The sequence below is a fragment of the Schistocerca piceifrons genome, chromosome 11, assembly GCF_021461385.2.
Source record: "Schistocerca piceifrons isolate TAMUIC-IGC-003096 chromosome 11, iqSchPice1.1, whole genome shotgun sequence".
Taxonomy (NCBI): domain Eukaryota; kingdom Metazoa; phylum Arthropoda; class Insecta; order Orthoptera; family Acrididae; genus Schistocerca; species Schistocerca piceifrons.
Window position 1 is genome coordinate 96,876,393 of NC_060148.1, and position 144,179 is coordinate 97,020,571.

The window sequence follows — 144,179 nt, forward strand, 5'->3', positions numbered from 1 at the left end:
CTCACAAAAATCTTCCCTGCTCAAGCTACTACAATACAGCGAGCACCACTACTGCCAGCTAAATAAAAGATTCAAACTATGGAAGGCACTAACTACTGATAGGGATAGTTAGCAAATGAAAGATATTAATAGAGAACAAACAATGTATTTACCTTGATATCATCATATATAAATATAGCAGTTCATGACAAATTACAAAACTCCGCCATCTCTCTCCCCACATCCACCACTGCTGGCGGCTCACCTCCAACTGCGCAACGCTACGCGCTGTTCACATCCAGCTGTCGCTGCCCAACACTACAATGGCAGACAACAATGCAAACTAGCCACAGACTGCACACAGCACAGCCAGTGATTTTCATATTGAGCGCTACGTAACGTTGCCAATAAGAAAACATAAACAGCCTACTTACATAGAGAAAACATAAACAGCCTACTTACACTGTGTCGTGTGCGTTCCCTATGTGGCTATGCTATTAGCGCCAGTTTTGTGTAGTGCCACGTTGTGTGGCACCACATTCTGCAATTATTCTTAATTTATGAGCATCACTGTATATTTCAAGTCAGATGGTTTTGCTCCTCCTCTGTCCCTGAAAACGACCACAACGAAATTAAGTATAGGAATCCTACAAAACCCTTGAGTTCTTCATACTGCGGTGCTGTACTGATGAAAAATTGGTTTTTCACAGTTATCAGATGACAGACGGAGTTCGTCAGATACCACTAATTATAATTAGTCATAATTAGTCATAATTATGACTCCATTATTAATTGTTGGTTCACAGGCGCTTTTCTGCCGCTTATTGTAACCATTTTTTTAAATTTTAGAGCTGGATCAATAGAAACATCAGATTTTCACCATATGGAATATTCGAATTCACCTTTAAGTCTTCACGTTTCGAGCAACGGCAGAATATCCGTCAGAAAAGCTGACAATAAGAAGCCAAGTAATGCCTGTCTTCTGGCGCGTGTGCCAACGACAGTGATCTCAATAATAATTTTGTATAGCAAACATACGTTGCCAACTCAACCACTCGAGAAGCTCCAAAATTATGAATCGCGTCTGGTGAATACGCTTTCAAGGTTTCGGTCCGATTACGACAGTGAAACACAAATACCTGTCGCAGTTATTAATTTGTGACGTTTCGTTTGCACTCAGTGCATCGTTGTATTACAAGTAATTCCGCTCTAGCCCCTAAACCTAGTTACAGAAATGCGAATAAGACTCATTGACATACTAGGTGCGACAATAAAGTAATAAGACTGAAGTGAAAAAAAATGTTGCTTACCGTTTTAGTCAAGTTTAGTGTTGTCTCCTTCAAAGTAGTTCCCTTCTGATTGCACACACTTTTTCCAGCGCTTCTGCCATTGATGGTAACTCTTTGTCCAGGAGGCACCCACTCTTTATGAACAAGCATGCATTTCACTTTTGACTTTGACATGAGAGCTTCTTTTGGTCTGCGTGATCCCTTTGAGCACCATTGCGGACTTCGGCGTTTTGTCTCTGGATCGTACTGAAAAAACCAACTTTCATCACCAGTGATAGCACGGTTCAACAATTCTGGATTGATTTCCGTTTGCTCTAAAAGATTGGCTGCCACATTTTCCCGTGTTTGTCGCTGTTGTAGTGTGAGATTTTTGGGGACCATTTTTGCACAAATCTTTCACATACCAAGATCTTCAGTTATTATTGGACGAACCGTTTCTCGATTGATGTTCAGGTCTTCTGCAATCATTTTCACGGATAATCTTCGATCAGATCGTACGAGTTCACACACCCTGGTCAATTTGACACCTGTCTGTGAGGCTGATGGTTGTCCACTGCAGTCTTCAACATTCGTTCTGCCTTCACTAAACATTTTATGCCAACGAAAAACTTGAGATCTTGACATAATCTCCTCTCCAAAAGCCTTCTGAAGCTTACCATAAGTTGTTGTGGCGTTTTCACCCAATTTAACGCAAAAAGAAATGGCATACCGTTGCGCAATATTATGCAGTTCCATTTCCATGACGAGAGACACAAACACGTGTTAACTCATTACAGCACAACTCACGACTGACTAAAGTGCGCGTCATTTATGTTGGCGGCCGAGTTTAGGTTCGTTCTGCGCATCTGACGTCACAAAACACAGTCAGCCAATGAACAGAGAACGACGTTGCCAGAGCTCGACTGCACTGCACAGCACGGACGAGTGTCTTCAGTTTTAGAAAAGTTCAGTCATAAATAAAGTAATAGAACAAAAGCAAAGTCTTGATAGCAGAATTTCTTTGATAGAAAGTTTGGAAAAAGCATTCTTTATACCAATCGCTTCATATTCTATTAATTAATTAAACCAAACAAACAATAAGACTCCTAATTCAGGCGATAGCAAGGAAAGGTGTTTGTGTCATTCTCACAAACCGCTTTGTCGCAAAAAGAATTGCGGTAATTGTTTATTTCCTATTTTACTCCGATGAAGCGTGAGTAATTCATAGTCACATCAACAGTGTTTGTCAGTATTTTGCGTGACGTGTTATAGTCCTCATGACGTTATGTAGTCAGAAATTTTATATGAAATTTAGGTATCTTGTCCACATTTCATTCTCAACATTGTGGCAACTAAAATCAACCATACGGAAAGTATACTCTATGGACTTTTACCTCTGCAAACTCTTCAAAATTTCGTGCAATGGTTTACTATATTTAATGCTGCATAATAACTGCGTTGAACATCGAAACAAAATTAAGTCATTTATGGGGGGAAGGTATCAGTCAAGAAGATGTGTAAAAATATAATTTTTGGGCCGAATAGTTTTTGTGGAATCGATTGATAAGTGTGTCAAAGCAGTCGGAACACCATGTGTCTGCACAGGCGAGCAGTGCAGTGACAAAATCGCGCACAGCGCGGAATGCAGGGAGCAAGTCTCTGTAGCAGCGAAAGGGTTAATGCGGCCGTGGTGACTTTACTTCATGAACTGCGCGCTCCCCCCTACACGTAAGCTTGTGACTATGCTATACTATGGCGCTGCTTCTATTGGCGCGTGCGTCGTGTGCAACTGGCAACGCAGCAATCTCCCGCGTCTGGGCGGGTATGCACGAGCCGCCAAGATAAAAGAATTGAACTATAGTTGCATCGATGTGCCACTTGGACTAGAAGCAGCTTATAAAAATGGTTCAATTGGCTCTGAGCACTATGGGACTCAACTGCTGTGGTCATAAGTCCCCTAGAACTTAGAACTACTTAAACCTAACTAACCTAAGGACATCACACACATCCATGCCCGAGGCAGGATTCGAACCTGCGACCGTAGCTGTTGTACGGTTCCAGACTGTAGCGCCTTTAACCGCTCGACCACTCCGGCCGGCAAGCAGCTTATAAACCAAGGTCAAAGATATTGTCTCTAGACAAGCCTGCAGGGTTGACACATCTTGCAAAGAAAATCAGTCTCATTACTTTATTGTCGTACCTCTTATAATGAGGATTTCCAGCCCTTCCCATCCATAGCTTTAAGACGAAATATAGTCACTTCCAAGGTCACTCCTTCCTGGTAGTATAACTGAAACTTGGCAACAATGCAGAATATGTTTGGCAACCCTGTGATCGACGAGTTACTTCCTTGATGGCACAGAACTGTCCTGCTAAATTCACTTGATACTACCGTGTCATTTGAGTTGAATAACGTGAGGGATTTTCTCTTGAGGTGTGACATCATGATATCAGTTAATGCCTTTGAATCCATGAAAATCGTTCCACACGGGAAATACAGCTACCCTCGTTTCTTATGTTGCGATTTATCTGTCGTAGCGGCTACTAGGGCAGTAAGTAAGACAACTATGCCGCACCTCTTCGCTAGCTCTGAGATGCCGGCACACTAGCTCAGCGTGTTCGGTCAGAGCTGCTCGCCCTCTGTAATAAAAAAACTGACAAGGGGAGGCCGCCAATTGTGAAATTCAGATTCGATTCATACTGCGCATAATAAAAGCTCATGGACAGAGGTGTAATGTGGCAAAGCACCAAGATGCACTTCTCAGCCGTTGTCAAGAAAATCGACACTTAAAAGAAACCGTTGCGGTGAAATACTCTCTACGATTAATTGTTTTCTACAGCGTCGTGGCGCAGCGGTAAGCGCTCGTGTTTGTCATCCGAAGGTCGCCGGATCGAATCTCGCGCCATGCAACTTTTTTTTTTTTTAGTATTTGTTTTTTGTAATTCAAATGTCATATATATATATATATATATATATATATATATATATATATATATATATATATATATAATTCCCGGCAATCAGTTGCAACAATTATGCATATAATAAGTTGTTGAAAGTCGTTTGTCGTGGAAAAACTGGCGACTTCGAACATCATTATGTTTTCCACAAATAAAGTTGTATTTCACAAATGTTATTAATTGTCTTCATAATGTTAACCACGTATAGTTAACGGAAGACGTAGAAACGATATTCCGAAACGAATACGTATAGCGTAAGTAAAACGTTCGAATTAGAATTGAGACCCCAGGAACACAAATTCGCTGCGGCAGGTATGAAATATAAACTCCGTTACTCGCTCGTTACACTTGAAGGACAGATGTTCAATAGGCCGAAACGAGCCACCGCATAACAGCGTAGTTGCCTGCTAACTTCGAAAGAAGGTAGATGCGGTCCCTAGCGCAACTTATAACATCGTCGAAAATCAGTGCGGACGGGAGAGTTTTGGTACACCTTGTTAAACAAACGGAAAAATGGAGGCGGTACAATTGGAGAGCGATCCGCCTTCTCCAACATGCATAAGCAATTCCTCAATAGTATATATATATATATATATATATATATATATATATATATTTGAATTACAAAAAACTAATAATGAAAAAAAGTTGCATGGTGCGGGATTCGATCCGGCGACCCTCGGGTTACGAATCCAAGCGCTTACCTCTGCGGTACGCCGCTGTAGGAAATAACTAATCGTAGAGAGTATTTCACCGCAACGGTTTCTTTTAACTGTCGATTTTCTCGACAATGGCTGAGAAGTGCATCTTGGTGCTCTGCCACATTACACCTCTGGCCATGAGCTTTTATTATGCGCAGTATGAATCGAATCTGAATTTCACAATTGGCGGCCTCCCCTTGTGAGTAAAGGGATCAACGACCAACTTGAACGGTTGTCTTGTGACGTCCGCCCAGACCAAACGCAACGAACAATTAAAGAAAAGAGGAAACCTGCTTGCCCACAAGGTACAAGTTGCTTGTGTTCACCTTCCGAGACTCTCTGTAAGCCGTATTTTCAATTATTTTGTAGCAAAGATACAAGCAGGCAGACAGAAACTCAATAAGGGAATCGTAAGACAACACTCGGGCAAAATTCGTCTTGTTACTTCCTGTACCCCTTAGTGCAGGAGCGAAAACCCTTTAGTACTGCAAAATTCATAATGCCACTTTTGTTTTCTGCCGACATATTTTTTGTTGTTGTGAATACATAATTTTATCTGTAAACTGCCACATTTTCACAATACTTGAGTTTGATACAGAACAAGAAGTAAATACAGACCTTTTCGAAGTCAAAAGTCGGTAATATCCTATTAATTCGTGTTATGACAGTCACAGTCGTCTTACAGACTCTTAACTGTTTATAAGACAGACTGCCGTCGTGATGTTTCTGTAGCAAGTTGAATTTAATTTGTATTAGTACAGTGGATATTTCAATCGCACTTTCAATTAGTTGATTGAACACAATAGTAATCATCAAAGAGAAATTAATCAGCAACAGTATATTCTTTGACAATATCTAAAAATATCCGACAATGCTAAAGTAGTTTATAAATTCTACAACTGTAGAAACCGACTGCTTCTAACGATGTCGTTAAACCAGTGTAGTTTGAAGAGCATTTTCGTTAGAAATGAATTGCCTTGACAGTTGATCGATCAAGAGAGGGAAAGGTAAATGTTTAAGAGTATACGATCAGAGAATAACGCTGGGTTCGGTGCGGGGCGGCGGTGGGGTGGGTGGACTGCTGTAGCCCGTTGTGGGGTTGTGAACCACTGAGGGCTACGGCAGGGCGAAGCCTCTCCGTCGTTTCCAGGTCCCCGGTTCAATACACACACACAGTACACACACTATGATCAGAGGAACAAGAGCCTGAGAGATGACTTCCCTAAATAGGAGGAACAAAGTTAGAACAGGTGGACGGTTTCAAGTACTTAGGATGCATATTCTCACAGGATGGCAACATGGTGAAAGAACTGGAAGCGAGGTGTAGCAAGGCTAATGCAATTAGCGCTCAGCTACGATCTACTCTCTTCTGCAAGAAGGAAGTCAGTACCGAGACTAAGTTATCTGTGCGCCGTTCAATCTTTCGACCAACTTTGTTGTATGGGAGCGAAAGCTGGGTGGATTCAGGTTACCTTATCAATAAGGTTGAGGTTACGGATATGAAAGTAGCTAGGATGATTGCAGGTACTAGTAGATGGGAACAATAGCAGGAGGGTGTCCACAATGAGGAAATCAAAGGAAAACTGGGAATGAACTCTATAGATGTAGCAGTCAGGGCGAACAGGCTTAGATGGTGGGGTCATGTTACACGCATGGGAGAAGCAAGGTTACCCAAGAGACTCATGGGTTCAGCAGTAGAGGGTAGGAGGAGTCGGGGCACACCAAGGAGAAGGTTCCTGGATTCGGTTAAGAATGATTTTGAAGTAATAGGTTTAACATCAGAAGAGGCACCAATGTTAGCACTGAATAGGGGATCATGGAGGAATTTTATAAGGGGGGGCTATGCTCCAGACTGAACGCTGAAAGGCATAATCAGTCTTAAATGATGATGATGATGATCAATACGAGTGCCTGAGAGATGACTTCCCTATCAATCTACTGGATAGTTTTGTTTCTCAAATCAACAGGGAGCGTTATCATGCAGTAGCATTCGTGATGGGGTATTCAAGTATCTCCGCAGTGCCGTATGACTGTTAGCCGCGGTCGGCCGGAGTGACCGAGCGGTTCTAGGCGCTAAAGTCTGGAACCGCGCGACCGCTACGGTAGCAGGTTCGAATCCTGCCTCGGACATGGCTGTGTGTGATGTCCTTAGGTTATTTAGTTTTAAGTAGTTCTAACTTCTAGGGGACTGATGACCTCAGAATTTAAGTCCCACAGTGCTCAGAGCCATTTGTTAGCCGTGTGTGCTGAATTCAATTCTGTATTCAACAACAGGGGGGACACTTTCAACAATTAATGGGAAGATTTGTAATAAAAATGAATATTCAATAAATTAATAACTTGTATTTCACATTCGTTTCGGTACATTCACTGCGGCATACGGCACGCACGGCTAACACTCATACGGTACTGCGGAGAGACTTTTTGAACACCCGTTAGTTTTGTCGGTCGATTTTCTTGCACTGCGACCTTAAAGTGTCTCAGTTGTTGGCAACAAGTTCCAGCTGTGATTGGACACGCCCATGGGGAAGAATTCGTAGTGCAAAACACACTTTTAGAGCTATCAGATGGAAAGTATTATGTTCACACTACTCTGCTCGAGTTTACGTCTTTTGGTAGGGCTCAGCCTTTCATTTCTTCTTAGCAAGTTAACGATAAAGCCCTCATCACTTGTCACCAGTAACAGTACTGCATATGAACGCTCAATGAGCGACCTGATGACGTTCAAGCAAAACTGCAATAATAGTCACTCCGTTGATTTTTGTTGTTTCGAATTAGAGCATGCAGTACTCCTACATCAGAGTTCTGAACTTTGCCTCTTGAATGCAAATGTCGCATGATGGTTAAATGGTAATCCATCACATATATCAGAAGTCGAGACTTCCCCAGTGTGGAAAATCATTCCTGCCATTACGACCTTTGTTGAAACAAGAATATCTTTTTCTGGCGTATTTTTCCCAAAAGCACTCGCTCTGCACATAGTTAAAATCTTTCGAGCTGCCTGTTCAGCATTCACGCCTCTATCATACCAAAAGTAAGTATTGTGTTGCCGATGCTGTTGTTGTTGTGGTCTTCAGTCCTGAGACTGGTTTGATGCAGCTGTCCATGCTACTCTATCCTGTGCAAGCTTCTTCATCTCCCAGTACCTACTGCAGCCTACATCCTTCTGAATCTGCTTAGTGTATTCATCTCTTGGTCTCCCTCTACGATTTTTACCCTCCACGCTGCCCTCCAATACTGAATTGGTGATCCCTTGATGCCTCAGAACATGTCCTACCAACCGATCCCTTCTTCTGGTCAGGTTGTGCCACAAACTTCTCTTCTCCCCAATCCTATTCAATACTTCCTCATTAATTATGTGATCTACCCATCTAATCTTCAGCATTCTTCTGTAGCACCACATTTCGAAAGCTTCTATTCTCTTCTTGTCCAAACTATTTATTGTCCATGTTTCACTTCCATACATGGCTACACTCCATACGAATACTTTCAGAAATGACTTCCTGACACTTAAATCAATATTCGATGTTAACAAATTTCTCTTCTTCAGAAACACTTTCCTTGCCATCGCCAGTCTATAATTTATATCCTCTCTACTTCGACCATCATCAGTTATTTTGCTCCCCAAATAGCAAAACTCCTTTACTACTTTAAGAGTCTCATTTTCTAATCTAATTCCCTCAGCATCACCCGATTTAATTCGACTACATTCCATTATCCTCATTTTGCTTTTGTTGATGTTCATGTTATATCCACCTTTCAAGACACAGTCCATTCCGTTCAACTGCTCTTCCAAGTCCCTTGCTGTCTCTGACAGAATTACAATGTCATCGGCGAACCTCAAAGTTTTTATTTCTTCTCCATGGATTTGAATACCTACTCCGAACTTTTCTTTTGTTTCCTTTACTGCTTGCTCAATACACAGATTGAATAACACTGGGGAGAGGCTACAACCCTGTCTCCCTTCCCAACCACTGCTTCCTCGACTCTTACAACTGCCATCTGGTTTCTGTACAAATTGTAAATAGCCTTTCGCTCCCTGTATTTTACCCCTGCCACCTTTAGAATTTGAAAGAGAGTATTCCAGTCAACATTGTCAAAAGCTTTCCCTAAGTCTACAAATGCTAGAGACGTAGGTTTGCCTTTCCTTAATCTTTCTTCTAAAACAAGTCGTAGGGTCAGTATTGCCTCACGTGTTCCAACATTTCTACGGAATCCAAACTGATCTTCCCCGAGGTCCGCTTCTACTAGTTTTTCCATTCGTCTGTAAAGAATTCGCGTTAGTATTTTGCAGCTGTGACTTATTAAATTGATAACTCGGTAATTTTCACTTCTGTCAACACTGCTTTCTTTGGGATTGGAATTACTATATTCTTCTTGAAGTCTGAGGGAATTTCGCCTGTCTCATACATCTTGCTGACCAGATGGTAGAGTTTTGTTAGGTCTGGCTCTCCCAAGGCTGTCAGTAGTTCTAATGGAACGTTGTCTATTCCTGGGGCCTTGTTTCGAGTTAGGTCCTTCAGTGCCCTGTCAAACTCTTCACGCAGTATCGTATCTCCCATTTCATCTTCATCTACATCCTCTTCCATTTCCATAATATTGTCCTCAAGAACATCGCCCTTGTATAGACCCTCGATATACTCCTTCCACCTTTCTGCTTGCCCTTCTTTGCTTAGAACTGGGTTTCCAACTGAGCTCTTGATATTAATGCAAGTGGTTCTCCTTTCTCCAAAGGTCTCTTTAATTTTCCTGTAGGCAGTATCTGTCTTACCCCTAGTGAGATAAGCCTCTACATCCTTACATTTGTCCGCTAGCCATCCCTGCTTAGCCATTTTGCACTCCCTGTCAATCTAATTTTTGAGACGTTTGTATTCCTTTTTGCCTGCTTCGTTTACTGCATTTTTGTATTTTCTCCTTTCATCAATTAAATTCAGTATCTCTTCTGTTACCCAAGGATTTCTACTAGCCGTCGTCTTTTTGCCTACTTGATCCTCTGCTGCCTTCACTATTTCATTCCTCAAAGCTACCCATTCTTCTTCTACTGTATTTCTTTCCTCCATTCCTGTCGATGCTACACCTTCAAATTCGAACATGACATTTGATACATACACTGACAGCGTCGCGCCGCGTTCACCTGGGCGGCGACGGATCTCATGCGGTGGGTGGGGTCTGTCATGTGGTGGTGAAAAGTGTTTAAAGTACCGTCGACAAGTAGGTCATTAGGGACGGAGCACAAGCTCGGATTAGGGAAGCATGGCGAAGGAAATCGGCCGTGTCGTTTCAAAGGAACCGACCATTCCGGCATTTGCCTGAACCGATTTAGGGAAATTGCGGAAAACTTAAATCAGGATGGCCGGAGCCGGGTTTGAACCGTCGTCCTCTTGAATGCGAGTCTAGTGTGCTGACCACTCCGTCGCCTCACTCGGTAGCCGCTGCAGGGCGAGGAAACGCTCGAGCATAAGCTGTTCTGATCGCGACGCAGCCACGAGCTCTCCTGCGGAATGTTTCTGGAAGTATTTGTTATTGTATTGTATTGTATGTCAACCGGGGGCCTAGAAACGACGGAGAGGCTCCGTCCCCGCGGCAGCCGCAGTGGTCCAGAACCCCACGACGACTACCCCAGTCCACTTCACCCCTCCGCCGCCCCACACCGAACCCAGGGTTACTGTGCGGTTCGGCCCCCAGTGGACCCCCAGGGAACGTCTCACACCAGACGAGTGTAACCCCTATGTTTGCATGGTAGAGTAATGGTAGTGTACGCGTACGTGGAGAACTTGCTTGTGCAGCAATCGCCGACATAGGCGGAATAAGGGGTGCCAGCGCGCATTCACCGAGGCAGATGGAAAACCGCCTAAAAACCATTCACAGAGTGGCCGGCTCACCGGACCTCGACACAAGTCCGCCGGGTAGATTCGTACCGGGGACCAGGCGCTCCTTCCCGCCTGGAAACCCGTGCGTTAGACCGCACGGCCAACCGGGCGGGCCAGTATTTGTTATTACTGGTGGGTAGAAGGTGAAGCTAATTATCTCTGATCTTCAAACAGAGTCATAACTTTAGACGAGGGCCGAAATACGGCAAAAAAAAAGTACAGTTGGACGCGAACGAGCGAGTATACGGTTAGAAGGCACGGCGTTTACCACTAGAACACGGGCTCACACAACACAACATCTCGGAAGTGGACAACAGTTCCTCCAGACACTTCCGCGTCTTACAGTGTTGCCAGATTGCGCAGATGGCCGGACTTGGCGTTGTCAGGGGCGCTCGGTTTTATTGGCCACCTTCAGTGAACGACTCGTACTTAGTCTCTGTGGCCGCCGGCCGGCGGTCAGTTTTTATGTCTAAGACTGTACCTAAGACTCTTGTCTGATTACTTGCATCCATTGTCCGCCTCCAGTAGCTGAGCGGTCAGCAGAACACAATGTCAATGCTAAGGGTCCAGGTTCGATTCCCGGCTGGGTCGGAGATTTTCTCCACTTAGGCACTGGGTGTTGTGCTGTCCTAATCATCATAATTTCATCCCCATCGACAAGCAAGTCGCCTAAGTGGCGTCAAATCGAAAGACTTGCACCCGGCGAATGGTGTACACGATGGGATTCCCTAGTCACATGACTGTTTCATTATTACTTGCATCCTCTCATGTGTGCATTCCGACGGACTTGGACAATTCCAGCAGGACAATGCGACTCCCGACACGTCCAGAATTGCTACACTCTTCTGAGTTTAAACACGTCCACTGGCCACCAAACTCCCCAGACATGTTCATGTCTGGGGAGCATTTCTGGGATGCCTTGCAATGTGCTGTTCAGAAGGAATGCCCACTCCCTCGTACTGTTACGAATTTATGGACAGCCCTGCAGGATTCATGGGGTAAATTCCCTCCAAAGCTACTTCAGAAGTTGGTAGAGTCCACGCCACGTCTTGTTGCGGCAGTTCTGCATACTCGCTGGGTGCTACACGACATTAGGCGTGTGCATCAGTTTCTTTGGCACTTCAGTGTAAAAATACAGGGCGAGTCAAAAGTTCTGGGACACCTTCATAAGTTGGAAGATTAAAGGGAAAATTGGAATATGATGATGGTAACATAGATTTGATGTAGGGCCGCAACTTTAGGAGTGAATGTCATTTATGGCCGCCATCTTGAAATCCGCCATTTTAGATTCAAGTCATTTTTTTTTAATGGGGAAGGGGGTGTATGACATCACATAACACTCGCTTGACCTCTGGAAATCACTGGTGTAATTTGTTTTTGTCTATCTTGTACAGTTTAGAAGTTATTAATGTTCAAAATTACCTTGATACTGACTCATGTCTCTCTTTGTTCTAAGTGGTGATCATTAATAAGGTGAACATTAATAACCTCTAAACTGTACAAGATAGAAAAAAACAAATTACACCACTAAATTCCAGAGCTCAAGCGAGTGCTATTTGATGTGCCATACAACCCCCCCCCCCTTTCCCATATAAAAAAAAGTGATTTGAATCAAAAATGGCGGATTTCAAGATGGCAGCCATGAATGACATTCATTCCAAAAGTTGCGGCCCCACGTCAAACCTTTGTTGCCATCATGACATTTCAATTTTCCCTTAAATCTTCCAACTTACGAAGGTGTCCAAGGACTTTTGACACGCCCTGTATTGTACACTCGGGTGCTATACGAAAATTAAGCAAATCGCTTCGTGATCAGCATGCGTTTCGAAAAAGAGGATCGTGTGAAACCCAGCTCGCGCTATTTGTCCACGAGACTCAGAGGGCAATAGACACGGGTTCCCAGGTAGATGCCGTGTTTCTTGACTTCCGAAAGGCGTTCGATACAGTTCCCCACAGTCGTTTAATGAACAAAGTAAGAGCATATGGACTCTCAGACCAATTGTGTGATTGGATTGAAGAGTTCCTAGATAACAGAACGCAGCATGTGATTCTCAATGGAGAGAAGTCTTCCGAAGTAAGAGTGATTTCAGGTGTGCCGCAGGGGAGTGTCGTAGGACCGATGCTATTCACAATATACATAAATGACCTTGTGGATGACATCGGAAGTTCACTGAGGCTTTTTGCGGATGATGCTGTGGTGTATCGAGAGGTTGTAACAATGGAAAATTGTACTGAAATGCAGGAGAATCTGCAGCGAATTGACGCATGGTGCAGGGAATGGCAATTGAATCTCAATGTAGACAAGTGTAATGTGCTGCGAATACACAGAAAGAGAGATCCCTTATGATTTAGCTACAATATAGCAGGTGAGCAACTGGAAGGAGTTAATTCCATAAATTATCTGGGAGTAGGCATTAGGAGTGATTTAAAATGGAATGATCATATAAAGTTGATCGTCGGTAAAGCAGATGCCAGACTGAGATTCATTGGAAGAATCCTAAGGAAACGCAGTCCGAAAACAAAGGAAGTAGGTTACAGTACACTTCTTCGCCCAACTGCTCGAATACTGCTCACCGGTGTGGGATCCGTACCAGATAGGGTTGACAGAAGAGATAGAGAAGATGCAACGGAGAGCAGCGCGCTTCGTTACAGGATCATTTAGTAATCGCGAAAGCGTTACGGAGATGATAGATAAACTCCAGTGGAAGACTCTGCAGGAGAGACGCTCAGTAGCTCGGTACGGGCTTTTGTTGAAGTGTTGAGAACATACCTTCACCGAGGAGTCGAGCAGTAGATTGCTCCCTCCTACATATATATCGCGAAGAGACCGTGAGGATAAAATCAGAGAGATTAGAGCACACACAGAGGCATAGCGACAATCTTTCTTTCCACGAACAATACGAGACTGGAATAGAAGGGAGAACCGATAGAGGTACTCGAGGTACCCTCCGCCACACACCGTCAGGTGGCTTGCGGAGTACGGATGTAGATGTAGATGTACATACTGCAACCTTTCCGGTGACAGATATTATTCGGAGGGCGTCGCCCTGGAGTCCTGGAAGAGCAGCCGCCACTGACGTGCTGGCAGCGGCTGTGGCTGCTGTTTGCGTTGCGCAACAGCGGCAGGCAGGCAGCTATCTGCCGAGTGCAGGGTCAGGCGGCAGCCGCTGAACCGGTTTCCACCGGCTCGGCGCGTAGCCGGGCCTGTCACGTGCGCACCCACGTGCAACTCCCCACTGCTCGCTTGGCGACTAGCTTCCGCTCTGCACCTGTCCACAGCGGCAGCCGAACTGCCCGAGCCAGACCGTTGTGCCGTTCCCTGCGGCAAATGTGTCGTAAAGACATTCGCGACGAAATAAATGTAAACGAAGCTTATGTGTGTCACCGACCGCATAGACGGCGTAAGAGTTTCCTGTTTTGTAGCAAATATTAAATTTAATGTTAGTATCACAGAGTAAACTCCTGTATGTAACAACTTCTACGCAATTAATAAGCAATGACTTAGCGATTCTGGCAGGAAGTTTGGAAGAAGCAGTCAAACAGATCAATATTCTGAATGAAACAGCAGAAAAAGCAGGACTGAAAATCTCCTTTGAAAAGACAGAGTACCTAACCAATGTAAAAGAGGCACCGAACAATATGATTACAAAGTATGGCCAGATAAAGAAGGTTTCGAATTTCAAATATTTAGGGGAAATCATCCAGCCCAATGCTTCAGATAAAGAAGGAAATAAAACAAGAACAAGAAAAATGGAAATGGCATTCCAGCTAACAAAGAATGTGTACAACAAGAAGTCAGTATCAATTAACGCAAAAATAAGGCACTACAACACTGTGATTAAGCCAGAGTGTCTGTATGCATCTGAATGTTTAGCAATGAACACTAACAAGGAAATGGAAGCTATAGCAAAAAAGGAGCGAAAAATCATTAGAAGTACTGGGGCCGAGGTTTGAGAATGGGACTTGGAAGCTTAGAAGTAATAGAGAAGTGTATGACAAAATTGAGAAAGTGGGAGATACTATGAGGAAGAGAAGAGTAAGCTTTTACGCCCATTTGAAAAGAATGAATGATGAAAGACTGACAAAGAAAATATTCGTGTTTTTTGACAAGAACCCCAGAACCCAAATTACCTGGTTCAAAGAAGTCAAAGCAGACTTAGAGGAGATGGGTATAGGAGAAGATGATATAACCAACAGAGACTTAATGAGAGGGAAAATTCAACATTTTGAACGATTTGAAGTGAAGAAGAGAAGAACTGGAGGAACAGTGTGGACAGAAGACCGAAGGGAGCAATACAGAGAGAGGATGAAGACATATTGGCAGAAGAGAAAAGAGGAGCGCAATAGGAGAAATGTACATTGAAAAATAGTTGTTTAACGCGGTCCCTAGACGGCAAAAATCGGAATAAAAAAAAAAGCAAGAAGAACGGTCCCGGATTGTCCTTCCCCTCCTCCCCCCCCCCCCCCCACTTCGTTTGCTTCTAGTAATAGGAAGCAGACATATTGTACCACGGAATAATGAAAGCATTTGTACCGTTAACTTTCTCTGGCACAATGGCCTCATCCGAAAACTCACGGACGCTGGGTTCCCCGGCGGACTGGTATGTCTCGCACACTCATACCTCACCAACAGAAGTTTCAGCACTGACATTCAGGGTAAACATATTATCCAAGCAGGGGTACCCCAAGGTAGCGCCCCCCTTGTTTAATCTCTACATTAATGATATTCCAACGACACAAAACACGACGGTTGCCATGACACCGCCATCCTTGCGCGAGAGTGGAAACCGTCAAACATTAATAACAGACTACAGACAGCACTCAGAACTGTCGAGCCTCGGCTGGAGAAGTGGCGTATTAAACGTCGACAAGTGCGAGGCACTTCTGTTCACTGCGCAAACACCAAAACTGCAGACCAATAACACTACATGCAAGTCCAATACGCTTCGCTGCGAAAGTCAGATACCGCGGTGTTCGGCTGGACGGGAAGCTTACATGGGGGGACCACATAGAATACATGACCAACAGGGCAAACGCGAGGCTCAAACAACTCTATGCTACGCTCAACACGAACAGTACACTGAATAGGAGGGTGTCTAGGACATTATACATGACACTGATTAGACCGCTGATGACATACGCAGCTCCTGTCTGGGGATACGCAGCGTCCACACACTTGGACCGCCTCCAGAAAACACAGAACAAGGTATTACGTATCATAAGCAATGCTCTCCGATACACACGGACATCGGACCTTCGCCGAGAATACCGACTGGAGACTCTCCAGGACAGGCCGTTCCAGCTCGTGGGCTCCGCTGTGAGCCGCGGAGCGCTCCCTGCTCCAGGGAGCCGCGTCGCTCGCTGCGACCAGTCAAGTGGGCCGGCCCGTGGCATGGCTGGCTGAGGCAGGCGGCAAGGCAAGCGTTCTGATGTGCCAGCTGCGTCTTACAAGGTCGAAAACCTCACACTCTTAGCTGCTAAGACGTGGTGACGTGCTACACCAGGAAATACGATCTTCAGGAAATAAATAAGAAACAAATGTTTTACAAGAAATTGCATACTAAATTTATTGGGCCTCTGTAGCTTCACATTTTCTTTTCATTGCAAGATCGGAAATATCAGGCGTCAAAGCGCTCGCAGCGTTAATGCGGAGGATGTCCTTCATTGTTGCATCCTGAAGAAGCGATCGTTCCTTACTTTATAACTGTTTTCATTGCTCAGAAAAGCTGCTCACATCAAAACGTAAATCCAAACATGCACATGATCTGAGCGATATTGTTGTGAAGTTTGGGAAATGTTTTTTCTGTAATGAATACTACCATCGTGACAAATACAACGTGATGTAGTACCTCTCTTTCAACAAAGTTGAATTTTGCAAATCAATAATCTCCAATTGAAGCGACGATGACAAGTCATCGGTGGAAAATGAAAAAGGAGTGCTGAACACCTTAAGTTCCATTTCCAAACTAGTGAGGTCTCGGAATCGTGTTTCAAACGACGTGATGAGCTGCTTTAAGTTTGCTTGGTAATCGCCGAAAGTAGTACCATCAGGTTGTTTTAAAGAAGCAAGATGGTTGAAGAACGTTAGATGTCCATTACTCATCTGTCTCTCAAATAAACGTAACTTTTCCATGAACACTTTGATCTGGTCGTGCATGTCAACGATTAGCTGCCCTTTGCCCTGCAATGACAGATTTAAATTATTCAGATGCATAGTTATGTCAGCTAGGAACGCCAGGTCTGATATCCATTTTATATCTTTCAGACAACGCATTTCTTCCCCTTTCATTTCGAGAAAATGGGTATTTCCTCACTAATGGCAAAGAAAACATCAAGAACTTTTCCCCGACTCAGCCAACGAACTGTACTGTGGTAAGATATATCCCCGTACTCCGCTTCCACATCTTTCAGGAATCCTTTGACGACGCACAGTTCACGACATCTTTCATTACGCCACCTAGCTCTACTGTTTCAGCACACAGTGCCTCTTGGTGCATTACAGAACACGAACTATGTTGCATGTTTTGATACCCTCCGTATTACGAATCCGTTTTTAAACATACGTCTACTGGTATGTCGTTCTTAAGCCTGGCTATGGTCTTCTCTGCGCGCAACGCCTTCTACCTGACTGTGTTTAATTCTGTATATTGTACCTCTTCGCAGAATTAAATACTTTATGACATACAAAACACTGCGGTCGACCATCCCTCTCAATGAATAGAAAGGTATCCTCCAATAGAGGTACAGAGCTCACGCGGCTAGTCATAGCTGTCACTGAGCACGGATTATTACGGCTGCATGCGGCCAGGGGGCAGTGAGTTCGCTTTCCCCCTCCACACGGGCTCCCAGCTGCCGCAGTGAGCGCTCCGGAGCGCTCCGGCTCCATGGAGCTCGGTTGGAACAGCCTGCTCCAGGAGGTATTCAAAAAACTCGCCACACGACTGTGCAAGCAATCAAGTCACTCGAACAATCCTCATATCCTGGGCAACTACCATCACAACCATAGATGGAAACACATGCGCCCAAAGACACTCCTTAGGGACTAGCCATCTAACTACGCAAACGATACAATGAGGCGAGCCCCCTGCACTTCAGCCACTGAATAGCTTGCTAGCTGACGAGGGGAGGCCGCTAATTGTGAAATTCAGATTCGATTCATACTGCGCATAATGAAAGCTCATGGCCAGAGGTGTAATGTGGCAAAGCACCAAGATGCACTTCTCAGCCGTTATCGAGAAAATCGAGTTACAAGAAACCGTTGCGATGAAATACTCTCTACGATTAATAATTTTCTACAGCGCCGTGGCTCAGCGGATGCCGGCACGGTAGCTCAGCGTGTTCGGTCAGAGGGTTAGCTGCCCTCTGTAATAAAAAAAAACTGAATTAATCGATCAACAACGAACTGAAACGGGTGTCTTTCGATGTCCGCGCCGAGCAGATACAACGAACTAAAATGAACAAAATTAGATTAAAAAAAAAGTGATCAAAAAAAAAGCGGTAAGCGCTCGGGTTCGTAATCCGAAGGTCGCCGGATCGAATCTCGCGCCATGCAATTTTTTTTATTAGTTTTTTGTAACATAAACTATTAATGAATTGCTTATGCATGTTGGTGAAGGCGGATCGCTCTCCAATTGTACCGCCTCCATTTTTCCGTTTTTTTAACAGGGTGTACCAAAGTTCTCCCGTCCGCACTGATTTTCGACGATATGCGCTAGGGACCGCATCTACCTTCTTTCGAAGTTAGCAGGCAACTACGCTGTTATGCGGCGGCTCGTTTCGGCCCATTCAACATCTGTCCTTCAAGTGTAACGAGCGAGTAACGGAGTTTATATTTCATAGCTGCCACAGCAAATTTGTGTTCGTGGGGTCTCTGTTCTAATTCGAACGTTTGACTTACGCTGCACGCATTCGTTTCGGAATCTCGTTTCTACGTCTTCGGTTAACTATACGTGGTTAACATTATGAAGACTTTGTTTGCGGAAAACATAATGATGTTCGAAGTTGCCAGTTTTTCCACGAGAAACGACTTTCAACAACTGACTATATGCATAATTGTTGCAACTGATTGCCGGGAATTGTTGTGTGTATATACACATTCCCCCCATGAACCATGGACCTTGCCATTGGTGGGGAGGCTTGCGTGCCTCAGCGATACAGATGGCCGTACCGTAGGTGCAACCACAACGGAGGGGTATCTGTTGAGAGGCCAGACAAACGTGTGGTTCCTGAAGAGGGGCAGCAGCCTCTTCAGTAGTTGCAGGGGCAACAGTCTGGATGATTGACTGATCTGGCCTTGTAACATTAACCAAAACGGCCTTGCTGTGCTGGTACTGCGAACGGCTGAAAGCAAGGGGAAACTACAGTCGTAATTTCTCCCGAGGACATGCAGCTTTACTGTATGATTAAATGATGATGGTGTCCTCTTGGGTAAAATATTCCGGAGGTAAAATAGTCCCCCATTCGGATCTCCGGGCGGGGACTACTCAAGAGGACGTCGTTATCAGGAGAAAGAAAACTGGCATTCTACGGATCGGAGCGTGGAATGTCAGATCCCTTAATCGGGCAGGTAGGTTAGAAAATTTAAAAAGGGAAATGGATAGGTTAATGTTAGATATAGTGGCAATTAGTGAAGTTCGGTGGCAGGAGGAGCAAAACTTTTGGTGAGGTGATTACAGGGTTATAAATACAAAATCAAATAGGGGTAATGCAGGAGTAGGTTTAATAATGAATAAAAAAATAGGAGTGCGGGTTAGCTACTACAAACAGCATAGTGAACGCATTATTGTGGCCAAGATAGACACAAAGCCCATGCCTACTACAGTAGTACAAGTTTATATGACAACTAGCTCTGCAGATGATGAAGAAATTGATGACATGTATGACGAGATAAAAGAAATTATTCAGGTAGTGAAGGGAGACGAAAATTTAATAGCCATGGGTGACTGGAATTCGTCAGTAGGAAAAGGGAGAGAAGGAAACATAGTAGGTGAACATGGATTGGGGGGAAGAAATGAAAGAGGAAGCCGCCTTGTAGAATTTTGCACAGAGCATAACTTAATCATAGCTAACACTTGGTTCAAGAATCATGAAAGAAGGTTGTATACCTGGAAGAATCCTGGAGATACTAAAAGGTATCAGATAGATTGCATAATGGTAAGACAGAGATTTAGGAACCAGGTTTTAAATTGTAAGACATTTCCAGGGGCAGATGTGGATTCTGACCACAATATATTGGTTATGAGTTGCAGATTGAAACTGAAGAAACTGCAAAAAGGCGGGAATTTAAGGAGATGGGACCTGGATAAACTAAAAGAACCAGAGGTTGTACAGAGTTTCAGGGAGAGCATAAGGGAACAATTGACAGGAATGGGGGAAAGAAATACAGTAGAAGAAGAATGGCTAGCTCTGAGGGATGAAGTAGTGAAGGCAGCAGAGGATCAAGTAGGTAAAAAGACGAGGGCTAATAGAAATCCTTGGGTAACAGAAGAAATATTGAATTTAATTGATGAAAGAAGAAAATATAAAAATGCAGTAAATGAAGCAGGCAAAAAGGAATACAAACGTCTCAAAAATGAGATCGACAGGAAGTGCAAAATGGCTAAGCAGGCATGGCTAGAGGACAAATGTAAGGATGTAGAGGCTTGTCTCACTAGGGGTAAGATAGATACTGCCTACAGGAGAATTAAAGAGACCTTTGGAGAGAAGAGAACCACTTGTATGAATATCAAGAGCTCAGATGGCAACCCAGTTCTAAGCAAAGAAGGGAAGGCAGAAAGGTGGAAGGAGTATGTAGAGGGTTTATACAAGGGCGATGTACTTGAGGACAATACTATGGAAATGGAAGAGGATGTAGATGAAGATGAAATGGGAGATACGATACTGCGTGAAGAGTTTGACAGAGCACTGAAAGACCTGAGTCGAAACAAGGCCCCGGGAGTAGACAACATTCCATTAGAGCTACTGATGGCCTTGGGAGAGCCAGTCATGACAAAACTCTACCATCTGGTGAGCAAGATGTATGAGACATGCGAAATACCCACAGACTTCAAGAAGAATATAATAATTCCAATCCCAAAGAAAGCAGGTGTTGACAGATGTGAAAATTACCGAACTATCAGTTTAATAAGTCACAGCTGCAAAATACTAACGCGAATTCTTTACAGACGAATGGAAAAACTGGTAGAAGCGGACCTCGGGGAAGATCAGTTTGGATTCCGTAGAAATGTTGGAACACGTGAGGCAATACTAACCTTACGACTTATCTTAGAAGAAAGATTAAGAAAAGGCAAACCTACGTTTCTAGCATTTGTAGACTTAGAGAAAGCTTTTGACAACGTTAACTGGAATACTCTCTTTCAAATTCTGAAGGTCTCAGGGGTAAAATACAGGGAGCGAAAGGCTATTTACAATTTGTACAGAAACCAGATGGCAGTTATAAGAGTCGAGGGGCATGAAAGGAAAGCAGTGGTTGGGAAAGGAGTGAGACAGGGTTGTAGCCTCTCCCCGATGTTATTCAATCTGTATATTGAGCAAGCAGTAAAGGAAACAAAAGAGAAATTTGGAGTAGGTATTAAATTCCAAGGAAAAGGAATAAAAACTTTGAGGTTCGCCGATGACATTGTAATTCTGTCAGAGACAGCAAAGGACTTAGAAGAGCAGTTGAACGGAATGAACAGTGTCTTGAAAGGAGGATATAAGATGAACATCAACAAATGCAAAACGAGGATAATGGAATGTAGTCAAATTAAATCGGGTGATGCTGAGGGAATTAGATTAGGAAATGAGACACTTAAGGTAGTAAAGGAGTTTTGCTATTTAGGGAGTAAAATAACTGATGATGGTCGAAGTAGAGAGGAAATAAAACGTAGACTGGAAATGGCAAGGAAATCGTTTCTGAAGAAGAGAAATGTGTTAACATCGAGTATAGATTTAAGTGTCAGGAAGTCGTTTCTGAAAGTATTTGTATGGAGTGTAGCCATGTATGGAAGTAAAAAATGAAATGTCGTGTGACGAGGGCCTCCCGTCGGGTAGACCGTTCGCCTGGTGTACGTCTTTCGATTTGACGCCACTTCGGCGACTTGCGCGTCGATGGGGATGAAATGATGATGATGATTAGGACAACACAACACTTAGTCCCCGAGCGGAGAAAATCTCCGACCCAGCCGGGAATCGAACCCGGGCCCTTTGGATTGACAGTTTGTCGCGCTGACCACTCAGCTACCGGGGGCGGACATGTATGGAAGTGAAACGTGGACGATAACTAGTTTGGACAAGAAAAGAATAGAAGCTTTCGAAATGTAGTGCTAGAGAAGAATGCTGAAGATAAGGTGGGTAGATCACGTAACTAATGAGGAGGTATTGAATAGGATTGGGGAGAAGAGAAGTTTGTGGCACAACTTGACTAGAAGAAGGGATCGGTTGGTTGGACATGTTTTGAGGCATCAAGGGATGACAAATTTAGCATTGGAGGGCAGCGTGGGGGTAAAAATCGTAGAGGGAGACCAAGAGATGAATACACTAAGCAGATACAGAAGGATGTAGGTTGCAGTAGGTACTGGGAGATGAAGAAGCTTGCACAGGATAGAGTAGCATGGAGAGCTGCATCAAACCAGTCTCAGGACTGAAGACCACAACAACAACAACAACAATTTCGTCAGAGACAGAGATTTACACATTTTTGTTGCCATAATGCTAGTAATTTATGTTAATAAAACGAACAGAAGTGTGAAAGTTTTGCATCTCGCGATAAGGAGTACCGTGTAACACTGTTATGCGACACTGAGTTATACCCCAGCCAGCGGACTCGCAGCTGCTGGCGAGATGCGCTAGCTGGGTTGTCGGGACGGCCAGTTTTTGCCCCCGTTACGCGTCGACTCAGTCGCAAATATAGCCGCTCACTATCATCGGGAAGCACAGGCCGTGCGCTAAATATTGGTCAACCGGACAGTTGCAGCACTGATACGACTCGGGCGCTCACATTTCGTCCAGGCGTGGCCGTGGCTGCGGTGTATGCCTAACGGACTCGCGTATCACCACAACATAGCCCACTGTATTTTCTCGCCTTAAGCTCGGAACTGAGTATGGACATACTGTCTTGTTGATAAATTAAGGGGCCGGCCGCTGTGGCCGAGCGGTTCTAGGTACTTCAGTCCGGAACCGTGCTGCTGCTACGATCGCAGGTTCGAATCCTGCCTCGGGCATGGACGTGCGTGATATCCTTAGGTTAGTTAGGTTTAAGTAGTTCTGTACAGAAAGCAGATGGTAGTTATTAGAGTCGAGAGGAATGAAAGGGAAGCAGTGGTTGTGAAGGGAGTAAGACAGGGTTGTAGCCTATCCCCGATGTTATTCAATCTGTATATTGAGCAAGCAGTAAAGGAAGCAAAAGAAAAGTTCGGAGTAGGTATTAAAATCGATGGAGAAGAAATAAAAACTTTGAGGTTCGCCGATGACATTGTAATTCTGCTAGAGACAGCAGAGGACTTGGAAGAGCAGTTGAACGGAATGGGCAGTGTCTTGAAAAGAGGATATAAGATGAACATCAACAAAAGCAAAACAAGAATAATGGAATGTAGTCGAATTAAATCGACTGATGCTGAGGGAATTAGATTAGGAAATGAGACGCTTAAGGTATTAAAGGAGTATTGCTATTTGGGGAGCAAAATAACTGATGATGGTCGAAGTAGAGAGCATATGTAGACTGGCAATGGCAAGGAAAGCGTTTCTGAAGAAGAAAAATTTGTTAACATCGAGTATTGATTTTAGTGTCAGGAAGTTGTTTCTGAAAGTATTTGTATGGAGTGTAGCCATGTATGGAAGTGAAACGTGGACGATAAATAGTTTAGACAAGAAGTGAAGCTTTTGAGATATGGTGCTACAGAAGAATGCTGAATGTTAGATGGGTAGATCACATAACTAATGAGGAGTTATTGAATAGAATTGGGCAGAAGAGGAGTTTGTGGCACAACTTGACTAGAAGAAGGGATCGGTTGGTAGGACATGTTCTGAGACATCGAGGGATCACCAATTTAGTATTGGAGGGCAGCGTGGAGGGTAAAAATCGTAGAGGGAGACCAAGAGATGAATACACTAAGCAAATTCAGAAGGATGTAGGCTGCAGTAGGTACTGGGAGATGAAGAAGCTTGCACAGGATAGAGTAGCATGGAGAGCTGCATCAAACCAGTCTCAGGACTGAAGACCACCATAACAACAACAACAACAACAACAACAACAAGTCTAGGGGACTGATGACCTTAAATGTTAAGTCGCATAGTGCTCAGAGCTATTTGAACCATTTGATAAATGAAGTCGTAAATTATACGACGGTCAGTCAAATAAAAACCGAACGCCAGCCCACAACGGAAACATGGTATGTTTCTGTTTGAAAGTAGTCCCTAAACGCGTTAAGATATCTCAGACGTAGGTGAGGCCAATAATTCCTGTTTCGTAGAATGCGATCGGTCACTGACGAATACACGGCCGCACCCACTCTTGCAGCTCCTCGTTGGACCTCGTTCCACCAGTGATGTGGAAATCATTTCACGGAGGACGTTGCACTGTTTCCCATCCAAATTAATGAAGTCCTATTGACAGTGTGGGGGCGGTCGTCATCTTGCAAAAAGATGATCCATTCCGACAGCGATCCTGTGGCGTTTTCAATAGGTCTGTTGCTATTATAAAAAGAAATCTGGAATCAGAGATCGGCATTTAAGAAAGTATCATTGACGACGTCGATATATCGAAACAGCAATCGATGTACCGAAGAAAGAAATATCGACGTACTTGTCTATAAAAAATAACTGCTGCACATTGTAAATACGGTGTAACGCTGGTTTCAGAGCTGTGTATTAAAGTATTCATTTACTATCAGATACTCCGCGCATCAGCAAGCTAGCAGCCTGAAAGGAAAACGATGCCCGTTCACGTTTCGCGATAACCACGTTGTAATGTTACTTATAATCCGTCTTGATTGCAAAATTTTTCATTCATATGACCGGTTTCGGTTCATTCAGAACCATCTTCAGATCTGATATTTCAATTACAGGAGTAACCCGTCCAAATCCAGCAAGTTTCATATGCTGCGTCACAGTTGATCGGATTTGGACGGGTTACTCCTGTAACTGAAATATCAGATCTGAAGATGGTTCTGAATGAACCGAAACCGGTCATATGAATAAAAAATTTTGCAATCAAGACGGATTATAAGTATCACTATACAATCACTGATTGCTGCTATCCCATCAGACATTATGTGTGTTTTTGCAAAGAGAACCATGTTGCTAGCAACGGTAACTGCACGTCAGTGGCACAATAAAAGGTGTCCATCGGTCGGTTTCGTCACATACCGGATTTATCCGGAAAACTTCGTGTCGACTTCCCTGTTTTTCCCATTTCCGCCGATGCCAACGGCCTAGCAGTTGTGGTGCCAAAATTGCCTGGTCAAGTTAAACGTTGCCGTTTCTGCTCGCAGCGCCGAGCGCCGATTACGTCAGCATATCCTCTCATACGTCGCCACCCATCACAAAGAACAACCTTGTCATTTAGATTTTTGTAACCAATTTTCAGCAACTTTTTTTGAAAAATGCCGATGTGTAGAAATAGAACACTAGTTGCATTAAAAATTGTTTTTAACTGAAATGGTATGCTAGTTCTTCACATCGGGGATCTTATCATTCCGTTCATCCCCCCCCCCTCCCCCTGGGTCCGTCGTTGTGCCACCTACACTTGCTTCACAGTCAAATAAAAAGACAGGACGTGATGAGAGCTCAAAAAGTCATAAGAGTCATCCACACAGTGTAAGCAAAATTATCTTCTACTAAAACTTCAAAAGAACGGTTTCAGATATTTACCGAAAATTGGGGAAAAAAATAATTTAATATAAAAATATCGGCACTCGATATTGCCCTTCCTGTATAGATATATCGTGGAAAAAATATCACAGACATACGTCGATACTTTTTAGAAAATACATTGATACACTATGTGATCAAAAGCACCCGGACGCCTGGCAGAAAATAACTTAAAAGCTTGTGGCGTCCTCAACAGGTAATTCTGGAATTCAGTATGGTATTGGCCCACTCTTAGCCTTGATGACAGCTTCCACTCTTTCCGGCATACGTTCAGTCAAGTGCTAGAAGGTTTCTTGGAGAATGGCAGCTCAATCTTCACCAATTGCTGCACTGGGGAGAGGTATCGATGTCGGTCGGTGAGGCCTGCCACGAAGTTGGCGTTCCAAAACATCTCAAAGCTGTTCTGTAGGATTCAGGTCAGGACTCTGTGCAGGCCAGTCCATTACAGGGATGTTATTGTCGTGTAACCACTCCGCCACAGGCCGCGCATTATGAACAGGTGCTCGATCGTGTTGAAAGATGCAATCGCCACCCCTGAATTGGTCTTCAACAGTGGGAAGCAAGAAGGTGCTTAAAACATCAATGTAGGCCTGTACTGTGATAGTGCCACGCAAAACAAGGGGTGCAAGCCCCCTCCATGAAAAACACGACCACACCATAACACCGCCGCCTCCGAATTTTAATGTTGGCACTACACGTGCTAACAGATGACGTCCACCGGGCATTCGCCATACCCACATCCTGCCACTGGATCGCCACATTGTGTACCGTGATTCGTCACACAACGTTTTTACCTGCGCGTTTACCTGCGTGATGTGTGGCTTATGAGCAGCCGCTCGACCGTGAAATCAAAGTTTTCTCACCTCACGCCTAACTGTCATAGTACTTGCAGTGGACCTTGATGCAATTTGGAATTCGTGTGCGATGGTCTGGGTAGACGGTTCGAATGGCTCTAAGCATTATGGGACTTAATATCAGAGGTCATCAGTCCCCTAGACTTAGAACCTAACTAACCTAAGGATATGACACACATCCAGGCAGGATTCGAAACTGCAACCGTAGCAGCAGCGCGGTTCCGAACTGAAGCGCCGAGAACCGTTCGGCCACAGCGGCCGGCCGTCTGGATAGATGTCTGCCTATTATACATTGCGATCAACTGTCGGCGGTGTCTGTCAGTCAACGGACGAGGTCGGCCTGTACGCTTTTGTGCTGTACGTGTCCCTTCACGTTTCCACTTCACCATCACATCGGGAACACTGGACCCAGGGATGTTTAGGAGCGAGGAAATCTCGCGTACAGACGTATGATACGAGTGACACCCAATCACCTGACCACATTCGAAGTCCGTGAGTTCCGCGGAGCGCCCCATTCTGCTCCCTCACGATGTCTAATGACTACTGAGGTCTCTGATATGGAGTACCTGGCAGTAGGTGGCAGCACAATGCACCTAATATGAAAAAACGGATGTTTTTGTGGGTGTCCGGATATTTTTGATAACGTAGTGTATATTGATATTTTACCAACAGCCATCTTATTCTCAGGAGTACAAAAACGGAATAGCAGCCTCCACACAGTTCGACTTTATGGTGCGTCACCGTTTCTACCAAGTGGTTTCAAAGCGCTGCGCGTTCGTTGTGGCTCCACACCCGAGGAACTCGATGAACGGAGGTGCCCTGCAGTGGAAGGAAGTCACCATGACATTACGTGGAGCCGCCATTTCAATTAAGAGTGCAAATAGTAAGGCCAACAGTGAAAACAACTCACATTTCCTCCGCCAAAAAAATCCAAAGCTGTTCCCACAAGTTCCAAAACATGCACGATAGCGCCTGTCCCACACTGCCAATCGGACGAGGCCTATGCTGCAGCGATTTCGGTTGCGATTTCCACCAGTTTTCGTCCAGGGGTTTTGAGAGTGGTATAGAACCGCTTTTGGACGTGGATGGATATTTGAGTTTCGATCTTCACGGGCCACAAGTACAAAAAAAATTAGGAAAATCCGATTGCCGAGTACGGCAAATTATGTGAATGATAATGAAAAGAGGTACAGTGTTACTTTACACCCATTTAGCGGACAAATGATTTTTTGATGAACAGTTGAGAATAGTATGAAGTAGGAGCTTACAACTATGCAGTTTCGTTTGCGTAATTTTGTGCCGTAATGTTTCTAGACGTTCTAGGACAGTGGTTGCCAACTTGGAGGTAATTACCCGCTGCGGAGTAAAATGAAATTTTCAGAGGAGTAAAAACAAAACGATTCGATTCTCTTTAAATGACGAAACTAATTTCTTTTTTTCAAAATATCATTATTATTATCACAATTATGTAAGACTGTAATACTGACAGTCTAAGTTATGAATAATTACTTTGAAATGTCCCCTTGGAAAAAATTAAAAATGACAGTTCTGGAAAAACTCTTACGTTATTTGAAACAGAAACAGCTGAGTAAAACTCAGCGTACTCAAACAGTTTTCTCTTTACTTATTCTGATCATCACTAAACTGACACACAATATTTTTAGCGCAACGCAATCTCACTTTCAATGATCCCTACAAAAGAATGGAGCTGAATAACAATAACCTATACCCTTCATGAATCACTTACCTCACAAAAATCTTCGTTACTCGAACTACTGCAATACAGCGAACGCCAATACTGCCAGCTAAATAGAAGATTCTAACTGCTAAAGTCACTGATTGGCATAGTTAGCAAATGAAAGATTTTAATAGAGAACAAACAATGTATTTACCTTAATATATATAAAACCCCATGTCATTCCAAGCATGTGTGACATATCCGTAGCAAATGCTGAATATCTCAAGAAAATGTCCTCTCCAAGTTGTAGATAGTACCTTTAGTAGTCCAGAAAATGCTTCATTGCCCATTTCAAAACAGCAGGACTACATAAGTTCTAGTATAGTGCTGTACACAGTATTATTACTATTTTTATTACTATTACTATTAGTGGCTATGGTCAGACGCAGCCTGAACTCTTCAAATTTCTTCCAGTTCGGAAGTAAGGAGAGCAGCAATCAAGTGATTTACGAACAGTCAGTATAATGCACACATTTGATCTTGGTTGATTTTAAATGGGGTTGCAATATGCAGGTCAAGCAAGTGCCAGAAATGGAGAGGAGTAATGCAGTGGAGGCGTGTTTTGTAACAAGTGTGTACCCTCACACTGGAGAGTTAGCTTTCTTATCTGAGATGGAGCTGTGGGTGGCAAGTACGATGCTCCACGAATTCCTTCGTCATTCATTCTAGCACTCTCATACACACAAACTGAATACTGAATATCTTCAGGAGTTCTGGGAACTGGGGTGGTGCAAAACTTTTTTTGATGTGTGTATTACATGCATAAATACACTACTGGCCATTTAAATTGCTACACCAAGAAGAAATGCAGATGATAAATGGGTATTCACTGGACAAATATATTATACTAGAACTGATATTTAATTACATTTTCACGCAATTTGGGTGCATAGATTCTGAGAAATCAGTACCCAGAACAACCACCTTTGGCCGTGATACGCCTGGCCATTGAATCAAACAGAGCTTGGATAGTGTGTACAGGTACAGCTGCCCATGAACCTTCAACACGATACCACAGTTCACCGAGAGTAGTGACTGGCGTATTATGACGTGCCAGTTGCTCGGCCACCATTGGCCAGACGTTTTCAATTGGTCACAGATCTGGAGAATGTGCTGGCCAGGGCAGCAGTCGAACATTTTCTGTATCCAGAAAGGCCCGTACAGGACGTGCAACATGCGGTCGAGCATTATCCTGCTGAAATGTAGGGTTTCGCAGGGATCAAATGAAGGGGTAGAGCCACGGGTCGTAACACATCTGAAATACAACTTCCACTGTTCAAAGCGCCGTCAATGCGAACAAGAGGTGACCGAGACGTGTAACCAATGGCACCCCATACCATCACGCCTCGTGATACGCCAGTATGGCGATGACGAATACACGCTTCCAATGTGCGTTCACCGCGATGTCGACAAACACGGATGCGACCATCATGATGCAGTGAACAGAACCTGGATTCATTTTAAAAAAAAGAGGTTTTGCCATTCGTGCACCCAGGTTCGTCGTCGAGTATACCATCGCAGGCGCTCCTGTCTGTGATGCAGCGTCAAGGGTAACCGCAGCCACGGTCTCCGAGCTGATTGTGCTGCTGCAAACGTCGTCGAACTGTTCGTGCAGATGGTAGTTGTCTTGCAAACGTCCCCATCTGTCGACTCAGGGATCGAGACGTAGCTGCTCGATCCGCTACGGCCATGCGGATAAGATCTCGACTGCTAATGATATGAGGCCGTTGGGATCCAGCACGGCGTTCCGTATTACCCTCCTGAACCCACCGATTCCATATTCTGCTAAAATTGGATCTCGACCAACGCGAGCAGCAATGTCGCGATACGATAAGCCGCAATCGCGATAGGCTACAATCCGACCTTTATCGAAGTCGGAAACGCGATGGTACGCATTTCTCCTCCTTACACGAGGCATCACAAGAACGTTTCACCGGACAACGCCGGTCAACTGCTGTTTGTGTATGAGAAATCGGTTGGAAACTTTCCTCGTGTCAGCACGTTGTAGGTGTCGCTACCGGCGCCAACCTTGAGTGAATGCTCTGAAAAGCTAATAATTTGCATATGACAGCATCTTCTTCCTGTCGGTTATATTTCGCGTCTGTAGCACGTCATCTTCGTGCTGTAGCAATTTTAATGGCCAGTAGTGTATGAGTGTACGGATTTTGGCGTTACGAGTGCAGTGAAAATGACGAAAAAGCTAAAAAGAAGGTTGTGTGTACTGGAAGATGCTAGATGTTTATCTGTTCTCACAGTCTTGCGTGCTTTCGCAAGGAATAAGGCGCCATGTGAACATAGATCTGTGCCCTGGTATCGACAATTTGACGACACTGGCAGTGCCAGATGCTAGTGTGGAAAGAGTTCGTAGAGGGTACAAAAAAAAAAAAAAAAAAAAAAAAAAAAAAAAAAAAAAAAAAAAAAAAGAGAATGTCTACGCAGTGCGTGAACCTGGAATACCGCAGAGTGGGAGATTTTGTGACGACTGTTATATTTCTGATTGTACCGGCAGGCAGCTCGTGCAACAAATGTAACCGGAAGGTATGGCCGGCGTCTTCAATTTTTGCACCAGGAAGCACTTGTGGAACGAACACTTCGCCTCCAATCTTCAGCGACAGAGTAACCTTCATCCAATCTACATCTACATCTACATCGATGCTCTGCAAATCACATTTAAGTGTCTGGCAGAGGGTTCATCGAACCACATTCACAATTCTCTGTTATTCCAATGTCGTATAGCGCGCGGAAAGAATGAACACCTATATCTTTCCGTACGAGCTCTGATTTCCCTTATTTTATCGTGGTGATCGTTCCTCCCTATCTAGGTCGGTATCAACAAAATATTTTCGCATTCGGAGGAGAAAGTTGGTGACAGCAAATTCGTGAGAAGATTCCGTCGCAACGAAAAACGCCTTTTTTTATGATTTCCGGCCCAAATACTGTATCATTTTTGTGACACTCTCTCCCATATTTCGCGATAATACAAAACTTGCTGCCTTTCTTCGAACTTTTTCGATGTACTCCGTCAGTCCTATCTTGCAAGGATCCCACACCGCGCAGCAGTATTCTAAAAGAGGACGGACAAGCGTAGTGTAGGCAGTCTACATTTTCTAAGTGTCCTGCCAATAAAACGCAGTCTTTGGTCAGCCTTCCCCACAACGTTTTCTATGTGTTCCTTCCAATTTAAATTGTTCGTAACTGCAATACCTAGGTATTTAGTTGAATTTACGGCTTTCAGAGTGGACTGATTTATCGCGTAACCGATGTTTAACGAGTTCCTTTTACCACTCTTGTGGATGACCTGACACTTTTCGTTATTTAGGGTCAACTGCCACTTTTCGCACCATTCAGATATTTTTATTAATCGTTTTGCAGTTTGTTTTGATCTTCTGATGACTTTATTAGTAGATAAACAGCGTCATCTGCAACCAACCGAAACAGCTGCTCTGATTGTCTACCAAATCGTTTATATAGATAAGGAACAGCAAAGGGCCTATAACACTACCTTGGGGAACGCCTGAAATCACTTCTGTTTTACTTGATGACTTTCCGTCCATTACTACGAACAGTGACGTCTCTGGCAGGAAATCACAAAACCAGTCACATAACTGAGACGATATTCCGTAAGCAAGCAATTTCACAACGAGCCGCTTGTGAGGTACAGTGTTAAAAGCCTTCCTTTCATATAGAAAGGTTAATCGTCACAACTTGAGAGAGTGGCGCACTGAAAATCTTCATGAAACAGTGGCGCATGGACGAGATTCACCTAAGGTTAATGTTTTCTATGCAGTGTCTTCTGTGAAAAGACTGTGAGGGTCCCTCTTACTTTGATATCTTGTAAATGTGGCTGTTTCGTGTTCATTCCGAGAATTTCGTCTTCCAATAAGGTGGAAACCCCCTTTTTGGGGCATCTTTGACACGACCATCGACCTGGTATAACAAGAAACATCATTCATCCGACCAGGCGTCATCCAATAAGGTGGAAACCCCCTCACTGGAGTACCGATGTTCGTCGACCATTGACCTGGCATAACAAGAAACATCATTCAGCTGACCAGGCATCTTCCAAAAAGGTGGAAACCCCGTCATTGGAGCACCGATGTTCGTCGACACGACCATCGACCTGGTATAACAAGAAACATCATTCATCTGACTAGGCATCTTCCAATAAGGTGGAAACACCCTCACTGGAGTACCGATGTTTGTCGACACGGTGGTATAACAAGAAACATCATTCATCCGACCAGGCATCTTCCAATAAGGTCGAAACCCCCTCATTGGAACACCGAAACGACCATTGACCTGGTATAACATGAAACATCATTCATCCAGCCAGGCATCTTCCAATAAGGTCGAAACCCCCTCATTGGAACACCGAAACGACCATTGACCTGGTATAACATGAAACATCATTCACCCAGCCAGGCATCTTCCAATTAGGTGGAAACCCCCTCATTGGAGCACCGAAACGACCATCGACCTGGTATATGGTGAAATATCATTCATCCAGCTAGGCATCTTCCAATAAGGTGGAAACCCCCCTCATTGGAGCACCGATGCTCGTTGACACAACCATCAACCTGGTATAACAAGAAACATTATTCATCTTCCAAAAAGGTTGTAAACCCCTCATTGGAGCACCGATGTTTGTTGACACGACCATCGACCTGGTATAACGTGAATAATCATTCATCCAGCTAGGCATCTTCCAATAAGGTGGAAACCCCCTCATTGGAGCACCGATGCTCGTCGACACAACCATCAACCTGGTATAACAAGAAACATCATTCATCCGACCAGGCATCTTCCAATAAGGTCGAAACCCCCTCATTGGAGCACCGAAACAACCATTGACCTGGTATAACATGAAACATCATTCATCCAGCCAGGCATCTTCCAATAAGGTGGAAACCCCCTCATTGGAGCACCGAAACGACCATCGACCTGGTATAACGTGAAATATCATTCATCCAGCTAGGCATCTTCCAATAAGGTGGAAACCCCCCTCATTGGAGCACCGATGCTGGTCGACACAACCATCAACCTGGTATAACAAGAAACATCATTCATCCGACCAGGCATCTTCCAATAATGTCGAAACCCCTTCATTGGAGCACCGAAACGACCATTGACCTGGTATAACATGAAACATCACTCATCCAGCCAGGCATCTTCCAATAAGGTGGAAACCCCCTCATTGGAGCACCGAAACGACCACTGACCTGGTATAACATGAAACATCATTCATCCAGCCAGGCATCTTCCAATAAGGTGGAAACCCCCTCATTGGAGCACCGAAACGACCATCGACCTGGTATAACGTGAAATATCATTCATCCAGCTAGGCATCTTCCAATAAGGTCGAAACCCCCTCATTGGAGCACCGAAACGACCATTGACCTGGTATAACATGAAACATCATTCATCCAGCCAGGCATCTTCCAATAAGGTCGAAACCCCCTCATTGGAGCACGGAAACGACCATTGACCTGGTATAACATGATACATCATTCATCCAGCCAGGCATCTTCCAATAAGGTGGAAACCCCCTCATTGGAGCACCGAAACGACCATCGACCTGGTATAACGTGAAATATCATTCATCCAGCTAGGTATCTTCCAATAAGGGCGAAACCCCCTCATTGGAGCACCGAAACGACCATTGACCTGGTATAACATGAAACATCATTCATCCAGCCAGGCATCTTCCAATAAGGTGGAAACCCCCTCATTGGAGCACCGAAACGACCATCGACCTGGTATAACGTGAAATATCATTCATCCAGATAGGCATCTTCCAATAAGGTGGAAACCCCCCTCATTGGAGCACTGATGCTGGTCGACACAACCATCAACCTGGTATAACAAGAAACATCATTCATCCGACCAGGCATCTTCCAATAATGTCGAAACCCCTTCATTGGAGCACCGAAACGACCATTGACCTGGTATAACATGAAACATCACTCATCCAGCCAGGCATCTTCCAATAAGGTGGAAACCCCCTCATTGGAGCACCGAAACGACCATTGACCTGGTATAACATGAAACATCATTCATCCAGCCAGGCATCTTCCAATAAGGTGGAAACCCCCTCATTGGAGCACCGAAACGACCATCGACCTGGTATAACGTGAAATATCATTCATCCAGCTAGGCATCTTCCAATAAGGTCGAAACCCCCTCATTGGAGCACCGAAACGACCATTGACCTGGTATAACATGAAACATCATTCATCCAGCCAGGCATCTTCCAATAAGGTCGAAACCCCCTCATTGGAGCACGGAAACGACCATTGACCTGGTATAACATGATACATCATTCATCCAGCCAGGCATCTTCCAATAAGGTGGAAACCCCCTCATTGGAGCACCGAAACGACCATCGACCTGGTATAACGTGAAATATCATTCATCCAGCTAGGCATCTTCCAATAAGGTCGAAACCCCCTCATTGGAGCACCGAAACGACCATTGACCTGGTATAACATGAAACATCATTCATCCAGCCAGGCATCTTCCAATAATGTCGAAACCCCCTCATTGGAGCACGGAAACGACCATTGACCTGGTATAACATGAAACATCATTCATCCAGCCAGGCATCTTCCAATAAGGTGGAAACCCCCTCATTGGAGCACCGAAACGACCATCGACCTGGTATAACGTGAAACATCATTCATCCAGCTAGGCATCTTCCAATAAGGTGGAAACCCCCTCATTGGAGCACCGATGCTCGTCGACACAACCATCAACCTGGTATAACAAGAAACATCATTCATCCGACCAGGCATCTTCCAATAATGTCGAAACCCCCTCATTGGAGCACCGAAACGACCATTGACCTGGTATAACATGATACATCATTCATCCAGCCAGGCATCTTCCAATAAGGTGGAAACCCCCTCATTGGAGCACCGAAACGACCATCGACCTGGTATAACGTGAAATATCATTCATCCAGCTAGGCATCTTCCAATAAGGTGGAAACCCCCTCATTGGAGCACCGAAACGACCATCGACCTGGTATAACATGAAACATCATTCATCCAGCCAGGCATCTTCCAATAAGGTGGAAACCCCCTCATTGGAGCACCGAAACGACCATCGACCTGGTATAACGTGAAATATCATTCATCCAGCTAGGCATCTTCCAATAAGGTCGAAACCCCCTCATTGGAGCACCGAAACGACCATTGACCTGGTATAACATGAAACATCATTCATCCAGCCAGGCATCTTCCAATAAGGTGGAAACCCCCTCATTGGAGCACCGAAACGACCATCGACCTGGTATAACGTCAAATATCATTCATCCAGCTAGGCATCTTCCAATAAGGTGGAAACCCCCCTCATTGGAGCACCGATGCTCGTCGACACAACCATCAACCTGGTATAACAAGAAACATCATTCATCCGACCAGGCATCTTCCAATAATGTCGAAACCCCCTCATTGGAGCAACGAAACGACCATTGACCTGGTATAACATGAAACATCATTCATCCAGCCAGGCATCTTCCAATAAGGTCGAAACCCCCTCATTGGAGCACCGAAACGACCATTGACCTGGTATAACATGATACATCATTCATCCAGCCAGGCATCTTCCAATAAGGTGGAAACCCCCTCATTGGAGCACCGAAACGACCATCGACCTGGTATAACGTGAAATATCATTCATCCAGCTAGGCATCTTCCAATAAGGTGGAAACCCCCTCACTGGAGCACCGAAACGACCATCGACCTGGTATAACATGAAACATCATTGATCCGACCAGGCATCTTCCAATAAGGTGGAAACCCCCTCATTGTGGCACCGAAACGACCATTGACCTGGTATAACATGAAACATCATTCATCCAGCCAGGCATCTTCCAATAATGTCGAAACCCCCTCATTGGAGCACCGAAACGACCATTGACCTGGTATAACATGAAACATCATTCATCCAGCCAGGCATCTTCCAATAAAGTGGAAACCCCCTCATTGGAGCACCGAAACGACCATTGACCTGGTATAACATGAAACATCATTCATCCAGCCAGGCATCTTCCAATAAGGTGGAAACCACCTCATTGGAGCACCGAAACGACCATCGACCTGGTATAACGTGAAATATCATTCATCCAGCTAGGCATCTTCCAATAAGGTGGAAACCCCCTCATTGGAGCACCGAAACGACCATCGACCTGGTATAACATGAAACATCATTCATCCAGCCAGGCATCTTCCAATAAGGTCGAAACCCCCTCATTGGAGCACCGAAACGACCATCGACCTGGTATAACATGAAATATCATTCATCCAGCTAGGCATCTTCCAATAAGGTGGAAACCCCCTCATTGGAGCACCGATGCTCATCGACACAACCATCAACCTGGTATAACAAGAAACATCATTCATCCGAACAGGCATCTTCCAGTAAGGTGGAAACCCCGTCATTGGATCACCGATGTTTGTCGACACGCCCATCGACCTGGTATAACAAGAAACATCATTCATCTTCCAAAAAGGTTGTAAACCCCTCATTGGAGCACCGATGTTTGTTGACACGACCATCAACCTGGCATAACAAGAAACATCATTCATCCAGCCAGGCATCTTCCAAAAAGGTGGAAACCTCCTCATTGGAGCAGTGTTGTTCGTCAACACGACCATCGACCTGGTATAACAAGAAATATCATTCATTTGATCAGGTGTCTTTCATTAGGGTGGAAACCCCCTTATTGGAGCACTGATGTTCGTCGACTCAACTATTGACCTGGTATGACAAGAAACGTCATTCATCTGACCAGGCAGCAAATCAGATTTCTATTGGTACAGCATATGATGTCAATTATGCTGTGCTCAATACACTGGTAACAGACGATGCATGGAAACACTGGTCGTCTGCTTTGGACCCCCAGGTCAATAATGTGCGGTAAACGGCGTGGTCCGAAACATTTGTGCCTGCACGAGGACGGTATTCTCTCGTCCGACCTGCCACGGAGCACCACCTGTCCTGCATCACAGATCAGACAAGTCTCGGACCCGCATCCAGCACCTTGTTCCCTACCTGTGGTTTCAGCGTCCTTCAACCACTTTCCATACATGCTCGGACGAATGAAGTTTCTTCTTATACCAGGTCGATGGTTGTGTTCAAACGCGCCACCATCCAGGGGAATGGCTGCTCAAAAGATGCTCTGCGCAACAGGAGCTGGCCACACGGGCAGTGCTCCACTATGGGAGACTTCCACATGGACTTATATGGGACCTGTGGTAGTTAGAGAAAGCACCGCAAAAGCTGTGGATTTCGTGAACATTGTTGGGGACCACATGCATGCCTTCATACTTGATATCTTCAACAGACAACAATGGAATCTTTCAGCAAGTTAACTGTCTGTATCACAAGACAGAATGGTGGTACAGTCGTTTGAAGAGCATGATGGTTGGCGTCTTGGTCACCCATGTTTTCGTACCTCAGTCCGATGGAACATGTCTGAGTCGCCGTTGGGCGCCAGCTCCATGCCCAAAGGTACCAGCCAGAAATTTGCGAGAATTCCCTGACCTGCGCATAGACGTCTGCCGCGCGGTATAGCCGCACGGTCTCAGGCGCCTTGCCACGGTTCGCGCGGCTGCCCCAGTCTGAGGTTCGAGTCCTCCTTCGGGCATGGGTGTGTGTGTTGTCCTTAGCGCCAGTTAGTTTAAGTTAGATTAAGTAGTGTGTAAGCCTAGGGACAGATGATCTCACCAGTTTGGTCCCATGGGATCTTGCGACAAATTAAAAAAAAAAAAAAAATTCCTAGAGGTCTGCTGCCACATCTACATCCACACTACTGGCCACTAAAATTGCTACACCACGAAGATGACGAGCTACAGACGCGAAATTTAACCGACAGGAAGAAGATGCTGTGATATGCAAATGATTAGCTTTTCAGAGCATTCACACAAGGTTGGCGCCGGTGGCGACACCTACAACGTGCTGACATGAGGAAAGTTTACAGCCGATTTCTCATACACAAAGAGCAGTTGACTGCGTTGCCTGGTGAAACGTTGTTTCGATGCCTCGTGTAAGGAGGAGAAATGCGTACCATCACGTTTCCGACTTTGATAAAGGTCGGATTGTAGCCTATCGCGATTGCAGTTGATCGTATCGCGACATTGCTGCTCGCGTTGGTCGAGATCCAATGACCGTTAGCAGAATATCTAATCGGTGGTTTCAGGAGGGTAATACGGAACGCCGTGCTGGATCCCAACGGCCTCGTATCACTAGTAGTCGAGATGAAAGGCATCTCATCCGCACGGCTGTAACGTCTCGATCCCCGAGTCAACAGATGGGGACGTTTGCAAGACAACAACCATCTGCACGAACAATTCGACGACGTTTGCAGCAGCACGGACTATCAGCTCGGAGACTGTGACTGCGGTTACCCTTGACGCTGCATCACAGACAGCAGCGCCTGCGATGATGTACTCCGAACCTGGGTGCACGAATGGCAAAATGTCATTTTTTCGGATGAATCCAGCTTCTGTTTACAGCATCACGAAGGTCGCATCCGTGTTTGGCGTCATCGCGGTGAACGCATATTGGATGTGTGGATTCGTCATCGCCATACTGGCGTATCACCCGATGTGACGGTGTGGGATGCTATCGGTTACACGTCTCGGTCACCTCTTGTTCGCGTTGACGGCACTTTGAACAGTGGACGTTGCAACTGAGAGGTGTTACGACCCGTGGCTCTACCCTTCATTCGATCCCTGCGAAACCCTACATTTCAGCAGGATAATGCACGACCGCATGTTGCATGTCCTGTACGGGGCTTTCTGGATACAGAAAATGTTCGACTGGTGCCCTGGCCAGCACATATTCCAGATCTCTCACCAATTGAAAACGTCTGGTCAATGGTGGCCGAGCAACTGGCTCGTCACAATACGCCAGTCACTACTCTTGATGAACTGTGGTATCGTGTTGAAGCTGCAGGGGCAGCTGTACCTGTACACACCATCCGAGCTGTGTTTGACTCAATGCGCAGGTGTTTCAAGGCCGTTATCACGGCCAGAGGTGGTTGTTCTGGGTACTGATTTCTCAGGATCTATGCACCCAAATTGCGAGAAAATGTAGTCAGATGTCAGTTCTAGTATATATTTGTCCAATGAATCTGTATTTCTTCTTGGTGTAGCAATTTTAATGTCCAGCAGTGTACCTTGATACTCCGCAAGCCACCGTGGAGTGCGTGGCGGTGGGTACCTTATACCACTACTTGTCATTTTCTTTCCTGTTCTACTCGCGAAAAGAGCGAGGGAAAAGTGACTGTCTCTATGCCTCCGTGTGATCCTTGATTTCTCGTACCTTACCTTCCTGGTCCTCCCACGCAATGCTCGATGGCGGTAGTAGAATCGTTCGGCAGTCAGCTCCAAATGCCAGTGCTCTAAATTTTCTCAACAGTGTCTCTCGAAAAAAACGTGCACCCTCCTGGGATTTCCATTTGAATTCCAGAATAATCTCCGTAACACTTACTTGTTGTTTGAACCTACTAGTAACAAATCTAGCAGCCGTCCTCTGCATTGCTTTCGATGTCTTCCTTCAATCCAACCTGGTACGGATCCCAAACACTCGAGCAGTACTCAAGAGCAGGTCGCGCCAACGCCCTATATGCGGTCTCCTTTACGGGTGAACCACTCTTTCCTAAAATTCTCCCACTAAGCGATTCGCCTTCCCTCATCCAATTTCATATCGCTTTGCAACGTCACGCCCAGATATTTAAGGGGAGCCGGAGGTGGTCAAATCCAAAAAAATTACGATTTTTTTTTGCTACCGAAAATTAATTGGAACATTCCTCTTTAATGTAAGCTTTGAATTATTGTTCTACTCGCCCTAGAAGTGGAGTTATTACCATTTTCCCCCACGCCTGCAGAGGAAATGGGCGGCCGCTGAATGCATCTAACACCCTCTCGTGACTTCCTGGCGAAGTGCTTGGGATTTTCTCGGCCTGTTACGCATACAGCGCCTTATGTTACGCATACAGCGAGTGTGCAAGGGTTGGCTACATTGTTTTCTATGACAAATATTACCCGTATTTCCTTACAGCTTACTCCTATTTTCCTGAGAATTTCGAACATCTTGCTCCATTTAATATTGTCGTACACTTTTGTTCTGGTTACGATGCCACGTTTTAGTAACCGTGTGTATAAGAAGAGGAAGAACGTAGAGAAAAGAAAATTAACACTAATACCGAGTTGCGATACTACAATGAATAAGAGCGCGGAACATCGTCTTTTTGTTGTTTACCGTTTCGAATTAGTTCAGTGTTGCGCCTGTTGTTGGTAGTATTATACTTCTTTTGTAAAGCGGGTAATATGCAGTATGTACAAGACTGAGGAGGGAACAATAAAACCAATTTCTCATGCCTTGGCACAGCCAGAATTGTTACACAAATGTCTACACGGAAAGACGCAGAATCCTAATGAGAGCGTAAACAATTTGATTTGGAAAGTGATTCCTAAAAGGGTATTTGTAAGCATAAAAACACTGCACTTTGGCATTTATGATGCAATAGCAACCTACAACCAAGGGAACAGTGTGAAGTGTGAAGTTCTGAAGGCATTAGGATTTACAGCTGGGGTGAACACTGTACGAGCACTAAGAAATATTGACAGAGAAAGGATAAGAGGAGCAGAAAGAAGAGAAAGGCATATGAAGTATGATGGAACAACAGGCCAGAAAAGAAGACAGAAGAGGAAGCTTTTGGAGGATGAAGAAGAAGACCCTGATAATCCATCCTATAGTGCAGGAATGTATTGAGAAACTTTGATAACCATTTCCCGTAAATTAGAATTTTTCGAATATAAGGAACATTTTCTCAAAATCCACTCAAGCTAGAGAGATGAAATTTTTATACAGCACTCCTAGTGGTCAAACTTACATTGTCACACAGCCATTTGGCAATATGTTCAGTAGTTTCATTTCAGTTTAATTATAAAGCAATTATTTGTAAAAAAAATTGGGTCATTAATAAAAAAAATAATTGGAAGGAAACTAGAAAAGATACTCCAAAATACCCCTGTCATAACTGCAATGCTAAACCACTCTACATGTAAAAAAAATTCGAATTTTTCTATTTGGTAGTTTATTCATAAATGTTCCTCAACTTAGTGATTTTAACATGGGCAACATTGGCACCTCCGGCTCCCCTGAAACGACTCGACTGTGTCAAACAGGAGACTAGTTATACTGTATCCGAACATTACAGATTTGATGTTCCTACTCATCCGCATTAACTTACATTTTTTCGCATTGAGGGCTAGCTGCCATTCATCACACCAACTGGAAATTTTGTCTAAGTCGTCTTATATCCTTCTACAGTCACTCCACTTCAACACCTTACCGTACACCACGGCATCATCAGCAAACACCCGCAGGTAGCTGGCCTCCCAGTCCGCCAAATCATCTATGTATACAGAGAACAACCGTGGTCCTGTCACACTTCCCTGAGCTCTCCTGACGATACGCTTTTTCTGTCACGAACACTCTCCATCGAGGACAACATACTGGGTTCTTTAATAATTTTTTGATAATTCGGGGCCACATTTACAATATTATTCTTTAAAGTCAGCACCGCTATTCTCTGTAGTTTATCTACAGTGTCCGCTCCGATAGCTGAGTGGTCAGCGCGGCGGTCTGTCACGCCAAGGGGCCCGGATTCGATTCCCGGCTGGGTCGGAGATTTTCTCCGGTCACGGACCGGGTGTTGTCCTCATTATCTTTTCATCATCATCATCAGTGGAAGGCAACGGGAAACCACCACTGGTTCAAATTCAAATGGTTCAAATGGCTCTGACAAGGGAATCTCCCCATAGTACCCCCCCTCAGATTTAGTTATAAGTTGGCACAGTCGATAGGCCTTGAGAAACTGAACACAGATCAATCGAGAAAACAGGAAGAAGTTGTATGGAACTATGAAAAAATAAGCAAAATATACAAACTGAGTATTCCATGTGCAAGATAGACAAAGTCAAGGAGAACCTGTGCTCAGGAGCGCCGTGGTCCCGTGGTTAGCGTAAGCAGCTGCAAAACGAGAAGTCCTTGGTTCAGGTCTCCCCTCGACTGAAAATTTTCATTTTTTATTTTCAGGCCATTACCAAAGTTCAGGCACTCACACATAATCAACTTCGCTCTCCAAAATTCCAGGACATGTTCAGATTTGCTTGGACATAGGCAGGATTTGACGGTCTACACACGGAAAAATTTGAAACGTTAAAAACATTTGTTTTGACAGAGCACAAGGAAAACTGTGTGACTGTGAAACTGTTGCATTCATTTACGCAGTTTACGTGACAAACTCTTACGTTTTCATCACTTTTTTGGGAGTGATTATCACATCCACAAGAAAACCTAAATCGGGCAAGGTAGAAGAATCCTTGTACCCATTCGCCAAGTGTACAAGTTAGGTAGGTCGACAACATATTCCTGTCATGTGACGTACATGCCGACACCAGTGTCGTATAGAATATATCAGACGTGTTTTCCTGTCTGCATCGGCTATCCTCATTTTATCACAATGTTGCAGCCCAGTGATCATATTTTCATCAGGATTAATTCCCATCTTTCTCAGTACCGAAAACTTTCCGATATTACCACAACTGAATGTAATAACAGCATCATGAACTCCTAGTTACATTGTATGCATGCCTACAAATACAGTTTTAGGAAGGCGGTTCCAAATTATGCTGTTGAAACATTCATTTGGGTTCTGTGTCTGCCCATGCAGACATTTCCTTAGAGGGTCAGGATGAGCCAAGTTCTGAAAATAGGTTTAATTGTAACAACAGAAGCAGGAAGAGAATGCTGCTGAGAATAGGATTCTCCAGTTGGCTGAGCCCTACTGTATTTGCACCACGAATTTTCTCCTAATGGACACAATCCATGACATGGCTTATCATCAGCAGAGGACTTACGGAAGAATATGGCCCAAACATGTCTCTTCATTGCCTCCAGATTTTCTTTGTTTCTCCTAATTGCCTGCCCATAGCACACGTGCAAGTTTTCTATAACAACTACTCGCAGTCATACTTGAACAAAATTAACACCGTGTTTGAAAGCGTGTTGTTTACAAACAGCAGAAACAAAAGAATACCGACCGTTACATTCCAAGGATAGCCGAACACTCGGGAGTAAAAAATGAAAGATCCCTAACGCGCAATGTAGGGGACATAGAGGTCTAAAATATATGCAGAAAAGTGGGTGACAGAAAAGTGGGCGTGGCACATAAACACACAAGGTAGGAAAACGCTCTTTAAACGCCCAAAAACATTTTTTTCAGCAAAATCCTTTTCAGACTACTTAAATTAAACCTTAATCAATCGAAATATGGTGAAAACCGAAAATCGATTTTTTTTTTTACCTGAACGATGGTGTGGTCCCCTTAATACGACAGTATGCCATCTTAGGCAATTTATAACACTTTACAATGGCATTTTGAAGCCGAAATCATGATTGTGTAAGTATAAATGTAACACTCTAAATAAGCAACAGTCTAATGACGGTACTGACTTTAAAGAAATACTGGGTTCTATTATTTAAGAAGTCATCGCGCCACTCACATATCGGAGAAATTACTCCATATGCTCATACCTCCGTTGACAGCCTGCAATGGGGCACCGCATCAAATGATTTCCGGAAATCTAGAAATATGGAATCTGTTTGTTGCCTTTCATTCACATACGTCAGGAAACCTACCAAGACTTGTCGAATACGTGGCATGCAGAATGGCTTCTGTTCTGAGCTACAGATGTACCATGTCGTATATTTTGTCACACTATCAGGACGGTGCAGGGCCTGGATATTGAGAGTAACCTTCTCACACGCTTATAACAGCCATGGAAATCGGCTACTGCAGAACACTCCTCTGGCACTGGCCGTACTATGCAATATAACAACACAGAGATTCTGGCATGCGTTTCCAACTATAGGGGTTCTCTTATTAAGGAAGCAGGTGAATTTAAACGCCAGATTTAAATGAACACAAGGTCTCCAACATTAGCGATCTTTTACAGAAGCCTGAATTTTAGGGAGGACCCTGAGCCATGCTGCAGCTTGTGTTGGTGCTGTTTGTAGGTTTCCGTCCTCTGTTGAAGGCCAGACGGTATAGTTTATTTGGCATGGTTGCGGTTGTTTGTCTTCTTCTCGTGTTGACTGGCGCCACTTGGTTTTGCAAGCTCTGCCTGTCCGCTAGTGGCAGTAGCGGTGGTTATCCATATGTAGCAACTGTGGCCCTATCTTTGGGGCAACGTCGTGGTTCTTCCGAGTCGTATTGCGAGGTGCCGGGGCCAGCAGTGTATTTAACACTAAATTCTTCTAGGATCTACATATGTAAATGATGCTCTAAGCCCCCCCCCCCCCTATTCTAACTCCGACTTTTGCTGCTGCACATGGATTAAAAATATACGCGAACTGACTGTAATCAACCCTGCAAGTGGAGTAGAAAAGAGTTTGGCACCTGCAATAATTTAATTTGATAAATAAGCTAAATAAACGAAGGTTTCATTAACGTAGTGAGAAATGATAGGGTTGCTCTACCGATTAACAGAATGAAAGTTCTGTCCAAAATAACAATATGATTTATTAAGACTAAACACAAAATAATAAACAAAAACACATGAAACATGTACAATACGTCAAATTGGCTCAAATTGGATACTCAAACAAACGCTGTGAAGGTGAAGTTGTCCCTAAACTAGATTGTGACGTTTATGACGAAGTGGTATGTGGAGCCAATTCCTTGCCACTCAAATCTTAACAGAGACACACCGCTAACCCAACATTAATTGCTGCTACATTAGTGAGAACTCAGACAATGAACACCCAAGATAGAACAAAGTTAGAAAAGACGAACAGGCGCGCTCTGCTGAGCTCTGATTATCACCTAGCAAAATCCCTATCTGCCGGTGCTGCGGACGTACATTACCAAGCTGTCTTCTTAGCTGCAAGAACACGATCTGGCGTACTGGAAGCGATGGCTGGTTGCTTCGACGTCCCGTCGTGGTGATAATAATGTCGCGAGTATAGCCCGAAACAAATTATCCTGGCCTGGTTGTTCCAGACTAAAGACTTGCTAGCAATACAAATGCGCCTCTGAGGGAGACGAAGAAGGCTCGCCACACAATCACTGACGGTACAGTGATTGATTTTAACAGGCGAAGTCACCCAGTAACTCCGATACAGTCAACATTAGCCAAAACTGCTCAAGACCGACAACATAGGCCTCTTGTACAGAGAACACTCAATTGCCAACTGTACTCGGAAAGTTACGTTGAAGTCGAAACTTCAGCAACTTCGTCAAACAGTTACAATTAAATAAATTAGACAGCCAACAGAAGGCAGGCTGACCCGTGCAGCGAGAGCTCAGCCTTGTAACCTACTCCGACCGAAAGGCGAGAGCCGACTGCTTTAGAGCACCTGTACAGGCCGAACACAGAACATTCCCGCCCCCATGACAGTGGCCGTGGTTAAACGTTCCAATCAGCAACTCGAAAACCGGCGGAAAATTCCACTCTATTGCCGGAGCACTACCATTCCACCAATGGAGATTCTTGGCGCCAATTTCTGCGCCGATTTTTGCTACGTCACGGAGCTATACCCTGAGTAAGCCAATCGCAGTTACTGCACGGCAGAAAACGCGGGAATTTGCGCGCCAAGGCTGCTTGGGAACACAAGTCATTCCCACGCCTCGCTGGTAGCCCGCCAGAAAGTGTTTTCGCTAAGTTTCTTCGAAGTAACGGAACCTCTAGCCCAGCCGCTACTTCAGGCCCCACCGGGCGTGTCTTTTGACAATGTCGGCGTCTGGAAAGCATTCACTCGACTCCCTCACACCCGTCGGCTTAACCCTCTCGAGATCAGGGGAGCCCGCCTGTCACTGGACCACCTGGGTGACGAGAGACGCTGCGTGGTAAGTCCGCGTGTGAAGGAATAGCAACCTTTCACAGAATGCAATTAGAGACGAAAATCGTAAGATAGAAATATGAGAGGGGGCTCATGCCACCTCTCAGTGTCAGTGGGCAGTTCGGTTGGGGGGACAGGAGGGCCGGCTGCTGTGGCCGAGCGGTTCTAGGCGCTTCAGTCTGGAACTGTGCTGCTGCGGCGGTCGCAGGTTCGAATCCTGCCTCGGGCATGGACGTGTGTGATGTCCTTAGGTTAGTTAGGTTTAAGTAGTTCTAAGATCTAGGGGACTGATGGCCTCAGATGTTGAGTCCCATAGTGCTCAGAGCCATTTGAACCATTCTTTGGCTCAGGAGGAGCCAGGTCTGCACAGTGCGCGAACACGCCGGGACCGCTGGCGGCGCGCACGGACTGCCGGATCGAAGGCCTGTGGCCACGAGGGTGCACGACCTCGTCGTAAGCCGGATCCTACAAACTTTGAGTGCACTTGGATTCAAGTAGAGAAACCCCAACCATTGTGATATCTCGCGATTCTCCACTGACTCGGGTTCGTGTTGCTGCTCGTAGTGTGGCTGAGGCGAAGAGCAGCGAGTGGAGTGCCTGGGGAAGGCGGATCTGATTAGCCTTCCTGGACTGCTAATTACTACTTATTGCGTTCAGTTTGTTACTATTTATTAAGTTCAACCAGCGGTATTTTTCCTGCCTCGTGGCCACTAACGCCGCAGTTACCTGCCCTGGAGGTCAGTGTATGTAATGGCAGTGTACGTTTCCTCGCCTTGCCACTGCTGACCAGTGAGGTGTGTAGTTTTGACGGCTTTCTTGATTGTAGGTTGGTTGGCGTTTCTTCTACTCTGGTGGTAGTGATTCCTTTCTCGTTCCAGGCGCTCTAAGCACAGTATTCTGCGGACGGAGTCCAGACCGCCGGCTCCAGCTTTGGCGTATTTTTACGTCTTTGCATTACTTCAGGGAGCCTCAGCAAGATTATCATTGGTCATTCGTTAGACCGCCACTAGCCTGAGTTACCATCTTGTGAATGCAATTCTTGGCTGCCTATCTCATCGCTCGCGAAATGGTCTTTTGCTGGACCTACTCAGAGGTCGATTTCTGGTGCACCGTCTTTGACTGGCCCTTGTGTTTTATTGTTGTGTTTGCTGTTTTATTTTATATTTCTAAAATTTTTTACACAATTGCCATTCTTGGCGTTACAGCAGGTTTAAATGGTTGTGCTACCAAGTTTACCATAATTTTGTCTCACCCGTTTGGTGATCAGTTGGCTGTCTTTTTAAATTAACCTTTGCTATTGCATTGCTGTTTTACAGCGTGTTTGTTAAATTTATTTATAACTGCCGTTCTTAGCGTTAAAGGCGTTCAGCCGTGACTGTGGTTACTTGCCTTAAAATTCTAATTGGGATCACATTGCCGTGTTTTTAAAACATTATTTGCTGTTTCCAGAATGAGATTTTCACTCTGCAGCGGAGTGTGCGCTGATATGAAACTTCCTGGCAGATTAAAACTGTGTGCCCGACCGAGACTCGAACTCGGGACCTTTGCCTTTCGCGGGCAAGTGCTCTACCATCTGAGCTACCCAAGCACGACTCACGCCTGGTGCTCACAGCTTCTGTTTGGAAGGTAGGAGACGAGGTACTGGCAGAAGTAAAGCTGTGAGGACCGGGCGTGAGTCGTGCTTCGGTGGCTCAGATGGCTGCCGGCACGGTAGCTCAGCGTTTTCGGTCAGACGGTTACCTGACCTCTGTAATAAAAAAAACTGAGTGAATGGGTCAACGAACAACCTCAACAGGCTTCAGGGTACGTCCGCCACGAACAATTGAAACGAACTATAACGGACAAAATGAGATTAAAAAAAAAAAATAGCCGGCACGGTAGCTCAGCGTGTTCGGTCAGAGGGTTTAGCTATCCTCTGCAGTAAAAAAACTCAGTCAACGGATCAACGAACAACCAGAACAAGTGTCATAGAACGTCCACCACGAACAAAGTCAACGAACAATATAGAACAAAATGAGATCTGAAAAAAAAAAAAAAAAAAAATGGTAGAGCACTTTCCCGCGAAAGGCAAAGGTCCCGAGTTCGAGTCTCGGTCGGGCACACAGTTTTAATCTGCCAGGAAGTTTCATTATTTGCTGTGTCTGTATGTCTATGTGGTATGCAGATAGATTAGCTAAGTCTCAGGATAAAATTAAAACCATATGGTCAGTCGTAAAGGAAGTGGCTGGTCTGCAGAGACAGGTCGAGGACATAGAATCAGTGCGTAGTGGTAATGTCCGTGTTACTGATAAGTCGCATATATATATATATACAGTATTTAATAATCACTTTCTGAATAAAGCAGGTGAACTAAATAGAAACCTAGTCCCAACAGGGAATCATATAGCGCTCTTAGAAAAAGGTGTTCTGAGACTGTTACCTGAAATGCTCCTCCACGTTACTGACAAGAGGGAGATTGAGTTAATAATTAAATCACTAAAGACCAAGAACTCTCATGGATATGACGGGGTATCTAGCAGAATACTGAAGTATTGTTCTATGTATGTTAGCCCAGTACTTAGCCATATCTGTAACTTTTCCTTTAGGAGTGGTCGGTTTCCTGACCGATTAAAGTACTCGGTAGTGAAGCCACTTTATAAAAAGGGAGACATTGATAATGTTGACAATTTTAGACCTATTTCTATGCCATCGGTGTTTGCTGTCGAATGTACAGTTTGGTTTTAGAATTGGTTTAACAACTGAAAATGCTATATTCCCTTTTATCTGTGAGGTTTTGGACGGATTAAATAATAGGTTGCGAACGCTAGGTATTTTCTTTGATTTAACGAAGGCTTTTGACTGTGTTGACCACAAAATACTACTGCACAAGTTGTACCATTATGGAGTAAGGGGAGTAGCTTACAATTGGTTCGCCTCTTACTTTAAGAACAGAAAGCGGAAGGTAATTCTCCGCAATACTGAGAGTGGTAGTGATGTTCAGTCCCAATGGGGCACCGTTAAGTGGGGCATTTCCCAAGGGTCGGAGCTGGGGCCACTGCTGTTTCTTATTTATATAAATTATATGCCTTCTAGTATTACAGGTGATTCAAAAATATTTCTGTTTGCTGATGACACCAGCTTGGCAGTGAAGGATCTTGTGTGTAATATTGAAACAGTATAAAATAATGTAGTTCATGAAATAAGTTCGTGGCTTGTGGAAAGTAATTTGATGCTAAATCACGGTAAGACTCAGTTTTTACAGTTTCTAACTCATAATTCAACAAGAACCGATATTTTGATCAGACAGAATGGGCATATTATAAGAGAGACGGATCAGTTCAAGTTCCTAGGCGTTCGGATAGATAGTAAGCTGTTGTGGAAAGCCCATGTCCAGGATCTTGTTCAGAAACTAAATCCTGCTTTATTTACCATTAGAACAGTATCTGAAATAAGTGACACTTCAACACGAAAAGTAGTCTACTTCGCATATTTTCATACGCTTATGTCGTATGGTATTATTTTTTGGGGTAATTCTTCTGATTCAAAAAGGGTATTTTCGGCTCAAAAACGTGCTGTTCGAGCTATATGTGGTGTAAGTTCGAGAACCTCTTGTCGACCCCTATTCAATAGTCTGGGAATTCTGACATTGCCCTCACAGTATATATTTTCTTTAATGTCGTTTGTTGTTAGCAATATTCGCCTATTCCCAAGAGTTAGCAGCTTTCACTCAGTTAATACTAGGCAGAAATCAAATCTGCTTGTGGAATGCACTCCCTTGACTCTTGTGCAGAAAGGAGTGCAGTATTCTGCTGCATCCATTTTCAATAAGCTACCACAAGAGCTCAAAAATCTTAGCAGTAGCCCAAACACTTTTAAGTCTAAACTGAAGAGCTTCCTCATGGCTCACTCCTTCTATTCTGTCGAGGAGCTCCTGGAAGAGCTAAAAAATTAAGCAAATTCCAGTGTTACATTGTTGATTTTCTTTATTTAAATTTACGAATTGTCGCCTGAATATGTTTCTTATATTTCATTTTATCTGTTTCTACAATCGTGTTATAATTTCATGTATTGACTCGTTCCATGACCATGGAGACTTCTCCTTAATGTGGTCCCACGGAGCAATAAAAAAAAAAAAATAGGAGTGCAGTTGCGGTAAAAAAATAAAAAAATCGACGCATCTAGCGTGTTATGCCTTCACATCGGCATTCTTCAAAAATAGTTGTTGAAACTGATGAAGAGAACTCTAAATGACCAGACTGGTCATTGTGGTAAGCGGCGACATGTGAGCGGAAATGCTGACGGCACTTGGCGCTACCAACACAAACTGCAACTTTTAGCTTCACCGCGCAGTTTTGCCACTACATCTGCTAGGTCGCTGGCGTTTTCAGGAACGAAAAAAAGAAAAAAAAAGAAAAAAAAACAGGCAAGTCGATACGAAGTGTTCCGGACACATCCGATACGTAACAAACCCGAACGGCGAACCCGTCGGACACTTTTTATTGTGCCACTGAAATGCAGTCACCATTGTTAGCAATGGGGTTATCACCAACCAGTGAACAGGTATCGTTTCTATCCAGTCCATATCTGGAATACAGTAAACCAGTGCTTAATAGTATTGGTTAAAAACAGTCTTGGTTGCAATTTTATTTTTTTTATTTTTCAACGACGCGTTTCGCCTTATTTAGGCATCTTCAGGTTATGTTTTGTAGATGGACGCGAGAGGCACAAAGATGTGCATAACGCGTTGCCGTTCACAGGATCGAGTAACAGAGAACTCCTGTGAACGGGAATGCGTTATGCAGATCTTGGTGCCTCTCGCGTCCATCTACAAAAGGTAACCTGAAGATGCCTAAATAAGGCGAAACGCGTCGTTGAAAAATAAAAAAAACTAAAATTGCAACCAAGAATGTTTTTAACCAATAATGTATCTTTTCCTTTCAATTCTTGCTCTAAGGGGGATAGCCGGCCGAAGTGGCCGTGCGGTTCTAGGCGCTGCAGTCTGGAACCGCGAGACCGCTACGGTCGCAGGTTCGAATCCTGCCTCGGGCATGGATGTGTGTGCTGTCTTCAGGTTAGTTACGTTTAACTAGTTCTAAGTTCTAGGGGACTAATGACTTCAGAAGTTGAGTCCCATAGTGCTCAGAGCCATTTGAACCATTTGAACTTAACTTCTGACGTCATCAGTCGCCTAGAACTTAGAATTACTTAAACCTAACTAACCTAAGGACATCACACACACCCATGCCCGAGGAAGGATTAGAACCTGCGACCATAGCAATTGCGAGGTTCCGGACAGAAGCGCCTAGAACCGCTCGGCCACAGCGGCCGGCGCTGATGTGTGATAGAGGACAAGTATGCTATTATTCTGTGGAATACTGCTAGATGTTCTGATGGCACACTCTAAGGTAATTGATTTGTGGCTATTTTGTGGTTGTGTATATGTGGAGTTTTTACGTTACTACTATACAAGGAACTACACCACCACGCGCACAAAAAAAAAAACTAATAAAAAAACCGAATCCAGAATAACACTGCTGTATGTGAAGATGGCATCTGCTCTTTCGGACATACCCGACAGAACAGATACTATCTTCATATAGATAAGGCTTGCCAGCCAATGATCTTATTCAGTGTGGATGCACTCACATTCGGATGACTCTTACGGGAATCGGCGGATTGATGTCGCGAGTAATTATAGTGGGCAGGGGCACTACAAATGTAGTGTGTGGACAGTAAGTTGGAAATGTGGGCCTCACGGGAAGTTGTGCCAGAGATAAGTCTATGCAGTCGCACTATCCTCTGTGTCCTCGATGGCTCAGTCGGACAGAGCGTCTGGCATGTAAGCAGGAGATCCCGTGTTCGAGTACTGGTCGGGGCACCCATTTTCAACAGTCCCAGTTGATATTTATCAACCCCTGTAAGCAGCTAATGGTCTGGATTTTATTGTAATTTCATTCAACACTGCTGTAGGCGGAGTTTGTGTAGTACTCATTTCCGCCGCTAGGCTTCCATAGCGCCGCCTGTGTTGTCGACCTGGCTTGTTCTGTTCATCTGCAGTGATTGTTTTCGCTAGAGCTGTTTTGTTATTAGGTTTCCTTTAATTTACTTCTATGGTCACAAAATTTTGTTAACAGATTACCGGTTTCCGTCTTTAATGACCATCATAAGATCTGGTTTCTTCGCGACGATGTCGCAGCTTGTGTTTCGTTATTGTTTCGTTTTTTACTATGGAAAGTTGAAGTGAACAAGGAGCAGCTCTGAAATTTTCTTTTCTACCCGGTAAAAATGTTGCTGAAACTGTTTTAATATTGACAACAGCTTATCGAGATGACGCTACTCGAAAAGCTCAGGTGCACGACTGGTTTGCTCGATTTAAAAATGGCGACATATCGACAGATGACAAACATCGTTCTGGACGTCCATCAACTGCCCGAACACACGAAAATATTTAAAAAAATTCGAGTGATTGTGCTGGCAAACCGACAGCTGATCAACTGTCAGAGATCGCACAAAACTGCTTGTCAAAAAAGACCCGATATGTGGCAAACAGAAGACTGCTTCTTCCACCACGACAACGCACCTGCACACGCAGCCATCTCTGTTACACAGTTTTTGGTTACAAATAGCGTAGTTCCGTTGTCCACGCATCTTACTCACCTGACCTGGCTCTGTGCGACTTTTTCTAATTTCCACACATGGAAAGACGCACAAAAGGACACCGATTTGTGCCGGCCGGACTGGCCGAGCGGTTCTAGGCGCTACAATCTGGAACCACGCGACCGCTACGGTCGAGGGTTCGAATCCTGCCTCGGGCATTGATGTGTGTGATGTCCTTAGGTTAGTTAGGTTTAAGTAGTTCTAAGTTCTAGGGGACTGATGACCATAGATGTTAAGTCCCATAGTGCTCAGAGCCATTTTTTTTGTTTACCCCTTTGTAACTAACTGATATTTCGATCTTCTACTGGGTTATTAGTAAAAAATTTAAAAAAAAAACACCAGCTATAACTGGGACCAAACAAACACCAAAAAATGCCTGTTAGTCAGGACTAAAACACGAATATCGGTTTTAACCAGTCGGTTTTTCCCATCCCTACTGTAACACACCCGACGCAAGTTCTGAAGTCAGCAGCAGTCGAAGAATGTGCTTTCTGTGGATGTTAGGGAGCAGCTGCGTTTTCCATAATACCACATGGCACTGCGCGCAACGTTCATTTTACGTGCAACTGATCGAGTGCTGACTGAAGGCACCTCGTCCACTTGAGCAAGAACTGCATCTTCGAAGTTGGGAGTTGCGACAGGGGCCCTTGGTCTCTCACTGTCCATTTAGCATTCAGTCCACCGACCTGGCAAATGTGTATCAATTCCTAAGGGACCAAACTGCTGAGGTTATCGGTCCCTAGACTTACACACCACTTAAAACTAATTTATGCTAAGAACAACATACACACGCACGTCCGAGGGAGGACTCGAACCTCCATCAGGAAGGGCTGCACTTTCCTTGACACACTGTGCCAGCTTGAGAACCAAAATCTGCTCTCATCCCATCTCCACGACAAGATACGCTTTCAGTACAAGACAACTCGCAATAATTTGATACGCTGTGTGATCAAAAGTATCCGGACACCTCCAAAAACATAAGTTTTTCATATTAGATGCATCGTGCTGCCACCTACTGTCAGGTACTACATATCTGCGACCTCAGAAGTCGTTAGACATCGTGAGAGAGCAGAATGAGTGCTCTCCAGAACTCAAGGACTTCGAACGTGGTCAGGTGATCGGGTGTCACTTGTGTCATACGCGTGTACGCGAGAATTCCGCACTCCTAAACATCCCTATATCCATTGTTCCCGATGTGATAGTGAAGTGGAAACGTGAAGGGACACGTACAGCACTAAAGCGTACAGGCCGACCTCGTCTATTGGCTGAGAGCCACCGTCGACACTTAAAGAGGGTCGTAGTGAGTAATAGCCAGACATCTATCCACACAATCACACAGGAATTCCGAACTGCATCAGCATTAAAAATGGTTCAAATGGCTCTGAGCACTATTGGACTTAACACCTGTGGTCATCAATCCCCAAGAACTTAGAACAACTTGAACCTAACTAACGTAAGGGCATCACACACATCCATGCCCGAGGCAGGATTCGAAACTGCGACTGTAGCAGTCGCGCGATTCCGAACTGAGCACCTAGAACCGCTCGGCCACCACGGCCAGCTGCAGCAGGATCCATTGCAAGTACTATGACAGTTAGGCGGGAACTGGTAAAACTTGGATTTGATGGTCGAGCAGCTGCTCATAAGCCACACATCACGCCGGTTAATGCCGAACGACACCTCGATTGGTGTAAGGAGCGTAAACATTGGACGATTGAAGAGTGGAAAAACGTTGTGTGGAGTGACGAATCACGGTACACAATGTGACGATCCGATGGCAGGGTGTGGGTATGGCGAATGCCCAGTGAAAGTCATCTGCCAGAGTATGTAGTGCCAACAGTAAAATTCGGAGCCGGTGGTGTCATCGTGTCGTCGTTTTTATTCATGGAGGGTCTTGCACCCATTGTTGTTTTTCGTGGCACTATCACAGCACAGGCCTACAATGATGTCTTAAACACCTTCTTGCTTCCCACTGTTGGAGAGCAATTCGGGGATGGCGACTGCATCTTTCAACATGATCGCGGGTCTGTCCATAATGCACGGCCTGTGGCGGAGTGGTTACACGACAATAAAATCCCTGTAATGGACTGGCCTGCACAGAGACCTGACTTGAATCCTATAGAACACCTTTGCGATGTTTTGGAACGCCGACTTCGTGCCTGGCCTCACCGACCGACATTCATACCTCTGCTCAGTGCAGCACTCCGTGAGGAATGATCTGCCATTCCGCAAGAATCCTTCCAGCACCTGATTGAATGTATGTCTGCGAGAGTGGAAGCTGTCATCAAGACTAAGGGTGGGTCAACACCACACTGAATGCCAGCATTACCGATGGAGGGCGCCACGAACTTGTAACGCATTTTCAGCCAGGTGTCCGGATACTTTTGATCACATACAGTACACTACAGAGTCCATGTACTTCACCATCCTCCACAGCCTTGTAATGTGTTATCAATTGCTCTGTTTCGCTTAATCATTGGAACAGTGTTGGGGACATGGAGTGAGCCGGATGTCTTCTACATAGACATCTTGTCCTCTATAACCTTTCAATTCCTTGCTACTTGTATTTGCTCGTCCATATTCGAAAATCATGTCTACAAATTCCGTCACACTCCACTTGGCTCGGACTGATCGACGTTAGTATTTCAACTTCTGGACACAGTAAGCATTCTATTGCAGTGCATCCATGGTACATCAGTACTGCTCATGTCAATGCACAGTACGCTATCTTCACTGGATTAGTTGAGTGATTACACCAACCTCAACACCTCTTTGCAGGTCGGTATTGCCTACCGTACCCTCTTAGCAACAAATGTACCGCCTTAACACCTATTTGCAGGTAGGGATTGCCTACTGCACCTTCTTAGCAACAACAGTACCACCTCAACACCTATTTGCAGGTCGGGATTGCCTACCGTACCCTCTTAGCAACGAATGTACCGCCTTAACACCTATTTGCAGGTAGCGATTGCCTACTGCACCTTCTTAGCAACAACATTACTACCTCAACACCTATTTGCAGGTCGGGATTGCCTACCGTACCCTCTTAGCAACAACAGTACCACCTCAACACCTATTTGCAGGTTGGATTGCCTACCGTACCCTCTTAGCAACGAATGTACCGCCTTAACACCTATTTGCAGGTAGGGATTGCCTACTGAACCTTCTTAGCAACAACAGTACCACCTCAACACCTACTTGCAGATGGGGATTGCCTACCGTACCCTCTTAGCAACGAATGTACCGCCTTAGCACCTATTTGCAGGTAGGGATTGCCTACTGAACCTTCTTAGCAACAACAGTACCACCTCAACACCTATTTGCAGGTCGGGATTGCCTACCGTACCCTCTTAGCAACGAATGTACCGCCTTAACACCTATGTGCAGGTAGGGATTGCCTACTGCACCTTCTTAGCAACAACAGTACCACCTCAACACCTATTTGCAGGTCGGAATTGCCTACCGTACCCTCTTAGCAACGAATGTACCGCCTTAACACCTATGTGCAGGTAGGGATTGCCTACTGCACCTTCTTAGCAACAACAGTACCACCTCAACACCTATTTGCAGGTCGGGATTGCCTACCGTACCCTCTTAGCAACGAATGTACCGCCTTAACACCTATTTGCAGGTAGGGATTGCCTACTGCACCTTCTTAGCAACAACAGTACCACCTCAACACCTATTTGCAGGTCGGGATTGCAACGAATGTACCGCCTTAACACCTATGTGCAGGTAGGGATTGCCTACTGCACCTTCTTAGCAACAACAGTACCACCTCAACACCTATTTGCAGGTCGGGATTGCCTACCGTACCCTCTTAGCAACGAATGTACCGCCTTAACACCCATGTGCAGGTAGGGATTGCCTACTGAACCTTCTTAGCAACAACAGTACCACCTCAACACCTATTTGCAGGTCGGGATTGCCTACCGTACCCTCTTAGCAACGAATGTACCGCCTTAACACCCATGTGCAGGTAGGGATTGCCTACTGCACCTTCTTAGCAACAACAGTACCACCTCAACACCCATTTGCAGGTCGGGATTGCCTACCGTACCCTCTTAGCAACGAATGTACCGCCTTAACACCTATTTGCAGGTAGCGATTGCCTACTGCACCTTCTTAGCAACAACATTACTACCTCAACACCTATTTGCAGGTCGGGATTGCCTACCGTACCCTCTTAGCAACAACAGTACCACCTCAACACCTATTTGCAGGTTGGATTGCCTACCGTACCCTCTTAGCAACGAATGTACCGCCTTAACACCTATTTGCAGGTAGGGATTGCCTACTGAACCTTCTTAGCAACAACAGTACCACCTCAACACCTACTTGCAGATGGGGATTGCCTACCGTACCCTCTTAGCAACGAATGTACCGAGTTAGCACCTATTTGCAGGTAGGGATTGCCTACTGAACCTTCTTAGCAACAACAGTACCACCTCAACACCTATTTGCAGGTCGGGATTGCCTACCGTACCCTCTTAGCAACGAATGTACCGCCTTAACACCTATGTGCAGGTAGGGATTGCCTACTGCACCTTCTTAGCAACAACAGTACCACCTCAACACCTATTTGCAGGTCGGAATTGCCTACCGTACCCTCTTAGCAACGAATGTACCGCCTTAACACCTATGTGCAGGTAGGGATTGCCTACTGCACCTTCTTAGCAACAACAGTACCACCTCAACACCTATTTGCAGGTCGGGATTGCCTACCGTACCCTCTTAGCAACGAATGTACCGCCTTAACACCTATTTGCAGGTAGGGATTGCCTACTGCACCTTCTTAGCAACAACAGTACCACCTCAACACCTATTTGCAGGTCGGGATTGCAACGAATGTACCGCCTTAACACCTATGTGCAGGTAGGGATTGCCTACTGCACCTTCTTAGCAACAACAGTACCACCTCAACACCTATTTGCAGGTCGGGATTGCCTACCGTACCCTCTTAGCAACGAATGTACCGCCTTAACACCCATGTGCAGGTAGGGATTGCCTACTGAACCTTCTTAGCAACAACAGTACCACCTCAACACCTATTTGCAGGTCGGGATTGCCTACCGTACCCTCTTAGCAACGAATGTACCGCCTTAACACCCATGTGCAGGTAGGGATTGCCTACTGCACCTTCTTAGCAACAACAGTACCACCTCAACACCTATTTGCAGGTCGGGATTGCCTACCGTACCCTCTTAGCAACGAATGTACCGCCTTAACACCCATGTGCAGGTAGGGATTGCCTACTGCACCTTCTTAGCAACAACAGTACCACCTCAACACCTATTTGCAGGTCGGGATTGCCTACCGTACCCTCTTAGCAACGAATGTACCGCCTTAACACCTATTTGCAGGTAGGGATTGCCTACTGCACCTTCTTAGCAACAACAGTACCACCTCAACACCTATTTGCAGGTCGGGATTGCCTACCGTACCCTCTTAGCAACGAATGTACCGCCTTAACACCTATGTGCAGGTAGGGATTGCCTACTGCACCTTCTTAGCAACAACAGTACCACCTCAACACCTATTTGCAGGTCGGAATTGCCTACCGTACCCTCTTAGCAACGAATGTACCGCCTTAACACCTATGTGCAGGTAGGGATTGCCTACTGCACCTTCTTAGCAACAACAGTACCACCTCAACACCTATTTGCAGGTCGGGATTGCCTACCGTACCCTCTTAGCAACGAATGTACCGCCTTAACACCTATTTGCAGGTAGGGATTGCCTACTGCACCTTCTTAGCAACAACAGTACCACCTCAACACCTATTTGCAGGTCGGGATTGCAACGAATGTACCGCCTTAACACCTATGTGCAGGTAGGGATTGCCTACTGCACCTTCTTAGCAACAACAGTACCACCTCAACACCTATTTGCAGGTCGGGATTGCCTACCGTACCCTCTTAGCAACGAATGTACCGCCTTAACACCTATGTGCAGGTAGGGATTGCCTACTGCACCTTCTTAGCAACAACAGTACCACCTCAACACCTATTTGCAGGTCGGGATTGCCTACCGTACCCTCTTAGCAACGAATGTACCGCCTTAACACCTATGTGCAGGTAGGGATTGCCTACTGCACCTTCTTAGCAACAACAGTACCACCTCAACACCTATTTGCAGGTCGGGATTGCCTACCGTACCCTCTTAGCAACGAATGTACCGCCTTAACACCCATGTGCAGGTAGGGATTGCCTACTGCACCTTCTTAGCAACAACAGTACCACCTCAACACCTATTTGCAGGTCGGGATTGCCTACCGTACCCTCTTAGCAACGAATGTACCGCCTTAACACCTATTTGCAGGTAGGGATTGCCTACTGCACCTTCTTAGCAACAACAGTACCACCTCAACACCTATTTGCAGAACGGGATTGCAACGAATGTACCGCCTTAACACCTATGTGCAGGTAGGGATTGCCTACTGAACCTTCTTAGCAACAACAGTACCACCTCAACACCTATTTGCAGGTCGGGATTGCCTACCGTACCCTCTTAGCAACGAATGTACCGCCTTAACACCTATGTGCAGGTAGGGATTGCCTACTGCACCTTCTTAGCAACAACAGTACCACCTCAACACCTATTTGCAGGTCGGAATTGCCTACCGTACCCTCTTAGCAACGAATGTACCGCCTTAACACCTATGTGCAGGTAGGGATTGCCTACTGCACCTTCTTAGCAACAACAGTACCACCTCAACACCTATTTGCTGGTCGGGATTGCCTACCGTACCCTCTTAGCAACGAATGTACCGCCTTAACACCTATTTGCAGGTAGGGATTGCCTACTGCACCTTCTTAGCAACAACAGTACCACCTCAACACCTATTTGCAGGTCGGGATTGCAACGAATGTACCGCCTTAACACCTATGTGCAGGTAGGGATTGCCTACTGCACCTTCTTAGCAACAACAGTACCACCTCAACACCTATTTGCAGGTCGGGATTGCCTACCGTACCCTCTTAGCAACGAATGTACCGCCTTAACACCCATGTGCAGGTAGGGATTGCCTACTGAACCTTCTTAGCAACAACAGTACCACCTCAACACCTATTTGCAGGTCGGGATTGCCTACCGTACCCTCTTAGCAACGAATGTACCGCCTTAACACCCATGTGCAGGTAGGGATTGCCTACTGCACCTTCTTAGCAACAACAGTACCACCTCAACACCTATTTGCAGGTCGGGATTGCCTACCGTACCCTCTTAGCAACGAATGTACCGCCTTAACACCTATGTGCAGGTAGGGATTGCCTACTGCACCTTCTTAGCAACAACAGTACCACCTCAACACCTATTTGCAGGTCGGAATTGCCTACCGTACCCTCTTAGCAACGAATGTACCGCCTTAACACCTATGTGCAGGTAGGGATTGCCTACTGCACCTTCTTAGCAACAACAGTACCACCTCAACACCTATTTGCAGGTCGGGATTGCCTACCGTACCCTCTTAGCAACGAATGTACCGCCTTAACACCTATTTGCAGGTAGGGATTGCCTACTGCACCTTCTTAGCAACAACAGTACCACCTCAACACCTATTTGCAGGTCGGGATTGCAACGAATGTACCGCCTTAACACCTATGTGCAGGTAGGGATTGCCTACTGCACCTTCTTAGCAACAACAGTACCACCTCAACACCTATTTGCAGGTCGGGATTGCCTACCGTACCCTCTTAGCAACGAATGTACCGCCTTAACACCTATGTGCAGGTAGGGATTGCCTACTGCACCTTCTTAGCAACAACAGTACCACCTCAACACCTATTTGCAGGTCGGGATTGCCTACCGTACCCTCTTAGCAACGAATGTACCGCCTTAACACCTATGTGCAGGTAGGGATTGCCTACTGCACCTTCTTAGCAACAACAGTACCACCTCAACACCTATTTGCAGGTCGGGATTGCCTACCGTACCCTCTTAGCAACGAATGTACCGCCTTAACACCTATGTGCAGGTAGGGATTGCCTACTGCACCTTCTTAGCAACAACAGTACCACCTCAACACCTATTTGCAGGTCGGGATTGCCTACCGTACCCTCTTAGCAACGAATGTACCGCCTTAACACCTATGTGCAGGTAGGGATTGCCTACTGCACCTTCTTAGCAACAACAGTACCACCTCAACACCTATTTGCAGGTCGGGATTGCCTACCGTACCCTCTTAGCAACGAATGTACCGCCTTAACACCTATGTGCAGGTAGGGATTGCCTACTGCACCTTCTTAGCAACAACAGTACCACCTCAACACCTATTTGCAGGTCGGGATTGCCTACCGTACCCTCTTAGCAACGAATGTACCGCCTTAACACCTATGTGCAGGTAGGGATTGCCTACTGCACCTTCTTAGCAACAACAGTACCACCTCAACACCTATTTGCAGGTCGGGATTGCAACGAATGTACCGCCTTAACACCTATGTGCAGGTAGGGATTGCCTACTGCACCTTCTTAGCAACAACAGTACCACCTCAACACCTATTTGCAGGTCGGGATTGCCAACCGTACCCTCTTAGCAACGAATGTACCGCCTTAACACCTATTTGCAGGTAGGGATTGCCTACTGCACCTTCTTAGCAACAACAGTACCACCTCAACACCTATTTGCAGGTCGGGATTGCAACGAATGTACCGCCTTAACACCTATGTGCAGGTAGGGATTGCCTACTGCACCTTCTTAGCAACAACAGTACCACCTCAACACCTATTTGCAGGTCGGGATTGCCTACCGTACCCTCTTAGGAACGAATGTACCGCCTTAACACCTATGTGCAGGTAGGGATTGCCTACTGCACCTTCTTAGCAACAACAGTACCACCTCAACTCCTATTTGCAGGTCGGGATTGCCTACTGTACCCTCTTAGCAACGAATGTACCGCCTTAACACCTATGTGCAGGTAGGGATTGCCTACTGCACCTTCTTAGCAACAACAGTACCACCTCAACACCTATTTGCAGGTCGGAATTGCCTACCGTACCCTCTTAGCAACGAATGTACCGCCTTAACACCTATGTGCAGGTAGGGATTGCCTACTGCACCTTCTTAGCAACAACAGTACCACCTCAACACCTATTTGCAGGTCGGGATTGCCTACTGTACCCTCTTAGCAACGAATGTACCGCCTTAACACCTATGTGCAGGTAGGGATTGCCTACTGCACCTTCTTAGCAACAACAGTACCACCTCAACACCTATTTGCAGGTCGGAATTGCCTACCGTACCCTCTTAGCAACGAATGTACCGCCTTAACACCTATGTGCAGGTAGGGATTGCCTACTGCACCTTCTTAGCAACAACAGTACCACCTCAACACCTATTTGCAGGTCGGGATTGCCTACCGTACCCTCTTAGCAACGAATGTACCGCCTTAACACCTATTTGCAGGTAGGGATTGCCTACTGCACTTTCTTAGCAACAACAGTACCACCTCAACACCTATTTGCAGGTCGGGATTGCAACGAATGTACCGCCTTAACACCTATGTGCAGGTAGGGATTGCCTACTGCACCTTCTTAGCAACAACAGTACCACCTCAACACCTATTTGCAGGTCGGGATTGCCTACCGTACCCTCTTAGCAACGAATGTACCGCCTTAACACCTATGTGCAGGTAGGGATTGCCTACTGCACCTTCTTAGCAACAACAGTACCACCTCAACACCTATTTGCAGGTCGGGATTGCCTACCGTACCCTCTTAGCAACGAATGTACCGCCATAACACCTATGTGCAGGTAGGGATTGCCTACTGCACCTTCTTAGCAACAACAGTACCACCTCAACACCTATTTGCAGGTCGGGATTGCCTACCGTACCCTCTTAGCAACGAATGTACCGCCTTAACACCTATGTGCAGGTAGGGATTGCCTACTGCACCTTCTTAGCAACAACAGTACCACCTCAACACCTATTTGCAGGTCGGGATTGCCTACCGTACCCTCTTAGCAACGAATGTACCGCCTTAACACCTATGTGCAGGTAGGGATTGCCTACTGCACCTTCTTAGCAACAACAGTACCACCTCAACACCTATTTGCAGGTCGGGATTGCCTACCGTACCCTCTTAGCAACGAATGTACCGCCTTAACACCTATGTGCAGGTAGGGATTGCCTACTGCACCTTCTTAGCAACAACAGTACCACCTCAACACCTATTTGCAGGTCGGGATTGCCTACCGTACCCTCTTAGCAACGAATGTACCGCCTTAACACCTATGTGCAGGTAGGGATTGCCTACTGCACCTTCTTAGCAACAACAGTACCACCTCAACACCTATTTGCAGGTCGGGATTGCCTACCGTACCCTCTTAGCAACGAATGTACCGCCTTAACACCTATGTGCAGGTAGGGATTGCCTACTGCACCTTCTTAGCAACAACAGTACCACCTCAACACCTATTTGCAGGTCGGGATTGCCTACCGTACCCTCTTAGCAACGAATGTACCGCCTTAACACCTATGTGCAGGTAGGGATTGCCTACTGCACCTTCTTAGCAACAACAGTACCACCTCAACACCTATTTGCAGGTCGGGATTGCCTACCGTACCCTCTTAGCAACGAATGTACCGCCTTAACACCTATGTGCAGGTAGGGATTGCCTACTGCACCTTCTTAGCAACAACAGTACCACCTCAACACCTATTTGCAGGTCGGGATTGCCTACCGTACCCTCTTAGCAACGAATGTACCGCCTTAACACCTATGTGCAGGTAGGGATTGCCTACTGCACCTTCTTAGCAACAACAGTACCACCTCAACACCTATTTGCAGGTCGGGATTGCCTACCGTACCCTCTTAGCAACGAATGTACCGCCTTAACACCTATGTGCAGGTAGGGATTGCCTGCCTACTGCACCTTCTTAGCAACAACAGTACCACCTCAACACCTATTTGCAGGTCGGGATTGCCTACCGTACCCTCTTAGCAACGAATGTACCGCCTTAACACCTATGTGCAGGTAGGGATTGCCTACTGCACCTTCTTAGCAACAACAGTACCACCTCAACACCTATTTGCAGGTCGGGATTGCCTACCGTACCCTCTTAGCAACGAATGTACCGCCTTAACACCTATGTGCAGGTAGGGATTGCCTACTGCACCTTCTTAGCAACAACAGTACCACCTCAACACCTATTTGCAGGTCGGGATTGCCTACCGTACCCTCTTAGCAACGAATGTACCGCCTTAACACCTATGTGCAGGTAGGGATTGCCTACTGCACCTTCTTAGCAACAACAGTACCACCTCAACACCTATTTGCAGGTCGGGATTGCCTACCGTACCCTCTTAGCAACGAATGTACCGCCTTAACACCTATGTGCAGGTAGGGATTGCCTACTGCACCTTCTTAGCAACAACAGTACCACCTCAACACCTATTTGCAGGTCGGGATTGCCTACCGTACCCTCTTAGCAACGAATGTACCGCCTTAACACCTATGTGCAGGTAGGGATTGCCTACTGCACCTTCTTAGCAACAACAGTACCACCTCAACACCTATTTGCAGGTCGGGATTGCCTACCGTACCCTCTTAGCAACGAATATACCGCCTTAACACCTATGTGCAGGTAGGGATTGCCTACTGCACCTTCTTAGCAACAACAGTACCACCTCAACACCTATTTGCAGGTCGGGATTGCCTACCGTACCCTCTTAGCAACGAATGTACCGCCTTAACACCTATGTGCAGGTAGGGATTGCCTACTGCACCTTCTTAGCAACAACAGTACCACCTCAACACCTATTTGCAGGTCGGGATTGCCTACCGTACCCTCTTAGCAACGAATGTACCGCCTTAACACCTATGTGCAGGTAGGGATTGCCTACTGCACCTTCTTAGCAACAACAGTACCACCTCAACACCTATTTGCAGGTCGGGATTGCCTACCGTACCCTCTTAGCAACGAATGTACCGCCTTAACACCTATTTGCAGGTAGGGATTGCCTACTGCACCTTCTTAGCAACAACAGTACCACCTCAACACCTATTTGCAGGTCGGGATTGCAACGAATGTACCGCCTTAACACCTATGTGCAGGTAGGGATTGCCTACTGCACCTTCTTAGCAACAACAGTACCACCTCAACACCTATTTGCAGGTCGGGATTGCCTACCGTACCCTCTTAGCAACGAATGTACCGCCTTAACACCTATGTGCAGGTAGGGATTGCCTACTGCACCTTCTTAGCAACAACAGTACCACCTCAACACCTATTTGCAGGTCGGGATTGCCTACCGTACCCTCTTAGCAACGAATGTACCGCCTTAACACCTATTTGCAGGTAGGGATTGCCTACTGCACTTTCTTAGCAACAACAGTACCACCTCAACACCTATTTGCAGGTCGGATTGCCTACCGTACCCTCTTAGCAACGAATGTACCGCCTTAACACCTATGTGCAGGTAGGGATTGCCTACTGCACCTTCTTAGCAACAACAGTACCACCTCAACACCTATTTGCAGGTCGGGATTGCCTACCGTACCCTCTTAGCAACGAATGTACCGCCTTAACACCTATTTGCAGGTAGGGATTGCCTACTGCACCTTCTTAGCAACAACAGTACCACCTCAACACCTATTTGCAGGTCGGGATTGCAACGAATGTACCGCCTTAACACCTATGTGCAGGTAGGGATTGCCTACTGCACCTTCTTAGCAACAACAGTACCACCTCAACACCTATTTGCAGGTCGGGATTGCCTACCGTACCCTCTTAGCAACGAATGTACCGCCTTAACACCTATTTGCAGGTAGGGATGCCTACTGCACCTTCTTAGCAACAACAGTACCACCTCAACACCTATTTGCAGGTCGGGATTGCCTACCGTACCCTCTTAGCAACGAATGTACCGCCTTAACACCTATTTGCAGGTAGGGATTGCCTACTGCACCTTCTTAGCAACAACAGTACCACCTCAACACCTATTTGCAGGTCGGGATTGCAACGAATGTACCGCCTTAACACCTATGTGCAGGTAGGGATTGCCTACTGCACCTTCTTAGCAACAACAGTACCACCTCAACACCTATTTGCAGGTCGGGATTGCCTACCGTACCCTCTTAGCAACGAATGTACCGCCTTAACACCTATTTGCAGGTAGGGATTGCCTACTGCACCTTCTTAGCAACAACAGTACCACGTCAACACCTATTTGCAGGTCGGGATTGCAACGAATGTACCGCCTTAACACCTATGTGCAGGTAGGGATTGCCTACTGCACCTTCTTAGCAACAACAGTACCACCTCAACACCTATTTGCAGGTCGGGATTGCCTACCGTACCCTCTTAGCAACGAATGTACCGCCTTAACACCTATGTGCAGGTAGGGATTGCCTACTGCACCTTCTTAGCAACAACAGTACCAACCTCAACACCTATTTGCAGGTCGGGATTGCAACGAATGTACCGCCTTAACACCTATGTGCAGGTAGGGATTGCCTACTGCACCTTCTTAGCAACAACAGTACCACCTCAACACCTATTTGCAGGTCGGGATTGCCTACCGTACCCTCTTAGCAACGAATGTACCGCCTTAACACCTATTTGCAGGTAGGGATTGCCTACTGCACCTTCTTAGCAACAACAGTACCACCTCAACACCTATTTGCAGGTCGGGATTGCAACGAATGTACCGCCTTAACACCTATGTGCAGGTAGGGATTGCCTACTGCACCTTCTTAGCAACAACAGTACCACCTCAACACCTATTTGCAGGTCGGGATTGCCTACCGTACCCTCTTAGCAACGAATGTACCGCCTTAACACCTATGTGCAGGTAGGGATTGCCTACTGCACCTTCTTAGCAACAACAGTACCACCTCAACACCTATTTGCAGGTCGGGATTGCCTACCGTACCCTCTTAGCAACGAATGTACCGCCTTAACACCTATTTGCAGGTAGGGATTGCCTACTGCACCTTCTTAGCAACAACAGTACCACCTCAACACCTATTTGCAGGTCGGGATTGCCTACCGTACCCTCTTAGCAACGAATGTACCGCCTTAACACCTATTTGCAGGTAGGGATTGCCTACTGCACCTTCTTAGCAACAACAGTACCACCTCAACACCTATTTGCAGGTCGGGATTGCAACGAATGTACCGCCTTAACACCTATGTGCAGGTAGGGATTGCCTACTGCACCTTCTTAGCAACAACAGTACCACCTCAACACCTATTTGCAGGTCGGGATTGCCTACCGTACCCTCTTAGCAACGAATGTACCGCCTTAACACCTATTTGCAGGTAGGGATTGCCTACTGCACCTTCTTAGCAACAACAGTACCACCTCAACACCTATTTGCAGGTCGGGATTGCCTACCGTACCCTCTTAGCAACGAATGTACCGCCTTAACACCTATTTGCAGGTAGGGATTGCCTACTGCACCTTCTTAGCAACAACAGTACCACCTCAACACCTATTTGCAGGTCGGGATTGCAACGAATGTACCGCCTTAACACCTATGTGCAGGTAGGGATTGCCTACTGCACCTTCTTAGCAACAACAGTACCACCTCAACACCTATTTGCAGGTCGGGATTGCCTACCGTACCCTCTTAGCAACGAATGTACCGCCTTAACACCTATGTGCAGGTAGGGATTGCCTACTGCACCTTCTTAGCAACAACAGTACCACCTCAACACCTATTTGCAGGTCGGGATTGCCTACCGTACCCTCTTAGCAACGAATGTACCGCCTTAACACCTATGTGCAGGTAGGGATTGCCTACTGCACCTTCTTAGCAACAACAGTACCACCTCAACACCTATTTGCAGGTCGGGATTGCCTACTGTACCCTCTTAGCAACGAATGTACCGCCTTAACACCCATGTGCAGGTAGGGATTGGTTACTGCACCTTCTTAGCAACAACAGTACCACCTCAACACCTATTTGCAGGTCGGTATTGCCTACCGTACCCGCTTAGCAACAACCGTACCAGTACACCTGTTCCACTGTCAGAGGTAGCAGACTGATTCTTGCATGTAGCTTTCGATTCGATTGTTTCCGTACCAGGGTTCCTTACCTAAAACTGATACACCTACCCTTCTACATCAGCCCAAAATTCATAACACTGTAAGGGTTTTGTTTCACAAAGAGAACTGTAATTTTGGTAATATTTTGGGTGTCATGTGGGAAAGTAAAGCGTCAATAAGCATCTAAATAATAGTGGGCAACATCTCTGCCAAAGAGGTTGCGCTGTGAGACACTGTTAGTAGAACCTTTGCTTGCGAGTGGAGTTCAGTGTTGGAGAGAGAGAGAAGAGGAATCGAGTGGTGGAGTAAGATGTGTTTTGACCCTGCTGTGTACGGGCAATAATTTTCTGTTACGAGGGTTGAATGAAAAGTAATGCCTCCATCTTCGTTAATTGAGTTTGGATGGGAATATTTTAATAAATCAAACGCAGAAATAATGCTTAGAAATTGATGTTTGATTACCAGTATTCACTTTTCCCCATAATCAGTAGCCAGTTATATATACATTTCTACCAGCGATTAACAAGTTTTCTGAAGCCGTCAGAGAAGAAATCGACACTCTGTTTCCGCAACCACAGTCTCAGAGTCCTCTCAACGTCTTCATCAGAACCATAATGGTGGACCGCTTTCATTATCGGGAAGAGATGGAAGTCAGACGGTGCTAAATCTGGACTATATGGAGGATCCTGTACGGGGGTGAGATTCAGTCTCTTAAGTTCTGTTGTGGTGCCACGTGAAGTGTGTGGTATGGCATTGTCATGCTGCAGGAAAACATTTCCCTTTTCCTTTCGGACCCTTGCTAGCCATCGTTTCAGAGTTCACAGCGTTGTGATGTAACGCTCTGAATTTATTGTTGTTCCACGATCGAGGAAATCAAAATGGATAAAACCATCTGCATCCCAGAACACTGTGGCCACGATTTTTCCAGGTGAGGGCTGCGTCTTGAATTTCTTTTTCTGGGGCGAGTCTTTGTGTTGATATTCCATAGACTGACGTTTCGTCTCCGGGTCGTAATGGTGTACCCACGTTTCGTCTCCTGTCACAGTTGAGTGGAGAAAGGCGTCACCTTCATTCTGGTAATGCGAGAGGAGTTCCTGGCAAATTTCAAGTCTGTACTCTTTCATTTCGGGAGTCAGTATCCGGGGTACCCATCATGCACAGATCTTCCGATAACCAAGCAAAGCAATGATGTGACCCCCACACGTTCTTGCGAAATGTCGATTGTGCTTGCAATTTCTCTCTGAGTGGTACGTGATCGTCCTGAATCAGTCTGTCAACATTTTGCTTGTGAAACTCGGTGGCTGCTGTCACAGGACGTCCAAGTCTTTGTTTGTCACGCAGGTCAGATGTTCCCACCTCAACATCTTTAAGGTTACTTGTCCAGTGACGCACTGTACTCACATCAACACAGTCACCATAAACTGCTCACATCCTCTGACGAATCTCCTTTGGGGTGACATCTTCTGCTGTCAGGAATTCAATGACTGCACATTGCTTAAATCGCATTGACAGACCGTCTGCGCAGGGTTCCCTACTTTACACTGTAACAACACGCAACTGTAGCTGTAGAGAAGAGGCTATGGAACAAGCCAGTACCTGCCGCATACCAATGCTGCCAACTGTTGAAGAGTTGCGAAGGTGGAAGCGTTACTTCTCAGTCAACCCTCTTATTATATTTCATTCATGGGGAGATACATTGTAAATTTATTCAGAAAACTTTAAAAGGTACTGTAATAGCTCGTTTTACAAGTATTGTGATAAATTTCATCAGGGACTTAGAACTGGACATATTTATGATAACGTAACGACATGTGATCTACACATGTTTCTTAAAAGATAGATAGCATACGTGTTTGTAAGAAAGTAAAGAGAGTTTGTTCAGATTTTTACAATGTTGATTTAAAGTGAATTTTTAATACACTACTGGCCATTAAAATTGCTACATTACGGAGATAACATGCTACAGACGCGAAATTTAACCGACAGGAAGAAGATGCTGTGATATGCAAATGATTAGCTTTTCAGAACATTCACACAACGTTGGCACCGGTGACGACACCTACAACGTGCTGACATGAGGAGAGTTTCCAACCGATTTCTCATACACAAACAGCAGTTGACCGGCGTTGCCTGGTGAAACGTTGTTGCGATGTCTCGTGTAAGGAGGAGAAATGCGTACCATCACGTTTCCGACTTTGATAAAGGTCGGATTGTAGCCTATCGCAATTGTGGTTTATCGTATTGTGACATTGCTTCTCGCGTTGCTCGAAATTCAATGACTGTTAGCAGAATATAGAATCGGTGGATTCAGGAGGGTAATACGGAACGCCGTGCTGGGTCCCAACGGCCTCGTATCACTAGCAGTCGAGAGGACAGCCATCTTTTCCGCACGGCTGTAACGGATCGTGCAGCCACGTCTCGATCCCTGAGTCAACAGATGGGGACGTTTGCAAGACAACAACCATCTGCACGAACAGTTCGACGACGTTTGCAGCAGCACGGACTATCAGCTCGTAGACCGTGGCTGCGGTTACCCTTGACGCTGCATCACAGACAGGAGCGCCTGCGATGGTGTACTCGATGACGTACCTGGGTGCACGAATGGCAAAATGTCATTTTTTCGGATGAACCCAGGTTCTGTTTACAGCATCATGATGGTCGCATCCGTGTTTGGCGACATCGCGGTGAACGCACATTGGAAGCGTGTATTCGTCATCGCCATACTGGCGTATCACCCGGCGTGATGGTATGGGGTGCCATTGGCTACACGTCTCGGTCGCCTCTTGTTCGCACTGACGGCACTTTGAACAGTGGACGTTACATTTCAGATGTGTTACGACCCGTGGCTCTACCCTCCATTCGATCCCTGCAAAACCCTACATTTCAGCAGGATAATGCTCGACCGCATGTTACAGGTCCTGTACGGGCCTTTCTGGATAGAGAAAATGTTCGACTGCTGCCCTGGCCAGCACATTCTCCAGATCTCTCACCAAATGAAAACGTCTGGTCAATGGTGGCCGAGCAACTGGCTCGTCACAATACGCCAGTCACTACTCTCGATGACCTGTGGTATCGTGTTGAAGCTGCATGGGCACCTGTACCTGTACACGCCATCCGAGCTCTGTTTGACTCAATGCCCAGGCGTATCGAGGGCTTTATTACGGCCAGAGGTGGTTGTTCTGGGTAGTGATTTCTCAGGATCTATGCACCCAGATTGCGTGAAAATGTAATCACATGTCAGTTCTAGTATAATATATTTTTCCAATGAATACCCGTTTATCATCTGCATTTCTTCTTGGTGTACCAATTTTAATGGCCAATAGTGTACTAATTCAGTGGAACACGGAAGGTCTCTTACCGATCGGATAACAGCACAGATCATGCTCCGTTTTCAAAAAGCATCGATGGGCAGACGCGCTCAGCTGTAGATCTATACTGAAGAGCCAAAGAAACCGGTACACCTCCCTAATACTGTGTCGCAACACGACGTGGCATGGACCCGACTAACGTCAGAAGTCTCTGTATGTCCATATCTTTAGAGGTGGTTGCGGGACGCAGCTGTTCGATACAAGATGTCAAACTAAACACTTTTCAGCCGTCTAGTCTCCAAACTTATTTTATTTGGCTACCAGTTTCAGCTTTTTACTGCCTCATCTTCAGGCCCGTGACCGATGAGTAGGAAGATTCAGCCTCGGTTGTGATCGAAACAGCGGCCACCAATTCTAGTATTAGTAGATTCTTACTGTAGCGATCACTTCAAGAATAAGCAGCTTTCACTCATTTAATACTCGGCCGAAATCCAACCTGCATTTTGACCGGACTTCCTTAACTCTTGTGCAGAAAGGTGTGCAGTATACTGCTGCAACCATTTTCAACAGCCTACCACTAGGATTAAAAAATCTTAGCAGTAATCCACGCTCTTTCAAATCGAAACTGAAGAAACTTTATGTTAGAGGGTCTCAGGGAACCACAAAAGGGGCGTCCGTCAGAAAGTGGGCAGGTAAAACACAGTAAGGCAGTTGTAGAAACGATTGGTATTACAGTTGTAAATTGTCGTAGCTGTGTTGGGAAAGAACCAGAGCTCCAAGCCCTAATAGAAAGCACTGAAGCTCAATTAGTTGTAGGTACAGAGAGCTGGCTAAAACCGGAAATAAGTTCAGCCATAATTTTTTCAAGCGATCTAATAGTGTTCAGAAAGGATATGTTAAATACAGTTGGTGGTGGAGTATTTATTACTGTCATTGGTAGTTTGCCTTGTAGCGAATTTGAAGTAGATAGTTCATGTGAAATAGTATGGGTACAGCTTAGACCTGACAATCGGACTAAACTATTAATTTACTCGTTTTACCGACCCCCCGACTCAGAAGACATAGTTGCTGAAGAGTTCTAAGAAAACTTGAGTCTCATTTCAAATAAGTACCCCCCCCCCCCCATACAATTATAGTCGGTGATGACTTTAATCTACCCTCGATATGCTGGAAAAATTATACGTTTAAAGCCGGCGGCAGGCATAAAACATCATCCGAAGTTGTACTGAATGCTTTATTATTTTGAACAATTAGTTCATGAGCCCACTCTAAGCGTCAATGGTTGCAAAAGCATACTTGCCCTTTTAGCAACAAATAATTCTGGACAAATAGTGAGTTTTGTGACGAATACAGGGATTAGCGACCACAAGGCAGTTGCTGCTAGGCTGAATACCGTAACACCTACAACCATAAAAAACAAACCCAAGGTATATCTATTTAAAAAACCTGATAACAATCCTCTTATCGCTTTATTAAGAGAGAGTCTTCACTGCTTCGGATCTAATCATGTAAGTGTAGAAAAGTTGTGGAATGTTTTCAAAGAGACAGTATCAACAGCAATTGAGAGATATATACCACATAAATTAATAAGTGATGATACTGATCCCCCATGGTACACAAAACGGGTCAGATCGTTGTTGCAGAAGCAACGATAAAAGCATGCACAAATTTAAAAGAACGCAAAATCCCCAAGATTTGCAAAGTTTTGCAGAAGTTCGAAATATAGCGCGTACTCCAATGCGAGATGCTTTTAATAATTTCCACAACGAAATTCTGTCTCGAAATCTCGCAGAAAATCTAAAAGATTCTGGTCATACATACAGCACACCAGTGGCAAGACGCAATCAATACCTTCACTGCGCGATAACAACGGTGAAGTCACTGATGACAGTGCCACTAAAGCAGAGTTATTAAGCACGGTCTCCCGAAACTCCTTCACCAAAGAAGACGAAGTAAATATTCCTGAATTCCAATCAAGAACAACTGCCAAGATGAGAAACATAAAAGTAGATATCTTCGGTGTAACAAAGCAGCTTAAATCACTCAATAAAGACAAGGCCTCCGGTCCAGATTGTATACCAATCAGGTCCCTCTAAGAGAATGCTGATAAAACAGCTCCATATTTAGCAATTATATACAACCACTCGGTCACAGAAAGATACGTACGTAAAGACTGGAAAATTGCTCAAGTCATACCAATAACCAAAAAGGGAAGTAGGAGTAATCCGGTGAATTACAGGCCTATATCACTAACGTCGATTTGCGGTAGGGTTTTAGAACATATACTGTGTTTGAACATTACGAAGTACCTCGAAGAAAACAATTTATTGACATATAGTCAGCACGGATTCATAAAATATCGTTCTTGTGAAATATAACTAGCTCTTTATACCAATGAAGTAATAAGTACTATCGAAAAGGGATGTCAAATTGATTCCATATTTTTAGATTTCCACAAGGCTTTCGACACCGTTCCTCACAAGCGTCTTCTAACCAAACTGCGTGCCTACGGAGTATCGCCTCAGTTGTGCGACTGGATTCGTGATTTCCCGTCAGAAAGGTCACAGTTCGTAGTAATAGACGGAAAGTCATCGAGTAAAACAGTAGTAATATCCGGAGTTCCCCAAGGAAGTGTTATAGGCCCTCTATTGTTCCTGATATATATTAACGACATAGGAGACAATCTGAGTAGCCGTCGTAGATTGTTTGCAGATGATGCTGTCATTTACCGTGTTGTAAGGCCATCGGATGATCAAAACAAAATGATTTATATGAGATATCTGTAAGGTGCGAAAAGTGGCAATTGAGTCTGAATAAAGAAAAGTGTGAAATATTCACATGAGTTCTAAAAGAAATCAGCTAACTTTCGATTACGCGATAAGTCACACAAATCTGAGGGCTGTAAGTTGAACTAAATACTTAGGGATTACAGTTATAAATAACCTAAATTGGAACGATCACATAGATAATATTGTGAGTAGAGCAAACCAAACACTGTGATTCATTGGCAGAACACTTAAAAGGTGCAACAGGTCTACCAAAGAGACTGCTTACACCACGCTTGTCCGCCCCATTCTGGAGTACTGCTGTGCGGTGTGGGATCCGCATCAGGTGGGACATCGAAAAAGTACAAAGAAGGGCAGATCATTTTGTATTATCGCGAAATAGGGGAGATATTGCCACAGACGTGATACGTGAATTGGAGTGGCAATCATTAAAACGAAGGCGTTTTTCGTTGCGACGGGATCCTCTCCTGAGATTTCAATCACCAGTTTTCTCCTCCGATTGAGAAAACATTCTGTTGGCACGCACCTACATAGGGAGAAATGATCATCACGATAAAATAAGAGAAATCAGGGCTATCACAGAAAAATTTAAGTGTTCGTTTTTCCCGCGTGCCGTTCGAGAGTGGAACGGTAGAGAGACAGGTTGAAGGTGGTTCATTGAACCCTCTGACAGTCACATTATTGTGAATAGCAGAGTAATCATTTGGATGTAGATGTAGAAGAGATTCCTCATGCGTCACTACTTATATTCTGTCGAGTAGTTCCTTGAAAAAGTGAGCTGTTTCTTGTTGTTTTGTTGATTGCTTTTATTTTAACTTATGGACTGATTTTTCTGGTTCATAAACACTTTATTTTTATCTGTTATTAGTTTTATGCTGTAATTTAATGTACTGACACGTTCAGTGATCTTGGTGATTTGCTCCTCAATTTGGTCCTTCAGAACTTGACGTGTTAATAAATAATTTAAAAAAATCAACTAACATCTGCAGACGAAGATGACAGATGATCGTTGAAGTGATCGCTACGGCAAAAATCTACTATTACTAGTATTGGTGGCCGCTGTTTTGATCACAACCGAGGTAGATTCTTCCTGCACGTCAGTCAGGGGCCTGAAGATGGCGCAGTAAAACGCTGAAACTGGTGGTCGAATAAAATAAATTTGGAAACTAGATGGCTGAAAGGTGTTTTATTTGACATCCAGTGTCTTTAGTCGTCCTGGAGGGAACTGACACCATGAATCTGGCAGGGCTGTCCATAAATCCGTAAGAATACGAGGGGGTGGAGATCTCTTCTGAACAGCACGTTGCTAGGCATCCCACATTTGCTCAGTAATGTTCATGTATAGGAAGTCTGGTGGTCAACGAAAGCGTTTAAACTCAGAAGAGTATTCCTGGAGCAATTCTGGACATGTAGGGTGTCGCATTGTACTGCCGGAATCGCTCAAGTTCGTCGGAATGCACAGTGGGCATGAATGGATGCAGGTGATCAGACAGGATGCTTACGAACGTGTCACCTGTCAGAGTCGTATCTAGACGTATCAGGGGTCCATATCAATCCAACTGCACACATTCCACACCATTACAGAGCGTCTACCAGATTGAACAATCGCCTGCTGACATGCAGGGGCCATGCATTTATGACGTTGTTTCCATACCCATACACGTCCATCCGCTCGGTACAATTTGAAACGAGACTCGTCCGACCAGGCAGCATGTTTCCAGTCATCAACAGTCCAGTGTGGGTGTTGACGGGCCCAGGCGAGGCTTAAAGCCTTGTGTCGTGTAGTCATCAAGGGTACACGAGTGGATCTTTGGCCCCGAAAGCCTAAACCGATGATGATTCGTTGAATGGTTCGCACGCCGACACTTGTTGATGGGCCAGCACTGAAATCAGCAGCAATTTTGCGGAAAGGTTGCCCTTATGTCACGTTGAACGATTGTCTTCAGTCGTCGTTGGTCCCGTTCTTGCAGGATGTTTTTCGGGCCGCAACGATGTCGGAGATTTGATGTTTTACTGGATTCCTGATATTCACGGTACCCTTGTTTTTACGTAATAAACTCAAGCGCCGGCCCGCCAGTCGGGAACGAGAGAGCAGACACGGCTGTGAGAAGACGTCAGCCAATCGCTCTCTGACCAATCCCTTGAAAGACCCCCTTAGAAAAATCTGAAAATGACAGTGCTGGAAAACCTCTACGTTATTTGATTTTCAAACAGCTGAGTAAAACTGAACGTAGACATTTCTCTCTTTACTTATTGTGTGCCGGCCGCGGTGGTCTAGCGGTTCTAGGCGCTCAGTCCGGAACAGCGCGACTGCTACGGTCGCAGGTTCGAATCCTGCCTCGGGCATGGATGTGTGTGATGTCCTTAGGTTAGTTAGGTTTAATTAGTTCTAGGCCACTGATGACCTCGCAAGTTAAGTCGCATAGTGCTCAGAGCCATTTGAACCATTTTTTGAACTTATTCTGTGCCGGCCGTGCGGTTCTAGGCGCTTCAGTTCGGAACCGCGTGACTGCTACGGTCGCAGGTTCGAATCCTACCTCGGCCATGGATGTGTGTAATGTGCTTAGGTTAGTTAGGTTTAAGTAGTTCTAAGTTCTAGGGAACTGATGACCTCAGATGTTAAGTCCCATAGTGCTCAGAGCCATTTGAACCATTTGAACTTATTCTGTTCAACACTAAACTGATACACAATATTTTTTTATTATTATTTTTTTTAGAGCAACGCAATCTGTAATTCCTATAAAAGAATGGCCCTCACTAACAATAACCTATACCTTTCATGAATCACTTACCTCACAAGAATCTGTGTTACTCGAACTACTGCAATACAGCGAGCGCCACTACTGCCAGCTAAATAAAGGATTCTAACTACTGAAGGCACTAACTACTGATAGGCAAGGTTAGCAAATGAAAGATTCTGATAGAGAACAAACAATGTATTTACCTTAATAGTGTGCAAGAGTCATAATATATATATCACTTCATGACATCCAGTCTTACAAATTTCCTTTTTCTGGCGGACACACGTCCAGATCGTCCGCTCTCAAAACTCCGCCATCTCTCTCCCCACATCCACCACTGCTGGCGGCTCACCTCCAACTGCGCAACGCTACGCGCTGTTCACATCCAACTGCCCAACACTACAATAGCGAATATTACAGCAGTAGTCCAACCAGCCACAGACTTCACACAGCACAGTCAGTGATTTTCATACAGAGCGCTACGTAGCGTTACCAACATAAAAACCTAAACAGCCTACTTACAAACTCTCCAGGACGACAATGCGACAGCAGCGGCCTCTATGCGAAGAGGACATAAGCGTCGCGGCCAGTCGAAGAGCACCTTCAAGAATAGGCAGTTCTACAGCAGCGACTACTCTATTCAGTTCTATGTAACACCGACTTGGGATTTCTTATTCTGTCTGTCGCCCTTTTGTGTAACACAAAGTTAAATATTGTATTTGTTCATTTTGTAATAAAACTCATTAATAATATTTGTTTGAATGTTATCAAGCGATCCGAGAAAACAGATTTCCTAGTCACCCCAGATATAACATCTAGGCAGGATTTAGTGAAATGTATACTTATATGGATAGAGCAGACACCATTGATGACCTGCAGTGGTCTACAACGAAATTATAATTATATTAATACCTTCAGCTGCCGACGGGCGTTAATACGAGGGTTATTCCAAAAGTAAGGTCCGATTGATTGCCAAATTGAAACCACAGTGAACATCAGAAATGTTTTACTTGTAACAATTGGCTACACCTTTCAGCTACTTCTCTACGTAGTCGCCGTTCTGACTTAGACTTTTGTCATAGCGTTGTACCAACTTTTCAATAGCCTCATCATAGAAGGCAGCCGCCAGTGCTTTCCGCCAATTCTCCACGCTGGCCTACACCTCGTTGTCTGTGTCAAAATGTTGTCGTCAAAGACAGCGGTTCGTGTGACCAGAGATGAAACTCAGGGGGAGACAATTGCGGACTGTATTGTGGGTAATCTAACATTTCCATTTGAAAACGATGCAGGAGCATCTTCATTGCCCCTGCAGAATGCGGCTGAGAATTGTCGTGAAGACGAAACAGCACGACAGTTATGTAATGTTAGCTGCATAGCTTCAGGCGAAATTTCTCACCAGGCCCTCGTACTTGGCGGCAGACACTATTTTCTAGACATCTTTACGCACTCACTGCAAGCTCAGAAATGAGAAGAGCGACGTGATGCTAACTGGGGTTATACTAGAGACACTACCCAACACATCTGTGCAAAGCTTTATCGGATTTTCATAGTCGTTTCCATTTCGCGACCGATCGGACCTTACTTTTGGAATAACCCTCGTATATATCAACTGGGACGTGTTGAAAATGTGTGCTCCGACCGGGACTCGAACCCGAGATCTCCTGCGTACATGGCAGACGTTCTATCCACCTGAGCCACCGAGGGCACACAACAAAGGATGGGGCCCCTCCACGCCCACACCAACGTGGTGACCAAACCAAAAGTTCTACTGTCACCTCCGTATAACATGTTAGTTTTTGAATCAGGAGTCACAGGTTGCGAGCTGTGATGTTATCCATTTGTCTGGGTAAGATTACTCATTAACATGGTCCATCTGGAGATAGAAAGCGGACGAAAGCGATCGAATGGTAGCGGTTGTAAGGGCAGAGGAAAAAAAACTGCCAAAGCAAGGGCCAAGGAGAAAAAAACCTCTGTGACAGAAGGACGGGTAGTAAGGGCAGTAGCAGCTTGCTAGGTGCCACAGTGCATGCAAGGTGTGGTTGTGTTAGTGCGAGGTATCGTGCATCGTTACCTTTGTTATTGAGGAAGCTCGTTGTAGGGCTTGCTGCAGTTGCTGCGTCCCTGCAACAGTTCAAGGTCGTCAAACATTAGGGTTAGATCTGCTCACAGTGTAGGGGGTGCGTGTGGCTGGTTTGCATGCTGTGTACAGTACGGTTTCCCTGCGGTTGCCTGTTTTTCGGCTGGTCGAACATCTGGGGTTGCCAGTAATAGCTGTGTTGCACGGGCTCGCCAGTACTGTCGTGTTAGCGTTCTATGGACCATAGATGTTCAGTTCCTAGCCAGTAGTGTCTTTGGTCTGTTATGCTTCCATCTATGGTTGTGGTAGTAGTTACCCAGAGAAAGGATAAACGGGTTACGCGAGTGTCTCGTGTTATTGTACAGTCGTGTGGAGAGCTTTTGGAATACCTGCAAGATGGTATCTAGCCGGTATTCCCGGTGAAGGTCCGCGATGCGCGTGTAGCGCGGAGCGTTGCTTATGATTTTGAGAACTTTGTTCTGTATCAGCTGCAGGCGGCGCAGGTGAGTTGGCGCAGCGTATCCCCAGACAGGGGCTGCGTACGTCATCAGGGGTCGACCCGAGGACACAGAGGATTGTGCGACTGCAGGGACTATCTCGCGCACGCCTCCCGCGAGACCCACATTCTCACCTTGTATGTCCACACGCTACATTCGTTCTAACATTCTGCGTGGTGTCTGTTTGTTCTATATCGTGTCTCCCTACCACTTTCGCGCAACGACGCTCTGAGCGTGTTTTTTTTAGGGAATTGACTAGTTTGAACCTGGGACCTGTTGCTGGTAAGGAGACGCCAGACCACACATGACATGTAGAGTTCAGAAGAGTTCAGTGAGACTAGCGATGATATAATCAAATACTTAATGATTTCAGCGTCAGCTCCACTGCACTCCCTGTAAAAGAATCTTAATACTAACTAAATTTAGTGGAAGGGGTTCAAGGCTTTCCTATTTTTAGTTAGCTGGTAAAATAACGTCGAAAAAGCAGTTACGTTTACCATTGGAAATTTTATTATACTCACAAAACATTGTTTATAAATTGCAGTATTGATGTTTTAATACAGGTGGTAAAAACGAACAGCGTTCAACAAAAATGTCAACGAATATTCCCTGAATGGGTTTCCAAGTTCTACAATGGATCGAAGGATGACCTATGCCATATCACATCTATAATTTAGATTTAAATTTTCACAAAAGAGAAAACTATCAAAATGGTCTACAGTGACCCTCAATTATTCTTAACTACTTATCTAACTTGTCGTAAATTACAGTGGCTGATGTGGCTTCTCAATAACTATATAACAGAAAAATCATCGCGTTTCAGATTTTTACTTCAAGTGGCAAATGTGAACACCATGAGCTTTAATTGACGATCGACACTAGTATTACGGAAAAAGGGGGTGTAACAGATGAGACTTCTGCAGTTCTGAGTGAAGCTTTATGCGCTGTTATGCGGCATCGCGCGCGTTCATTACCTTGTCGGTGTTCGTCAGGGGGTTGCGGGCAGCACAGCTCCGCTCACCTCGCCGTCTCAGAAGCAACTCTCCTCCTAACTTCTCCTTACTACAATTTACCGAAGTTGGTTTAAAAAAAACTATCTGGCTGTGTTTTCATCTGACCAATCAGGGTCTCAATGTTAACCTTAAGCTCCGCCTACAAAAGTTCAGTGTATCCAATGAGAAACGTTATACTTTTCGTGGTGGGGCAATGTTTTTAAAGTTTGCAACGTAACAGAGACGCGAAAAAGTCTCACGCTAAAACTTGCAACTGGTATGGTCCTTTTAGCGTTATCGTAAGATCTATACCGTTCTTCTGGAGGGCTCTATCTTTTAACATGGGCTGGGGGGTGGTCCTAGCGGTTAGCTGGCGACGTGGGTGTCCGTCCCTTATCGTAGGGCCTTCAGCTTAACAAGGTTCTGCTCTCGGCTCCCGTTCTCGTTTCTCCCCCGGAACTGTGTCTGTCTCACGGTGGGAAGGTATGACATGCATTTAGGCATTCTTGTGTTAGTCTGTGGTATTCCATTTGCTCACTCGTTACTCGTATTACTTTGGTTAATTTAATGTCACGATTTATTCGGAGCTATGTGACATACTACTGGATTTGCTAATCATGTCAGGGTTTTCATGGAAGGTGTTGGATTTGCCTGACACCTTACATCGTAGTGTCCCACCCCAACACACTCATTACTCGTGGAAGACATTCTTCCAAGTCCCGTAAGAGTTCGGGGAATATGTGTGCATCCGCACAGAAGAAGGTCATGGCCGGTATTGCCAGAACTACACTCCTGGAAATGGAAAAAAGAACACATTGACACCGGTGTGTCAGACCCACCATACTTGCTCCGGGCACTGCGAGAGGGCTGTACAAGCAATGATCACACGCACGGCACAGCGGACACACCAGAAACCGCGGTGTTGGCCGTCGAATGGCGCTAGCTGCGCAGCATTTGTGCACCGCCGCCGTCAGTGTCAGCGAATTTGCCGTGGCATACGGAGCTCCATCGCAGTCTTTAACACTGGTAGCATGCCGCGACAGCGTGAACGTGAACCGTATGTGCAGTTGACGGACTTTGAGCGAGGGCGTATAGTGGGCATGCGGGAGACCGGGTGGACGTACCGCCGAATTGCTCAACACGTGGGGCGTGAGGTCTCCACAGTACATCGATGTTGTCGCCAGTGGTCGGCGGAAGGTGCACGTGCCCGTCGACCTGGGACCGGACCGCAGCGACGCACGGATGCACGCCAAGACCGTAGGATCCTACGCAGTGCCGTAGGGGACCGCACCGCCACTTCCCAGCAAATTAGGGACACTGTTGCTCCTGGGGTATCGGCGAGGACCATTCGCAACCGTCTCCATGAAGCTGGGCTACGGTCCCGCACACCGTTAGGCCGTCTTCCGCTCACGCCCCAACATCGTGCAGCCCGCCTCCAGTGGTGTCGCGACAGGCGTGAATGGAGGGACGAATGGAGACGTGTCGTCTTCAGCGATGAGAGTCGCTTCTGCCTTGGTGCCAATGATGGTCGTATGCGTGTTTGGCGCCGTGCAGGTGAGCGCCACAATCAGGACTGCATACGACCGAGGCACACAGGGCCAATACCCGGCATCATGGTGTGGGGAGCGATCTCCTACACTGGCCGTACACCACTGGTGATCGTCGAGGGGACACTGAATAGTGCGCGGTACATCCAAACCGTCATCGAACCCATCGTTCTACCATTCCTAGACCGGCAAGGGAACTTGCTGTTCCAACAGGACAATGCACGTCCGCATGTATCCCGTGCCACCCAACGTGCTCTAGAAGGTGTAAGTCAACTACCCTGGCCAGCAAGATCTCCGGATCTGTCCCCCATTGAGCATGTTTGGGACTGGATGAAGCGTCGTCTCACGCGGTCTGCACGTCCAGCACGAACGCTGGTCCAACTGAGGCGCCAGGTGGAAATGGCATGGCAAGCCGTTCCACAGGACTACATCCAGCATCTCTACGATCGTCTCCATGGGAGAATAGCAGCCTGCATTGCTGCGAAAGGTGGATATACACTGTACTAGTGCCGACATTGTGCATGCTCTGTTGCCTGTGTCTATGTGCCTGTGGTTCTGTCAGTGTGATCATGTGATGTATCTGACCCCAGGAATGTGTCAATAAAGTTTCCCCTTCCTGGGACAATGAATTCACGGTGTTCTTATTTCAATTTCCAGGAGTGTATATACTTATACGGATATGGAGTCTGTTTTTTTCGGACATGTCCTCGGTGCCTCACATGGATGGAGTGTCTGCCATATAAGTAGAAGATCCCAGGTTCGAGTCCCGGTCGGGGCACACATTTTCACCTGTCCCCGTTGGTATACATCAACGCCCGTTAGCAGCTGAAGGTGTTAATATAATTCTAACTTGTGAAATGGTCGTACGGGGCCGCTTCATCGCTACCTCCAAGATTCTGTGTCCCGTCGCTCGTGCGCAGAGTATAACACCACGTTGAAACTCACTTAAATCTTGATAACCTGCCATTGTAGCAGCAGTAGCCGACCTAACAACTGCGCCAGACACTTTTCTTTCACAGGCGCTGCCGACCACAGCGCCGTATTCTGCCTGTTTACAAATCTCTGTATCTGAGTAGGCAGGCCTATAACAGTTCCTTTGGCGCTTCAGTGTAAATCGCTGCAGTTACTGTCTTGCAGAATAGTGAAACCTGTTGTTGTGTCGTCCGAAGACGACACAGTCAGCGGAAAAGCACGACAGGCGCAAAGATGCGAGATTGTTCCAGGGCCATAGAGACTCGCCACTTTGCGCGAGTTACACCTGCGCCAGGGGCGGCGCTGACGATGAAGACATCGACTTCCCCTCGGCCAGTTGCCGGCCTAGTACAATCCGCCAACGACCGGACGACAACGGACAAAAGCCTACCCGGAAGACAGAAGAGCAGCTCTCGCCCACTTGTTTATAGGTCATCGTCCAGCGCTGACTTAGACAGGGAATGTAGTTACAAGAACTCCTAAAAGTGAGCAGATAGTTGTAAACTGCAATTGCTATGTACTGTGAAGTTTACCCACGATTATTTGCACTTAGCCACAGAGGGCCATTTTAGTGTTATACAGGGTGTACATTTTAAGTTGACAAACCGGAATAACTCGAAAAATAAGCTTCACACGAAAAAGTGTGCAGAAGTTGATTATTTTTGAGGGGGATATCTGCTGGTGCTAAAATTAGCCCACCACCCCAGCCCCCTGGGGGTAGGGCGGGAGGCAACTTGAAAATTTCAAATGGGAACATTTTTTATTGCAGAATCATTTTCTACATAAAAAAACTACGTACATTGTCTTAAACACTTGTTTTGATTCTTGGTAGTTGGAGCTGTAATTCAAGAAAATCCATGTTCTCGTTTTTGCGTGGAAACTGGCTACGTATAAATAAAAAATATGTATTTACTTCGTAAATTTTGATTCGCTGTAACTAAAACTCTCCCTCTCTCCCCATAGGGTGGGGTTTGAGAGAGAGGAATTAGAGTTTTACAAATGTTGACCCAAATATTAATTTTCTTCCGCAGATTCGGATACGTTTTGCTTGTTTCGTGGTCGTGAGGTCACACAACTTTTAATTATCAAACAAATCATCTGACTAGCTAACTAACTAACCAAATATCCTACTACCAAGAATGAAAACAAATGTTTAAGACAAAATGTATGTAGTTTTTATGTAGAATCTGATTCTGCAATAAAAAATGGGAGTTCGCATGTGAAATTTTAAAGTTGCCTCCCGCCTCACCCCCAGGGGGCTGGGGTGGTTGGCTAATTTTAGCACCAGCAGATCTCCCCCTCGGAAATAATCACTTCCCGCCTCACCCCCAGGGGGCTGGGGTGGTTGGCTAATTTTAGCACCAGCAGATCTCCCCCTCGGAAATAATCAACTTTGGATTCTACACATTTTTTCGTGTGAAGCTTATTTTTCGCGTTATTCTTGTTTGCAACTTGAAATTTACACCCTGTATTACAAGCAGTGTTGCACACTTCATTGCTCGAGAAGTCGCAAAGATAAGTAAATCTTTTTAACTCATTTGTGTGACTTTGGTACTAATTTGTTGGAGTGCTGTAGAACCTTCGTTGTCCTATCCTGTCCCCTGACCCTGGGGCATGGCTGTGTAACAGTGGCAGGGACAAATTGTCTTAGTGGTAAAAAACTTCCTGGCAGATTAAAACTGTGTGCCCGACCGAGACTCGAACTCGGGACCTTTGCCTTTCGCGGGCAAGTGCTCTACCATCTGAGCTACCGAAGCACGACTCACGACCGGTACTCACAGCTTTACTTCTGCCAGTATCTCGTCTCCTACCTTCCAAACTTTACAGAAGCTCTCCTGCGAACCTTGCAGAACTAGCACTCCTGAAAGCAGGCTCTGGCTAAGCCATGTCTCCGTTATATCCTTTCTTTCAGGAGTGCTAGTTCTGCAAGGTTCGCAGGAGAGCTTCTGTAAAGTTTGGAAGGTAGGAGACGACATACTGGTAGAAGTAAAGCTGTGAGGAGGGGGCGTGAGTCGTGCTTGGGTAGCTCAGATGGTAGAGCACTTGCCCGCGAAAGGCAAAGGTCCTGAGTTGGAGTCTCGGTCGGGCACACAGTTTTAATCTGCCAGGAAGTTTCATATCAGCGCACACTCCGCTGCAGAGTGAAAATCTCATTCTGTCTTAGTGGTGTGTACTGTTGCAGAAGCCGTTTCACGAACTCACAAACTAGGCCTCCACTGCAGTAGCGACGAGGTCTTTACAAAAACGCGTCTTAGGCTTATTCTTTATAGTGTATTTGGAGAACGAAAATCTCCTCTAGAAAAAATCACTGTGAACTTCGTAAATGGAGGTCTTGCGAAACTTAATTAATGATACGACGGGTCAACCTCTGGCGCGATACAACCGCCCCAAACCGGTTTTCCTGTGGCTAGCGTGATCCTCAAGACAAACAGGGAGCAGACGACCGCCCCAAACCAGTTCTCCCGTGACTGGCGTGATCCGCCAAGACAAACAGGGAGCAGACGAGGGTGCGGTTACGTCTGGGCTACTTCACAGCAACAGCTGGCCTTGGCTGCTATCACGAGAGCCCCGCACACGAACCAACCGACAAACAGACTTACTCAGCGATTTACAGCACCGCTATCTTCGTTTCGCTATTTTGAGTATTTAATTTTTTCACGCAGACAACTGAAGAACCTCAGTCCTGTAGCTGGTACGACAGTGCTACACAGGGCACAATTAGCTACGCGAAGTTGTGCCTAAATGTAGTGGTTTTTATGGCATCTATCGGCCTTGGGAGAGCCAGTCCTGACAAAACTCTACCATCTGGTGACCAAGATGTATGAGACAGGCGAAACACCCTCAGACTTCAAGAAGAATATAATAATTCCAATCCCAAATAAAGCAGGTACTGACAGTTGTGAAAATTACCGAAGTATCAGTTAAATAAGTCACATCTGCAAAATACTAGCGCGAATTCTTTACAGATGAATGGAAAAACTGGAAGAAGCCGACCTCGGAGAAGATCAGTTTGGATACCGTAGAAATGTTGGAACATGTCAGGCAATACAACTTATCTTAGAAGAAAGATTAAGGAAAGGCAAACCTACGTTTCTAGCATTTGTAGACTTAGAGAAAGCTTTTGACAATGTTGACTGGAATACTCTCTTTCAAATTCTCAAGGTGGCAGGGGTAAAATACAGGGAGCGAAAGGCTATTTACAATTTGTACAGAAACCAGATGGCAGTTATAAGAGTCGAGGGGTATGAAAGGGAAGCAGTGGTTGGGAAAGGAGTGAGACAGGGTTGTAGCCTCTCCCCGATGTTATTCAATCTGTATATTGAGGAAGCAGTAAAGGAAACAAAAATTCCGAGTAGGTATTAAAATTCATGGAGAAGAAATAAAAACTTTGAAGTTTGCCGATGACATTGTAATTCTGTAAGAGACAGCAACAGACTTGGAAGAGCAGTTGAACGGAATGGACAGTGTCTTGAAAGGAGGATATAAGATGAACATCAACAAAAGCAAAAGGAGGATAATGGAATGTAGTCGAATTAAATCGACTGATGCTGAGAGTATTAGATTAGGAAATGAGACACTTAAAGTAGTAAAGGAGTATTGCTATTTGGGGAGCAAAATAACTGATGATGGTCGAAGTAGAGAGCATACAAAATGTAGACTGGCAATGGCAAGGAAAGCGTTTCTGTAGAAGAGAAATTTGTTAACATCGACTATAGATTTAAGTGTCGGGAAGTCGTTTCTGAAAGTATTTGTATGGAGTGTAGCCATGTATGAAGTGAAACATGGACGAAAAAATGGTTCAAATGGCTCTGAGCACTATGGGACTCAACTGCTGAGGTCATTAGTCCCCTAGAACTTAGAACTAGTTAAACCTAACTAACCTAAGGACATCACAAACATCCATGCCCGAGGCAGGATTCGAACCTGCGACCGTAGCGGTCTTGCGGTTCCAGACTGCAGCGCCTTTAACCGCACGGCCACTTTGGCCGGCGAAACATGGACGATAAATAGTTTGGACAAGAAGAGAATAGAAGCTTTCGAAATGTGGTACTACAGAAGAATGCTGAAGATTAGATGGGTAGATCACATAACTAATGAGGAGGTACTGAATAGAATTGGGGAGAAGATGCGTTTGTGGCACAGCTTGACTAGAAGAAGGGGTCTGTTGGTAGGACATGTTCTGAGGCATCAAGGGATCACAAATTTAGCATTGGAGGGCAGCGTGGAGGGTAAAAATCGTAGAGGGAGCCCAAGAGATTAATACACTAAGCAGATTCAGAAGGATGTAGGTTGCAGTAAGTACTGGGAAATGAAGAAGCTTGCACAGGATTGAGTAGCATGGAGAGCTGCATCAAACCAGCCTCAGGACTGAAGACCACAACAACAACAACACATCTCGGACTGTAAAATTCATCATCCTTTCTTATGAATAATGCACGTGTTCTTGCTTCTAATTACATATTGCACGTGAAATTCCTGTTTTCATTTCAAATAGAAATTCTTAACTATCGATTTTTATGAAATACTGTTCATAAAAGTTTATTAAATGAAGAAAACACAACAATTTAATTTTTAAGGTAAATCTACATTCTGCATGGGAAAGGACGGTCTGCTAAAATGAAACAGTAATACCTCTTTCTAAAACACACTTTAACAATTATTAAATTGTGTCAGAGTAACATTTTACAATTGCCGACTGTTGCGTGTATTTCAGAACAAGAGAAACCTAATAGTGATTTCTTTGTCCTTGCAAGATAATTAACAGCCGCGCGGGGTAGCGGTGCGGTGTGGGGCGTCTTGTCACGGTTCGCGCGGCTACGGCCGTCAGAGTCCTCCCTCGGGCATGGGTTGTGTGTTTTCCTTAGCTTAAGTTAGTTTAAGTTAGGTTAAGTGGTGTGTAAGCTTAGGGACCGATGACCTGAGCAGTTTGGATCCATAAGACCTTCCCACAAATTAAAAAATCGATTAATTCTAATTAAACAAAACAAATAGTTTGTTTAATATTATAAAATTTCTACGCCGATCTTACCGCCATTATTCTTAAGTCAATTTCACTTCGTTTTTCTTTTGTGCACGTCTCTGTCAGAGTCTCTATGTATACTCAAAAGTATTTCAGCAAATAAAATGTTCACTCTGTTTAATGTCATTGTACAAAGTGGTGGTGGAGTCGGGTGAAGTGGTCGGGTTGGACGACAAGAAAAGTTGGTCAGCCTGTTGGCCAAACCACCTGTTGTTGTTGTGGTCTTCAGTCCTGAGACTGGTTTGATGCAGCTCTCCATGCTCCTCTATCCTGTGCAAGCTTCTTCATCTCCCAGTACCTACTGCAACCTACATCCATCTGAATGTGCTTACTGTATTCATCTCTTGGTCTCCCTCTACGATTATTGGTTCAAATGGCTCTGAGCACTATGAGACTTAACATCTGAGGTCATCAGTCCGCTAGAACTTAGAACTACTTAAACCTAACTAACCTAAGGGCATTACACACATCCATTCCCGAGGCAGGATTCGAACCTGCGATCGTAGCAGTCGCGCGGTTCCAGACTGAAGCGCCTAGAACCGCTCGGGCACAATGGCCGGCGCTACGATTATCCCCCCCACACTTCCAACCAGTACTAAAATGGTGATCCCTCGATGCCTCAGAACATATCCTTCCAACTCATCCCTTCTTCTAGCCGAGTTGTGCCACAAATTCCTATTCTCTCCAATTCTATTCAGTACCTCCTCGTTAGTTATGTGACCTACCCATCTAATCTTCAGCATTCTTCTGTAGCACCACATTTCGAAAGCTTCTATTACCTTCTTCTCTAGACTATTTGTCGTCCCCATTTCACTTTCATACATGGCAACACTCAATACAAATACTTTCAGAAACGACTTCCTGACAGTTAAATCTATACTCGATGTTAACAAACTTCTCTTCTTCAGAAACGCTTTCTTTGCCACACCTAGTCTACATTTTATATCCTCTCTTCTTCGACTATCATCAGTTATTTTGCTCTCCAAATAGCAAAACTCCTTTACTACTTTAAGTGTCTCTTTTCCTAATCTATTTCCCTCAGCATCACCCGACTTAATTCGACTACATGCTATTATCCTCATTTTGGTTTTGTTGAGGTTCATCTTATACCCTCCTTTCAAGAGACTGTCCATTCCGTTCAAAAGCTCTTCCAAGTCCTTTGCTGTCTCTGACAGAATTACAATGTCATCGGCGAACCTCAGTGTTTATATTCCTTCGTCCCGTATTTTAATTCCTACCAAAAAATTTTCTTTTGTTTCCTTTACTGCTTGCTCAATATACAGACTGAATAACATTGGGGATAGGCCACAGCCCTGTCTCACTCCCTTCTCGATCACTGCTGCCCTTTCGTGCTCCCCGACTCTTATAAGTGTCATCTAGCTTCTGTACAAACCGTAAATAGTCTTTCACTCCCTGTATTGTACCCCTGCCACCTTCAGAATTCGTCTGTAAAGAATTCGTGTTAGTATTTAGCAACCGTGGCTTATTAAACTGATAGTTCGGTAATTTTCACATCTGACAACACCTGTTTTCTTTGGGATTGGAATTATTATATTTTTCTTGAAGTCTGAGGGTATTTCGCCTGTCTCATACATATTGTTCACCAGATGGTAGAGTTTTGTCAGGACTGGCTCTCCTAAGGCCGTCAGTAGTTCTAATGGAATGTTGTCTACTCCCGGGGTTTTGTTCGGCACAGGTGTTTCAGTGCTCTGCCAGACTCTTCACGCAGTATCATATCTCCCATTTCACCTTCATCTACGTCCTTTTCCATTACCGTAACATCTACCTGAAGTACATCGCCCTTGTATAGACCCTCTATGTACTCTTCTCACCTTCCTGCTGTCCCTTCTTTGCTTAGAATGGGTTTTCCATCTGAGCTCTTGACATTCATACAGGTGGTTCTTATTCTCAAAGGTTTCTTTAATTTTCCTATTTGCAGTATCTATCTTGCCACTAGTGAGATATGCCTCTGCATCCTAGTATTTGTACTCTAGCTATCGCTGCTTAGCTGTTTTGCACTTCCTGTCCATCTTATTTTTGAGACGTTCGTATTCCTTCTGGACTGGTTCATTTACGGCGTTTTTACATTTTCTCCTTCCATCGATTAAAGTCAATATCTCTTGTGCTACCCAAGTATTCCTTCTAGGCCTCGTGTTCTTTCCTACTTGATCATCCACTGCCTTCACTGTTTCCTCTCCCAAAGCTTTTTCTATATTCCTTTCCCCTGTTCTTGTCAATCGTTCCCCTATGCTCTCTCTGCAACTCTTTACAGCCTCTGTTTCTTTCGGTTTTCCAGGTCCCATCTCCTTAAATTCCTACCCTTTTGCAGTTTCTTCAGTTTTAATCTACAGTTCATAACCAATAGATTGTGGTCTGAGTCCACATCTGCCCCTGAAAATGTCTTACAATTTGAAACCTGGTTCCCAAATCTCTGACTCACCATTCCATAGTCTATCACTATACAGTTTACCCAGTCTCTCTACGCTTCTTCCATGTATACAACCTTCTTTCATGATTCTTAAACTAGCAAAGAGAACCTCCATACTGTAAATCACAGATTTTGATGCGCTTCAAATATGTTGCAGAGGCACTTACCCTGAGTATCTGGCTATCCGGTTTATTAGCGACGGGCCTTGGTTTTTGAGAAAATCGATTTTGAAGTTCATTGCGCCCTTTGTGCATCCTCACGTGCAGTTCAGCGTAGCGCAGCGGTAATGGTTAAATCACAGATTTTGATGCGCTTCAAATATGTTGCAGAGGCACTTACCCTGAGTATCTGGCTATCCGGTTTATTAGCGACGGGCCTTGGGTTTTGAGAACATCGATTTTGAAGTTCATTGCGCCCTTTGTATATCCTCAACATTACATATATCACGTGCAGTTCAGCGTAGCGCAGCGGTAATGGTTGACGGCTCCCGCGGTAGAGGTACCGTGTTTCAATCCTGCTTCCATATTTTTTATGTATGCAAGAACCATCCGGAAAATTTGGTCCTAATGTTGAAAAACGAGTAGACGAATTAACTGAGAAACACAGAAATGTAGTCGTGTCCTGCAGGAAATCCGGGAAGTTCACGAAACTGGTGTACGAAGAACTTTTGCGTTCTGTTAATTCTTCCGTACGTGGGACAGAAACAATGTTTCTACATTATCGATTCGTGGGGAGGACAAACCGATTAAACTTTATACGATCATCTATTCACTGATGAAAGGAAAGCGAGCACCTCCACCCTAAAAGTGGTCCCACCAAAGTGCACTCCTTATTGCCAGCCCTGTGAAGTTTATTTTTACTGACTGGTGAAAATCTTCACGAAAATTATTCAGAATGCTCCCGGCTTGATGAAAGACGGTAGAGAGATCCCTTCTAGGGAAGATTCGATAAAATTACATTCGCTAATCCTTTATCAAATCAGCGCACCTAATTTTGAAACCATGATTAGATATGCTACGGTCGCAGGTTCGAATCCTGCCTCGGGCATGGATGTGTGTGATGTCCTTGGGTTAGTTAGGTTTAAGTAGTTCTAAGTTATAGGGGGCTGATGATCACAGAAGTTAAGTCCCATAGTGCTCAGAGCCATTTGAACCATTTTGAACCATGATTAGATAAGTATGGTTAGCATCGAAATTAGCGGATGAAAGAGAAATCGTTTTTGAATGCAATAGGATTGTGTTTCCCGGTGTCGCTCATGAAGAAACCGTGCGCCTGCAATGATGAAAGAGAAATCGTTTGTGAATGCAAAAGAATTGTGTTTCCCTGTATCGCTCATGAATAAACCGTGCGCCTGCAAGGCGGTTGCTTTCATACAAGGTGCATTCAAGTTCTAAGGCCTCCGATTTTTTTTCTAATTAACTACTCACCCGAAATCGATGAAACTGGCGTTACTTCTCGACGTAATCGCCCTGCAGACGTACACATTTTTCACAACGCTGACGCCACGATTCCATGGCAGCGGCGAAGGCTTCTTTAGGAGTCTGTTTTGACCACTGGAAAATCGCTGAGGCAATAGCAGCACAGCTGGTGAATGTGCGGCCACAGAGAGTGTCTTTCATTGTTGGAAAAAGCCAAAAGTCACTAGGAGCCAGGTCAGGTGAGTAGGGAGCACGAGGAATCACTTCAAACTTGTTATCACGAAGAAACTGTTGCGTAACGTTAGCTCGATGTGCGGGTGCGTTGTCTCGGTGAAACAGCACACGCGCAGCCCTTCCCGGACGTTTTTGTTGCAGTGCAGGAAGGAATTTGTTCTTCAAAACATTTTCGTAGGATGCACCTGTTACCGTAGTGCCCTTTGGAACGCAATGGGTAAGGATTACGCCCTCGCTGTCCCAGAACACGAACTTTTTCAGCACTGGCGGTTACCCGAAATTTTTTTGGTGGCAGTGAATCTGTGTGCTTCCATCGAGGTGACTGGCGCTTTGTTTCTGGATTGAAAAATGGCATCCACGTCTCATCCACTGTCACAACCGACGAAAACAAAGTCCCATTCGTGCTGTCGTTGCGCGTCAACATTGCTCGGCAACATGCCACACGGGCAGCCGTGTGGTCGTCTGTCAGCATTCGTGGCACCCACCTGGATGACACTTTTCGCATTTTCAGGTCGTCATGCAGGACTGTGTGCACAGAACCCACAGAAATGCCAACTCTGGAGGCGATCTGTTCAACAGTCATTCGGCGATCCCCCAAATCAATTCTCTCCACTTTCTCGATCGTGTCATCAGACCGGCTCGTGCGAGCCCGAGGTTGTTTCGGTTTGTTGTCACACGATGTTCTGCCTTCATTAAACTGTCGCACCCACGAACACACTTTCGACACATCCATAACTCCATCACCACATGTCTCCTTCAACTGTCGATGAATTTCAGTTGGTTTCACACCACGCAAATTCAGAAAACGAATGATTGCACGCTGTTCAAGTAAGGAAAACGTCGCCATTTTAAGTATTTAAAACAGTTCTCATTCTCGCCGCTGGCGGTAAAATTCCATCTGCCGTACGGTGCTGCCATCTCTGGGACGTATTGACAATGAACGCGGCCTCATTTTAAAACAATGCGCATGTTTCTATCACTTTCGAGTCCGGAGAAAAAAAATCGGAGGCCTTAGAACTTGTATGCACCTCGTAAAATGCGCGTAGTGCTGCGAAAATGTGTGCTTCGGTTGTTTCGATGGGGAGTGTCACCCACAATAGTGTTCTGGCACATCAAGCAATGTGGACGATGAAAAATAAGATTCTGTAATACTGTATGACAGAAAAAATTAATAACTGAATATATCTTTATAATGTCACACACCTTGCACTGTCTGTGCCAACGGCCTTGCCGCAGTGGATACACCGGTTCCCGTGAGATCACCGAAGTTAAGCGCTGTCGGGAGTGGACGGCACTTGGATGGGTGACCGTCCAGGCCGCCATGCGCTGTTGCCATTTTTCGGGGTGCACTCAGCCTCGTGATGCCAATTGAGGAGCTAGTCGACTGAATAGTAGCAGCTTCGGTCAAGAATACCACACGCCCCTCCTATCCGCCTCCTCCACTGAGGATGACACGGCGGTCGGATGGTCCCGGTAGGCCACTCGAGTCTTGAAGATGGACTGCTTTTTTTTTACACTGTTTGTTAATATTCTTTGAAATAAAATCGAAAAAAAGCAGGATTCGAACACAGTACCTCGCGCACGGTAGTTACGCTATGCAGACCTAATCGGAACATGTGTAATCTTACAGGTATACAAAGGACGCGATGAACTTCAAAATCGATTTTCTGAACAATCAAGGCCCGTCGCTAAAAAACCGGATAGCCAGATACTCAGGGTAAGTGCTTCCACAACATATTTGAATCAAAATCCGTGATTTACAGTATGGAGGGTCCCCTTGAAAGACTTAAGGAACCTGTCCCTGCACTTTGCCGGTTTTGTTAATGTCCACCCTGTATGCTGTTTGATTACTCTGTCGGTGATAAGCCCCTGGAACCAGTAACTACAGCAAAAACCTATAATTAAGGAACTGAAGAGACCTAAGGCCACGTAAAGTAATTGTAAGAAAATTGCACGGTAGGCAGAAATTCATTGCAAAAATTTGAAAGGCATGTAAATCACGATTAAAATTAAACACTTTCCAGAACGCTTTTTGGGTACTGCTCATATGCCTTGGACGCTTGCCAGGTTGGGTTAGTAGAAGAGAAATACAGATCCAACGAAGAGCGGCACGTTTCGTCACGGGAATATTCAGTCGGCACAAGAGCGTAACTGAGATGATCAACAAAATACAGTGCAAACGCAACAAAAGAGGCGTTGTGCGTGACGTAGACGTTTATTAATGAAATCTCGAGAGAGTACGATCGGGCATGAGTCGGGCAACATATTACGAGGGTGTGCTCAGAAATAATGCCTCCGAAATTTTTATTCTGTTCTTACTTCAAAAACGGCTCTGAGCACTATGGGACTTAACTGCTGTGGTCATCAGACCCCTAGAACTTAGAACTACTTAAACCTAACTAACCTAAGAACAGCACACACATCCATGTCCGAGGCAGGATTCGAACCTGCAACCGCAGCGGTCGCGCGGTTCCAGACTGTAGCGCCTAGAACCGCTCGGCCACTACGGCCGGCTATTCTTAGTATCGGTAGAGGTATTACGAGGCGGTACCCGAAAGCAATCGGAATAACATTGCCGTCGGCGGAGCTAGTGTAGTACGCATGTCTACCATTATACACCGTTCATCGTAAGAATAAACCAGATGCAAACAAAACAAACGCGATGATTGGTCAGAAGCCGTACCATACGTACACTGGTGTTGTTACGCTCTTGGAAGTAGGTCGAACTTACGTTTTAGATACATTATTACTAAGTTACGTTAAATTAAAGAGACCTTTGCAGAAAAGAGAACCATCTATATGAAAATCAAGAGCTCAGATGGAAACCCAGTTCTAAGCAAAGAAGGGAAAGCAGAAAGGTGGAAGGAGTATATAGAGGGTCTATACAAGGGCGATGTACTTGAGGACAATATTATGGAAATGCAAGATGATGTAGATGAAGATGAAATGGGAGATACGATACTGCGTGAAGAGTTTGACAGAGCACTGAAAGACCTGAGTCGAAACAAGACCCCGGTAGAACTACTGAGAGCCTTGGGAGAGCCAGTCTTGACAAAACTCTACCATCTGGTGAGCAAGATGTATGAAACAGGCGAAATACCCTCAGACTTCAAGAAGAATATAATAATTCCAATCCCAAAGAAAGCAGGTGTTGACAGATGTGAAAATTACCGAACTATCAGTTTAATAAGTCACAGCTGCAAAATACTAACACGAATTCTTTACAGACGAATGGAAAAACTAGTAGAAGCCGACCTCGGGGAAGATTAGTTTGGATTCCGTAGAAATAGTGGAACACGTGAGGCAATACTGACCTTACGACTTATCTTAGAAAATAGATTAAGGGAAGTCAAACCTATGTTTCTAGCATTTGTAGACTTATGGAAAGCTTTTGACAATGTTGACAGGAATACTCTCTTTCAATTTCTAAAGGTGGCAGGGGTAAAATACAGGGCGCGAAAGCCTATTTACAATTTGTACAGAAACCAGATGGCAGTTATAAGAGTCGAGGAAGCAGTGATTGGGAAGGGACTGAGACAGAACAGTTGTTATTCAATTTGTGTATTGAGCAAGCAGTAAAGGAAACAAAAGAAAAATTCGGAGAAGAAGTAAAAACTTTGAGATTCGCCAATGACATTGTAATTCTGTCAGAGACACCGAAGGACTTGGAGGAGCAGTTGAACGGAATGGACAGTGTGTTGAAAGGAGGGTATAAGATGAACATCCACAAAAGCAAAACGAGGATAATGGAATGTAGTCGAATTAAGTCGGGTGATACTGCGGCAATTAGATTAGGAAATGAGATACTTAAAGTAGTAAAGAAGTTTTGCTATTTGGGGAGCAAAATAACTGATGATGGTCGAAGTAGAGAGGATATAAAATGTAGACTGGCAAGGGCAAGGAAAACGTTTCTGAAGAAGAGAAATTTGTTAACATCGAGTATAGATTTAAGTGTCAGGAAGTCGTTTCTGAAAGTACTTGTATCGAGTGTAGGCATGTGTGGAAGTGAAACGTTAACGATGAATAGTTTGCATAAAAAGAGAATAGAAGCTTTCGAAATGTGGTGCTACAGAAGAATGCTGAAGATTAGATGGGTACATCACATAACTAATGGGGAGGTATTGAACAGAATTGTGGAGGGGTTTGTGGCACAGCTTGACTAGAAGAAGGGATCGGTTGGTAGGACATGTTCTGAGGCATCAGGGGATCACCAATTTAGTATTGGAGGGCAGCCTGGGGGGGGGGGGGGGGTAGAAATCGTAGAGGGAGACCAAGAGGTGAAACCACTAAGCAGATTCAGAAGGATGTAGGTTGCAGTAGGTACTGGGAGATGAAGAAGCTCGCACAGGATAGAGTAGCATGGAGAGCTGTATCAAACCAGTCTCAGGACTGAAGAGCACAATAACAACAACACATCTCGCAATTGTAAAATCCATCATTCTTTCTTATGAATAATGCACGTGATCTTGTTTCTAATTACACATTTCAAGTGAAATTCCTGTTTTCATTTCAAACGCAAATTCTTAACTATCGATTTTTTATGAAATACTGTTCATAAAAGTTGCTTAAATGAAGGAAACACAACAATTTAATTTTAAGGCAAAAATGATAAACCAAACACTTTATTTGGTCTACGTCCATCGTTTTGTACCACAGATGTATAAAAGAATCTTGTTGTTGTTGTTGTGGTCTTCAGACTGGTTTGATGCAGCTCTCCATGCTACTCTATCCTGTGCAAGCTTTTTCATCTCCCAGTACCTACTGCAACCTACATCCTTCTGAATCTGCTTAGTGTATTCATCTCTTGGTCTCCCCCTACGATTTTTACCCTCCACGCTGCCCTCCAATACTAAATTGGTGATCCCTTGATGCCTCATAACATGTCCTACCAACCGATCCATTCTTCTGGTCAAGTTGTGCCACAAACTTCTCTTCTCCCCAATCCTATTCAATACTTCCTCATTAGTTATGTGATCTACCCATCTAATCTTCAGCATTCTTCTGTAGCACCACATTTCGAAAGCTTCTATTATCTTCTTGTCCAAACTATTTATCGTCCATGTTTCACTTCCATACATGGCTACACTCCATACAAATACTTTCAGAAAGGACTTCCTGACACTTAAATCTATACTCGATGTTAACAAATTTCTCTTCTTCAGAAACGCTTTCCTTGCCATTGCCAGTCTACATTTTATATCCCCTCTACTTCGACCATCATCAGTTATTTTGCTCCCCAAATAGCAAAACTCCTTTACTACTTTAAGTGTCTCATTTCCTAATCTAATTCCCCCAGCATCACCCGACTTAATTAGACTACATTCCATTATCCTCGTTTTGCTTTTGTTGATGTTCGTCTTATATCCTCCTTTCAAGACACTGTCCATGCCATTCAACTGCTCTTCCAAGCCATTTGCTGTCTCTGACAGAATTACAACGTCATCGGCGAACCTCAAAGTTTTTATTTCTTATCCATGGGTATTAATGCCTACTCCGAACTTTTCTTTTGTTTCCTTTACTACTTGCTCAATATACAGATTGAACAACATCGGGGAGAGGCTACAACCCTGTCTTACTCCCTTCCCAACCACTGCTTCCCTTTCATGTCCCGCGACTCTTATAACTGCCATCTGGTTTCTGTACAAATTGTAAATAGCCTTTCGCTCCCTGTATTTTACCCTTGCCACCTTTAGAATTTGAAAGAGAGCATTCCAGTCAACATTGTCAAAAGCTTTCTCTAAGTCTACAAATGCTAGAAACGTAGGTTTGCCTTTCCTTAATCTTTCTTCTAAGATAAGTCGTAAGGTCAGTATTGCCTCACGTGTTCCAGTGTTTCTACGGAATCCAAACTGATCTTCCCCGAGATTGGCTTCTACTAGTTTTTCCATTCGTCTGTAAAGAATTCGTGTTAGTATTTTGCACCTGTGACTTATCAAACTGATAGTTCAGTAATTTTCACATCTGTCAACACATGCTTTCTTTGGGATTGGAATTGTTATATTCTTCTTGAAGTCTGAGGGTATTTCGCCTGTTTCATACATCTTGCTCACCAGATGGTAGAGTTTTGTCAGGACTGGCTCTCCCAAGGCCGTCAGTAGTTCCAATGGAATGTTGTCTACTCCGGGGGCCTTGTTTCGACTCAGGTCTTTCAGTGCTCTGTCAAACTCTTCACGCAGTATCATATCTCCCATTTCATCTTCATCTACATCGTCTTCCATTTCCATAATATTGTCCTCAAGTACATCGCCCTTGTATAGACCCTCTATATACTCCTTCCACCTTTCTGCTTTCCCTTCTTTGCTTAGAACTGGGTTTCCATCTGAGCTCTTGATATTCATACAAGTCGTTCTCTTATCTCCAAAGGTCTCTTTAATTTTCCTGTAGGCAGTATCTATCTTACCCCTAGTGAGATAGGCCTCTACATCCTTACATTTGTCCTCTAGCCATCCCTGCTTAGCCATTTTGCACTTCCTGTCGATCTCATTTTTGAGACGTTTGTATTCTTTTTTGCCTGCTTCATTTACTGCATTTTTATATTTTCTCAATTCATCAATTCAATTCAATATTTCTTCTGTTACCCAAGGATTTCTACTAGCCCTCGTCTTTTTACCTACTTGATCCTCTGCCGCCTTCGCTACTTCATCCCTCAAAGCTGCCCATTCTTCTTCTACTGTATTTCTTTCCCCCATTCCTGTCAATTGTTCCCCTATGCTCTCCCTGAAACTCTGTACAACCTCTGGTTCTTTCAGTTTATCCAGGTCCCATCTCCTTAAATTCCCACCTTTTTGCAGTTTCTTCAGTTTTAATCTACAGGTCATAACCAATAGATTGTGGTCAGAGTCCACATCTGCCCCTGGAAATGTCTTACAATTTAAAACCTGGTTCCTAAATCTCTGTCTTACCATTATATAATCTATCTGATACCTTTTAGTCTCTCCAGGGTTCTTCCATGTATACAACCTTTCATGATTCTTAAACCAAGTGTTAACTATGATTATGTTGTGCTCTGTGCAAAATTCTACCAGGCGGCTTCCTCTTTCATTTCTTAGCCCCAATCCATATTCACCTACTATGTTTCCTTCTCTCCCTTTTCCTACTCTCGTATTCCAGTCACCCATGACTATTAAATTTTCGTCTCCCTTCACAATCTGAATAATTTCTTTTATTTCACCATACATTTCTTCAATTTCTTCGTCATCTGCAGAGCTAGTTGGCATATAAACTTGTACTACTGTAGTAGGTGTGGGCTTTGTATCTTAGAAACATGAAAAACCGATCGTTTTCACAGCATCGAGCACACCATACAAATGCTGCATTTTTACATTCGCTACTGTATCATTACAATATGAACCCAACAGAACTGATCTGGTGCCAAGTAACGGGATTTGTCTCGAGAAGTAGCAAGAGTGTTAAGCTGCCACACGTACCGCAACCAACGCACGCAGCTTTTCCACACGTCACTGCCGAACGTTGGCGGGATATACACTCCTGGAAATGGAAAAAAGAACACATTGACAGTGGTGTGTCAGACCCACCATACTTGCTACGGACACTGCGAGAGGGCTGTACAAGCAATGATCACACGCACGGCACAGCGGACACACCAGGAACCGCGGTGTTGGCCGTCGAATGGCGCTAGCTGCGCAGCATTTGTGCACCGCCGCCGTCAGTGTCAGCCAGTTTGCCGTGGCATACGGAGCTCCATCGCAGTCTTTAACACTGGTAGCATGCCGCGACAGCGTGGACGTGAACCGTATGTGCAGTTGACGGACTTTGAGCGAGGGCGTATAGTGGGCATGCGGGAGGCCGGGTGGACGTACCGCCGAATTGCTCAACACGTGGGGCGTGAGGTCTCCACAGTACATCGATGTTGTCGCCAGTGGTCGGCGGAAGGTGCACGTGCCCGTCGACCTGGGACCGGACCGCAGCGACGCACGGATGCACGCCAAGACCGTAGGATCCTACGCAGTGCCGTAGGGGACCGCACCGCCACTTCCCAGCAAATTAGGGACACTGTTGCTCCTGGGGTATCGGCGAGGACCATTCGCAACCGTCTCCATGAAGCTGGGCTACGGTCCCGCACACCGTTAGGCCGTCTTCCGCTCACGCCCCAACATCGTGCAGCCCGCCTCCAGAGGTGTCGCGACAGGCGTGAATGGAGGGACGAATGGAGACGTGTCGTCTTCAGCGATGAGAGTCGCTTCTGCCTTGGTGCCAATGATGGTCGTATGCGTGTTCGGCGCCGTGCAGGTGAGCGCCACAATCAGGACTGCATACGACCGAGGCACACAGGGCCAACACCCGGCATCATGTGTGGGGAGCGATCTCCTACACTGGCCGTACACCACTGGTGATCGTCGAGGGTACACTGAATAGTGCACGGTACATCCAAACCGTCATCGAACCCATCGTTCTACCATTCCTAGACCGGCAAGGGAACTTGCTGTTCCAACAGGACAATGCACGTCCGCATGTATCCCGTGCCACGCAACGTGCTCTAGAAGGTGTAAGTCAACTACCCTGGCCAGCAAGATCTCCGGATCTGTCCCCCATTGAGCATGTTTGGGACTGGATGAAGCGTCGTCTCACGCGGTCTGCACGTCCAGCACGAACGCTGGTCCAACTGAGGCGCCAGGTGGAAATGGCATGGCAAGCCGTTCCACAGGACTACATCCAGCATCTCTACGATCGTCTCCATGGGAGAATAGCAGCCTGCATTGCTGCGAAAGGTGGATATACACTGTACTAGTGCCGACATTGTGCATGCTCTGTTGCCTGTGTCTATGTGCCTGTGGTTCTGTCAGTGAGATCATGTGATGTATCTGACCCCAGGAATGTGTCAATAAAGTTTCCCCTTCCTGGGACAATGAATTCACGGTGTTCTTATTTCAATTTCCAGGAGTGTATAAAGTTGCCACCATTCACCGTAAGACTTTCCTTAGACGTTAAAATCAAGTTGCACCTACGGTGGCAAGCTTAATATTTTAAGTGTTAGTGTTTTGTACCCTTTCTATCCCTCCCACGGGGGCGTGCATAGTTTGTGTGATTGTGTAAATTGTTAAAACTTTTAGTTTAAGGTAATCTGGTGTGTTGGAGATTTGCACCAGTGTAGTCTTTGAAACGTCCCCTTTTGAACAATTATACAAGACTGTGCTTAAACTGACACACAATATTTTTAGCGCAACGCAATCTGACTTTCAATAATCCCTACAAAAGAATGGCCCTGACTAACATTAACCTATACCTTTCAAAAATCACTTACCTGACAAAAATCTTCGTTACTCGAACTACTGCAATACAGCGAGCGCCACTACAGCCAGCTAAATAAAAGATTCAAACTACGGAAGGCACTAACTACTGATAGGCATAGTTAGCAAATGAAAGATTTTAATAGAGAACAAACAATGTATTTACCTTAATAGTGTTGAAAAATCATAATAAACATAGCACTTCATGACATCCAGTCTTACAAATTTCCAAACTCCGCCATTTCTCTCCCCACATCCACTACTGCTGGCGGCTCACCTCCAAACTGCGCAACGCTACCTGCTGTTAACAGCCAACAGCCCAACACTACAATGGCAGACAACAATGCAAACTATCCACAGACTGCACACAGCACAGCCAGTGATTTTCCTACAGAGCGCTAAGTAACGTTGCCAACAAGAAAACATAAACAGCCTACTTACATCTTTCAGAGGTTGTTGTGAGCGGTCGTGACTAGGGCCGTATCGAAAGGGAGCGACAAGGTTCTCTGCCCGAAAGCTCATACAGTCAAAACTTGTTTCTTTTTGCCTCTGAATAAATTGTAACTTGATATGTAGAGGGTGCTCTCTGATTGTAAATTTTAAATCTGTTTCTTTTAAAAAAAAGAAAAAAAGGCTTTAGGCACCATTAAAGTGAATAAATTACCATTTGTTAAAAAGGAATTTGCTTATGATTTCATCTGTTACTCCCTGGCAACTACTTCCATTCTTACATAGTGTGCCGGCCGCGGTGGCCGTGCGGTTCTAGGCACTTCAGTCCGGAACCGCGTGACTGCTACGGCCGCATGTTCGAATCCTGCCTCGGGCATGGATGTGTGTGATGTCCTTACGTTAGTTAGGTTTAAGTAGCTCTAAGTTCTAGGGGACTGATGACCTCAGATGTTGAGTCCCATAGTGCTCAGAGCAATTTCAACCATTTTTCACGTAGTGTGATTAAATGTGTTAATGTTCTTGATCAATCGCTAGTAAATAAAATAAATTCTTTACGAATATTTTTTTGAAATTAAATCCACGGTTCACCTGATGTAAACATTACACCACGTATTCTTCGGCATTGGCTTGTATCTCATTGGATTTTGTTTCACGTGGAGTGGAAGGCAAGCTGTGGCCACCACAAGCAAGTATGATCATTAATGATACGTTTCATGCTGCGTTACACGCAACCAGACTGAGCGATAATGCGGGACAACAGCTTTAGCGGCGCATTAAACTTGGACAGCACTGGCCAGCCAGCTGGTCCAACTATAACTGCAATGACGTAAGCACTTGCAGTTCAGATGTAAAGAGAGACGAGCAAAGAAAGAATATAGCTTCGCATGTCATTTAATTTTTAAAGAAATTGAAATAATATTCGCGCAAAATTCCAACACTACCGCACGCTCCTTAAGTTCAAAATGGTTCAAATGGCTCTGAGCACTATGGGACTTAACTTCTAAGGTCATCAGTCCCCTAGAACTTAGAACTACTTAAACCTAACTAACCTAAGGACATCACACACGTCCATGCCCGAGGCAGGATTCGAACCTGCGACCGTAGCGGTCGCGCGGTTCCAGACTGTAGCGCCTTTAACCGCTTGGCCACCACGGCCGGCGCTCCTTAAGTGACCAGACGGAAAGCATAAAATTCTCTCGTTCTCACCTGACATAGTACTCTAATTACAAACAAGAGTCGTGAAAATTTGTAACTTAAACGTAGGGTCATTATTCGGAGCGAGCTATGTGTGATGCAAAGCATATTGCAGGGATTTCACCGAACTGTTGAATACTGAAGCCACTGGAGGTATTAATTACAGTCAGTCGTCTGGTAACGTCTTAGCACTTTCCTTATCCGAATCCGAGAAATACATCTCAGTTCTGGAAGTGCCGCCTGCTACGTTGATAACGAGTCCATCAGCAATAGAATCCACGAAGCCAACTGGGCGCTGCATTTTCCCCTCTTCTTTTATGTCGTTCCATTCTACACTCCTGGAAATTGAAATAAGAACACCGTGAATTCATTGTCCCAGGAAGGGGAAACTTTATTGACACATTCCTGGGGTCAGATACATCACAATATCACACTGACAGAACCACAGGCACATAGACACAGGCAACAGAGCATGCACAATGTCGGCACTAGTACAGTGTATATCCACCTTTCGCAGCAATGCAGGCTGCTATTCTCCCATGGAGACGATCGTAGAGATGCTGGATGTAGTCCTGTGGAACGGCTTGCCATGCCATTTCCACCTGGCGCCTCAGTTGGACCAGCGTTCGTGCTGGACGTGCAGACCGCGTGAGACGACGCTTCATCCAGTGCCAAACATGCTCAATGGGGGACAGATCCGGAGATCTTGCTGGCCAGGGTAGTTGACTTACACCTTCTAGAGCACGTTGGGTGGCACGGGATACATGCGGACGTGCATTGTCCTGTTGGAACAGCAAGTTCCCTTGCCGGTCTAGGAATGGTAGAACGATGGGTTCGATGACGGTTTGGATGTACCGTGCACTATTCAGTGTCCCCTCGACGATCACCAGTGGTGTACGGCCAGTGTAGGAGATCGCTCCCCACACCATGATGCCGGGTGTTGGCCCTGTGTGCCTCGGTCGTATGCAGTCCTGATTGTGGCGCTCACCTGCACGGCGCCAAACACGCATACGACCATCATTGGCACCAAGGCAGAAGCGACTCTCATCGCTGAAGACGACACGTCTCCATTCGTCCCTCCATTCACGCCTGTCGCGACACCACTGGAGGCGGGCTGCACGATGTTGGGGCGTGAGCGGAAGACGGCCTAACGGTATGCGGGACCGTAGCCCAGCTTCATGGAGACGGTTGCGAATGGTCCTCGCCGATACCCCAGGAGCAACAGTGTCCCTAATTTGCTGGGAAGTGGCGGTGCGGTCCCCTACGGCACTGCGTAGGATCCTACGGTCTTGGCGTGCATCCGTGCGTCGCTGCGGTCCGGTCCCAGGTCGACGGGCACGTGCACCTTCCGCCGACCACTGGCGACAACATCGATGTACTGTGGAGACCTCACGCCCCACGTGTTGAGCAATTCGGCGGTACGTCCACCCGGCCTCCCGCATGCCCACTATACGCCCTCGCTCAAAGTCCGTCAGCTGCACATACGGTTCACGTCCACGCTGTCGCGGCATGCTACCAGTGTTAAAGACTGCGATGGAGCTCCGTATGCCACGGCAAACTGGCTGACACTGACGGCGGCGGTGCACAAATGCTGCGCAGCTAGCGCCATTCGACGGCCAACACCGCGGTTCCTGGTGTGTCCGCTGTGCCGTGCGTGTGATCATTGCTTGTACAGCCCTCTCGCAGTGTCCGGAGCAAGTATGGTGGGTCTGACACACCGGAGTCAATGTGTTCTTTTTTCCATTTCCAGGAGTGTATACTAAAATGACCATTTAAATATCAGCACATGAAATGCAATCTTATATAAAACTGTACAAGGTTGGCCAAACGAGTTAACATGCTCTACAGTACACAGATACCGCCTCTCAAGATGATAGGCAAGACCAAAACATATTTCAGGAATTAGGCCGTTACACTCAAAGCAATAAATTCGTTAACACACCAAATCCGACAAACATGACAGAGGCAGCTACTAACGTACGGTAGATTGTTAGGGAGATTACTGAACAACCTGAACCGCAGGTTGCTCTAACCTGCCCCTATTCCACAAAGGAAAAACGGACCACCCAATTCATAAACAACCACATTCCGGCGGGTGGGCAAACGGAGAAGAATGGTGGGACGACACCAAAACAAAACGGCTGGTGATCTCACCAAGGAAACAAGTAGAATTTAACAAGTAAATGAAACAACATATCATCAATCACTTAACTTCTACTAAACTGCGACGTCTGGCGAAGACCTGGCGCAGCACCCCAAAACGCTCTCCCGGACCGTCCGCTGCCAGCCGCTTCAACGGACGCAGGAAGGCGCGCCGATCTCCCGTCCCACGGCGTCGCAGCTCGCGCCGGCCAGACCGACGTCGTGGGTTGACTCCTGTTGCTCTCGTGTCGGCCACGAAGCCACTATCCCGCGCTATACGGCGCGGCCCAATGGACTCACGTGGCGACCTCACATGCGCCGACGCTCAAGGCGGACAAGTCATCTCGTGGACCAACCGATCCATCCAACCGCCAATGACCGTTGCCTGAGCAAACTCGAGCAGACTGGCGGCTTAACGCGCAGACTCAGATGCAGGAACTCAGCCCCGACCGAGCGACCACTCGCTGAGTTCTCCTACTGGCGGAGTGGAAAGACTCTCATTTTGCCGGCCTTAAATGTTGACCCGAACGACAGACATACTAGCACTCCGAACGACAGACAGACACTAACTGCCTAACAAATGCGGACGAGAGACAGACTAGCAAGCTGGGGACGAGAGACTGACCCAGACTGACCGGAAGGCGAGCTCATAGCGCCCCTTAAATGCACGTGAACAGGCAACCTTTCCCCTTTCCCACCACAGGGAGACACCAAAGCTGCGACTGCCACAGCGGCGCCACCGCCAGAAACGGAGGGCGACTGCTTCACACTACACGCTACGGCCCGCTCTTCAAAACAGCAATTTTTTTTACCACGGTTCATCAGTTTTATTCTTAACATGAACAGAGTATAGGCGTGTGTAGCGCAACTCATTAGCAGTTCTGTGCCGCCCGTCTTGTCGACGTGGCCTGTTCTACTCATCTGCAGTGATTGTTTGGGTACCGCTGTTTTGTTGTTGTTTCGTACTTTATGATAGCAAGTTTAATTGAACAACGTGCAGTTGTGAAACTTTGTTTTCTACTCGGTAAAAATGCTGCTGATACTGTTTTAATGCTGAAAACAGCTTACCGAGATGGCGCTATGGGAAAAACTCAAGTGTACCAGTGGTTTGCTCGATTTAAAAATGGCGAAACGTCGGTGGATTACGAACCTCGTTCTGGACGACCATCAGCTGCCCGTATCGACGACAATGCTGAAAAAATTCGAGAGATTGCGCTGATAGGCCGTCGACAGACAATTGATAAGTCAAGGATGGTGAGGTTATCTTGGAGCTCGGTTCAGTGAATTAAAGACCCGATTTGTGGCAGACAGGAGACTGCTTCTTCCAGTACGACAACGCACCTGCACACACAGCCATCTCTCTTAGGCAGTTTTCGGCTAAAAATGGTACGACTCCGACTTTTTCTTATTTCCATGCATGAAAAGAGGCAAGAAAGGACACCGATCTTACAACACTGAAGAAGTCAAGAAAGAAGAAACGAGGGAGGAGGCGTCAGCCATTTATATGGATGACTACAAAAAATGTTTCGAACAGTGGAAGCACAGGTGTGGGACAAATTTATTAGTTATAATTGAGAGTGTTTCGTAAATAATTTGAAAATACGAGGCGTGTTTTTTTTAAGTAAGTACCGTTTTGAAATTAAAAAAAGACGTGCTAAGATATTTCACATGGAAGCCTGTATCTTAATCTACGCACTGACGCCATTACAGTCTGATTCTTCCCTGTCTACGTTGCGTACTGGGTGTTTAAGATGCCTCCGACAATCGAGAATCTCTTAGTGCTAAAGACCTAGCGATCGATATTCATCGTGAGATCTGTGCAGTTTACGGAGAAAACATTATGGATGATGGAATGGTAAGAAAGTGGGTGAGAGCATTTAAAGATGGCCGCACAAATGTGCACGATGAACAACGAAGTGGGCGTCCTTCGGTCGTTAATGAAAGTTTGGTGCAGGAAGTGGACAATAAGGTGAGAGAAAACAGACGCTTTACGATTTCCTCCTTGTGGGATGATTTTCCTAATGTTTGTCGTAGTGTTTTGTATGGCATTGTGACCGAGCACTTGAATTACCGAAAATTGTGCGCACGTTGGGTACCGAAAATGTTGACGGATGTGCACAAAACCAAACGTTTAGACAGTGCTTGACTTTCCTTGAGCAGTACCACAACGACGGTGACGATTTCTTAAGCCAAATTGTTACGGGCCATGAAACATGGGTGGTCTACGTCACACCAGAATCAAAGCAACAGTCCACGGAAGTTGAGCAAGGGCATCGTTTTGCTGCAAGGCAATGCCCGTCCGCATGTCGCCAGTCAGACCAGAGATCTCACCACATCTTTTCGGTGAGAAACTCTGGATCATCCTCCGTACAGCCCCGAGCTTGCACCCAGTGACTACCATCTGTTCCCGCACTTGAAGAAACACCTGGGCGGTCAGCGTCTTCGAGACGATGACGAAGTCAAAACAGTGGTGATGCAGTGGTTAACAAGTCGGGCGGCAGACGTCTATGAGGAGGGTACTCAAAAACTGGTACAACGTTATGACAAGTGCCTCAGTGTTGACGGAAATTATGTAGAAAAGCAGATTAAGGTGCAGGCTTTCATGTAAAAATAAAATTATTGAGATATCTTAGCACGTCTTTTTTAAATTTCAAAACGGTACTTACTTAAAAAAAACACGCCTCGTATATAACTTTTAAAAAATAGTTCCTGTGTTCTTTTGGCTATTTCCTCGTACATGCCAGTCAGTCGACTTTCCGTCTTCTCTGACGCGAGTTGCAACTGTCTGATGCTAGACGGTTCCGAACTGTACTAGGTAACAGGAGGTGTGTAACGTAGCTGCGAGCGGTGTTGAACAAGTAATGCAGCAGTTTCTTTCCTGTGCCAGTTTCGGGTGAAAAAATGGGGAATTTGTTGTGGTAGGTCATGGAATATTCCCCCTTTTAGCCCCTACAGTCTCGTGAAGTCCCAGTAGGTGGCAGCGCAGTCTGTAGCCTTCTAAGTGTGACGGAGATGCGCTCCAGGCAAAAAGCTGTCACTGACTTTCTTTTGGAGGAGAGTCAAGGAACAGCAGATGTTCATAGGCGCTAGTAATGAGCTGGTAATGAACAAAAGCACGATGAGTCGATGGGCAAGGCGTCTGTCATCATCGTAACAAAGTCCCGCGAACCTGTCCAGTCTCCCAATTGCCGGCCAGCCGTACACGGGTGTCACTCCTGCAAATTTGGAACGTCCAACCACCCTAAAATTTGGAAATTTGTGGTAAGATCCTGCGGCACCAAATTGCTGACGTCATCGCTCCCTAAGCTTACACACTACTTTTAAACGCGCTCACGCTAAGGACAACACATGCACCTATGGCCGAGGCAGGACTCGAACCTCCGATGGAGACAGCTGCGCGAACCGTGACAAGGCATCCGAGACCACACGGTTACCCTGCGCGGCTGGACACCCTCATAGGAGGCAATTGGCAGATGACAATCAGACACATCCCTGCACAACTGGACACCTCTGTTGGTACTGCTGACACACTCGTCCGCTAGTTAACGTACTCAAAGGTATGTGTCCACTGGTTTCCTCACCACATAACAGAACACCACAAACACCAGCCAGGGATCATCTGGGCTGAGTTACTTGCTTGTTAACAGGCTCAGCGTGACAACTTTTGCCGAACATAAAAAAAGGTTCAAATGGCTCTAAGCACCATGCGACTTGACATCTGAGGTCATCAGTCCCCTAGACTTAGAACTACTTAAACCTAATTAACCTAAGGACATCACACATATCCATGCCCGAGGCAGGATTCGAACCTGCGACCGCAGCAGCAGTGCGGTCCTGGACTGAAGCGCCTAGAACCGCTCGGCCACAGCGACCGGCTGCCGAACATCGTCGCAGAGGATGAAACATGGTTTCATCACTTCGAACTGGAGCAAAAGCCCACTCATGGAGTCTGGAACCGTGCGACCACTACGGTCGCAGGTTCGAATCCTGCCTCGGGCATCAATGTGTGTGATGTCCTTAGGTTAGTTAGGTTTAAGTAGTTCTAAGTTCTAGGGGACTGATGACCTCAGATGTTAAGTCCCATAGTGCTCAGTGCCATTTGAACCACGTTCGAAGTCCGTGAGTTCCGCGGAGCGTCCCATTCTGCTCTCTTTCGATATCTAATGACTACTGAGGTCGCTGATATGGAGCACCTAATATGAATAACGTATGTTTTTGGGGGTGTCCGGATACTTTTGATCACATAATGCATATCGGTACATGAGAAACAGTGTGCTGTAATTCATTTTCTAAGCGCAGAAAAAGTGGTCCTCTTATGGAAGACCCTCTTCATCAGTATGACAAGGCCACACCAGGCATGAATGTTGTGACATCTGCAACAGTCCGACTCCTTGGGTTCACTGTCATCGATCATCACCCATACAGGCACGATTTGGTCCCATCTCCGATTACATCTGTTTCCAGAACTTGAAAAACAATTTCGAGGACCTCACTTTCGCAGTGATGGTGTGGTGTAAGCAAAGGTGAGGTTGTGGCACCATCAACAGAACCAACCAATCTGCAGTAATGGTATCAACAAACTGGTCTCTCGCTGAAAGAAATACGTTCATCGCCAGGGTGACCATGTTGAGAAACAAACATGTAGCCATATAGAATAAAGGTTTTTTTTGGGGGGGGTGGGGGGGTGTCTTCAGTCTTCTGCCTGGTTTGATGTGGCTCGCCACAAATTCCTCTCCTGTACGAACCTTTTGATCTTAGAGTAGCACTTGCAACCTACGTCCTCTATTGTTTGCTGGATGTATTCCAATCTCTGTCTTCCTCTACACCTTTTGCCTTCTACATCTCCCTCTAGTACCATGGGAGTCATTCCCTCATGTCCTATCATCCTGTCCCTTCTACTTATCAGTGTTTTCAAAATTTCCTTTCCTCTCCGATTCTGCGCAGTACTTCCTCATTCCTTACTTTATCAGTCCACCTAATTTTCAACATTCGTCGGTAGCACCACATCTCAAATGCTTCGATATTCTTCTGTTCCGGTTTTTCGACAGTCCACGTTTCAGTACCATACAATGCTGTACTTCAGATGTACGAGGGTGAGTCAAATGAAAACCTTAAATATTTTTTAAGATATAATTTATTGTGCAGAAGTGGTACAAAGCTGTATCACTTTTCAACATAATCTTCCCCACGCTCAATGCAAGTCCTCCACCGCTTACAAAGTGCATAAATTCCTTTAGAAAAAAATTCTTTTGGTAGTCCGCGCAACCACTCATGCACCGCGTGGCGTACCTCTTCATCACAACGGAACTTCTTTCCTCCCATTGCGTCTCTGTGTGGTCCAAACATACGGAAATCACTTGGGGCAAGGTCTGGTGAGTAGGGTGGATGAGGAAGACACTCAGAATGCAGGTCTGTGATTGTTGCAACTGTTGCACGGGCAGTGTGGGGCCTTGCATTGTCATGTTGGAAAAGGACACCTGCTGACAGCAGTCCACGTCGCTTTGATTTGATTGCAGGCCGCAGACGATTTTTTAGGAGATCTGTGTATGATGCACTGGTGACAGTGGTCCCTCTAGGCACGTGATGCTCCAAAATGACGCCTTTTTCGTCCCAAAAGAGAGTCACCATAACTTTCCCTGCTGATGATTCTGTTCGAAACTTCTTTGGTTTTGATGATGAAGAATGGCGCCATTCCTTGCTCGCTCTCTTCGTTTCCGGTTGGTGGAAGTGAAGCCAGGTTTCGTCCCCAGTAACGATTCTTGCAAGGAAGCCATCAACTTCTCTTTCAAAGCGTCGAAGAAGTTCTTCAAAAGCATCAACACGTCGTTCTCTCATTTCAGGAATCAGCTGCCGTGGCACCCATCTTGCAGACACTTTGTGAAACTGAAGCACATCATGCACAATGTGGTGTGCTGACCCGTGACTAATCTGTAAACATGCTGCAATGTCATTCAGTGTCACTCGGCGGTTTTCCTTCACTATGGCTTCAACTGCTGCAATGTTCTGTGGAGTCACAACTCGTTGTGCCTGACCTGGACGAGGAGCATCTTCCACTGAAGTCACACCATTTGCGAACTTCCTACTCCATTCGTAGACTTGCTGCTGTGACAAACATGCATCACCGTACTGAACCTTCATTCGTCGATGAATTTCAATAGGTTTCACACCTTCACTACGCAAAAACCGAGTAACAGAACGCTGTTCTTCACTGGTGCAAGTCGCAAGTGGGGCGGCCATCTTTATACTGATACTGCGACGGTATGTGTGCATCTGCACTATGCTGCCACCTACAGGCCATTCTGAACACTATTTCTAGCACGCTTACCAACTTACAGGATAACGGCGCGAAATTTCGATTTGTTATTACAAATTTAAGGTTTTCATTTGACTCACCCCCATACATTCCCAGAAATTTCTTCCTCAAATTAAGGTCAATATTTGATATTAGTAGACTTCACTTGACCAGGAATGCCCTTTCTGCCATTGCTAGTCTGCTTTTGATGTTCTCCTTGCTCCGTCAGTCACTCGTTATTTTACTGCCTAGGTAGCAGAATTCCTTAACTTCATTGACTTCGTGACCATCGATCCTGATGTTAAGTTTCTCGCTGTTCTCATTTCTACTACTTCTCATTACCTTCGTCTTTCTTCTATTTACTCTCAATCCATATTCTGTATTCATTAGACTGTTTATTCTGTTCAGCCGATCATGTAATTCTTCTTCACTTTCACTCAGGATAGCGAATCTTACCATTGATATCCTTTCACCTTGAATTTTAATTCCACTCCTGAACCTTTCTTTTACTTCCATCATTGCTTCCTCGATGTACAGATTGAACAGTAGGGAGTAAAGTCTACATCCCTGTCTCACACCGTTTTTAACACGAGCACTTCGCTCTTGGTCGTCCACTCTTGTTATTCCCTCTTGGCTGTTGTACATCTTGTACATGACCCGTCTCTCGCTTTAGCTTACCCCAATTTTTCTCAGAATATCGAACATCTTGCACCATTTGTCGAACGCTTTTTCCAGGTCGACAAATCCTATGAATGTGTCTTGATTTTTCTTTAGTTTTGCTTCCATTGTTAACCTCAAGGTAAGAATTGCATCTCTCCTGCCTTAAAGTTACAGAATGTTAATAAAATTTGTTTTTTATACAATTCTTGAAGAGTTTCCAGATATAAATTTCGGAGGCATTACTTTTGAGCACGCTCTTCTACTCTCACCGACGTACCAGCGGCGTTTGAAAAGTCAGTGCAAAAATAAAAACTACTTCCGTGTTTGGGTTAAACCTTTTCCATTTGTCGACATACTCTCCTTTTAAACATATATTCTTCGTCCAGTGCTGTTCTAATTTGTTGATCGCTTATGAATCATAGGAATTGTCCAAGTATGCAAAATACCTATTAGTTGCTGCAATCACCTATTCGTTTGAATAAAATCTTTGTTCGAATTGGGGAGCAAATAGTAGTCCAAGGGAGCCCAGTCTGGTGAATAGGGGGGGGGGGGGGATGTGAAGCGAGTTGGAGTCCTATTTCCATTAATTTTGCGACCACAACCGCTGAGGTGTGTGCTGGTGCATTGTCGTGATGGAAAACGACTATTTTGCGGTCCAATCGCCGGCGTTTTTCTTGCAGCTCGATTTTCAGACTGTCCAATAACGATGAATAATACGCACCTGTAATAGTTTTACCCTTTTCCAGATGAGGATTCTCCCTTTCGAATCCCAAAAGACTGTCGACATAACCTTTCCGGCCGAAGGACTTGTCTTCGCCTTTTTTGGTGCAGCTTCTCCCTTGGTAACCCATTGTTTAGATTGTTGTTTGGTCTCACGAGTATAGTTATGTATCCACGTTTCATCCACAGTGACGAAACGACGCTTAAAGTCCTGTGGATTCTTCCTGAACAGGTGCAAACCATCCTTGCAACACTTCACACGACTCCGTTTTTGGTCAAGCGTGAGCAATCACGGAACCCGTCTTGAGGATAGCTTTCACATGTCCAAATGTTTATGCAAAATATTATGTACCCGTTCATTCGAGATGCCCACAACACTAGAAATCTGACACATCTTAACTCTTCTGTCATCCATCACCATATCATAAATTTTGTCAATGATTTCTGGCGTCGTAACCTCCACAGGGCGTCCAGAACGTTCAGCTTCACTTGTGCCCATATGGCCGCTCCGAAAATTTTGAAACCACTTATAAACTGTTCTAATCGAAGGTGCAGAGTCACCGTAACGTTTATCAAGCTCCTCTTTAGTCTCCTGAGGCGTTTTGCCTTTCATAAAGTAATGTCTAATCACCACACGAAATCCTTTTTCGTCCGTTTTTTGACAATCACTCGACTTCCTCGATTCACACGAATGTCAAACACAAAGAAATAGACCAATATGGCTGACACTTTGTGTGCGTTCTTTCCAAAGATGCTACTAACTAAACGGGACTTCGATACGCGCCGGTGGTGCCATCTCTCGGACTTTGCACGGACTTTTCAAACGCCCATCGTACGTCTCGTGAATTGAACACAACGAGAAAATTCGATAAGTTAAAGCTAATACGGAGGTTTACTAACAGTCATTCTTCCAACGCAACATTCGCGAATGGGACAGGGCAGACGTAAACGAACAAGTCTCCATATCACACGTTTGTAGAGTGTTAACGTAGACTCTAGACTTTGAAGAACAAACGGTATTGTTGTTGTTGTGGTCTACAGTCCTGAGACTGGTTTGGTGCAGCTCTCCATGCTACTCTATCCTGTGCAAGCTTCTTCATCTCCCAGTTCCTACTGCAACCTATATCCTTCTGAATCTGCTTAGTGTATTCATCTCTTGATCTCCCTCTACGATTTTTACCCTCCACGCTGCCCTCCAGTACTAAATTGGTGATCCCTTGATGCCTCAGAACATGTCCTACCAAGCGATCCCTTCTTCTTGTCAAGTTGTGCCACAAAATCCTCAAAAATGGTTCAAATGGCTCTGAGCACTATGGGACTTAACATCTATGGTCATCAGTCCCCTAGAACTTAGAACTACTTAAACCTAACTAACCTAAGGACATCACACAACACCCAGTCATCACGAGACAGAGAAAATCCCCGACCCCGCCGGGAATCGAACCCGGGAACCCGGGCGCGGGAAGCGAGAACGCTACCGCACGACCACGAGCTGCGGACCAAATTCCTCTTCTCGCCAATTCTATTCAATATCTCCTCATTAGTTATGTGATCCACCCATCTAACCTTCAGCATTCTTCTGTAGCACCACATTTCGAAAGCTTCTATTCTCTTCTTGTCTAAACTATTTATCGTCGTTCAGTTTCATACTCCATACAAATACTTTCAGAAACGACTTCCTGACACTTAAATCAATATTCGATGTTAACAAATTTTTCTTCTTCAGAAACACTTTCCTTGCCATTGCCAGTCTACATTTTCTATCCTCTCTACTTTGACCATCGTCAGTTATTTTGCTCCCCAAATAGCAAAACTCCTTTACTACTTTAAGTGTCTCATTTTCTAATCTAATTCCCTCAGCGTCACCCGACTTAATTCGACTAATTCCATTATCCTCGTTTTGCTTTTGTTGATGTTCATCTTATACCCTCCTTTCAATACACTGTCCATTCCGTTCAACTGCTCTTGCAAGTCCTTTGCTGTCTGTGACAGAATTACAATGTCATCGGCGAACCTCGAAGTTTTTATTTCTTTTCCATGGATATTAATGCCTACTCCGAACTTTTCTTTTGTTTCCTTTACTGCTTGCTCAATATATGGATTGAATAGCATCGGGGAGAGGCTTCAACCTTGTCTCACTCCGTTCCCAACCACTGCTTCCCTTTCGTGCTCCCCGACTCTTATAAGCGCCATCTGGTTTCTGTAAGAACAAACGGTATATGAAGCCAAAGTGTGACAAGTGTTTGCCCGTTACGGAGAGATGCCTTTCGCAAGAAACAATCCCGTCTCGCCTGACCTTCAGAAGGGGGGCAACAGGAAAAATTTAATGCGAGGCGAGGTAAACACGTATCGGCCACCTGTTGTCCGGTAAACAGATTACGCAAGACGGCGCGTGGAGTTTGCGCCGGTGCAGTTTCCACCAGGAGTTGTAACGGCAACGCCCCCTCCCGTAGTGCTCAGGTCATTACCCCCGCACTGCTCAGGTCATTACCGCCCACTCTCTCTCCCACCACCCACCCACACACACACACACACACACACACACACACACACACTGCAGCCAAGTTGCGCCATCTGTCCTGAGACTGTCCGAGGCTTCGTGGGCAGATGGCACATCACCGTGATGGACCTCTGATAGTTCCTAATTCCGATCCAATCTGACCAATCGTGTGCGAAGGGTGACCAAATAACTGCCTGGCTGCGTCCCGTTATACAGTTATGAAGAGTGGTTGCGTAGTTTGGTTTCGTTTCGCTTTGCCCACGTCGATTAAGAACTTTAGATTAGAAATCATTCAGGGGCAAGAAACCTACTCTGAAACGTCAGATCCAAGGAGGAGTTGCCACTTGCACTAAGCCGGAAACCTTTGATTGTGCTGTGAACAGAAGTTTGAACATTGCGTTGTGGCAGTACAAATTAATGGGAACTTCATAGCAATATACAGAGCTCCAGCTGGTGGTTTTTGAAACTCAAACAACTGGACTCATTATTAATAATTTTTAACTCCTGAACAGAATCGAATAAAATAAAATGGACGTTTTGATTTAACCCTTTCAGACATGATTTTTTTTCTGGAGGAAAGAAAATTTTTTCATTATGTGATATTGCTCTTAGGTGATTTTCTTAATGAATTTAGATGAAAGACTTACACAAAGGTATCTACCTGTTTTCATAACATACAGGGTGGCGCACGAAATGTGTTACCATTTTGTTTTTGAATATAAACTTTATTGTCAGTACCATCTGATAGGAACATATACTACAATGAAGAGCCGTCCATGGAGATATGTTCTAACTCAGCACATGCTCAATATGTCCACCATTTCGTTTCCTAATTTCCTTCAAACGAACACTGAAGTTAGTGATTACCCTACAGCACATGTCTCCTGTAATTTCACTGCAAACTTGAAGAATAAGTCTTCTGAACTCCATTAAATCACGTGGACGTTTCGGGATAATTTTTTCCTTTGGGTACCCCCAAAGAAAAAAGTCACATGGATTGAGGTCTGGACTATTGGGGGGCCAATTTTGTCCGTCACTGAAGCGACCTGGAAACCTGAGTGAAATGATCTGCATGTCGAAATGCTCGTGTAGAAACTCCAACACAGTGTTTGCAATATGTGGCCTTGCTCCATCTTGCACGAACCACTGCGTGTTGAAGGGCAAGGCAGTAGCAAGAAGCTGTGAAATGAAGCTATTGCGAAGCATGCTCAAACAATGCCCGCTGTTCACAATTTCTTCAAAGAAAAAGGGTCCAATAAGTCCGTGAATGGAAATTGCTGCCCACACCGTAATCCTCGGAGTATAATGTTGTCGTTCGTGAAGCACTTGTGGGTTTTCAGTGGTCCAAAAGCGTACATTTTGTTTGTTAACCACACCGTCTAAATGAAAATGCGCCTCGTCTGAAAACCAAACGTTGTTGATTCTTCCCTATCCTCCGCCCACTGAGCAAACAGTTGTATCTGCTGCTTGTGTTCTTCAGTGAGCTTCTGTGCACAGGTCATCTAGTACGGGTAAATATGGAGGTCACTTTTAAGAATGCGTTGAACGGAGGGTCTGGATATTCCCAGTTGCACTGCTGCCTTTCTACACGATTTCCCGGGACTTCTCTGTACAGCAACTCGTACCGCTTCAATATTCTCCGGCGAACAAACAGGCTTAGGCAGAAGTCGCTTCGCTTCCAATACTGTTCCTTCCTGTACAAATTTATCGTACAACCTGTGGATGGTCTTCTTGCAAGGGACGCAACGTGTGTGTGTTAAACTGTTGTCGAAAACGCCTCAAAGTCACAACAAGGCTTTTCGTTTCATAAAAAAGTAACACAATTGCCGATCGTTCCATTGTCAGCCATTGTTGCTTACTAGTCTCCTAGCGGCAGTATCGTGAATTACGCGTCATTTCGTAACTCATTTGTTTTTCCAAGCTCTGCTGGTACAGCTGTAGAGATCCCAGCGGGGTATCTAATGTGCGTCGTAAATTGTGAAAGAAACAATTGGTAACACATTTCGTGCACCACCCTGTACTTTGTACACCTGTATTCATTTTATGCACTGAAATAAATAATTACGAAATATTCTCTATCGTTATTATTAATTATTATTTACATTTTATGGCCTTTATTGGACCACTCTAGCCTACTTTATACAAAGAATTTTTCAGTTTCCTGTCAGCCCTGTACTTCTTCATTCTCTCAGACCTCATCCTTCTTTCTTCATTGGAAATCACCCTTCCTATAATCTGTTAGTTGATTCTCGTTTGCAGTCTGATTTGTTTGTCAGTGAGCTTCCTGATTTTGTCAGTTTTGTTTCCTAGGTCTTCCAATGTGTTCTGTAGCTCATCCATATCTTCCTTGATTTCAGTAATCCACTTAATGTTGTACTTACTATTCCACAGATTTTCTATTATTCTCCTGATGATACTGTTCTCTGGTGTTCTGATCAGATGTCCGAAAAATGAAATGCGCTTCTTCTTGATTGTACTCATTAGCGGTTCTATTTCCTTGTAGACTGTTTCATTTGTAGCTACCCTCCAGAGTCCATCTTTCTGGTACGATGTGTTGATGCACGGTGCGCCATTTAGATTCCCATCGATAAAGTGGGAACCAATTATCCTTCCTCCCATAATGCCGCACCATACATTAGCCCGCCAAGGTCGCTGATGTTCCACTTGGCGCAGCCATCGTGGATTTTCCGTTGCCCAATAGTGCATATTATGCCGGTTTACGTTGCCGCTGTTGGTGAATGACGCTTCGTCGCTAAATAGGACGCGTGCAAAAAATCTGTCACCGTCCCGTAATTTCTCTTGTACCCAGTGGCAGAACTGTACACGACGTTCAAAGTCGTCGCCATGTAATTCCTGGTGCATACAAATATGGTACGGGTGCAATCGATGTTGATGTAGCATTCTCAACACCGACGTTTTTGAGATTCCCGATTCTCGCCCAATTTGTCTGCTACTGATGTGCGGATTAGCCGCGACAGCAGCTAAAACACCTACTTGGGCATCATCATTTGTTGCAGGTCGTGGTTGACGTTTCACATGTGGCTGACAACTTCCTGTGTCCTAAAATAACGTAACTATCCGGCGAACGGTCCGGACACTTGGATGATGTCGTCTAGGATACCGACCAGCATACATAGCACACGCCCGTTGGTCATTTTGATCACAATAGCCATACATCAACACGCTGTCGACCTTTTCCACAATTGGTAAACGGTCCATTTTAACACGGGTGATGTATCACGAAGCAAATACCGTCCGCACTGGCGGAATGTTACGTGATACCACGTACTTGTAAGTTTGTGACTATTACAATGCGATCCATCACAAAGCGAAAAAAGTGGTCCAACTAAAACATTCATATTTCTTTACGTACTACATGAATGTGTAATAAAAATGGGGTTTCCTACTTAAAAAAAAAACGCAGTTGATATCCGTTTGACCTATGACAGCGCCATCTAGCGGGCGAACCATAGCGCTATCTGGTTTCCCCCTTCAAGATAGACGAGTTTAGTTCTTTGTAGTCTTTTCGTTTGATGCTTATTTCTTGAGATATTTGGCCCGGTCACTATCAATGGACCACCCTGTACAAAGCGCCGCGGGAGAGCGAATTGACTTACTCATTTCGCTGAACAAGAACGAAGTGGTTATGTAATAGCACCCCTGATGCTTAATGCTTGCAAAACGAAATTGTATTACTTTGCGCTTAATTTCAGAATATAAGTCAATATTTAAAAAAAATCAGTCTATTTTGTTTGTTCCTAAAAGGTCCTTGAATTGTTAAGTAAATACGTAAGAGTTTTCTAAGCTATTGCAGATCACCGCTGCATCGCGGCCATAATGCGCTAACAGCTTTACATTTCTGCAATAACTTGCAGACTTCACAGGTCTTCTTGAATAATAATACAGGAATGAAAATTAGTAGAATCGTTAGTCTTTTAATGATACCATAAAACATGAGTGTCCAGGAATAATTTTTTTTCTTCCGTAATATAATGCTCTGATTTGATCGATTTCGTTTCATGAAATCTGATAACAGTGAATGTTTCATTGAAGAATTAACTTGAAGACAAATACTGGAGTCGACCGTCGTGACCGAGCGGTTCTAGGCGCTTCCGTCTGGAACCGCGCGACCGCTACGGGCGCAGGTTCGAATGCTGCCTCGGGCATGGATGTCTGTGATGTCCTTAGGTTAGTTAGGTTTCAGTAGTTCTAAGTTCTAGGGGACTGCTGACCTCAGACGTCAAGTCCCATAGTGCTCAGAGCCATTTGAACCATTTTTTGAGAGCAACGGATCATTGTCGTAAACAAACGAAGGTAACATACGATACAATTAGAATTCACGAATTATATAGAAACGAACTGAAGATAACGAAAATAATTAAGAACAAAAATTAAAAACAAATTTTCATGTCTGCTTAGAAGTATTCTCGTAATTTATGCGACTAGAAAACCACAGATAACCTTTAAATTGCATTGGTGAAGTCATACTGTTACAAAGTACCGTTAATTTTATATTAAGTAATGCACCTAACGGGAGAGTCACAGGGAAGTGGGGGTTTTGGGTGAGGAGAAACTAAAATGTATTAGAAATACGGAAAATTAAATGAGGGACAACAAATACGAAACAGTAGCATAGAATGTGAAAAAAGTGATACACGAAATTCTAAAAGAAAAGCCAGTAAATGACAAACGAATATCTACAAAAATAATAAAGAATATTGGACTCGACAAATAGGATTAACCTATGTCGGTAAATTCTAGTTACAGATTCCAATCGCTCCATGATTCATATGTATATTATTTTTGTAACTGTATGCGCTGAAACGTAATACCATTTCTACAATTGCCCTCTCAAACTTCTGTGGTGCATAGCAAAAATTGGAATCGGTAACTAGAACTGATCTTCTATATAGGTCAATTCGTGTTACCGATTCCAACTTTTCGATGGTTCATAATTGTCGGACATTTTTGCAGTGAAACTGTGGACTATGGTTTTGTAGAATTTCTAGATTTCCTATTGATCTGAGAACTACTACGAAAAACTAATAAACATTGTATGTGCAGCTTCAAAATTTTTCTCTTTTTCACAGTAATGAAGATAGTAACATCATATGTAGTAATCCTGTGACACATTAGTTCACACTCTTGTTGTTAAAACGATCTGAATAACGAACCGTGGAATGGTTGGATTCGGTAACTAGAATTAACCTATATAGGTCAGCTCCACTTACCGATTGCAGTATTTCTTAGACCATACATTTTTTGTCAATTTTCGTTACTTTTGTACTCGCCCCTTATATTTAAAAATTAGTATTAAAAGCTTACCCTGATTGATAATATTATGACCTCACCATGCGCTATACTCCACTGGATTTAAAGGTTCTCAGTGCTTTTCTTGATGTTGTTGTTGTTGTGGTCTTCATTCCAGAGACTAGTTTGATGCAGCTCTCCATGCTACTCTACCCTGTGGAAGCTTCTTCACCTCAAAGTACCTACTGCAGCCCACATCCTTCTGAATCTGCTTAGTGTATTCATCTCTTGGTCTCCCTCTACGATTTTTACCCTCCACGCTGCCCTCCAATACTAAATTGGTGATCCCTTGATGTCTCAGAATATGTCCTACTAACCGATCCCTTCTTCTAGTCAACGTGTGCCACAAATTTCTCTTCTCCCCAGTTTTGTTCAACACCTCCTCATTAGTTACGTGATCTACCCATCTAATCTTCAGCATTCTTCTATAGCACCGCATTTCGAAAGCTTCTATTCTGTCCTTGTCTTAACTATTTATCGTCCATGTTTCACACCCATACATGGCTACACTCCATACAAATACTTTCAGAAACGACTTCCTGACAGTTAAACCTATAACCAATGTTAACAAGTTTCACTTCTTCAGAAACGCTTTCCTTGCCATTGCCAGTCTACATTTTATACCCTCTCTACTTCGACCATCATCAGTTATTTTGCTTCCCAAAAAGTAAAACTCATTTATTGCTTTAAGCGTCTCATTTCCTACTCTAATACCCTCAGCAACACCTGATTTAATTCGACTACATTCAGTTATCCTCGTTTTGCTTTTGTTGATGTTCATCTTATATCCTCCTTTCAAGAGACTGTCCATTCCGTTCAGCTGCTCTTCCAGGTCCTTTGCTGTCTCAGACAGAATTACAATGTCATCGGCGAACCTCAAAGTTTTTATTTCTTCTGCATGGATTTTAATTCCTACTCCGAATATTTCTTTTGTTTCGTTTACTACTTGCTCAATATACAGATTGAATAACATCGGGAAGAGGCTACAACCCTGTCTCACTCCCTTCCCAACCGCTGCTTCCCTTTCATCTCCCTCGACTCTTATAACTGCGATCTGGTTTCTGTACAAATTGTAAATAGCCTTTCGCTCCCTGTATTTTACCCCTGCCACCTTCAGAATTTGAAAGAGAGTATTTCAGTCAACTTTGTCAAAAGCGTTCTCTAAGTCTACAAATGCTAGAAACGTAGGTTTGCCTTTCCTTAATCTATTTTCTAAGATATGTCATAGGGTCAGTATTGCCTCACGTGTTATCACATTTCTATTGAATCCAAACTGATCTTCCCCGAGGTCGGCTTCTACCAGTTTTCCCTTTCGTCTGTAAAGAATTCGTGTTAGTATTTTGCAGCCGTGACTTATTAAACTGATAGTTCGGTAATTTTCACACCTGTCAAAATCTGCTTTGTTTGGGATTGCAATTATTATATTCTTCTTGAAGTCTGAGGGTATTTTGCCTGTCTCATACATCTTGCTCACCAGATGGTAGAGTTTTGTCAGGACTAGCTCTGCGAAGACTGTCAGTAGTTCTAATGGAATGTTGTCTGCTCCCGGGGCTTGGTTTCGGCTTAGGTGTTTCAGTGCTCTGTCAAACTCTTCATGCAGTATCATATTTCCCATTTCATCTTCATGTACATCCTCTTCCATTTCCATAATATTGTCCTCAATTACATCGCCCTTGTACAGACCCTCTATATAATCCTTCCATATTTCTGCTTTCTCTTCTTTGCTTAGAGCTGGGTTTCCATCTGAGCTCTTGATCTTCATCCAAGTGGTTCTCTTTTCTCCAAAAGTCTCTTTAATTTCCCTGTAGGCAGTACCTATCTTACCCCTAGTGAGATATGCCTCTGCAAACAATGGCAGCACGTTTTGTATTATCGCGAAACAGGGAAGAGAGTGTCACTGAAATGATACAGGATTTGGGCTGGACATCATTAAAAGAAGGGCATTGTTCGTCGCGGCGGAATCTTGTCACGAAATTCCAATACCAGCTTTCTCCTCCGAATGCGAGAATATTTCGTTGACGCCGATCTACATAAGGAGAAACGGTCACCATGATAAAATAAGGCAAATCAGAGCTCGTACGGTAAGATATAGTTGTTAGTTGCTTCCGCACGCTGTACGAGATTGGAATAATAGAGAATTGTGAAGTTGGTTCGATGAACACTGTACCAGGCACTTGAATGTGATTTGCAGGGTATCCACGTATATGTAGACTAGTTATCACTCGCTTGTGGCTCTTTGTTCCCCCACTCCTCTACCTCCGCGTCCTGTCTGTATCTTCAGTCACGCCTAGTGACTGATTGTGTTTTTTTCTCCCTCATATACTTTTAAAATACTTGTTTGTCCGCACTGACGCCGTTATCTCGTTGTTGACATCTTACCTACTCACTGCCATGCGCGTAACTTATGATTGCTGATGAAATACGGGAGCAATCATAACCACGTGCTTGATGTTTCTTATCGCTAATTATACAGTGAGATGCGTTCAACGTTGCTACAACCTCCCAGGTGGAGACAGCAACGCAGCATCCACAGAGAACGCCATCTTTCCGACACTGAGAAAGATCTGACCACTGGTGTGAGGGACACGGAATCGTCGTAACTACAGTTTGCATAGGCAGTAGTGGAATGACAGCATAATATCTACATCTACAGGGTGTTTCAAAAATGACCGGTATATTTGAAACGGCAATAAAAACTAAACGGGCAGCGATAGAAATACACCGTTTGTTGCAATATGCTTGGGACAACAGTACATTTTCAGGCAGACAAACTTTCGAAATTACAGTAGTTACAATTTTCAACAACAGATGGCGCTGCGGTCTGGGAAACTCTATAGTACGATATTTTCCACATATCCACCATGCGTAGCAATAATATGGCGTAGTCTCTGAATGAAATTACCCGAAACCCTTGACAACGTGTCTGGCAGAATGGCTTCACATGCAGATGAGATGTACTGCTTCACCTGTTCAATGGTTTCTGGATTCTGGCGGTACACCTGGTCTTTCAAGTGTCTCTACAGAAAGAAGTCACAGGGGTTCATGTCTGGCGAATAGGGAGGCCAATCCACGCCGCCTCCTGTATGTTTCGGATAGCCCAAAGCAATCACACGATCATCGAAATATTCATTCAGGAAATTAAAGACGTCGGCCGTGCGATGTGGCCGGGCACCATCTTGCATAAACCACGAGGTGTTCGCAGTGTCGTCTAAGGCAGTTTGTACCGCCACAAATTCACGAAGAATGTCCAGATAGCGTGATGCAGTAATCGTTTCGGATCTGAAAAATGGGCCAATGATTCCTTTGGAAGAAATGGCGGCCCAGACCAGTACTTTTTGAGGTTGCAGGGACGGTGGGACTGCAACATGGGGCTTTTCGGTTCCCCATATGCGCTAGTTCTGTTTATTGACGAAGCTGTCCAGGTAAAAATAAGCTTTGTCAGTAAACCAAATGCTGCCCACATGCATATCGCCGTCATCAATCCTGTGCACTATATCGTTAGCGAATGTCTCTCGTGCAGCAATGGTAGTGGCGCTGAGGGGTTGCCGCATTTGAATTTTGTACGGATAGAGGTGTAAACTCTGGCGCATGAGACGATACGTGGACGTTGGCGTCATTTGGACCGCAGCTGCAACACGGCGAACGGAAACCCGAGGCTGCTGTCGGATCACCTGCTGCACTAGCTGCGCGTTGCCCTCTGTGGTTGCCGTACGCGGCCGCCCTACCTTTCCAGCACGTTCATCCGTCACGTTCCCAGTCCGTTGAAATTTTTCAAACAGATCCTTTATTGTATCGCTTTTCGGTGCTTTGGTTACATTAAACCTCCGTTGAAAACTTCGTCTTGTTGCAACAACACTGTGTTCTAGGCGCTGGAATTCCAACACCAGAAAAATCCTCTGTTCTAAGGAATAAACCATGTTGCCCACAGCACACTTGCACGTTGTGAACAGCACACGCTTACAGCAGAAAGACGACGTACAGAATGGCGCACCCACAGACTGCGTTGTCTTCTATATCTTTCACATCACTTGCAGCGCCATCTGTTGTTGAAAATTGTAACTACTGTAATTTCGAAAGTTTGTCCGCCTGAAAATGTACTGTTGTCCCAAGCATATTGTAACAAACGGTGTATTTCTATCGCTGCTCGTTTAATTTTTATTGCCGTTTCAAATATACCGGTCAATTTTGAAACACCCTGTACACCTACATGGATACTCTGCAAATCACATTTAAGTGCCTAGCAGAGGATTCATTGAACCACCTTCACAATTCTCTATTATTCCAATCTGGTACAGCGCACGGAAAGAATGAACACCTGTATCTTTCCGTACGAGCTCTGATTTCCCTTACTTTATCATGGTGATCGTTTCTCCCTATGTAGATCGTCGTCAACGAAATATTCTCGCATTCGGAGGAGTAAACTGGTATTGGAATTTCGTGAGAAGATTCTGCCGCGACGAAAAACACCTTTCTTTTAATGATTTCCAGTCCAAATCCTGTATCATTTCTGTGACACCCTCTCCCATATTTCGCGATAATACAAAACGTGCTGCCCTTCTCTGAACTTTTCCGATGTACTTAGTCAGTCCTATCTGGTAAGGATCCCACACCGCGCAGCAGTATTCTAAAGAGGACGCACAAGCGTAGTGTAGGCAGTCTCGTTAGTACGTCTGTTACATTTTCTAAGTGTCCTTCCAATAAAACGCTGTCTTTGGTTAGCCTTCCCCACAACATTTTCTATGTGTTCCTTCCAATTTAAGTTGTTCGTGATTGTAATACCTAGGTACTTAGTTGAATTTACAGCTTTTAGATTAGACTGATGTATCGTGTAACCGAAGTTTAACGAGTTCCTTTTAGCACCCATGTGGATGACCTCACACTTTTCGTTATTTTGGGTCAACTGCCACTTTTAGCACCATTCAGATATCTTTTCTAAATAGTTTTGCAGTTTGTTTTGAGCTTCTGATGACTTTATTAGTCGATAAACGACAGCGTCATCTGCAAACAACGGAAGACGGCTCCTCAGATTGTGTCTAAAATCGTTTATATAATAGCAAAGGGCCTATAACACTACCTTGGCGAACGCCTGAATTCACTTCTGTTTTACTCGATGACTTCCCGTCAATTACAACGAACTGTGACCTCTCTGGCAGGAAATCGCAAATCCAGCCACATGACTGAGACGATATTCCATAAGCACGCAATTTCACTACGAGCCGCTTGTGTGGTACAGTGTGAAAAGCCTTCCGGAAATCCAGGCAAACGGAATCGATCTGAAATCCCTTGTCAATAGCACTCAGCACTTCCTGTGAATAAAGAGCTAATTGTGTTTCACAGGAACGATGTTTTCTAAACCCATGTTGACTGTGTGTCAATAGACCGTTTTCTTCGAGGTAATTCATAATGTTCGAATACAATATATGTTCTAAAATCCTGCTGCATATCGACGTTAACGATATGGGCCTGTAATTTAGTAGATTTCTCCTACTACCTTTCTTGAATATTGGTGTGACCTGCGCAACTTTCCAGTTTTTGGGAACGGATCTTTCGTCGAGCGAACGGTTGTATATGATTGTTAAGTATTGAGCTAGTTAAGTACGGAGCTAATACATCAACATACTCCAAAAGGAACCTAATTGGTATACAGTGTGGACCAGAAGACTTGCTTTTATTAAGTGATTTGAGTTGCTTCACTGCTCCGAGGATATTTTGGTTCTACGTTACTCATGTTGGCAGCTGTTCGCGATTCGAGTACTGGAATATTTACTTCGTCTTCAAGCAAGTGTTTGTGAGATGGCAGGAAGTGTAGGCACGGGTCCTTCCAGAATGACTACAACTCAGTAATACACTGACTGAAAAAAATCGTAAAACTAAAAAAGAATTAATGCAAAGGAAGGAAATTTCGCGTATACTTTTGTGCAAGTGACATATTTAAGTGATTAACTTTGCGAGATCATAAGCTAATGCAGGCACGAGATAAACCATTGCAAATGCGGAATGCTGGTACGAGGGTCACTCCAAAAGAAATGCACACTATTTTTTTTCAAAAATCTATCTTTTATTCTACATGTTTGAAAGATTTGCAGTGTGTAGATACATCCATAGTCACATGGAACGAGGTCAGGACTGTAAGGCGGGTGTTTCAGTGTTGTCCATCCGAGTTTTGTGATCGCTTCCACGGTTTTTTGACTGCCATGTGGCCGTGCATTGTCGTGAAACAGCAAAACATCCTGCTTTTCCCGATGTGGTCGAACACGACTCAGTCGAGCTTGAAAGTTCTTCAGTGTCGTCACATATGCATCAGAATTTATGGTGGTTCCACTTGGCACGATGTCCACAAGCAAGAGTCCATCGAAATCGAAAAACACCGTAGCCATAACTTTTCCAGCAGAAGGTGAGGTTTTGAATTTTTTTTTTTTTTCTTGGGTGAATTTGCATACCACTCCATTGATTGCCTCTTCGTCTCTGGTGAAAAATGATGGAGCCATGTTTCATCACCTGTCACAATTTTTCCAAGAAATTCATCTCCACCATTCTCGTACTGTCCCAAAAGTTCGCTGCATACCGTTTTTCTTGTTTCTTTGTGAGCCACTGTCAACATCCTGGGAACCCACCTGGCACAAACCTTTTTTAACGCCAACACTTTCAGTATTCTGCAAACACTTCCTTCCCCTATCCCAACGTAGCGTGACAATTCGGTCACTGTGATGCGTCTGTCAGCAGTCACCAATTCTGCACATTGTCTGGAGTATGTGCAGTACGAGGCCTGCCGCTGCGAGGACAATCCTCGATATTGCCGTGCCCGCTTTCGTCACGTAACCCGCTCGCTCACCGACTAACTGTACTGCGATCGACAGCAGCATCTCCGTACACATTTTTCAACCTCTTGTGGATGTTTCCCACTGTCTCGGTTTCACAGCACAGGAATTCAATGACAGCACGTTGCGTCTGAACGAAAGTCAAGTGTAGCAGCCATCTCGAAGACATGCAGTGACGGCGCCACTCACGGGAACAGGTTGAACTAAGTTAGAAAACAAATGGGGAGGATGTATCCACACACTGTGAAACTTTCACACATGCAGATTGAAAACTGTATTTTTACAAAAATAGTGTGCATTTCTTTTGGAGTGACGCTCGTACATTAATAATTGGTGTAACAACCAGAATTGTGAACGTAAGCACGCACACCTGCATTCATTGTGTTGGGCAGGTCCCGAGTGTCATTTTGTGGGATGGAGTTCCATGCCTGTTGCACTCGGTCAGTCAGTACAGGGACGGCTAATGCTCTTTGTGGATGACGCTCGAGCTGTCATCCGATGATGTCCCACATGTGCTTGGTTGGAGGTAGATCTGGCGATCGAGCAGGCCAAGGCAACATGTCGACAATCTGTACAACATGTTTGGTTGCAGCCAGTGCTTTTTTTTTTCTAAAAAAAAAGGTTGAGGGTACTCTGACATTGGATATAACGCAGCAAAAACTACTTATTACTGAAGCATGGGATACCACCCGTCCGCTTTTGTCCATAACGTTATCAACATGTCGAACTACAAAGAAATGGTATGGGAGTCTACAGTTGACTTTACTACAGCTCAAATGAAGCAAGCAATACCGAGAAACACCCAGCCATAGGAGAGAATGTGATATCGAACACTTCAGTTTATAATAACTCAAATGACGCATGCGATTCCCATCAGCCTCTGAACAATAAAAGAAAATGGTATCGTACACTTCAGTTGACCTATAATACAACACAAATGTAACAGGTGAGTCCAATCAACCCTCCGACACACAAAACATTACAAGGAAATAGTACTGAACACATACCGGGTGATCAAAAAGTCAGTATAAATTTGAAAACTTAATAAACCACGGAATAATGTAGATACAGAGGTAAAAATTGACACACATGCTTGGAATGACATGAGGTTTTATTAGAACCGAAAAAAATGCTAGATGCGTGAAAGCTCTCTAGCGCGCGTCGTTTGGTGATGATCGTGTGCTCAGCCGCCACTTTCGTCATGCTTGGCCTCCCAGGTCCCCAGACCTCAGTCCGTGCGATTATTGGCTTTGGGGTTACCTGAAGTCGCAAGCGTATCGTGGTCGACCGACATCTCTAAGGATGCTGAAAGACAACCTCCGACGCCAATGCCTCAACATAACTCCGGACATGCTTTACAGTGCTGTTCACAACATTATTCCTCGACTACAGCTATTGTTGAGGAATGGTGGTGGACATATTGAGCATTTCCTGTAAAGAACATCATCTTTGCTTTGTCTTACTTTGTTATGCTAGTTATTGCTATTCTGATCACATGAAGTGCCATGGCGGCTGAGCACACCAACATCACCAAACGACGCGCGCTAGAGAGCTTTCACGCGTCTAGCATTTTCTTTTCGGTTCTAATAAAACCCCATGTCATTCCAAGCATGTGTGTCAATTTTTACCTCTCTATCTACACTATTCCGTGGTTTATTAAGTTTTCAAATTTATACTGAGTTTTTGATCATCCGGCATATTGCCGTTTTTAGTGCTGTATATTTCAGCATTGATCTACAGAGGGGCCCTAAAAATGTATCCACTGTTTAAAAGTCCATAACGTGCAAGCTAATTGGCGGAGTTCTCTCATTTTTGGTGCAAGTGTAGCTTAAAGATATCACTGTAGGTGTTCGAAATGGTCACCATTAACATTCACATACAAACGATGCCGCCGAACTGCAGCACGAACTACAGACGGCAACGTGTTCAGTTGGATATTTGCACACGAATGTACCATGGATTCTCGAAGTTCATCCAATGTGCATGGCTTTTGTCGACAAACAACGTCCTTTAGTGTTCCCCACAGGTGTAAGTCCAGAGGAGTTAGGTCTGGGAAACGTGGTGGATACTCCACAGCACCTCTTCGGCCTATCCATCTTCCTCGAGATACGTCCTAACACGATTTTGGTAGTGGTCTGGGTCACCATCTTGTTGAAAGTAAACTCTTCCGTCTCCATACAAGTCTCGGATGGCAGGTAAAATGTATGTCTGAAGCTTTTGAAGGCACACCTCACCGGTAACTGTGCTGTCAAGAATGGCCCAATCGAGCCCCGGTAAGACAATCCCCACCACACGTTTACTCCTGGCAAATTCACCGCTTTGTCTACATGGACGTTCGGATTTTTCCGCGGTCCAGTAGATGCAATTGTGGCGATTTACTGTACCACTGAGTTAGAACTGTGCCTCATCAGACCACACAATCATCTCTGCAAACTCTTCACCGTTGCCCACCACTCGCAGTACTCCATTCTACGATCTGGGTCGTCCTCGTTCATTGCGCGTAGCGGTCGTGGGATGTAGCACTTCCACTTTACTGTCTTCAAAATTCGCCGAACACTTGAGCGACTGACTCCAGTTTCACCTGCACTCTGCCTCACAGACTTCTGCGGTGAGCGAGTGAATTGTTGTAAGACACAGCGGGAGTTAGCTGGACTTGTTACTGTTACAGGTCGTCCAGATCGTTGTTTGTGTACACCTTTAACACAACCTTCGGCTTCAAATTTGTTTGGAATGCTACGAATCGTTAAACGTGTCGGTGGCTCTGTTTGATGCTCATTTCGCCATTGCCGTTGAACCTCATTAATGTTTTCGCCCTTAAAATACCACTTCAAAACTGACTTCCTTTCATCGAATGTAAGCCTTGTGCCAGCCATGTTTACTCGAGTAACTAGTTGCAACTAAGAACAAAGCACTGACTATCTGGCGACTGTCATCTGACAAAACAAAACAATGCAATACAACGCTTGTGTGGCGATTGCCGGAACTACAAACTACACTACTGACCATTAAAATTGCTACACCACGGAGATGACGTGCTACAGATGCGAAATTTAACTGACAGGAAGAAGATGCTGTGATATGCAAATGATTAGCTTTTCAGAGCATTCACACAAGGTTGGCGCCGGTGGCGACTCCTACAACGTGCTGACATGAGGAAAGCTTCCAATCGATTTCTCATACACAATCAGCAGTTGACCGGCGTTGCCTGGTGAAACGTTGTTGTGATGACTCGTGTAAGGAGTAGAAATGCGGACCATCACGTTTCCTGACTTTGATAAAGATCGGATTGTAGCCTATCGCGATTGCAGTTTATCGTATCGCGACATTGCTGCTCGCATTGGTGGAGATCCAATGACTGTTAGCAGAATATGGAATCGGTGGGTTCAGGAGGATAATACGGAACGCCGTGCTGGATCCCAACGGACTCGTATCACTAGCAATCGAGATGACAGGCATCTTATCCGAATGGCTGTAATGGATCGTGCAGCCACGTCTCGATCCCTGAGTCAACAGATGGAACGTTTGCAAGACAACAACCATCTGCACAAACAGTTCGACGACGTTTGCAGCAGCACGGACTATCAGCTCGGAGACTGTGGCTGCGGTTACACTTGGCGCTGCATCACAGACAGCAGCGTCTGCGATGGTGTACTCGACGACGAACCTGGGTGCACGAATGGCAAAACGTCATTTTTTCGGATGAATCCAGGTTCTGTTTAGAGCATCACGATGGTCGCATGCGTGTTTGGGGACATCGCGGTGAACGCACATTGGAAGCGTGTATTCGTCATCGCCATACCGGCCTATCACCCGGCGTGACGGTATAGGGTACCATCGGTTACACGTCTCGGTCACCTCTCGTTCGCATTGACGGCACTTTGAACAGTGGATGTTACATTTCAGATGTTTTACGACACGTGGCTCTACCCTTCATTCGATCCTTGCGAAACCCTACATCTTAGCAGGATAATGCACCACCGCACGTTGCAGGTCCTGTACGGGCCTTTCTGGATACAGAAAATGTTCGACTGCTACCGTGGCCAGCACATTCTCCAGATCTCCCGGAATTGAAAACGTCTGGTCAATGGTGGCCGAGCAACTGGCTCGTCACAATACGCCTGTCGCTACTCTTGATGAACTGTGGTGTCGTGTTGAAGCTGCATGGGCAGCTGTACCTGTACACGCTATCCGAGCTCTGTTTGACTCAATGCCCAGGCGTATCAAGGCCGTTATTACGGCCAGAGGTGGTTGTTCTGGGTACTGATTTCTCAGGATCTATGCACCGAAATTGCGTGAAAATGTAATCACATGTCAGTTCTAGTATAATGTATTTGTCCAATGAATACCCGTTTATCATCTGCATTTCTTCTCGGTGTAGCAATTTTGATGGCCAGTAATGTATTACACCACCAAAGATGAGACAACGCCGGCAATTAGTTTGTCAGTTATGGGCTTTTAAACAGTGGATAAATTTTTTGGACCCCTCTGTATTATTAGATATACTGTACATCAACAAGCTACAGCCTGCTAATCTCCTGTAGACCAAGAACTGAAAAGAAAACGATGCGCGTTCACACTTCGCGATAACCACTCTGCTAACAATGGTAACTGCATGTGATTGGCGCAATGAAAGGTGTCCGATGGGGCTTTCGTTCGGCTACGTCACATATCAGGTTTTTCCGGAACACTTCATGTCGATCCCCTGTTTTTTTTTTTTTTTTGTTTTGTTTTTTTTCATTTCTCCAAACGCCAGCGAGCTACAGCAGTAGCGTCAGAATTGGGTGCTGAAATTAAACGCTGCAGTTTCTGTTGGTAGCGCCGAGTGCAGATTACGTCAGCATTTCTACTCACACTTCTCCGCCCTCTGTTTTTGAAGAATGCCGATGTGCAGAAATAGCAGACTAATTGCGCTAGAAATTGTTCTTAACCCAGCTGGTGTGCTACTTCTGGACGTCGGAAATCTTGTTATTCCATTCACACTACCACCGGCCAGCGCAATCGGACTTCATCTTTGTGCCATACACTTGCTTCGCACAGTCAAAGAGACCGACTGGACATGATGAAAGCTTAAAAAGTATTATCACTCCTTCACAATAGAACAGTTCCAAGTATTTACCGAAAGCCGCGAAAGAAATGTTATATAAAATAAAAATTTCGGCTCTCTTTGCCATTTCGATATCGATATATCGGACGTGTAGGTGTCGCCAGTATATATCGATATTTTTTGGAAGTAATACCATATCGGTACTACATCAACATCAAAACTAGACATGATTGTCTTAATGGGATTTCCGGGATCGTTCTTTAAATAAAAATATGGCATTTTAGTCTTTGATCGCTATTTTTTATTTTCTATGACCGGTTTCAGGCTAGCTGCCCATCTTCAGATCAGTGAACCGATAGTTCTGTACTGAGAAGTTACTCTATAACTGCAATATATGATCTGAAGATGGGCAGCTAGCCTGAAACCGGTCGTAGAAAATAAATAATAGCGATCAAAGACTGAAATATTATATTTTTCTTTCATCAACAGCTCTACTACAGACGCAGTATGATGTTTGCAAAAACAGATATAATGTCTGATGGGATACCGCAATCACTGGTTACACAATGTTACTTATAATCCGTCTTGATTGCAAAAATGTTTATTCACACGACCGGTTTCGTTTCCTCTAGAACCATCTTCACATATGTAACGACAATGATACTAATTTACTATTTCACAAATGCAAACCTTTTTCATCCTATCCGATCAATATCAAATATATCAGAAGGTACCTGCAATTCCGGTTGCAGGAGTAACCCGTCCAAACAAAGCAACCTTCACATGCTACGTCGCATAAAATTCGTTGGCAGAATGCACGTCATTTACATTAATTATAAAACTATTACCAACATGTGGCGTCTGGTACACTTGTTACATTACATATGCACATACTGTATTACGTAGATTTTCAAAAATGTTCAAATGTGTGTGAAATCTTATGGGATTTAACTACTAAGGTCATCAGGCCCTAAGCTTACATACTACTTAACCTAAATTATATTAAGGACGAACACACACACTCATGCCAGAGGGAGGACTCGAACCTCCGTGGGAAAGTGGATTTTCCTAATTCACTTTTATCTATAAAAATACTTAGTTAAAATCTGTAGATGCAGTAGTTTCTTTCGGGATAGAGCAAATTTACTCGTCATTTTACGAGGCAGTTATTTGTACATGCAAAAGATAATTATTCACAATTAATATTAATACTTCTACTGATATATACAACATAAATCATAACAATCAAACATGACGTACAACGGATAAGGTTATTCTATTCAAGCCACGTTTCCTTTTGTAAACTGTCTGGCCCCACGGCAAATGGCTCCAGTTGTAGTGACATTCCCTCTCTTACTATATTTTTATTTGAATTTATTTTATACACAACTCTGTGATCAAAAGTATCCGGACACCCACAAAAACACACGTTTTTCATACTAGGTGCATTGTGCTGCCACCTACTGCCAGGTACTCCATACCAGCGACCTCAGCAGTCATCAGACATCGTAAGAGAGTATAATGGGGCGCTCCGCGGAACTCACGGACTTCGAACGTGGTCAGGTGATTGGGTGTCACTTGTGTCATACGTCTGTACGAGAGATTTCCACACCCCTAAACATCCACTGTTTCCGATGTGACAGTGAAGTGGAAACGTGAAGGGACACACACAGCACAAAAGGGAACAGGCTGACCTCGTCTGTTGACTGACAGAGACCACCCACAGTTGAAGAGGGTCGTAATGTGTAATAGGCAGACATCTGTGGTTCAAATGGCTCTGAGCACTATGGGACTTAACATCTGAGGTCATCAGTCCCCTAGAACTTAGAACTACTTAAACCTAACTAACCTAAAGTCATCACACACATCCATGCCCGAGGCAGGATTCGAACCTGCGACCGTAGCGGTCTCGCGGTTCCAGACTGACGCGCCTAGAACCGCTTGGCGGACTTAACATCTGAGGTCATCAGTCCCCTAGAACTTAGAACTACTTAAACCTAACTAACCTAAAGACATCACACACATCCATGCCCGAGGCAGGATTCGAACCTGCGACCGTAGCGGTCTCGCGGTTCCAGACTGACGCGCCTAGAACCGCTTGGCCACACCGGCCGGCCAGACATCTATCCGGACCATCACACAGGAATTCCAAACTGTATCAGGATCCACTGCAAGTACTATGACAGTTAGGTGGGAGGTGAGACAACTTGGATTTCGTGGTCGAGCGGCTGCTCATAAGCCACACTTCATGCCAATAAATGCCAAACGACGCCTCGCTTGGTGTAAGGAGCGTAAACATTGGACGAATGAACAGTGGAAAAACGTTGTGTGGAGTGACGAATCACGGTACACAATGTGGCGATCCGATAGCGGGGCGTGTGTATGGCGAATGGCCGGTGAACGTCATGCAAGCGTGTGTAGAGCCAACAGTAAAATTCGGAGGCGGGGATGTTATGGTGTGGTCGTGTTTTTCATGGAGGGGGCTTGCACCCCTTGTTGTTTTGCGTGGTGCTATCACTGCACAGTCCTCCATTGATGTTCTAACCACCTTCTTGCTGTCCACTGTCGAAGAGCGATTCGGGGATGGCGATTGGACCTTTCAACACGATCGAGCACGTGTTCATAATGCACAACCTGTGGCGGAGTGATTTCATGATAACAACATCCCTGTAATGGACTGGCCTTCACAGAGTCCTGACCTGAATCCTACATTATACCTTTGGGATGTTTTGGAACGCCGACTTCGTGCCAGGCCTCACCGACCGACATCGATAACTCTCCTCATTGCAGCACTCCGTGAAGAATGGGCTGCCATTCGCCAAGTAACCTTCCAGCACGTGACTGAACGTATAGCTGCGAGAGTGAAAGCTGCCATCAAGGCTAAGGGTGGGCCAAAACCATATTGAATTCCACCAGTACCGATGGAGCGCGCCACGAACTTGTAATTCATTTTCAGCCAGATGTCCGGATAATTTTGATCACGCAGTGTATAATGTTTAAGAACGAATAATTGTATTGATCTGACTTGGTCGGTGGGTACGCGACCGGAATTGCTTGTAATGTTTTACATACACTTGTCAAAATTAAAATACGCTATGAAATTATAATTTTCGCACGATCGAAAAGACAGGGCAATTTCTGTATCCATGGTGCTGGTGTAGACTAGTTTTCCTACATGGTCTGCTTCCGTGGTTCCCGCTGTTACGGTGTTGTGCCGCGAGCCGTTCAGTCGTCTGATTTCCATCGCCGTGGGTAAGAGGGCCCCGTCAACGACGTTACTCGCTGCACGCATCTTCCAGCTGTTTCACCGTAAACCATCTCTCATCCTTCAACTTGGACTTCTACACACGACAGTGATCATCTCAGTAAGTCGTCATAAATACTAAAATAGGCATTATGATTGAACTCGCTTTGCTCGTTGAGGATTAAATCCGGACCTTTCATTTTGTGGGTGTATATTTCAAAAATGGTCCAAATAACTCTGAGCACTATGGGACTTAACATCTGAGGTCATCAGTCCCCTAGAACTTAGAACTACTTAAACCTCACTAGCCTAATGACATCACACCCATCCATGCCCGAGGCAGGATTCGAACCTGCGACCCTAGCGGTCACGCGGTTCCAGACTAGCACCTAGAACCGCACGGCCACACCGGCCGGCGGTGTATATTACAACTTCTTCGAAAATGTTTGAGATACCGACCCTTATGAGCTCTATCCAGGATGTCTAAATTGTGTTCAATGTTCGTGACTGAGTGCTTTGAGGCAGCCATATGCGCCCCAAAAGCTGTTTTGTTTTGAGGGTAGGTGTGCTCCCTGAATCTGGTTTCAAAGTTCCTACCAGTCTGCCCTTTGTATTGCTTACACCAGTCGTCACATTTGATCTTATATGCACCTGAATCCTGAAATTTATTCCTGCTATTACATGTTTATTCCTACTATTACCTATTTTTTTGGATATAAAATGTAGACTAGCATTGGCAAGGAAACTGTTTCTGAAGAAGAGAAATTTGTTAATATCGAGTATAGGTTTAAGTGTCAGGAAGTCGTTTCTGAAAGTATTTGTATGGAGTGTAGCCATGTATGGAAACGAAACGTGGACGATAAATAGTTTAGACAAAAAGAGAATAGAAGCTTTCGAAATGTAGTGCTCAGAAGAATGCTGAAGATTAGATGGGTAAATCACCTAACTAAAGAGGAGGTATTGAACAGAATTGGAGACAAGAGAAATTTGTGGCACAACTTGACTAGAAGAAGGGATCGGTTGGCAGGGTATATTCTGAGGCATCAAGGGATCACCAATTTAGTATTGGACGGCAGCGTGGAGGGTAAAAATAGTAGAGGGAGGTCAAGAGATGACTACACTAAGCAGTTTCAGAAGGATGTAGGTTGCAGTAGGTACTGGGAGATGAAGAAGCTTGCACAGGATAGAGTAGCATGGAGAGCTGCATCAAACCAGTCTCAGGACTGAAGACCACAACAACAACATTACATATTTTGTGCCGGAGCTTCAATTTTGGCGTGTTACTTGTTAGGACCCTTATTTTAACGTCGGATTTACGAAAAGGCCGAGGGGTTCTAGGCACTTGAGTCTGGAACCGCGCTCCTGCTACGGTCGCAGGTTCGAATCCTGCCTCGGGCATGGATGTGTGCGATGTCCTTAGGTAAGTTAGGTTTAAGTAGTTCTAAGTTCTAGGGGACTCATGACCTCAGATGTTGAGTCCCATAGTGCTCAGAGCCATTTGAACCATTGACGAAAGCTTCTTTCAATCTTACCTGTAATTCTTCCATTGTAAGTGAGAGCCACGTTTTTTTCTTGTTGTTCCTCTTAACTACGACTTTACTTCCTTCTATTTTATCCATTTGCCCTTTCTTTATCTAATTATAAATTTTCATTACCTCCTTACACGTATATCCGTTCGCAACGGCTACATGTTTTAAAATACTCAGTTCTTTTTCTACTTTGTGTTGGATTAGTGGCAATCTTAGTAGCCTGTATACCATCGAAGTAAAATATGCCCATTTGTATCTCGGTGGGTGAGAAGAGCGCTCATTGATAACTAAATCTGTACACGTAGGTTTTCTGAATATGCTAAATTTATGTTTCCCATCTTTCTTTATTAGTGTTAAATCTAAGTAATGTACTTAATACAGTATGTGCATATGTGATGTAACAAACGTACCAGATGCCACCTGTCGGTAATAGTTTTATAATTAATATAAATGCCATGCATTCTGGCAACGAATTTAATGTGGCGCAGCACGTGAAGGTTGCTGTGTGTGTGAGCGGGTTACTCCTGCAACCGAAATTGCAGGTACGTTCTGGTACACCTGATGTTGATCGGATAGGTTGGAAAAGAAACTCGGTGGCAGATTAAAACTGTGTGCCGGACCGAGACTCCAACTCAGTTCAAATGGCTCCGAGGACTATGGGACTTAACATCTATGGTCATCAGTCCCCTAGAACTTAGAACTACTTAAACCTAACTAACCTAAGGACATCACACAACACCCAGTCATCACGAGGCAGAGAAAATCCCTGACCCCGCCGGGAATCGAACCCGGGAACCCGGGCGTGGGAAGCGAGAACGCTACCGCACGACCACGTCCAACTCAGGACCTTTGCCTTCCGCGGGCAAGTGCTCTACCATCTGAGCTACCCAAGCACGACTCACGCCCCGTCCTCACAGCTTTACTTCTGCCAGTACCTCGTCTCCTACATTCCAAACTTTACAGAAGCTCTCCTGTGAACCTTGCAGAACTAGCACTCCTGTAAGAATGGATATTGCGGAGACATGGCTTAGCCACAGCCTTGGGGATGTTTCCAGAATGAGATTCACTCTGCAGCGGAGTGTGCGCTGATATGAAACTTCCTGGCAGATTAAAACTGTGTACCGGACCGAGACTCGAACTCGAGACCTTTGCCTTTCGCGGGCAAGTGCTTTACCATTTTTTTCCTTTCGTTCGTTGTTGATCGTTGTGTTTGGTCGTTGCGGACGTCACATGACATCGGATCAAGTTCGCTGTTGACTCGTTCACTCAGTTTTATTTATTACAGGGGCCAACCGGCTCTCTGACCGAACACACTGAGCCACCATGTCGGCATTCCATCTGAGCTACCCAAGAACGACTCACGCTTCTGGCAGTACCTTGTCTCCTGCCTTCCAAACTTTTCCATGTCTCCGCAATATCGTTTCTTTCAGGAGTGCTGGTTCTGCAAGGTTCACGGAAGAGCTTGTATAAAGTTTGGAAGGTAGGAGACGAGGTAGTGGCAGAAGTAAAGCTGTGAGGACGGGGCGTGAGTCGTGCTTGGGTAGCTGAGTTGGTAAAGCACTTGCCCGCGAAAGGCAAAGGTCCCGAGTTCGAGTCTCGGTCGGGCACACAGTTTTAATCTGCCAGGAAGTTTCATATCAGCGCACACTCCGCTGCAGAGTGAAAATCTCATTCAGGATGAAAAAGGTTTGCATTCGTGAAATAGTAAATTAGTATAATTGTCGTTTCATATCTGATGACGGTTCTAGAGGAACCGAAACCGGTCATGAGAATAAATATTTCTGCAGTCAACACGGATTATAAGTAACATCGCAGTACGGTGTGCCGGAGGTATACAAGAAACACTATGGTCTTCCCTGTCGGTAGCGCCAGGTGGCCATTCGGAGCCCGGCCTGCTCGCTACCGCACATTCTCACTGCCAGCAATCTTGTATACCGGCTACATTCCCGCCAAGTCTTTCTGCAATGCCGCAGATGGAGCATCCAGTCTCCCGCGGCTCTGTCGCACGACCTCGTTAAAACCCAGTGAGGTGTTGACAATGGCGTCTTTGTCGCCTCAGAGCCGTTCTTAATTAATATCAGCTCACTACGTCCACTCTCAAAGGCAATTAGCGCTCACCACCGTTACAGCGGGTATTTAAAGCAAACTTGTTTTGCGTCCTCATAGTGGCGTTACTACCGCCACTTATGCGACTGGCGCCAAATTATAACTGGCTTCATCTGTCAGGTATAGAAACACGCCTACCAACTTTCGTTTATGTCACACAACTCCTTCTTCGTATTGAGATGTTTTCTTTCCGTCAGTGTATCTACACTACTGGCCATTAAAATTGCTACACCACGCAGATGACTTGCTACAGACGCGAAATTTAACCGACAGGAAGAATATGCTGTGATATGCAAATGATTAGCTTTTCAGGGCATTCACACAAGATTGGCGCCGGTGGTGACACCTACAACGTGCTGACATGAGGAAAGTTTCCAACCGATTTCTCATACACAAATAGCAGTTGACCGGCGTTACCTGGTGAAACGTTGTTCTGATGCCTCGTGTAAGAAGGAGAAAAGCGTACCATCACGTTTCCGACTTTGATAAACGTCTGATGGTAGGCTATCATGATTGCGGTTTATCGTATCGCGACATTGCTGCTCGCGTTGTTCGAGATCCGATAACTGTTAGCAGAATATGGAATCGATGGGTTCAGGAGGATAATACGGAACGCCGTTCTGGATCCCAACAGCCTCGTATCACTAGCAGTCGAGATGACAGGCATCTTATGCGCACGGCTGTAACGGATCGTGCAGCCACGTCTCGATCCCTGAGTCGACAGATGGGGACGTTTCCAAGACGACAACCATCAGTACGAACAGTTCGACGACGTTTGCAGCAGCACGGATACCAGCTCGGAGACTGTGGCTGCGGTTACCCTTGACGCTGCATCACAGACAGGAGCGCCTGCGATGGTATACTCGACGACGAACCTGGGTGCACGAATGGCAAAACGTCATTATTTCGGCTGAATCCAGATTCTGTTTACAGCATCACGATCGTCACATCCGTGTTTGGCGACATCGCGGTGAACGCACATTGGAAGCGTGTATTCGTCATTACCATACTGGCGTATCACCCGGAGTGATGGTATGGGGTGCCATTGGTTACACGTCTCGGTCACCTCTTGCTCGCATTGACGGCACTTTGAACAGTGGACGTTGCAATCCAGATGTGTTACGACCGGTGACCCTACCCTTCATTCAATCCCTGTGAAACCCTAGATTTCAGCAGGATAATGCACGACCGCTTGTTGCAGGTCTTGTACGGGCCTTTCTGGATACAGAAAATGTTCGACTGCTGCCCTGGCCAGCACATTCTACGGATGCCTCACCAATTGAAAACATCTGGTCAATGGTGGCCGAGCAACTGGCTCGTCACAATACGCCAGTCACTACTCTTGATGGACTGTGGTATGGTGTTGAAGCTGCATGGGCAGCTGTACCTGTACACGCCATCCGAGCTCTGTTTGACTCAATACCCAGGCGTATCAACGCCGTTATTAGGGCCAGAGGTGGTTGTTCTGGGTACCGCTTTCTCAGAATGTATGCACCCAAATTGCGTGAAAGTGTAATCATATGTCAGGCGTAGTATAATATATTTGTCCAATGAATACCCGTTTATCAGCCGCATTTCATTTTTGTGTAGCAATTTTAATGGCTAGTAGTGTAGAGCTGCGCGATTAGCTATCACGAATAGACGTGGGACAACAGCTGAAATCCCTCCAGAGGGTAACAGCCACAGAGCCACCACCAGCTGTCAGGAGCAGAGTAATGGAAGTTGGGTTCAGATCTCTAATAGCATTACAAGACTATCGACGATTTTTATCTACATCTACATGGATACTCTGCAAATCACATTTATGTGCCTGGCAGAGGGTTCATCTAACCACCTTCCAATTCTCTATTATTCCAATCTCGTACAGCGAGCGTAAAGAAGGAAGACCGATCTATACCTTTCCGCACGAGCTCTGAGTTCCCTTATTTTATCATGGTGATCGTTTCTCCCTATGTAGATCGGCGTCAACGAAATATTTTCGCATTCAGAGGAGAAAGCTGGTATTGGAATTTCGTGAGAAGATTCCGCCGCGACGAAATACGCCTTTGTTTTAGTAACGTCCACCCCTAACTCTGTATCATTTCTGTGACAATCTCTCCCATATTTCGCGATAATACAAAACGTGTTGCCCTTCTTTTAACGTTTTCGATGTACTCCGTCAATTCTATGTGGTAAGGTTCCCACACCGTGCAGCAGTATTCTAGAAGAGGACGGACAAGCGTAGTGTAGGCAGTCTCCTTAGTAAGTCTGTTACATTTTCTAAGTGTCCTGCCAGTAAAACGCAGTCTATGCTTAGCCTTCCCCACATTTTTTATGTGTTCCATACAATTTAAGTTGTTCGTAATTGTAATACCTAGATATTTAGTTGAATTTACGGCTTTTAGGTTAACCGAAGTTTAACGAATTCTTTTTAGCACTCTTAAGGATGACCTCACACTTTTCGTTATTTAGGGTCAACTGCCACTTTTCGCACCATTCAAATATCTTTTCTAAATCTTTTTGCAATTTGTTTTGATCTTCTGATGACTTTCTTAGTCGATTAACGACAGCGTCATCTGCAAACAACCGAAGACGGCTGCTCAGATTGTTTCGCAAATGATTTTTGTAGATAAGGAACAGCAAAGGGCCTATAACACTACCTTGGGGGACGCCAGAAATTAGTTCTGTTTTACTCGATTACTTTCTGTCAGTTACTACGAACTGTGACCTCTCTGAGAGGAAATCACAAATCCAGTAACATAACTGAGACGATATTCCATAAGTACGCAATTTCACTACAAGCGGCTTGTGTGTTACAGTGTCAAAACCCTTCCGGAAATCCAGAAATACGTAATCCATCTGAAATGCCTTGTCTGTAGCACTCAAAATTCGTGTGAATAAAGAGCTAGATGTTTTTCACAGGAACGATTCTTTCTAAACCCATGTTGACTGTGTGTCAATAGAACGTTTTCTTCGAGGTAATTCATAATGTTCGAACAGAATATTTGATCTAAAATCCTGCTGCATATCGACGTTAACGATATGGGCCTGTAATTTAGTGGATTACCCCCACCACCTTTCTTGAATACTGGTGTGACCTGCGCAACTTTGCAGTCTTTGGGTACGGACCTTTCGTCGAGCGAACGGTTGTATATGATTGTCTAGTATGGAGCTAATGCATCAGCATACTCCGAAAGGAACCTAATTGGTACACAGTCTGGATGAGAAGACTGCCTTTATTAAGTGATTTAAGTTGGTTCCCTACTCCGAGGATATTTACATCTACGTTACCCATGTTGGCAGCTGTTCTTGATTCGAATTGTGGAATATTTACTTCGTCTTCTTTTGTGAAGGCATTTCGGAAGGCTGTGTTTAGTAACTCTGCTTTGGCAGCACTGTCTTCGATAGTATCTCCATTGCTATCGCGCAGAGAAGGCATTGATTGTTGCTCGCCGCTAACATACTTCACATACGACCAGAATCTCCTTGGATTTTCTGCCACGTTTCGAGACAAAGTTTCGCTGTGGAAACTGTTATAAGCATCTCGCATTGTAGCCCTCACCAAATTTCGAGATTCTGTAAAAAATCGCCAATCTTGAGGATTTTGCGTCTTTTTGAATTTGGCATGTTTGTTTAGTTATCTCTGCAACAGTGTTCTGACACGTTTCATGTACCAAGGAGGGTCAGCTGCGTCGTTTGTTAATTTATTTGGTACAGATCTCTCAACTGCTGCTGAAACTATGTCTTTGAATCGAAGCCGCATCTGGTCTACCCTTACATTATTTATTTGAAATTAGTGGACATTGTCTCTCAGGAAGGCGTCATGTGAATTTTTATCTGTTTTTTTGAGCAGTTATATTTTTCGCTAATTTTTCGCGGATTTGAGGATTACAGTATTCAGTCTCGCTGCGACAACCCTGTGTTAACTGTTCCCTGTATCGGTTTTGATGCAGGATTATTTTTTGCTAAGAAGTTAAGTGTGTTTTCAGAATCGTTTACTGTTCGCGTGGGTTCACGAACTAACTGCTCGAAATAATTTTCAGAGAATGCCTTTAGCACAATTTTGGATGATATTTTATGCGTACCTCCGTAATTGTGCTTTCGCCATCATATTGAGGGTGAATTAAAGTCACCACCAACTATAATCGGATGAGTTGGGTAGGTGTTTGAAATCAATTGGAACGTGTGGCTGTTAGGCCAGCCAATCATGCGGGATGACACTCGTCTCAAACAGACGTGGCGAAGGGAGGACCAGCAACGATAGCGCGCAAGTTATGAGACGTGTTTTTTTAAGTAAGTACCGTTTTGCAATTAAGAAAAGACATCCTAAAATATCTCAATAATTATATTTTTACATGAAAGCCTGTACCTTAATCTGCTTTTCTACACAATTTCCGTCCATAACGTTGTACCAGTTTTTGAATACCCTCCTCGTACAAGTCTGACGCCTGACTTGTTAACCACTGCATCACCACTGTTTTGACTTCGTCATCGTCTTGAAGACGCTGACCGCCCAGGTGTTTCTTCGAGTGCAGGAGCAGATGGTAGTCACTGGGCGCAAGATCGGGGCTGTACGGAGGATGATCTAGAGTTTCCCATCGAAAAGATGTGATGAGATCTTTGGTCTGATTCGCCACATGCGGACGTGCATTGTCTTGCAGCAAAACTATGCGCTTGCTCAACTTCCGTGGACTGTTGCTTTGATTCTGGCGTGACGTGAGCCACCCATATTTCATCGCCCGTAACAATTTGGCTTAAGAAATCGTCACCATCGTTGTGGTACCGTTCAAGGAAAGTCAAAGCACTGTCTAAACCTTTGGTTTTCTGCACATCCGTCAACATTTCCGGTACCCAACGTGCGCACAATTTTCGGTAATTCGAGTGCTCGGTCACAATGCCGTACAAAACACTACGAGAAACATTAGGAAAGCCATCCCGCAAGGAGGAAATCGTAAAGCGTCTGTTTTCTCTCACCTTATTGTCCACTTCCTGCACCAAACTTTCATTAACGACCGAAGGACGCCCACTCCGTTGTTGATCGTGCACATTTGTGCGGCCATCTTTAAATGCTCTCACCCACTTTTTTACCGTTCCATCACTCATAACGTTTCCTCCGTAAACTGTACAGATCTCACGATGAATATCGATCCCTTTTAGGC